The sequence below is a fragment of the Sus scrofa genome, chromosome 14, assembly GCF_000003025.6.
Source record: "Sus scrofa isolate TJ Tabasco breed Duroc chromosome 14, Sscrofa11.1, whole genome shotgun sequence".
Classification (NCBI taxonomy): domain Eukaryota; kingdom Metazoa; phylum Chordata; class Mammalia; order Artiodactyla; family Suidae; genus Sus; species Sus scrofa.
In genome coordinates this window covers 56,779,049-56,923,227 of record NC_010456.5, presented here as the reverse complement: position 1 = coordinate 56,923,227, position 144,179 = coordinate 56,779,049, and the positions used below count along the sequence as shown (strand labels likewise).

The following is a 144,179-nucleotide window of genomic DNA, read 5'->3' as shown; positions in this document are numbered from 1 at the left end:
TCTCTCTTGCTTCTGGTGTCTGCCTCCTTGTAGGTGAAGTTGATACAGGGGCTTGTGGCAGGCTTCCTGATATGAGGTGCAGCTGAGTCTTGTCCCTCTGGTGGGTGGGGTTTTGTCACTGGGTAAGATTAGAGGTGGCTGTATACTTGGGAGGTCTTTAGGCAGCCTCTTTGCTGATGGGTGGGGCTGTGTTCCCACCTTGTTTGTTGTTTGCCATGAGACTTCTCGGCCCTAATGGGTGGGACCAGATTGTCCAAAATGGCAGCCTCCAGGGGACCTCATGCTGATTATTACCAGGACCTCCACCTCCAATGACCCTCCCCCCTCAGTGAGACACAGCCAACCCCTGCTTTCCCAAGATCTGCAGATAGACCCAGATTCTTATGGAGTCCCTGCTTTTCCCTGGGACCCACTGCACATGGACTCCTAGATGCGCCCTCCAAGACTGGAGTCTCTGTTTCCCACAGACTTGTGGAGCTCCTGCTCTCAAGCCTTGCTGGCTTTCAATGACAAATGCTCTAGGGGGTTCTTCCTCCCAATGCCAGACCCCCAGCAGAAGAACATGACATGGGGCTCAGAACTGTCACTCCTGGGGGAGCCTCTGTGATATAATTATTTTCCAGCCTATGGTCACCCACCTGTTGTGCATGGGTTTGCTTACGTCCCAAAAGTGCCCCCCCACCACCATCTTAACATGGCTCCTTCTTTGTCTTCATCTGTATGATACATTTTTTGGTAGCTTCCAGCTCATTTACGTTGCTGGTTGTTCAGCAGTAGTTAGTTGTAATTTTGGTGTTTTCATGAGAGGAGGTGAGCTCAAGTCCTTCTACTCCACCATTTTGAGGATGATTCTCCCTAAGGTCTTTTTATAAAGCTGAAGATGCTCCCTCTTGAGGCACCCTTCTGAATTTCAGTTCTTCAGTGTTCATTTCATGGGGCTAAGGAATATTCACAGACAACCAGCAAAAACCTAAAACCTTCCTGGGTTCCCACTCTAATTCCATGACCACAGGAGGGAAGATTGTAAAGGTGTTTTTACCTTCTCTTACTGGAATTCCTAGTGTGTTCCAGGATCACTCAGGGCTCCCTCCAGAGATAGAGAGAAAGCTCCTGCCCCAGGGGTTGAACCCATTTCTGGGGCCATCTCAGAAATCATGTACCTTTGAATCCTCTTCATTGTCCTTTCCCCCCATCTCAGACCCTGTACAGCCACTCCCCTTCTGCCAGCTGTTTGCTGCTGCTCTAGTGAGAATTACAGTGAAAATAATAGCTAACATTTTACATCTTCCTGTCTTAAGCTCTTTATATGTCATGACATCTCATTATATACTCATAGCACTTCTCTGAGAAAAGTGTGATTGGCATTGCTGTTTTTCAAATAAGGAACTGAGGCTCAGAGAGGTAAAGAAAGTGCCTAAGGCTCCACAGCTCGCAAGGGCTGGAACCCTGATGGGAAGGCAGGCCACCTCCAGGAAGCCTATGAGGATGCAAGTGAGCAAGTATTACAAAGGGACATTGAGTCCACATCCATGGCCGGGCAGGCTTCTCCATGACACATCCACTGACATAAAACTATTTTGATTCACCTTGACAGGAGGCTCCTGATTTCTCATCTCAAGAACAGTATTTAGGGATTTACCTTGTAGCACAGTAAGTTAAGGATGGGATGTTGTCACTGTAGTGGCTTGGGTCGCTACTATGGCACAGGTTTGATCTCTGGCCTGGGAACTTCTACATGCTATGGGCACAGCCACAAAAAAACCCACAATACTTGTAGTAGGGTCTTATGGCTACCAAACACATTTCACTTCTCAGAGTGTTTTCTCCACATCCATGATGAACTAATAACCACCTTACAAGCAAAACAGGTTGCCCTGACCATCCCCCTTCCATAGCAGGCAGAAAGAAAGATGAAAGTTGAATATGCCCCACATGCCAGGAAATCACACCATTTAGTCTCTCCAACACACAGCTTGGTGAGGTGGATGTCAGTGACCCCATCATACAGATGAGAAAGTTTGGGAATGGTGAGACCAGTTTGCCTAAGGTTCCCAGCCGGGAGCTATCTTGCTGCCCAGCCCTTGTTCTGTCCCCTAGTCCCAAGAACAGCAGGCTTTTTCTGGAAAGGGTCAGATAGTAAGGATTTCTGGCTTTGTAGGCCATGTGGTTCAGTCACAGTAACTCAGGCTAGAGCAGCGTTGACCATACTTAAGGAAGAGGTGTTGGCTGTGTCTGACAAACTGTACTGACCGAAACAAATGGCAGGCTGAACTCTGGTCCGCACAGCTGTTCAGAGTCCAAAACCTCCAATGCAGCTGGCTGAACTGCCCTCGGGCTATGCTGAAGCCACAGTGCCAGCATTCAGGGCTGGAATATGACTCTGAGATGGATCTTAAGATTTGTTGCAGGAGTTCCTATCATGGCCCAGTGGTGGTGAGCCCAAGTAGTATCCATGAGGATGCGGGTTCTATCCTTGGCCTCGCTCAGTGGGTTGAGATCCAGCATTTCCATGAGCTGTGGTGTGTGTCAAAGATGCAGCTTGTGGGATGGAAATCCTGTGAAATCAGATTGTTATGATCATTATACAACTACTGATGTGATAAATTCATTTGAGTAATAAAAAATTAAAAAATAAATAAATTTTAAAAAGACGCAGCTTGGATCCTGCATTGCTGTGGCTGTGACGTAGGCTGGCAGCTGTAATTCCGATTAGACCCCTAGCCTGGGAATCTCCATATGCTGCAGGTTCGGCCCTAAAAAAAGCAAAGAAAAAGTGACAACAACAACAAAAAAGATTTGCTGCAACATCATGTCACAGAGCTTCTCAGAGAATGAGTGGTGGCCAGGATGTTCCCTAGGGGTCTCTCCAGATCCCTGCTGACCCGCTGGTCACTGCACACAACCCAGCCAGGCTGCAGTCACTTCTCCAGTAACCTCCAGAACCCTGTGTCCCCATTTCCCGTAATGAATGAGATGGAGGTGCCAGGCTGTGGCTCAGACCATCCTGGAAGTGTTTTTGCCATTCTGACCATCACACAGTGGCATTCCAAGTGGACAGGACAGGCCAGCTTGCCAGAGGGTCCCCGTTATTTACAACAGTGGCCATTAGTGGCTCTTGGCACGTGATTCTGCTGCTGACTACCTGCCAGGAAATGCAGAGTGAGGGTTCAGGGCTGTGATTTACCATTCCTTGTGAGTGGTGAGGCTGAGATGGCTGCAGAGGTGGGGGTGGGGGCTCTGGGGTTTCAGCCTGTGGGGACTCCCACCCTGTGGAGACCCCTCTGACCAGATGATTCCAGGCTGGAACAGATACGTGGCCAAACCCCCCACCCCTGCCTGCCGAGGTGCTTGAGGGTGGTCCACACAGAAGAGGGGCATGTCTGCCTACCTGCCTCCAGCGACCCAGGGTTTGGGGCTGCGTGCACCACACCTGCACCTACATGCACACGCACAGCAGCGAGACCTGGGACTGTCCCAGCCTTGAGCATAAAGGAGATTCTGTGAGGACTCTCTCGGAATCCACAGAACTATGGGACAGCCAGTCTAGAGAAGGGAGGGCAGGGTCACTGAGATGCATGCCCTTCAGCAGGATGCCATGGATGGCCTGGCACAGGAACCACCTTCAAGAACCCAGCCCCAAGACCCCCAGTCGCTATGTCTCAGCCCATGTTCCAGTCCCCAGGAGAAAGCATTCCAGTTGACTGGTAGGGACGCCAGTGTAGACAGTCCCCCAGGAGAGACCCTCCTCCAGGAGGCATGGCTGCCACTGGGGGGCATCTCACCTGCGGTTGCAGCTGGTGTGGGAGCTGCAGTCAGGGGGGCTGGGCTCTCACCCTACCTCTGTAGCCAGTTAGTGATGTCACCTTGGAAAAGCCATCCCTTTTGCCCCCCCCCCCACCAGGCCTCAGTTTCCACGCCAGGTCCTCTCTGTTCTGACATTCTCTGGTTCTGTAGCTTGGGCAGCCAAAAGGGCACTGACCTCTGCCTGGAAGCTCCAAGTGGTCCTGGCTGTGACTCTCTGAGACTGATGCCCTGGACAAGGGCATCCTTCCGGTTTCCAGATGCCTCATTAACCACAGGCCCACCTAGGAGAGACAGCCACCAGCCTGCTGAATGGGGGTTCCAGAGTCAGGCTGCCTGCCTCTGGTCCAACAGATGTATGCAGATGCCCCAATGCCCAGCAATGAAGGTGAAGCACGTTGTCCCTGAGTGAACATCACCTTCGGTCATCAGCCTTTATGTGTCTTCTCCAGACTTCTCTTTGCTTCTGTGATGGTTAATATATGCATCCACTTGGCCAGGCATCGTACACAGCTATTTCATCAAACACTAGTCTAGATGTTGCTGTGAAGGTCCTTTTTTTAAAAAAAAAATTTATTGAAATATAGTTGATTTACAGTGTTGCGTTAGTTTCAGGTGTACAGTGAAAGATATAGATATACATTTAGATAGTCATATAGATAGTCTTTTTTTTTAGATTCTTTTCCATGATAGCTTTTTACAAGATACTGAATAGAGTTTCCTGTGTTATATGGTAGGTCTTTGTTGTTTATCTATTTTATAGATACTAGTGGGCATATTTTAATCCCAAACTCCTAATTATCCCTCCCCCCTTTTGTCTTTGGTAACCATACATTGTTTTCTATGTCTATGAGTCCATTTCTGTTTTGAAAAAAAGTTCATGTCATAGTTTAGATTCTGCATATGTGATATCATATGTATTTGTCTTCCTCTGTCTGGCTTTCTTAACTTAGTATGATAATCTCAAGGTCCATCTATATTGCTGCAAATGATATTATATCATTCTTTTTTATGGCTGAGTAATATTCCTGCGTGTGTGTGTGTGTGTGTGTATGTGTGTGTGTGTGTACACCACATCTTCTTTATGCATTCCTCTGTCGATGCACCTTTAAGTTGTTTCCATGTCTTGGCTATTGTATATAGTACTGCAGTGAACATAGGTACAGGTATCTTTTCAAATTAGAGTTTTCTCTGGACAGATGCCCAGGAGTGGGATTGCTGGATCATATGCCAACTCTAATTTTAGTTTTTTAAGGAACCTCCATACAGTGAAGATTCTTTTCAGATGAGATTAGTCTTAAAATCAGAGTTGGAAAAAAACAGATGATCCTCCATAATGTGAGTGGGCCCCATCCAACCAATTGAAGATCCTAAGAGAAAAAAATTGACCTCCCCCAAGAAAGTGGGAATTCTGCCTCCAGGCTGCCTTTAGACTCAAACTGTAACATCAGGTCCTCCCTAAGCCCCCCATCTGTTGGCCTGGCCTGCAGATTTTGGATTGGCCAGCATATACAATCCCATGGGCCAGTTCCGTAAAATAGACACACACAAATAAACATACACACACACACATATCCTAGTGCTATTGGTTCTGTTTCTCTGGAGAACTCTGACTAATAAACACACCCTCCCACCCTGAAACAGGTGGAAAAACCAGAACAACAAGACTAGATAGGAGTTCCCGCTGGGGTGCAATGGGTTAAGAAACTGACTGCAGTGGCTTGGGTTGCTGTGGAAGTGTGGGTTAGATCCCCAGCCCGGCATAGTGGGTTAAAGGATCCAGTGTGGCCACACCTGGGAGCTCCCATTAAAGAAAAAAAAAAAAAAAGACCAGGTAGATGTTAAGCACCTGTATGTCAGGCCCTGCACTGGGACTCGTTCCCATCCCATCTCATTCTCACCAGCGCTTTATGAAGCAGGTGACCTGCTCCTTTTACAGAGGGGGGACCCTGAGGCTCCCAGAGGTTCTGTCACTGCCTGGGAAAGGAAGTTGCTTGGGCTCAAGCTCGAGCTAACTGATGCCAAAACAAAGCCATTTCTCCCTCACCCTATTGCCTTCTGAGTAGGAGTGGAAGCCCAGGGACCAGCACAGAAGGGAGACTTCAGCCACTGCAGCGCAGCATTTAGGCCAGTGATCTCAGAGGGACTCCGTGATGATGAGGCCACAGACTGGCAGACAGACCTCAAGGTGTAGAGCGCCCAGTCCAACTCAAGTCCAGCCCCAAGTGGATAGCGGGCCTTGCATGGGTATCCACCCTTCCCTGGGCATCCACCCCTCCCTGGGCATAGAGGCCAAAGCTCCAGCTCCCATGGTGTCCCCCACTATCTCGCTGCAGCCCTGTGATGTCCAGCTCTGTAGGTGGGGGGCCCATAGCACACAGAGACCAGAAGCTGCCAAAGCATCTGGGGAGTGTTCAAGGCAGCGCATTACAGCAAGTACCTGCAATTGCAATGAAGCATCATTGCATTCCCCCACCCCTTCCCCTAGTCACTTTGACGTGGCCTGCCACGAGGACAGCCACCATCTCCAGATCTTGGCAGGTCAAACCAGTCCCTGTTGGATCAGGCCAAGAGTACAATTAAGAAATTTAATTTGCAAATGCATGCTTAGCTGACTTCAGAGATGTTTCCAGCCACCCTGAGATAATATAAATAAGTTAAGTGTCTCATAGCTACGAGCCTTATTCTGCTAAGTGGTTCTCAAAGGGAAGGCCGGGAACCCGCAGCATCAGCATCTCCCAGGAGCTTGTTAGAAACAGCTGTTCCCAGGCCTCCCTCCAAACATCCCAAGTCAGAAGCCCCCGGGGGTGAAGCTTAGGAGTCTCAGTCATAGCCGGCCCCCCCAAGGACTCCAACGCATGCCTCCCTGATGTGGCTGCATGGCAGGGGCTCTGAAAACAAGTAATGTCCTCTCCCCAGCCTCAGAGTTTCTGCTTATTGGTCTCGGGGGGCTCTGGGCACAGCAGTCCTTCTCAGCCTATGATGTAGATAAAAATCACCTGGAAATCCTGTAATGCATGTCTGTTCCAGGGCTTCACCCTCATGGATTCCTTTTTTTTTTTTTTTCCCTGTCTTTTTAGGGCTACACCCGAGGCATATGAAGGTTCCCAGGCTAGAGGTCCAATCGGAGCTGCAGCCGCCAGCCTTCACCACAGCCACAGCAACCCAGGACCCCAGCTCCGTCTGCGACCTACACCACAGCTCACAGCCATGCCAGATCCTTAACCCACTGAGCGAGGCCAGAGATCAAACCCACAACCTCATGGTTACTAGTCGGATTCGCTTCCATGTGCCATGATGGGCACTCCAAGGATTCTGATTCGTGCAGCAGGGCTGGCCCCAGGAGTCTGCATTCAGAATACAGTCTCTAGGTGATTTTGATGTTGGCAGTTGGCCAATCTTAGTCTGAGAAGCACAGGCTCAAAACGCTCAACTGCCCTTATGCCCACTTTCATTTCTAAACTACAAAACAGGGACAGAGTCACTTCCTAGGACTGTTGAGACAAGCACCACAAACTTGGTGGCTCAAACAATGGAAAAATTTTCTCTCACAATTCTTTTTGGTTTTTTTTTTAATCCTTTCTCTTCTTTTTCTTTTTCTTTTTTTTTTTTTTTTTTTTAGGGCTGAACCTGTGCATATGTAAATTCCCAGGCTAGGGGTCAAGTCAGAGCCACAGCTGCCGGCCTACACCACAGCCATGGCAGTGCCAGATCCTTAACCCACTGAGTGAGGCTAGGGAGCAAACCCTCATCCTCATGGATACTAGTCGGGCTTATAACCCACTGCTCCTCAATGGGAACTCTCCTTTCTTTCTTTTTATAATTTGGCCATGCCCACACTCAGAAGTTCCTGGGCCAGGGATCGAACCTGCACCACAATAGTGACCACACTGGCTCCCTAACCATGAGGCCACCAGGGAACTCCTCTCACAATTCCTGAGGCCCTAAGACAGAATTCCAGGTGTTGTCAGGGCCAGGTCTCTTCAGAGTCTGTAGGGAAGGGTCCTCCCATGCCTTTTCTAGCTTTCAGTGACTCCAGGAGATCCTTCACCTGTGGCCGTGATACTCTGGTCTTTCACTCCATCTTCACTTCCTCGTGGGTATGTCTCTGCGTCTCACCTCTTCCTTTTATAAAGATGTCAATCATATTGGATTAGGGGCTTCCTGACCACAGCATGATCTCATCTCAACTAACTGCCTCTTACAGCCACTTTATTTCTAAACCAAGTCCCAGGTTGAGGTGCCCAGCGTTGGGACATCGACATCTCTTTGAGGGGGACACCATTGGACCCCAACCGTGGGTCAGGTTTGCAGGAATCCCAGATGTTGGTATGGGGAAGGCATGGGAGAGGTGAGCATGGGGGGTGTGGGGAGTCTGAGGTCCCCAGGATGAGAGTGGTCCATGCCCACCACCCATGGGCATCGGCTGGGTAGATGCTGGGTCCCCCTCCTTGGGCTCCTCCACCTGGTCTCCAACCCTGTTTGCTCTGTGGGAAATCTCTTGGCACTGACCTCTCATCTGCAGAGCAAACAGCCCTGCCAAGCCAGAGGACAAAGTGACACAGAGCTCCTGCTCGGTCTGTTTCTTTCTGAGCAAACCCAAGCCAAACCTGTTGTCATTTCATCCCATTTGGACAAAAGGACAGTAGGCACCGTTCCCTGCAAAGCTGGCCGCCAGCTCTGGCCCATGAGAAAGGCCTGAGCATCCCCTGACCTATGACCCTCCCTCCCCACTGCAGAGTGATCAGGAATGTCCAGGTTTGCATCTGACAGTTGCCTGCGTGGACTTCTGCGTCCTAACCTTTCCTGACCTCCAGCCTCCACACTAGCCCTGTGCTACCTTCTCGACTTTCAGATGCCCACCTGCCCTTCGAGCTAGCTCCTGAGCGGAACTGTCAGGATGTCTCGCAGCGCAGTCAGTGTTACAGCTCCAAGAACACACCTATCGTTTTTTAACTATTAATTTTGAAATCATCTAGACTCATAGATGTTGTGAAAATGGTATGAAGTGGTCCCATGTGCCCTTCCATCCAATGGTAACCTCTTACCTGCCCATAGTTAACTCCTCAGTTCATTACTGTTCACTAGATTCAGGACTTCCTCCATTTTCCTCGAGCAATTATTCCCTCATGCTTTTGTCATGTCTGTGTCCCATTAGCTAAGGGTTCTGATATCTAGCTTCCCAAGGAGTGGCCTTCCTTGTCCAGCATCAAGAGCTAGCGGAGGAGTGGAGGGGCTGAGAGAGAAACAGTGACCTTTCACTTCCCACTTGAAAGCTTGTGAGTGAGGACGAAGAAAATGGCAGAGTTCCTCAGGGGCTCAGTAGGCTAAGGATCTGATGTCACTGCTGTAATTCTGGTTACTGCTGAGGTGGGTTCGATTCCTGGCTCCAAAACTTCAGCATGCCACCAGCACGGCCAGGAAAGATAGCAAGGAGAGAAAGGGAGGGAAAGAGAGAGAGGGAGAGAAGGCGGGAGGGAGGGAGGGAGCGAGAGTGGGAGGAGAGAAGGGGGAGAGAGAGAAAGGAAGGAAGGAAGAAAGGGGAGTTCGTGGAAACGAATCTGAGTAGAAACCATGAGGTTGAAGGTTCGATCTCTGACTTTGCTCAGTGGGTTAAGGATCTGGCCTTGCCATGAGCTGTGGTGTAGGTCACAGAGGCGGCTTGGATTTGAAGTGGCTGTGGCAAAGGCCGGCAGCTACAGCTCCAATTCGACACCTAGCCTGGGAACCTCCATATGCCGCAGGTGTGGCCCTAAAAAGACAAAAGATGAAAAAAAAAAAAAAAGGAAGAAGAAGAAGAAAAAGAATGCAAAATGCTTGGGAGATTTGAGGATAAAACATGGGATTTTAAATAAATTTTGCTTTGACCAAGGTCCATTCTGACCACAGCCCCTGAACTGAGGAGCTACACAGGCACCCGCTCGGCCATTAGGACTCTTTCCATCGGAAGCAAGATGCATCTTCTCCTGACAGATGCCTCAGATCTAAGAATGGGTGTTGAGTGATTTCTTCCCATGGACACTGGGCGAGGTGCCCGTGAATGCTGAGGGCTGTCTCGCCTGTTCTCACAGATGCTGCCACCATCTGGAATCTCCCCACCAAGTAGCAAAGGGTTTCCTGGGGGATGAGAACCAGCGGCCTCTTCAGGACCGGTGCAGGGGCACCTTGGCCAGCAGAGCCAGAGAGGATCACCCCCCTCCAGGCCCCGCCCCCTGCCGCCTCGCCTCTGCCCCCAGCATCCTCACCTAGTGCAGGTCCAGCCTGGCCACCGCGTGAAGGTCCGGGGCTGCTATTGCTATGGTGCCACCGGAGGATGCTTTATCCCTGTGCTGGCAGCCTCCATGTGGCCACCAGCTCTGCTGCTTCACCCCACGTCTCGGACAAGGATGTGGGACTGATAAAGGGAGGCTCCGGGGGCCCTTCCTCACCCCCGGCTCAGGCCAAGGGCAAACATACAAGACCTCTAAGAAGACCTGATGGAGATGGAGTGCCCAGCACTCCAGGTACCCCCACCCTCTCCTTTGAGTTTATGACAGTGATCTTGCATCAGCGGATAACCCCGGTAGTTTTAGTCATTTGGGAAGTATGATGATTATAATAGCTGCTGTTTATTGAGCACCTACTCTGTACCAGGCGTTGTTTGAATTGGCACTTTATAGACACCACCTTATTTAATCGCTCCAGTGTCTCTAGGAGAGAGGTGGTTATGGTCCCCACTTTGCACACGAGGAATCTGAGTCAGAGAAGCAGCAACCCACCTGAGGCCAGGTACCAGGTGCTAGAACAGATTCCACTCCACCACGAGCATGTCCAGGAAGGCAGAAACTCACACCTCCCAGCCAGAGGTCCTGCAGAAACCCTATCCCTGGAGAAAACCCCAAATATATACAAGCAGGAGGCTGTAAGATCCCCTCTATGAATGAGCAGTCTTGGAAAATGTCTGTATGAAATGTCATCTGAGATGTCCCTGTCAGTCTGATTCGGGGGAACAGCCTCGGTGCTGCCCACCTGGAGCGAGGTTCTCACAGGGATCACAGCGAAGGTTTTCGCCGTCAGGATCAGGATGCCAGGTAGGGAATGAGAGAGGGAAGGCTGAGATCCTTGTCCAACAAATGAAATAAAAAACAAATCAAATCCCAGTGCAAAGTGAAAGGTCTGATTGTCTGATCCACCAGCAGACTTAGAGGTGGGCTTTACTGTGGCTCACCATCCTGGGTTTTTTGGATTTTATGTTGTGTGTGTGTGTGTGTGTGTGTGTGTGTGTGTGTGTTTTGAGACCTATGAATTTCAGAATTTTCTTAGGCTCAGAAACAGGCCTACAGTTTCTGTATCTCAAATGGAGACATCACCATAGTTACCCTATCCAGTAAACTTTTTCATTTCTATGCCTTTCACTTCCACTTATTCAAATTTCCATCTAATCAAGGAAGCTCTTGCAGTATCTACCCTGGAAAAATCCTCATCATTTTGATCAAAAAGAACAATCTTTATTAACTATTTTCTTCTCTCACCATATTTAAGAGAAGGAAAACAATTATTTTTCACTCTTAAAACCCACCTTAAGAGTTCCCTGGTGGCTCAGTGGGGTAAGGATCTGGCCTTGTCCTTGCTGTGGCTCAGGTTGCTGCTGTGACTCAGGTTCAGTTCCTGGCCCGGGAACTTCCATATGCCATGAGTGCAGCCAAAATGCACACATCCTAAAAGGAGAAAGACAAATACTATATGATATCACTTATATATAGAATCTAAAATATGATGCAAATGAACTCTTCTGTGAAACAGAAATAGAGGAAAGATTTGTGGTTGCCAGAGGGGCAGGGGGTTGGGAGAGGAGTGGACTGGGAGTTTGGGGTTAGTAGATGCAAACTATTATATAGAGAATGGATGAACAAGGTACTACTGTATAGCACAGGGAACTATATTCAGTATCCTGTGATAAACTGCAATGGAAAAGAATATGAAAAAGAATATATTTGAATCACTGTGCTCTATGACAGAAAATAGCATAACACTGTAAGTCAACATACCTCAATTAAAAAAAAAAAAAAAACTCTCTCCAGAGTCTGTTGAATTCATGTTGTCTGAATTCTGATAACTACTGTTCCGTGGGTTCCAAATAAGCTCTTCCTCACTCTAGAATGGCTCCGTAACTGGAATTCTGTCTTTGAAGAATTGGGGGGTCTTGGAATGTTCCATGCTTTCTTTGGCTTTTCATGGTTTGGTATGATTTTTTTCTCCTGCAAGTTATAGTACAGATTTTCCAGTTATAGCTTCTCTTTCATTTCTCACAACCAAACCAGAAAATCAGTTCCTGGTTACTTTACAGCCCCCACCTCATTTGGGGCACACTTTATTCCTCAGACTTATCCCTTTCCAGAAACAAAGTCTATACCCTGAAAATACTAAAATAGGATACTGGGAGCTTGTTCCAAAAGAGGAATCCAAATGTGTTTGATTAGTGGTAGCAGCTTAGTAATAAGAGCACCGTCCCCCAAGACAGGTGGTGCTGAAGGACAGTGGTCATTTGGCTGTGCTGTGTCCAGTGGGTATAATGATAGTCCTACTGTATTTGGGATGTCCTGCTTATCACACAAAGTACCAAGTCTCAGGGGGAGAGACAACACCCAGCTCACACCCCTTCACAGTGGAAACTGACTGCAGGCATCAGAATCAAATCTTATGGGAATTGCAATCAGGACAGCAAATTGTATTATGACTTTTAATTATAGCCATACTGCACATGTTTATGTGGCTCTTTTCAACCAGCATATTGTTTCTCAGTGAACTTCACAGCAGTCCTTTAAGATGGGAGATCTACCATCTTTTTTTAAATAAACTTTTTAGAGCAGTTTTAGGTTCACAGCACAATCAAGCAAAAAAAAAAAAAAAAAGCATGGAGAAAGCATGAAGTTCTGGTATACTCCTGCCTCCCCCATGTCCTGTGACTCCCCCATGATCAACATCCCCTGCTAGAGTGGTACATTTGGTACAGTTGCTGGATCTACATTGATACATTATAGCCGCCCAAAGTCCATAGTTGACATTAGGTTTCACTCTTGGTGTTGGGCGTCTTATTTAGACATTTGGACAATGGATAGAGACATGTATTCATCACTATCCTATCAGACAGAATAGTTTCGCTGCCCTCAAAGCCCCCTGTCCTCCACCTGTTCATCCTTCCCTCCCACTAACCCAAGGCAATCACTGATTTTTTTTTTTTTTAACTGAGCTCTGGTTTTGCAGTTTCTAGAATTCTGGGTAGACTACCATCTCCTTTCAATAGACATGAACACTGATGCCCAGAGAGGTGTGTGGTGACTCTGTGTGACAGGGTCAGAACCTGGATCTTGAGACTCCTGGTCCCACCCCCTCCCCCCACCAGACCACTGCTTCTGAATGGCCTCAGCTCTGATGATCTCAGGCTCAGGTAGGGTAGAACAAAGGCTGTGAATAGAAGAATATTAGAGCATGTTCTAGCTAGGCTGAAGGTCCATCCATATTCTTTTTAAAAAATTTTATTGAAGTGTGGTTGACTTACAATGTTTTGTTTCTGACATACATCAGAGTGAATCAGTTTTATGTATATACACTTTCCTTTCTGGATTCTTTTCCCATATAGGTTATTACACAGTATTGAGTAGATTTCCTGTATGCAGGTCCTTGCTACTAGTCTATTTTGTATATAGTAGCATGTGTGTCCCAACCTCCTAGTTTAGTTCTCCTCCCTCACGTTTTCCCTTTGGTAACCACAAGTTTGGTTTCAAAATCCTTGAGTCTGTGTCTGTCTTGCGAATAAATTTTTTTTTTTTGTCTTTTTGCCATTTCTTGGGCTGCTCCTGGGTTCCCAGGCTAGGGGTCGAATTAGAGCTGTAGCTGCCGGCCTACACCAGAGCCACAGCAACACAGGATCCGAGCCGTGTCTGCAACTTACACCATAGCTCACAGCAACGCCAGATCCTTAACCCACTGAGCAAGGCCAGGAATCGAACCCCCAACCTCATGGTTCTTAGTCGGATTCGTTAACCACTGTGCCACAACAGGAACTCCTTGAATAAATTCTTTTGTATAATTTTTTATCTCCTTGTTTTTCTCTGTGTGGCTTACTTTGCTTAGTATAATTTCTAGGTCCATCTATGTTGCTGCAAATAACATTATTTCATTCTTTTTTATGGCTGACTAGTACCTTCTATATATGTATCACATCTTTTTTTTTTTTTCTTTTTTTTTGGCCACGCCTGCGGCATGTGGAAGTTTCTGGGCTAGGGATCAAACCCTTGCTGTAGTAGCAGCCTGAGCAGCTACAATGACAACGCCAGATCCATTGCCATCTTTGCCACAAGGGAACTCCTGTACCACATATTCTTTATCCATTCCTCTGTCGATGGACATTTAGGTTGCTTCCATGTCTTGGCTATTGTAAATAGTGCTGCAGTGAACATTGGGGTGCATGAATCTTTTTGTATTGTGGTTTTCTCCAGATAGATGCCCAGGAGTGGGATTACTGGATCATGTAGTACTATTATATTTAATTTTTTAAGAAATCTCCACACTGTTCTCCCTTGTAGTTGTACCAATTTACATTCTCACCATCAGTGTAAGAGGGCTCCCTTTTCTCCACACCCTTGCTGGCACTTAATGTCTGTAGACTTTTTGATGATGGCCATTCCGACTGGTATGAGGTGATACCTCACTGTAGTTTTGACTTGCGTTTCTCTGATAATTAGTGATGTTGAGCATCTTTTCCTGTGCTTTTTGGCCATCTGTCTGTTGAAGCATGTATGTCCCATGCTTGAAGGTCCATGTTCTTGACTTCCCTCAGTGAAGCTGACAGATGGGAGCTTGAAAGCATCTTAAAGTGAAGGCCAAATAAAAGGATATTGTTTTAAAAAACAAACTTTTATTCTTGGGATAGACAGGCTTAACTCAAATGTTCGGTAATTCCTTCACTCATATCCATCTTGCTTATCAGCACTGACTTGAAGCCTATCCAGGGGAACATAAGTTTTTCTGAGCCCAGGGACATGGCATTCATTCTCTTCAGTTTTTACCAATTATGTTAAAAATAACTTTACAATTCAGGTCCAATTAAAGAAGAGAATAAAGAGGGGTGAGGGGCAGGAGCAGTGTGAGGCATGCTGGTTATCTGATTGCTGAAGTCTCGGACTTCAGTGCTGGAGTTCAGAAATGCTTCCTCAGAAGGAGCAAAAGATAAAACATTTCTTCCCCTGGGTCTCTTTTCTTCCTAAGCTCCATGACCTTGGCTTGTCACTGAGATTAAACTGCAAAAGGAAATTTCAGCATTTCAGCAGTAGTATAGATGCAGCTCTAGCCAAGAATTGTCTTTGGATTTGATTTCCCTATAAGTTTTTTTTTGTTTGTTTGTTTGTTTTGTCTTTTGTCTTTTTAGGGCCACACCCGCAGCATATGGAGGTTCCCAGGCTGGGGGTCAAATCAGAGCTACAGCTGCCAGCCTACACCACAGCCGCAGCCACACAAGATCCAAGACAGGTCTGAGACCTACACCACAGCTCACAGCAACACCAGATCCTTAACCCACTGAGCGAGGCCAGGGATCAAACCTGCAACTTCATGGTTCCTACTCGGATTCGTTTCTGCTGCGCCATGACAGGAACTCCTGATTTCCATATAATATTTTAAAATCCAGTCAACCTCTAGAAGATGGAGGTGAGGAAAGAGAGCATGTGGTATGGAAATGAGAGTCTGTATTTTCGGTACCTCTGTTGGTTCTATGTGTGACCACAGATGATCACTTCACCACTGTGGGTCTTTCTCTGACCACCCCCGACACACACACCTTTTTAAAAGGAGGTGGTTAAAGTGGTCCCTGATGGCTCAGCAGGTTAAGGATCTGATGTCGTCACTGCTGCACTTTGGGCCACTTCCGTAGCACAGGTTCAATCCCTGGCCCAGGAACTCCCCAGCCAAAAAAATAACCTTCTAATTTAAATCCAGAACATTGCATTGTTCACTCACAAAGTTGAGAGAGTGCCTTGCTGGTCTCCCCTCCATCCATTGGCTCATCCGTTGCCTAGCAACACTCCATCATGGAACACCTACTCTGCGCTGGGCACAAGCAAAGCAGTTTACAGTTTATTCTTTGGATTTTTCTGTTAGCCTACTTTCATTGATATACGACAAGAGATAGCAGCTCCAACAAAAAGCGGGTGTTCAGTTCGAATCGGTATTGGTTACTTTCTAGCCTAGGCGTTAGGTTATGTGAAAATATACTAGCTGTTTTTAAGGGCACCCAGTTTGGTAATTTGTTCTCTACCATCAGGGAACTTGGTTGTAGCAACTAAATGTACGGATCACCGGGTCATTTCTGAACCACCGTGGTCATTTTTATTGCTGCTGTTCAGTTTATGTATGTATTCTACTATCAGTGGAAAACAGGCTCTTATTGAATAAATACTGTCTCATCGCAAAACATCCTTCCTCCATGTAAGACTGATGTTTTGCGTGTTCAAACCCTCTTACATGCTTTGTAAAGGCTATACAACACAGTGGCTTCTGTGATAGAGCGTTGCTTGTGTTTGCACAGGATCTCTGACTTATGGCTCTGGTTTTTAGCACTGTTGGAGAAAACAAACAGAAATGAATCTTTAATGGGCAAGAAATCTGTGGAGCCTGTAAAGCCCAGCATTTTGTCTTTTTTTCATCGGGGCATCACATAGTGCCCATTGCCTATTGTTTGGCAGATAGAGGGAGGCCCTTCATGGGGTCTGCAGGCTGGAGTGATGGGACCAGAGGCCCCTGAGGCCCATCCTGTCCCTGGATGTCCCCACACCTGGACCTGTGCTCATCTGTTCTTCAGAGGGACGCACAATACAACTCCTTGGCCAGGTGAAGAATTAGGACAATGGCACATGACAGATAACGATCTTTTCAGGCACTGCCTCAAAGATGACAGTCAGCCCTCAGAGTCTGGTCTTTGTGGACAAACAGCTTTGAGATCTGGGGGCTTATTAGAAATGCAGGGAGTTTTCCTATGGCATTAGTGGGCTAAGGATCCTGTGGTTTGGGTCACTGTAGGGGCCTGGGTTTGATCCCTGGCCTGGGAACATCTGTATGCCGTGGGTGTGGACCCCCCCCCAAAAAAAAGAAAAAAAACTAGAAATGCAGCATCTCAGGACCCTTCTGAGACACCTGCTGAATCAAAATCTGCATTTTGACAAGCTCTCCAGAGGCTGGTCTGGCACATGAAGTCTGAGAAGCCTTGTCTGGAGAACCAAGATGAGCATAACACAGTCTGAGCCTCAGAAGACCAGAAAAGCCACAGGAGGCAAGCTGTGTCATCATGTGACCACAAGACACAGGCACCATCATTTGACAAATAAGTACAGAAGGAGGAGGAGCTCTCCAGGCTCCAGTGTCAGGAAAGGCATTCTGAGGATCTGAAGCTGGTTCTGGAACCTTGGGTAGGATTTGAGCAAATAGGCGAGGGTGGGCAGTTCAGGGGACAAAACCATCACTGGAAGTGGGAAAGGAGCCCAGATGTGTCCCGGATTCCATGCATCTTCACTTCAAAGAACAGAGAGAGACAACCCTAAGGCAAAATGAAAATTTGGGGACCTAGCAAATGCATTTCATTGTGTAACTTTAAATAAGGCCATTCTAGGGAGTTCCCATTGTGGCGTAGTGGAAATGAATCAGACTAGTATCCATGAGAATGTGGGTTCAATCCCTGGCCTCACTCTGTGGATTGAGGCTTCGGCATTGCCATGAGCTATGGTGTAGGTCACTGATGCTGCTTGGATTCCATGTTGCTATGGCTGTGGTAGAGGCTGGCAGCTATAGCTCTTATTCGACCCCTAGCCTGAGAACTTCCATATGCCATAGTTTCGGCCCTTAAAAAAAAAAAAAGCAAACAAACAAAAAAAGAAATGAGGCCATTATAAAGAGGGTGTGGTACATGTATATAATGGAATACTACTCAGCCATGAAAAAGCATGAGATAATGCCATTTGCAGCAACATGAGTGGACCTAGAGAATCTCATACTCAAGTGAAGTCAGACAAAGACAAATACCATATGATGTCACTTATATGTAGAATCTAAAAAAAATTATACACATGAACCCATTTACAAAACAGAAACAGACTCACAGATATAGAGGACAGATTTGTGGTTGCCAAAGGGGAGGGGGTTGGGGAAGGATGGATTGGGAATTTGGGGTGAGTAAATCCATATAGAATGGGTAAACAAGGTCCTACTATAGACCCTAGGGAACTATATTCAATATCCTGAATATAATTCCATGATAAACTGTCATGGAAAAGAATATGAAAAAGAATGTATGTATGTATAACTGAATCACTTTGTTGTGCAGTAGAAATTAACACAACATTGTGCATCAACTCTACTTCAATAAAATAAATTTAAAACCAACTAAATAAATGAATGAGGCCATTCTCAAGGGTCTGTATATTATTCAGTTAGTTAGTAGCTTACATTGTACCTGAGACATGAGGACATCCCCTGAGGTGGGACCATTGGCTGGAACGTGCCCTCGGCTTGGCAGGTGTGTGTGGCCTGCCTGGGGGAGGAGGTCGCAGAAGGGATTGTGTCCTAGAGGCCCAGCGAGCTCCCACTGTGAAAAGCCCACCTGCTCTGCAGAACCCCCAGAAGTTCTGTCTGGGGCTTCGGAAGAGATACTTAAGGAACCCTCAGATGTGCACCCGAGCTGTTGATTCCAAAGATGCCAGGAGTTCCTGTCGTGGCTCAGTGGTTAACGAATCCAACTAGGAACCATGATGTTTCGGGTTCGATCCCTAGCCTTGCTCAGTGGGTTAAGGATCCGGCGTTGCCGTGAGTCGTGGTGTAGGTTGTAGATGCAACTCAGATCCTGCATTGCTGTGGCTCTGTCGTAGGCCAGTGTCTTCAGCTCCAATTTGGAAACCTCCATATGTCACAGGAGTGGCCCAAGAAATGGCAAAAAGACAAAAAAAAAAAAAAAAAAAAAAAAAAAGATGCCCATATTTGGGTGTCGTTAACCTCTGCCTGCCAATTTCCAGGTCCTTGCTGATGGGTGTGATTTGGTCATATGCCCCTTTGCACTTTCGCTGATTCTTTTATCCCTCTCCTGGCTTTTGAGCCGCTCATGGTGCCCTGCTGGTTTCCATTTCCACTGTCTGGAAAAAGAGAATTTTGAACAAAGCCTCCTATTTTATGTACTGAGTAACTAGGTTGGGGACTGTGCGACACTGTTTTCTCCATTGACAGAGATGAAAAGAAGCCCCAGGGCAGGGTCACAAGATGCACTCAGCTGCCCCAAAGGCCGATGCTCACGGAAGCTCTGAAGCTTCCATCCATCAAGCAGGCAACCGGCTCCCTATGGTGGCCAGAGTGGTCCCTGGACATGATTGACCAAGCCCTGGGTCTGGCTGTCACGATTAAGCAACTTTAAACTGACCAGCACTTCTTTTTATGACCTGGTCAGCCAGCTGAGGGTTGGAGGAGGCAAGGAAGTGAGTTACAAAATGCAGGAAAGGGGTGATGCGTAAGAAACCCACTTGGTGTTTATTGAAATCTGACTCTCTCCCCCCACAGAGATGGGGGAGGAGGGTGTATGCTCAGGTGTTGGCTGGAGCAAACAGTAAGTTCTTTTGACAGCTGGGAATTTTCTCAGACAGGGATCTCGCCAGGGCTGTGCCTTGAGCTGTTACGTCTGTATGAATGCACGTTAGTGTGTGTTCCAGTCTTCCCAAACCGATGGAGAAGTGGACTCAGAGGAGCTTGGCAAGGGTTCGATCGAAGACAGGGTCTTGTCCACCCCAACCATCAGCACAGTGCCTGGTGTAGCACATGTATTGAATCAAGGACCAAGTGAGGGAATGGCTTACTGCCTGGTGTGGGTCTCAGCAGGTGGGCTCAGGGAGAAATGGAGGGCGTTTTCACACTCCTGGAGAGCCCCAGGGCAGAGGGTGACAGCTCAGCAGACCCGGGGCTGTGAAATCAGGCCACATGTGCCCCCCTAGAGAGCACCACAGCCCTTGAACACAAGACCCTTGCAGGCATCCTTCAGAATCTTCATTGACCTTTGCTCAAAATCATTGGTTCAAGGGAACAGTTTTTCAAAGAACCAGCATCAGGTTGTAATGTGAGCGTGTTTGCAGCAATAATACATTTGTTGTCATGGAAGAGACCAAGCAGAAAAATAGAGGCAGCTGAACAACTCCTGCATTTTTTATTCTTCACAAGAGTAAACAGACTTATTCCTCTGATGTCCTGTACAAACTGTGATCATTATCAACACGGAGCTGCTAGAAATGCCCTCCGGGTCTTCCTGTCACCTGTGACAAGCTGTTAATGTCAACACAGGAAGCTGTGTGAACACAAGGAAAGCAGCTCACACCCCAGAGACCCTGGAAAGGTTTTTAGTAGATGGTTAACCTAGTGAGTATCAACTCTGACACACCTGAGCGATTTCAGAGGAAAAAGAATAGACGTGTCTTCAACAGCCACGAAGAGGTGTTCTCATGTATTGATGAATACCTTTTGCTCTAGGAAGAAATTAGTTCTTGTGAAAGCATTTTGCTCATTTTCCTGTTTATTGCCTGGATGTGTATTTCTTTTTTTTTTTTTTTTCTTTTTGCTTTTTAGGGCCGCACCCATGGCATATGGAGGTTCCCAGGCTAGGGGTCAAATTGGAGCTGCAGCTGCCAGCCTACACCACAGCCACAGCAATGCCGGATCTGAGCCTCGTCTGTGACCTACACCACAGTTGGTGGCAACGCCGGATCCTTAGCCCACTGAGCGAGGCCAGGATCGAACCCACAACCTCATGGATCCTAGTCGGGTTCGTTAACCACTGAGCCACAAAGGGAACTCCAGTGTTTTTTTTGTCTGTTTATTTTAACCAGAGTTGATTATTTTAATCAATAAAATTAAACTAACAAGTATTTGAGTTAATACATTATCTATTAAGTGTCTGTTTTTCACATGATATGTTGGGCATTGAGAATAGAAATATATGAAACATGGTTCCCAATTTCTGAGAATGCTCAGTCTAGTATCATAGAGAGAAAAACAAATAAATTGTAATCAAATTTATTACATGCTATTACAAAGGGATAAATGAGATGCCATAAAAAAAGATTTGAAACAAATAACTTTACTCTTGATTTCATGACATTCTCTTTTTAAAAAAATTTTTGGTGTATAGTTGACTTACAATGTTGTATTAGTTTTGTATATACATACAGCAAAGTGAAAAAAAATATGGAACACTTCACAAATTTGAGTGTCATTCTTATGCAGGGGCCATACTAATCTCCTCTGTATCTTTCCAATTTTAGTGTATCTGCTGCTAAAAGAGAGTACATGTATTTATTTTAAAAGATAAGATTGGAGTTGCCACTGTGGTGCAGTGGGTTAAGGATCTGGTGTTGTGTCTGCAGCGGCTCAGCTCACTGGTGTGGGTTTGATCCCTGGCCCAGTGCAGTGGGTTAAAGTATCCAATGCTGCCATTGCTGTGGCCAAGGTCACAGCTGCAGCTCGGAGTCAATCCCTAGCCCAGGAACTTCCACATGCCATGGGGAAACCAAAAAAAAAAAAAAAAAGATGAAACTGTTCCTGGTAAACTGTGATGGATGAGACAATAAAACATTCGTGAGAGTCTGATGCTGCAAGCAAGAATATGCTCCAGTATGTAAATTGCCATGGAGTTGTGATCTTCGAAGGAATGGAGCAGAAGCTTGGCTTCCCTCTTGGGAGCAAATATTTTGCAAGAGCAAATGCCAGAAATCCGGATAGTTGAAGTTTCCAGAGAAAAGTCACAAGAGGAAACAAAGTAACTACTCAGCAGTTTATTCAAGAAATGCATGCTATGCTCAAAGTTTGCCAGGTAGCAAAAATGGAAAGCTCCATAGTCATGATCCCTGACCTCCAGGAGCTCAGAGACTGGTCCCAAAGAGAATATATTTAAACAAATAATTACAGCAATCCCTGCAGAGTATTCCTAAATGCTGGGAAAATGGGTCTGTAATCAAATTAAGTTTAAGAGACCACAAGTCAGTCCATTTCGGTGGGTTTTTGTTTTGTGTGTTTTTAAAAAATTTTATTGGCCTGTGGTTGGCTTACAGTGTTGTATTAGTTTCAGGTGTATAGCAGAGTCAATCATTTATATTTTTAGATATATATCTCCATTTTTTTTCAGATTCTTTTCCCATATAGGCCATCACAGAGTATTGAGTAGATTTCCCTGTGCTATACAGTATGCCCTTGTGTTTGGTGTTCTTTTTATTGCAGGTCTTCTCAGTTCTCAGAGCCTTTACTAAGCTAATGTATATTGTGGATCTACAAGGGTGGGAGGTATGTACTGTGCGGCACTTCCCAGCTCCTGTAGCCCCCACCTTTAGTAGCTAGTGTTCCAAGGAACACACTTTGGGAACCGCACATACCACTCTGGGTCTGCGGGTACACAGTGTCTCTGGAATCAGATACGAGCGCAGCTCTGCCTGGAAGCATCAGGAAAGCCTTCTCAGAGATAGGAGCATCTGATCTGGGCCTTCAAAAGGACTTTCCCATCCAAAGGGAGGTAGAGGTGGAAGGAGGGCATCTGCAAAGTCAGACTGCTGGTTCTAGAAGACAGGGACGTGAGAGGTGAACACGGAGGAGTCTGTGGAAGATAAGGTGTGGGTGTATCCTCTAGGTGAGTGATGCTCCGCGCTCATCCTGCAGCAAAGTCACCTGGGATGTTCTTGAGGAATGCAGATGCGCAAGCATGCCTAGGTTGCCCCCGTCTGGAGATTGTTTGGTTGGTCTGAAGTGGGAGCCTCAGCTACATATTTGCAGTTTATCCACTGGGCAGCCAGAGTTGCAAACTCCTGCTGTAGATGATGGGGAGCAGTTGGTTCAGTGGACAAGTTCAGAGTCTTTTCTCCCTCCTTTTCTCAATGCCCTGCCCCCATCCTCAAGCCAACGTGCCCCACATCATCCAGGCCCTAGAGATGAGGCCAGAGAGCAGATCCCTGTCCTGCTGGAGCTCACTCACAGGAAGACCCGCAGCTCAGTGATCCATGCACAGCTGCCAGTCTGGAGAAAGGATGAGGGATGCTGCAGGAAGGGACCAACCACCATGCGTGTGTACAAGACACAGACCAGAGGGCTGAGGGCCAGCAGAGGCATCCTGATAGAAGTGACACTGCTGAGATCAAAGGAAAAGCAAAAGACAGGAAGCAAGCAAGAGATAAGAAGCAAAGGACGTTTCAGACAGAGACAAAGGTGGGAAGGGAAGATGGGCCTCTCTGAAGGGAGGAGGCTGGTAGGTGATGGCCAAGATGGATCAGCTGGGGCTGGAGGGCTACCATTTCCAAAAGACCCCTCTGGTGGCAGCCAGTGGCCAAGAGAGGCTAGGACTTAATGCTTAGTGATCAGTTTAAGAAACAGCAGTGGTGTCAGCCAGGGGGCATTGGAAAATGAATGAGGAGTTCCCATAGTGGCTCAGCAGAAACGAAAGTGACTAGTATCCATGAGGTTGCCAGTTTGACCCCTAGCCTGGCTCAGAGGGTTAAGGATACTGCATTGCCATGAGCCATGGTGTAGGTCACAGACATGGCTTGGATCTTGCATTGCTGTGGCTGTGATGTAGGCTAGCAGCTATAGCACCAATTTGATCCCTAGCCTGGGAACTTCATATGCTTCAGGTGCAACCCTAAAAAGCAAAAAAAGAAAGGAAGGAAGGAAGGAAGGAAGAAAGGAAGAAAGAAAGAAAGGAAAATGAATGAGAGTGGAGACAGAGAAAGAGACAAGACAGGTTAAAACATTTTCAGGAGAATCATCAGAAAAGCCACATCAGAAAGGAAGATCATTGAAGCTACGGTTTCAAAATAGGTGTCAAAATAGGTGTCAAAGAACTGGGCTTAACCTGTCTGGACCATGGCAGTCAGCCAGCCCAGGTGGTTAACAACTGATGAATGACTGGGGTGGTTTGGGCAGCAGAATCTGAGGACCACAACAGGCAGTTAAGAGGGAGGAAGTATCTTTTAGTTGATTCACCAGCCCCTTTACTGATACGTACTCAGATTGTGGTGCTGTAATCGCTGAACTGCATGGCCTAAAATTGTGTTATCATTCATGTGTCCTTAAATATATGCTGGTATGCTGAAGCTGGCTCATGCCAGCTTGCAAGAGACAGTGTTTCACCTCTTCTTCCTTTTTTTTTTTTTTTTTTTTTTTTTTTTTGTCATCCTTTTGCCTATTCTAGGGCCGCTGCAGCTCCAATTCGACCCCTTGCATAGAAACTTCCCTATACCTCAGGCACAGCCCTTAAAAAAAAAAGAAAAAAGGGCAAAAAGAAAGTAAGAAGGCATGAGTCCTGCTGCATAGGTTGATTGGCAGTTCTAGGAACCTTTGAGAAGGGGGAGACATTCAGATTTCCTAGAAAGAAAAAGAAGTGATTATGTCACGCAGTGTAGAAGAGGGAGAACGGGTCCCTGTTTTTGCCTTGTTTTCCTTATTTTGGCATTTAGGGAAAAACATACATAGAAAAGGGCTAAATTAGGTCTTGAATAAATGCTGACAAGAGAGGTTTTGCGGGAAATCTGCTGTAGCCCTTGGCATTCCTGGACTTAGGTCTTGCATTTTGGCCATCGTAAGCACCCTTGACACCCATGATATGGGCAGCTTGTACTTTGCTGAGGGGCAGAGCTGAAAGAGTCACATGGGCAGCCTCGTCCAGCCAAGGAACGGGCGGGGCAGTGGGCAATTCTGACTGTGTTCCACTCTGTCCCACTCCGTCTTCCCCCACCAACCATGCCAGGAAGATAGAGCCAGGCCTATGTCACAGGCAGGAGCTGAAATCGCTAGGTGCAGATGATAAACATCTTCACTGCTGTAATGGGCTCTGAGGAAAAACACTTCAGAATGTCGAAGGCCTAGGCATGCATGTGGATGTATTGAGCATTTGGTCTGGAAGACTGTATGTAGTCATTTTTAAAACCTGGCCAAGGAGTTCCCTTGTGGTGCAGCAGATTAAGGATCTGGCATTTTCATTGCAGCAGCTCAGGTTGCTGCTCTGGTGCAGGTTCAATCCCTAACCTGGGAACTTCTGCATGCCATGTGCCTGTCAAAATAAAAAAAAAAAAATTTTTTTTGGTTGTTTTTTATAACAGTATTTTTGGTACATATTTGCTTAAGAAAAATCAGTCCCAAAAATGGAACAATAGCAATAATTTTCAAAGTCACCTTGCAATGGCACCAGACACCAAAGACAATTGATATTTTTGTGGAAAACCTCCCAATTTAATAATAGATACCAGTAGATATGTGTGACCATAGTTCAGAATAAACTTTTATATTAAATTTTAGGAAGCATGTTTCAGGTTTTAGGAAGTTTTTTAAATAATGGTTTTATTGAGATGTAACTCACAAACCCCACAATTCACCTAAAGTGTGCCATTCAGTGTTTCTTAGCATATTCACATATAGTCATGCAACCATCACCATGATTAATTTTAGAACATTTTTATCACCCTAGAAAGAAACTTCTTACCCATCAGTCTTCACCCCCTAATCCTCCCCACACCCCACCCCCTAGGAGCCACTAAACTACTTCCTGACTCTGTAAAGTTGCCTATTCTGGAAGTCTCATATACATGGATCATACAGGATGTAACTTTTACTGAGTATGTTTTTAGGCTCAGCACTGTTATAGCATATATCAGTGCTTTATTCCTTTTTTATGGCTGAAAATTATTCCCTTCTACAGAAACACCAAGTTTTCTGTATTTGTTCATCAGCTGATGGATATTTGGGATGTTTCCATTTGGGACTATTATGAATATGTCACTATGAACATGGTTTTTGTCAGGACTTGTGTTTTCATTTCTCCAGGTATACCTAGAGGTGAAATTTCTGGGTAACATTAATAACTCCACGTTTAACCTCTTGAGGAACTGACAGACGGTTGTCTTAAGGGGTTGCCCATCTTTACAATTCTACCAGCAGTGTCTGAGGTTTTCCTCTCAACTTGTCCACATCCTCTTCAGCCCTTGTCATCGCGTTTTGGTTTGGTTTTTTGTTTGTTTGCTTTTGCAAGTTCCCAGGCCAGGGGTTGAATGGGAGCTGCAGCTGCTGGCCTACGCCACAGCCACAGCAATGTGGGATCAGAACCAAGTTTATGACCTACACCACAGCCCGTGGCAACACCAGATCCTTAACCCACTGAGCAAAGCCAGGGATCAAAGCCAAATTCCCATGGATACTAGGCTTGTAACCGACTGAGCCACAACGGGAACTCCCCTTATTATTGCCTTTTTGGTTTGAGCCATCCTGATGGCGATGAAGTTGTGGTTCTGATTTGCATTCCCTGATGTCTGCTGGTGTTGTGCATCTTCTCATGTGCTTTTTTTGGCCACTTGTATATATCTTTTTCAGAGAAATGGGTATTCAGACCTTCCGCCTTTTCTTCTTTTTTAAAGATTTCATTGTTGTGGAGCAGTTGTAGGTTTATAACAGAGTTGAGAGGAAGGTACAGAGATTTCTCCCCCACCACACACACACACCCAACACATAACTAGCCTCCACCATTTATCAACATCACTTACCAAAGTGGTACGTGTATTACCAAGAATGAACCTACACTGACACATCGTACTCGCTCCAAGTTTATAGCTTGCCCTAGGGTTCACCCTTGGTGCTGTACACTCTGTGGCTTTAGACAAACGTGTCATGACATAGACCCATCATGACAGTATCATACAGGGTATTTTCCCTGCCTTAAAATTCCTCCGTACCTTGCCTGTTCATTTCTCCCCCTTTCCACTACAGCCCATCTCTGGCAACCACTGAGCTTTTTACTGTCTCCATAGTTTTCCTTTTCCATAATTTCATATAGTTGGAATCCTACAGTCTGTAACCTTTTCACATCAGGTACTTTTACTTGGTAATTTGCATTTAAGGTTTTTCTATGTCTTTTCATGGCCTGATAGCTTGTTTCTTTTATTTTTATTTATTTATTTATTTATTTATTTTTGTCTTTTTGCTATTTCTTGGGCTGCTCGCGTGGCATATGGAGGTTCCCATGCTAGGGGTCCAATTGGAGCTGTAGCCACTGGCCTATGCTATAGCGACAGCAACAAGGGATCCGAGCCGCATCTGCAACCTACACCACAGCTCACGGCAACGCCGGATCGTTAACCCACTGAGCAAGGGCAGGGACCGAACCCGCAACCTCATGGTTCCTAGTCGGATTCGTTAACCACTGTGCCATGACGGGAACTCCTCGTTTCTTTTAGTGCCGAATAACATTCCATTGTCTGGATGGACCACAGGTTTTGGACCCATTCACCTACTGAAGGACGTTTTGATTGGTTCCAAGTTTTGGCAGTTGTGAATACAGCTGCTGTAAAAGGCCATGTGTGGGTTTTTGCGTGGGCACAAGTTTTCAGCTTCTCTCAGTTAACACCAGGGAGCATGATTTTTAGATCAGATGGTAAGAGTGTGTTTAGTTTGGAAAGAAACCACCAAACTGTCTGGCAAGGGGGTTGTACCCTTTTGCATTCTACCAACAATATAAGTTCCTGTTGCTCCACCAGCGTTCTATGTCAGTGGTCCAGATTTTGGCCAATCTAATGGATGTATAGGGATGTTGTTGTTTTAATTTGTATTTCCCTAATGACACCAGCAGGGAAATACAAATTAAAACAACAATATCCCTATACATCCATTAGATCATATAGTGAACACCTTTTCATAGGCTTATTTGCCATCTGTATATCTTCTTTGGTGGGGTACCTGTAAGGTCTTTGGCCCATTTTTAAATCATCTCTGCCTATATTAAATTGGGTTATCCTTTTATTCTTGAGTCATCAGAGTTTTGTGTATTTTGGATACAAGACCCTAATCAGATATGTGGTCTAGGAGTATTTTCTTCCATTCTAATTTGTTGTCTTGGAGTTCCTGTTGTGGCGCAGCAGAAACAAATCCAACTAGGAACCATGAGGATGTGGGTTTGAGCCCTGGCTTTGCTCAGTGGGTTAAGGATCTGGCGTTGCTGTGGCTCTGGTGTAGGCTGGCAGCTGTAGCTTCAATTAGACCCCTAGCCTGGGAACCTCCATATGCTGAGGATGTGGCCCTTAAAAGCAAACAAATAAGTAAAAATAAAAAACTAATTTCTTATCTTTTCACTTTCTAATGGTGAGGAACACAAAAGTTTGTTACTGTCCCTATGTCTTAGCTTTCTGAAAAAACCCCTCACCAGATGCCCTAACTCACATACATGCCATCTCCCTTCCTAAAACCCCCAATTCCCAGGAAATGTCCCCGTGAAGCTAGGAAGCGCTCATTTTGTCTTTATCTATTTTTTTTTTATTAGAGTATAGTTGATTTACGATGTGCCAATTTGTGCTGTACAGCAAAGCAACCCAGTCACGCATTCCCTTTCTTCTATTCTCTTCCATCATGTCCTATCCCAGGAACATGGATAGAGTTCCCTGTGCTGTACAGCAGGACTTCATTGCTCATCCATTCTAAATGGAACAGGTTGCATCTACCAACCCCAAACTCCCCATCCATCCCACTGCCTCCCCCTCCCCCGAGCAACCACAAGTCTGTTCTCTGTGTCTCTGAGTCTGTTTCTGTTCTGTAGATGGGTTCGTCTGTGCCGTATTTTAGAGTCCACATATCAGTGTTATCATATGGTATTTGTTTCTCTCTTTCTGGTTTACTTCCCTTAGTATGATCACATTGTCTTTTTAAGGTTGAATTTTGTCTTTCCTAGAGGCACAGTTCCGTTTCCCCAAAACGAGTCACCTTAAAGGCATTGTAAGTTTCCTGAATCTTGTCCAGAGTTTAAAACTGAAGTCCAAGAAAGAGTCGCCTCTTTTTTTTTTTTTTTTTAACCTCTGAAAAAGTCTCTGAAGTGCAGGCAGGTCCCATCGATCTAAAATACTCTCGGCTTCCCAACAGCGGCAGCTGTGAGACAGGCCTCATCATGTTGGCTGTCCTGCACTTCTGGGAGTATATTTAGGCTGCTTCTATTTAGTGTTCCCAGAATAGCCATGGTCTTTTGTTTCTCTGCATTCCTTTGAGTTTTATTCCTTCCTGGTCCAAATTAAGGGTGAGGTACTAGGTGATTTCCAAAACCCTTTCCCCTAAGAGGATCTGGGTTCTTAAACATTGTCCAGGCCCTCTTTGCAGGGGCCCAGGGCACCGTCTATCAGCCCTACCCAAATGCCCAGCAGGAGGGAACTGTCACCAAAATTCAGAAGAGGCCCCAGCTGTGAATTGGACAAGCCTCATGTACCCAGAATCCCAGGGTGAGTCTATCATGACCTTCACATCCATGGAGAAGTTTCCTACAGGTTAAGACAAGTTGTCTTACCTATATAATTTCTGGGAAGTGCTGTAGGTAAATATTTTGCAGTGAGAGTGACGACTTTTTTTTTTTTTTTTTTTTTTTTTTTTGCTTTTTATGGCCACACCTGCAGCGTATGGAAGTTCCCAGGATAAGGGTCGAATCAGAGCTGCAGCTGCCGGCCTACACCACAGCCACAGCAACACCAGATCCTTAACCCAGTGAGGGAGGCCAGGGATGGAACCAGCATCCTCATGGATACTAGTTGGATTTGTTACCCCTGAGCCACAATGGGAACTCTGAGAGTGACTTTTTTTTTATTCCAGTTTATGCTAACACCTTAAATTTACATCTTTTCTTCTTGATGAGCTCCAAAGAGAGCTGAGTTGAATCCTTTGTGATTTCTTCTTCCCATCTCAGGAATGAATCAAACATTGCCTCAAGGGCCATGGATGAAGTGTGCCTTAACTCCTGAGAATACCACTGCTGGGGGGCAGACTTTTCAAGCTACAGTCAGCCTTCGTGTCTTAGATGTGTCAGGTTGCTACAAATCCCAAATTAGACTTCTGCTATCAATAGAGCATTTCATGCCAGCTGACTTTAAATGAGCAGTTCAAGGTTAAAATAGAAATCGATGAGCTTCTCATGGAAGCATTTCCCAGAAGCTGGGCCCCACACAGCATGGCACCAGGCTTGATTCTCACCACTGAAAGCGGGGAGTTCAAGGCTTGGAGTCGAGTGTGCGTGATGGTTTCCTTTTGATGCTCTATTTTTTTGTGTCCATTTCTATAGTTTTACCAGAAGAGTGGGTTTCAAGGAGGGATAAGGTACAGCTGGAAAGGGACATGTTTGAGTATCCAAGAGAGAAAGAAAGCTTGAGAGAAGGGAGGGATTAATTGGTGCCACATTTTGTTCATATGAGCTTTCAGAAGTAGAACGGATCAGACCAAATAAATCCATGCTGAGAAGTATTTATGTTTCTAACCGACATGTAGTGGGTATACACCAACCCCTTAAGAAAAACTAGGTCTGGGAGTTCCCGTCGTGGCTCGGTGGTTAACAAATCCGACTAGGAACCATGAGGTTGCAGGTTCAATCCCTGGCCTTGCTTAGTGGGTTAAGAATCCGGCGTTGCCGTGAGCTGTGGTGTAGGTCGCAGACGTGGCTTGTAACTGATGTTGCTGTGGCTGTGGCGAAGGCTGGCAGCTACAGCTCCGATTGGACCCCAGCCTGGGAACTTCCATACGCTGCGGGAGTGGCACTAGAAAAGGCAAAAAAGAAGAAAAAAAAAGAAAAAAAGAAAGATAGAAAAATCAGGTCCTGAGTTCTCTTGTGGCACAGCAGGTTAAGGATTCAGTGTTGTCACTGCAGGGGCGTGGCAGGGGCGTGGCATGGGCGTGGGTTCAATATCCCAGGTCTGAAACTCCCACTTGCCGTGGGCGTGGTCAAAAACAAAACAAAACAAAAAACTATATCTCATAGTAATTTCTACCCTGTGCCCTGATGCTGTGATGATGGGCCAGCAAGGCCCCCAGCTAGTTTGCAAGGAGATGGCTGTCCTCCTGCCTGAGACACCTACTGACTCAGTAGCCTTTCCACGCAGATACACTCAAGGGCGAAAGCTAAAAGTACGTTCAAGCAGGAATGGAAAGATGCAGGAGAGAGGAGACCAGGAAAGATGTCACTGAGATTGGAGCAAAGACAGATGATATCAGAAGGCAAAGAGAAAGATGCTGAGCGCAGGAGAGTTCCCCCCAGGGCGCGGGGACCCGTGCCTCTCCCCAGCTCAAGAGCGTTCAAGGTCTGCCTTTCCTCCCCCACTGCAGGAAGAAGCCAGAGCTCTTATTAAAGCACCTTTCTCATCCTCCTTTTAATCAGTCCTAGCTCGTTCTGAAAATTTACACAGCAAGGATATAAAAAGGATGTGAGAAAGCAAAATATTTAAAACACGGAAAGCGGAACTGTGTATTTATTTTTGATGTTATAATAGACACTTCTACCAAGACAGAGGAACAATGGCTTTCCAAGCATGGACCCAAAAGAGTTTTCTATAAAAGGAATAGAAATTGTCTAAATATTTTACAAGAGAAACCAGCCACACCATTATTTTATGCACTCCTGTGTGTGAAGACTTTTCCTGTTTTTATTAGCATCGGCGTCTATTTACAAGAGACACATTTTTAAACCCTTTAAACTGTTCTTAAGTATCAAGATTGGTCTCAACCCTATTCTCTGCTGAACTGAACTTCCAAAAGTAGACAACCTTCTCTCTTAGAGAAGCTTCAAGGAGAGAGTGAATGAATCACTGTTTTTATTTGTGGTGGGGTTTGAGAAAATGGGGGCCAGGGAGACTGGTAGCCTACTTAATTTTTTTAGCCTATTCAGTTTTTTTCTGCTTTTTTTTTTTTTTTTTTGGTGGGGGCCGTACCCTCGGCATATGGAGGTCCCAGGCTAGGGATCAAATTGGAGCTATAGCTGCCAGCCTACACCACAGCCACAGCAACGCCAGATCCAAGCCACATATGCGACCTACACCACAGCTCATGGCAACGCGGGATCCTTAAGCCACTGAGCGAGGCCAGGGATTGAACCTGCAACCTCATGGTTCCTAGTCGGATTCTGTGGCACAGCAGGAACTCCTGGTTTTTTTCCCGAATATATACACACATGAGGGACATGATCTGCAAATGAAAGGAGTATGTAGTATATGGAAAGATCATTTTGGATAAAATGTGCACTTTATTTTTTCTCTAGTGCTTTCCCTGTGTTACTGACTAACTTGTTTTATCAGCTCTGTTATACGCTTTTGTGTAAATACACCCACTTTCTTTTTCATGTCCCTACTGTCAAATATTTAATTTCAATTGTTGAACAATTTCTTACTTATGAAGTAAGAATAAAACTTAGATGAACATCTTTGTAACAAATCTCTGTTCACGTCAGAGGAGTTCTTAGGGAATATTCCTAAAAATAGAAAGAGTGAGTTCTAGGACCCAAACGTGTTTATTTTGTAGGAACTTCAGTAGATACCTACCGCCAACGTTCAGAAAAGATAATATTTTTGCTCCCCTCCACAGAAACTTCCCAAGGTCACCATTCTAACATCAAAGTTAGGATTGACCAAAACCCAAGGACAAATGTGGGCGAGATAATTTCAAAAGGTTCCCATCGAACTAGGAGATCACAGTTGTGTTGGTGTGTTATGGAGAAGCTGGACCAGCACTATGGGCTAGACGCTAAGCCGTCACCTCGGGTGTGCCCTTTGAAGCACAGAGAAGCTCACTTTTGTCAAAGTGACAAGGAAGTATTTGTTGGAACGTAGTTTTGGAACCTACGAGATGGAGAGACTCTAATACAGCAAGATAATTTTAGGAACAAACCGCACATGCATTTAACCCTCCACCGCCCCCCACCCCCTGGCGGGGGGGGGGGAACTCTAGGGAAAGTTTAGGGCTTGTCCCCTTGTTCTACATCCGCTGTCATCTGAGGGGAAGAGCTCAACAAACTGCCTTAATCAGGTGCAGACGTTCCCTCCAGACCTCTGGCCTCTTCACCTGTTCTTGCTTTTGTCCAAAAATTTATGGAACCTTCTGTTTCAGCCCCAAAGCAAAAGACAGACATGGCTTCAAGCAGGATTTTGGTTTGTTCACTTTTGTGAAAAATTTTTTTTTAAAACTGAGGTGTGCTCTTCATATCTGATTCAACACGGGACCATCTCTCTCCCTTTGTCCCGTACCCGGTCCTCTGGTAATCCCTGTAGCTTTGTCCCCACCAGCCCAGGCCAGGTCACCAGATATCTTATGCAAGGCAAGGGAGAAAATGGCAATTCTCAGTGCTTTTTGGGGGGAAGACCCGATGATTTCTTTGAAGCACTTTGCACTTCTTGGCCAATGGATCAGTTGGTAGTAAGCTCTGACAGGCCCGGTTGTCCCTGTCATCCAGGGGTTTTCAGAGAGTTCCAGGGGACCTAGTCAGCTGTGCTCTGAGGTGGTAGTCTTCCTGTTATGCATGGAATGTCACTGGTCAGGACTCACCTTCATTGTCCCCCAGCAGGAAGCATGCCCCCCAGAACAGAATCCACACTGCTTTGAAGGCTTTCAGGGAAGTGATGGGTCAGGGCAAGTGGCCAAGAGCAGAAGCCCCAGGAATGCGGGAGCCACACTGCAGTCCCTCTCACACCAAGAACCTGAACTCGCCACCTGCCACCAGGGCCCCACCTTTCTCAGGTGGCAGAAAACAGCCAGAAGCCAGGGCAGGGCCTGAGGGTTTCTGAAGAGAGCAGCTCTGCACAGAGAGAAACCCACTGGCATGAGCAGGTTGGCCTTTTCTTTGGGTGGGAGCCAAGGGCACCAAGAGCAGGAGAAAGTTCCTCCCCAGGGAAAAAGCCAGGGAGGATTGCAGGTGCAGGAATTCCAGGAGCAGGTCAGCAGAAGACACTTCCAGGAGCTTCCACGTGGCGAGGGGGACATTGGGCCTGGAGTCAGGCAGGCAGCAGCTGCTGGGATTGGGGAATGTACGGAAACAGGAAGTGTGGTATGTAGCCGTCAGGCACCTGTGTGTGGCACTTGGTGGCACATCCCCCCCGCCACTCCCAGGCCACTCCTACCAGGAAACGCAGACTCCTTGATCCCCGGAAGCCTCTGGTGTTTTTAGGATGTGTGGGGGGCAGGGTTAGGCCAGCCACCTAGGCTGGGCTATTTCCTGGACCCACCAGCCTGAGCGAGGAGAAGAACCAGGTCTTCGGGAGAAGAAAGAAGCCAGCAGGCATCAGGGATGGTGGGGAGCACACGGGGTTTGTGCTGCCTGCAGCGCCTTTGACACATGGGCAGGACTTCCTTGTTTCCTAAAGGGCCATTTCCAGGGCTGGTCCTGGAAGCCCATCCCGACAGAAGCTCAGCCCACCTCTGCCGTCCTGCTGAATCTGCCTCTCTGGAGGCAGCTTCTTGTCCACCTCAACCCCTGGCAAGTTCCATCTTCTTTCTCCCTGGTGACTTGTCATTGCTTCAGTCCACAGTGCTTTCTGAGACCCTGTCCCTGGGCAGGGTCCCCACCTCACAGTGCTTACAGCCTAGCAGGAACTGAAGAGAGTGTGCGGATAACCCCAGGGCAGGGCAGAGGTGATCCTTGCCTCGGACAGGCCCTGGCCTCAGCGATGTCCGCCCAACGGGGACCCTCCTCTGACCTCCGCTGCCCTCCATAACTCAGGAGTGGAGCAGCTCCTTCCCAAACCCCTTCATCTCTCCCCTTTTCAAGCCGAGGCTGAAGGCCAGTCCCCTTGCCTCACCCTTGGAAAGCCACACCAGCCAAGGGAGTCGACCCCTGCTGCTGACGGGGATGTAGGTCAGTATTGCAGTTCCCAGCCTGTGGAGGAGGAAGAACAGAGGGATCAGACGGGAGGCCAGCTGTGGTGGATGAATCATCCGGAACCGGGCAGGCAGCTATTTCTGAACTAAGTGGCATCGGATCTGTCTCTTCACCTTGAGTCCAGTGTCCTGGTCTCCAAAGCACGTCCTCTGAGATGAAGCCAGTGAGGGGCAGAGAGCCCTGTGCAGGGCGAGTCGGCCAGCCTGGCTGTCCCCCGTTACCAGGCAGGCAGAAGGAAGGCACAGTCCAGGGCGGAGGGCGAAGCCCTAGAAAACTAAATTCTGGGTCCTGTGAATATCCCTTTTCCTCCTTCTTCTCATCGCTCCCTCCTTCCCTTTCCCCCTTTCCTCCCTTCCTCCCTCTCCTCCTTCCTCCTTTCAGCACCAGCTGCATAAGCCTTGTGGTCAGCCCCGGAGATACAACAAACTAGACATGGCCCGGCCCCATGAAAGAACCTGGAGGGAGAGACTGCAAATAGTGCCTAACGTGTCCCTAGTGCTCACCATTCACCACAGAAATTACACTCCCTTCCCAGGTGGCAGCGGCCGCCTCTTCACAGCAATACCAGAAGCATCTGCTATTATTATCATCTCCATTTTAAGGATGAAATGGCTGAGCATGGAGCCATTGAGTAAGTTGCCCAAATGAAATCGTTTGTAAGCAGTCCCCCCTTTCCATACTGACTTGCAGTTTTGTTTTGTTTTTTGGATTTTTTTTTCTTTTTTTGTCTTTTTGTATTTTCTAGGGCCACTCCCGCGGTGTATGGGGGTTTCCAGACTAGGGGTCTAATCGGAGCTGTAGCCGCCAACCTACACCAGAGCCACAGCAACACAGGATCCGAGCCGCGTCTGCAACCTACACCACAGCTCACAGCAACGCCAGATCCTTAATCCACTGAACAAAGCCAGGGATCGAACCCACAAACTCATGGTTTTGCTAGTCAGATTCGCTAACTACTAAGCCACAACAGGAACTCCTGACTCACAGTTTTGGAAGAGGTGTGTGGGAGCTGACAGGTCCGTTTCCCAAGACTGATCACTTTTTGAGTACCTGTTGGGGACCAGACATTGTGCCGTCCCTCTGCACCCCTCAACCATGTTGGCACCTAGCTAGGTCTCAGAAGCCCCAGGAGAGGGAGCCCCAGTCTACTCCAGCATCCACCTGGGACCTCCACCCACTGACCCCCTGCTGTGCTGCTCTCCCAGGGTGGCTGCCCCCTGGTGTCTGCCGCTGAGCATAGGACAGGCTCCTGACTAGGATCCCAGACACCCCTTTCCCGCCTCTGTGCCTCCCCCTTGTTCATCGTGATCCCGGCTCTGGGTCCGGCATGGCCAAGGGCCGGCTGCTGTCTGGTCACCATGGGGCAGTCATGGACGTGCCATCATGGGAAGTGTCTGGAATATGTCTAATGACATCCAGTAAGCTGCCTCTTGATGTCCTGCCCGGAGTTATCCAACCTTGACCTTCTTCGTTAGAGAAAGAGAAGTCTTCGTGGGACCCTAATGAGTCAGGATGTGTCCTGGTGATACATGTCGCTGAGGAAGAGAAGGGAGCTGTGAGGTGGGCAAGGCTGCCGTCTTGTTTCCTGCCCTGGCAGTTGAAGTGATTGAAAAAAGGTATTGATTATTCCCGCTGCATCAGCACGATGAGCTGCCTGATGCTTGAGGAGAGTCAACTTCTTCTTTTCACCATTAAACTTTCTTTCCTGTTGGAAATACCAAGGCTTGCTCCACTCCATCCAGCTTCTGAATGCCTGCAGACTGGCTTATTTGGGTAAAACTCCATTTCTGGTTCCTGGAACTACTTTAAGCGGATATTTTTAAACCCCAGTAACCACAGAAATAATTTGTTACTCTTACTGCTTAATACTGTAAAGGACTCTGAAACAGTGAATTAAGTGGTCTGTTTTCTGACTACTGAATATCTTAGCTGGATTTTTAACTGTTATTTGAACAGATTAAGTAAAGCTCTTCACATAATTTACAAAGAATATAAGTGTTCACAGTATTTTTTCAGACCACATGGATTATGACCCAGGAGTGAGGTAGAATGAAACCAACTTAGCAGACCCCATTCAGCAGTTTTTTTGCAATGAAAGAACAGACTAGAATAAAAGGAAAAGAAGTGCTAACAAGTGGTAAAGGCATATTTTCTTAAAGTCAGTTATATATATGTGTATGTTCGTACACGTAAAATATATTTTCTTAATTTTTAAAATGATGTATTTTGGAGTTCCCATCGTAGCACAGCAGAGACAAATCTGACTAGGAACCATGAGGTTGAGGGTTCGATCCCTGGCCTCGCTCAGTGGGTTAAGGATCTGGCATTGCTCTGTGCTGTGGTGTAGGTCGCAGACGTGGCTTGGGTCTGGCGTTGTGACTGTGGCAAAGGCTGGCAGCTACAGCTCCGATTCGACCCCTAGCCTTGGTCGAATTAATAGTGACAACTTTGTAATAAACCAAGTCTAACACGGAACCCCCAACAGATAAACATAGAGTTGCTTTGCCCAGAGACCAGAAACATAGTTTGAAAAACCTCTTCAGGGGCATCCTGTCATGGCTCAGTGGTTAACGAATCTGACTAGGAACCATGAGGTTGCGGGTTTGATCCCTGGCCTCGCTCAGTGGTTTAAGGATCCCGTGTTGCTGTGAGCCGTGGTGTAGGTTGCAGACACGGCTCAGATCTGGCGTTGCTGTGGCTGTGGTATAGGCGAGCAGCTACAGCTCCGATTCGACCCCTAGCCTTGGAACCTCCGTATGCCATGGGTGCAGCCCTAGAAAAGGCAAAAAGACAAAAACAAAAAAAGAAAAACCTTTTCAGGGAGTTCCCATTATGGCTCAGCAGGTTAAGAACCTGACATAGTCTCCATGAGGATTCGGGGTCGATCCCTGGCCTTGTTCAGTGGGTTAAGGATCCTGTGTTGCCGTGAGCTGTGGTGTAGGTTACAGATGTGACTCAGATATCGTGTTGCTGTGGCCATGGTATAGGCTTCGCTGAGGCTGTGGGCTGCAGCTCCGATTTGACCCCTAGCCCAGGAACTTCCATATGCCCCAGGTGCAACCCTAAAAAGGAAAAAAAAAAAACAAAAAAAAAAAAACCCTCTCATGCCCTAATTAGGCAACCAAGGCCAAAATAGGCTGAGTGACCGCTCAAGGTTGGCCACTCTTCCTGGTGGGGCTGGATTTCAAATTCACACTGTTGGCTGATGTTCAGGCTTTTTCCATGCTGTCTTGGCCTCCAGAATCTCAGGTACCACTTAGGCCCACCCAAGGGATTGGATGCCTTCTTGGGACAAAACAGTAGGAGCACAGGTATGCACGTACCAGCACAGAGGAGAGAACAGGCCGGTGACCACCAGCCCCCCACAATGGACAGAAGACCTATGCGTCCGCTCAGGAAGGCAGAACAGACTGTTTGGGCAAAGCAGGTCATGTGGGGAGCCTGGAGCCAGAATGTAAGGCCAGCTGGGAGCCCAGGGCCAGAAGGAAAAGTGGTAAAAGCCTCCAGAATGTGAGGAATCAGCCAGGTGCTTCCCGATGATTCACCCCAGGCTTATCTGCCTTTTTCTTCCTAAAGGGCCATGGGTGTACCTCACGAGTTGCAGCGGAAATAGAGCCGCTTGGTGGTTGGAGAAACTGGCTGTTTCTCCTTTCTTACCCGAGATCTCTTTCACTTCTTTCTCTTTGGTTTGCAAGTCGGGGGTTAGGGAGATGGCAGGGAGGCTGCTGGAGCCAGACTAGGGAGTCTGAAACTCAGGCTCCTGGTATGTAAGGTCTGTATCAGAGGCTTGTGGCCCGCCTATCTATTCAGTGAACCTATTGCAATGTTTGGGCTATAATACCAAAGACACCAAACCTATCTCTTCTTTATAAGCCTCCTGTACCACAAACTACCATTAAATATCTCACCTCCTCAACTGCGTCGATGAGGAAAACAAAGGAGAGAGTGGGGTTAGTGACAAAGATCAGGCTTCCATCAACACAGCAACCATTTCATAGAAAACTGAGGAAATGCTTGGCTTGGGTGGGTGAACCACTGTGCCGTGTATCTTCCGAAGATGACAAGGAAAGTCTGTGAGTGATTATGACCTGAAACAGTCACCCTACACCCCCTTTCAGATCAACTCCTGTGATACCAGATTTAAGATAGATGTCTGCCCAATGACATCCTGTAGTTATGAGTGCACACGAACACCTTCCAAAGAGAAACCGGGGTCGGAGGTCAAATGGCCCATCCTCTTGCCTGCATACTATTTATCCAGAGTTGCTTCCATAGGTATTTCAGGGATCATGTCGCTCTCTTTGTTGAAAAACTTGTTAGCACCTTTTTTTTTTTTTTTTTTTTTTTGGTAATTTGAGATTTGGCTGTTGAGTGGGGAACTTGGTGATTTTCTAGGTATCCCTGAGATGTCACTATCCCTAACTTTATTTCTTTTTTTTTTTTTTTTTTTTTTTTTTTTTTTTTTTTTTTTTTTTTTTTGGCGACACCCATCACATGTAGAATTTCCCAGCCTAGGAATCAACCTCACACTGCTATGGTGACAATGCAGTGATCCTTAATCTGCTGAGCCACCAGGGAACTCCTTTTATATGCTAACTTTATCATAGAGTTTTAAATTGTTGGAATTCTCAAAATACCAGTATGTGCTCGTACACCAGCACACAGTTAACATTCTAGAATAACTTTGAGTTTTTAAACATGTATCCCCACCACCCCTACTCCCCAAAAATATGTGAACTGAGGAGCTTCCATATTCATATGGGAAGCAGTAGAGACTTAAAAGGAGTGTAGAAAGTCTGTTATTTCAGGAGGGAGGTAAGATTTTGTTTGTTTTGTTGAAACACAACGTGAGGGAACACACAAGGCTGATGGAGTCGAATATAGAGAAAAGAAAAAAAAAGAAACAGCACTCAGTAATTAAAATTAAGGAGAAGAAGTTGAAAATCAGTAATGTCTCTTTTTTTTTTAAACGGCCTCTCTCAAGGCATATGGAAGTTCCCTCGGGCCAGGGATTAAATCCCAGCCTCAGCTGCTGTGGCAATGCAGGATCTTTTACCCACGGTGCTGGGCCTAGGTTCAAACCTGCATCTCTGGAGGAGATGAGCAACTGCAGCTGGATTCTTAACCCACTGCTCCTCAGCAGGCACTCAGGTACCCGTTCTTTGATTAGCAGAAATTAACAGAAGGTGATGACCTTTCAGCTATCAGAAGGTTCTGGAGCATCCTGCAGGGGGCAAAAAAAAAAAAAAATTAGGTGACAGTTAATTAATGACCGAAATGAATGGCAGGGGTTTTAATTATACTTTAATCATCTGTCTGACTTGGACATTAACATTATTTTAAATAGAAAGTAGATACCTTCAGAAACAATCAGACACTTATTGGGCACTTTTGCTATGATCCGTGCAGATAGTAAGTGTGGATAGGCCAGTGTGCAGTGCTGGGAGGACCCAGGCAAGCACAACTGAGGTCTTCCAGGAGGTGTGCAAGCTCGTAGGATCTTTTAAAACCACTTTCAAATGAAAGGAAATGGATTACGGATGATGCATCTCCCACCTGAATCGGAAGAGTTATGTGAAATGTTTGCGTTTGATGTTTATAATGTAAGCGGACCACAGAGCAGTTGCAAGTGCAGGCTTTTGATTTGTTCAGACTTGGATTTAAATCCCTGCTCAGGCAGTTACTCTAAGACCTGGAACATTTTATTTAACCTCTCTTAGCCTCCATTTACCCATCTGTAAAACAAGGTAACAAGGATCTTACAGAGCTCCTGTGAGTAGAAAATGAAATGATTTATGTAAAGCACTTAACACAGAACTTGATACTTGCTCTAAAAATAGGTACCAGGAGTTCCCGTCGTGGCGCAGTGGTTAACGAATCCGACTAGGAACCATGAGGTTGCGGGTTCGGTCCCTGCCCTTGCTCAGTGGGTTAACGATCCGGCGTTGCCTTGAGCTGTGGTGTAGGTTGCAGACGCGGCTCGGATCCTGCGTTGCTGTGGCTCTGGCGTAGGCCGGTGGCTACAGCTCCGATTCGACCCCTGGCCTGGGAACCTCCATATGCCGCGGGAGCGGCCCAAGAAATAGCAACAACAACAAAAAAAAAGACAAAAAAAAAAAAAAAAAAAGGTACCATTATGATGTGGTTGTTTATTGTGTAGATAGTAAATGTTGATTGAAGAACTTGAAACAATACACAGGAATATTATGTTGAAAAATCCTCTATAATAGAAGAGGTTTTTTTTTCTTTCTTTCTTTAAGCTCATTTGTGCTTAATTTTCACAAAGAGAAGGAATGGTTAATGACTATGGTGTCATCTCAGGATCTTGGGACAAGCTCCCAGTGAGAGGCGCAGTGCGGAGGCTACCACTAGAGGGCGCTGAGGAGACCTTTCCTTGGCTGTAGTGATGGGGAAAGTGTTCTGAAAGCCCTGTTTTTTGGAGACTGGGGAGCCACTCTGTTCATCATGGCTGTTCAGGAGGACAAATCATAACAAGAACCCTACAAGACCAACTGCTTCTACCACAGCCCTGGGCGTAAGCAGGTGGATGTTGCCAGAGGCATCTAGTAGGTGCCAGGCTAGGAAAGTTCATAGCTCTAAGGCCACTCTCTCCTCCCACTCTCCCCCTCCACCATGCAACTGAGGTACTCTCTTATAGGGGACAAGAATGACATCATACAGGAGAATATCAACACTGAGACAGGAAACCAGGTAGAGTGGGAAGTTCTGAAACTCTGGGTAAGGATTTAACAATAACAGCAAAACCCATCTTGAATCACCACTGAAACTTCAGATGCCCAGTGAGGACTAAGACCAAAACTAATAACTGATGGCTGGTCATGTGTGAATGCTGTGTCCATAAGGTCCTGTGCATCCTACCTGCAGGCACAGCAGGGCACCTTTGAAGATGCACGGTCCTGGGATAAAGGCTCCAGGGACTGGGTAGTCACTCAGAGATCTCCCAGGCAAGTGATGCAGTAGGTATGTCACTGCTTTTTAACAAGCATCATTGGCCAGTAGCTTACAGGTGTGTCTGAGTGGGAGCAGTGAGACCAGTGCCTGCAGAGGCAAAAGCCAGAGCTGCTGTTGCAGTAAAAAAAAAAACCTGGGAGCTGGTTTGAAGCTTTCTCCACTGCTTGGGAGTTTGGCGTCTCCCGACTGGGGCCCTGGGGAAATCTCAGGCTTGCTTGGGACTGTTCAGCTTCTATGGACTCTTCATCTCCTTCTCAAAAAAGAACTGTCCACCGGGATCAGACAGAATCAGGTACCTCCAGACTCTTCCGGAGAAGTTAATGCAAGCCTTTTTTCTGACTTTTCCTGTAAAGCAACACTTCAGGATTTTGTCCGAGGAGACAACCCTGTTTGAACTTGTGAACCGCTAAGACTTTTTCGCGGGGCCTCCCCTCCCGCGCGCGGGTCGCTTCGGCGGCCGGGGAGCTGCTCTGACCCGAGGCAACCGGGACCGGGCGCCCAGGGAGGAAGCCGGGCTGCGGGGCTGGGCGTCCCGGGGCGGGGGCGGAGCAGGTGAGCCCGCTGGGTGGGAGTGGGGAGTGCACTTGGACGTGACGTTGGAGTTTGCAGCAACCTCGGAGCGGGAGGCTGTGAGCGCGCTGTGTGCAGTGGTTGCGCTGCCGGGGACCATGCGCTCCGCCGGGCGGCCGCCGCAGTGAGTCGCGCGGGGACGGGAGCCGGGCCGGCAGCCGGGGAGGCAGGGCCGGGGCGGCCAGTCGCTCGCTCTCCTCCTCGGGGGAGGCCACCCGGCCCGCGAGGCGCGCTCCTGCCGGCCCCAGGATGTAGGCGATCCGCGGCGGCGCTCCTGCAGGCGGACGGCTCATCATGAAGAAGCACTCGGCCCGGGTGGCCCCGCTCAGCGCCTGCAACAGTCCGGTCCTGACCCTCACCAAAGTGGAAGGTAACGGCCCGGGGCGGCGGGGCCCGGCGCGGGGTCCCCGCACCCCCTTACCTGCCCCCTCCCTGGGCAGTGCCGCCCGCAGTGCTGCGCTCCTGCCTTCTGCGGGGGTGGAGACTCGGCCGCCCCGCTGCCCGGAGCTGCTGCGGGGGCTGCGGGCTGCCCATCCGGCTGCCTCCTTCCCGGGCGGCCCCCGCGCAGCTGTCGGCAGCGCCTCAGCTCCTTCCAGGCCTGTCCCGAGTCCCCTGGATTTGGAACCCTTCCCCCTCACCCTGCCCCCAGGCAGACCAGAGGCGTTGCTCGGCTGCCGAGTCGGGAGAGGGCTGGTCGCCGCAGGCTGAGACGTCCCTGTGCCCAGAACCTTCCCCAGCCCACCAGCCAAGTGATGCTCCGCTCCGCGGCAGGGCCCGCAGGTGAGCGAAAAGCCACCAGTAGCCTAGAAATGTGTTCTGCCTCCCCCTCCTCCCCGCCCCATTCCCGGGACTTAAGGCAGACACCCTGAGAAGGTGTCCCCCCCCCCCACCGCGCTCAGGGGACCGGGAGAGCTTGCCTCACTCTCACCCAGCGGCCATCCCGCTGGAGTAAAGAGGATCTTGCTTTCCATGGCGGGGAGGGGTTGAGGGGGAAGCAGAGAGGTGGTCTTGGTCCCCAACTCCTTCTCTCGGGAGACAGAAGTAGAGTGGCTGAGTCTCCCCTAGAACCGGCCAAGTTGGCCAGGTAGGGGCTGGGAAGGGACCATCAGCGGGGAGAGGAAGGTAGACGCCCCCAGTTCCAGCCAGGCCCTCACTTTACCTCAACCAAGGAGCCCAGTGCAAGCGGGAGTCCCAGGCCTGGGACAGCCAGCCCGCCTCTGCTGTGCCCCCCGGTTAGCGCTGGCTCCTGTGCCCCTCGCCAAACAAACCCAAACGTCAGAGTTTGGAGCAGAGAAAGGTTTATTGTAGGCCATGCAAAGGGACGAGTAGCTTGCTTCCCACCAAAAAAGAAAAAAAAAAAAAAAAAAAAAAAAACCACCACCTGAAATCTCTGAACTGTTTTTGTAAAAAGCATTTTTAAAAGCCAGGTTGGGGGCAGGAGGTGGGGTGGGGTGGGGTCTCAGAGTGAGAGATCAGCTTAGTGCACCATTCTCTGATTGGCTGATGGTGAGGTCACAGGGGTTCACATTACTGGTCCTTAGGTTCAAGGAGGCCTGGAGGCTCAGTGCTCATGGTCTTCAAGTAGTTAACTTCCATTTAGTGGTGGTGGGGATTCAAACGACTCAGGAAATGCACATCAGATACTGTTTTCTGGGTACTTCAGAGAGGAGCTAAGGTAGAGGATATGGAGGGGAGGGCCTGCTCTGGAGAGGTCCCATAGGATCAGTTACACTGGGCCTGCAGCCTGGCATTGGGACCTTTAGGTGATAGCTTCCACGGACCCTGTATCCTCTCGCAAGCTCTTGTTTGTTACAATGAGACTGAGAACCAGAGGAAGGAAGATGGGGGCCAGCAGGACCCCCATCCTACAGATAAGGACTGTGAGGCCTCAGAAAGGTGGGTGGACTTGTCCAGGACCTACAGCTACTAGGTGGGGAAGCAGGAATGGAATCCTGCTGTCGGATCCAAAAGCCATTCTCTTTAGAATGTGGCTTTGCACTAATCTGCAACTCCTATTTCTCATCATTTTCTACCTTTAGGAGGTCGATTTTTTTTTCCCCCTTCGCCTGGCTCTCTTCTCCCCTCCCCCACCCCAATCTTAGGAAGAAACTTAGTATCAGGGACCTACACCTGAATCTAGGGCCTGTGCTCCCTCTCCTGTGGGGAGGGGGGAGGTTGCAGTTCCAAGCCTTCTCAGAGACCTTGCTGGGTGTATGTACAGGCTGGAGGGGGGGAGGTTGGAAGTCTGCCTCGTTTGCAGAGGCTGGAAGTGGCCGCTCATTCATGGGATCTTCATGGGAAGCGGCCCCGCCCTTACTGTTTAAGTCAGACAGGTTGCTTCTGCTCTCCAGCCACAGGGTACCCTCCTCAGGCAGCCCCCCGCCCACCTGTGGCACTGGGAGTCAGGCTGGGCATGGATGGTGAAGCTTCCAAGGCTGGGTGCTATGACCTCAGCTGTGTTGCAGGAGGTGGAGGTGGGGGCGGGGGGGTGGGGAGGACATGCCAGGCAGCGTGCTCCGCTCCAGCCCCTTCATTCAGGGGATGAACATGGGGACATCCTCCCCAAGTCCTTTATAGGGCTACTGCCAGCTGAGCGTTGAGCCTCCAGTTCACACGGACAACCATAGCAAGCCACAGGCTTAGTTTCTTAACCAACATTTGCATGTCTGTGGGTGATGGAGAGTGTATTAAACAGAGAATTGGGCAGACTGGGGAGCCAGTCTGTGCGCTTCCCCCCTGACAGTTTGACATTTATAAATCATAAACCCTGAGCCTCCATTTCTCCAACTGTAAAGTAAAACTAACAAGCGACTTTGGCCAATGCAGTGAGGTAGGTGGGTGACAGCACCTAGCCATATGCCAAGCACACAGTAGGTGCTTAATAATGTCTGACAGTCCTCTAGTCACAGACTGTCTTGCACCTTCGGCGAACCTCCTTGCTGTTCTCAACGAATGTGTGTGTGTGGGGGGGGGACAGTATCTAGAAGCATCTGCTGAATTCCAGTGGTCCTAGAAGGCCTCCAGTGGCCTTCGTGTGTAGGGTACCCCTGTGTGTGTCAGCAAGTCCGCAGGGCAGGACCTGATTAAACCTGCCTGGACTTCCATGTAGCTCGCTCGTTCTCTTTGCCTGTTTTTTTTTTCCCCCTTGGTATTTGTGTTCAGTTTGCCTTTGGATCTATTTTTTGAAGCTATTTGCATCTTGCGTGCCTGTTTTGGAAGTGTTGAATCACTGTTTTGCCTTGGGTGCACAGAATAAGGTGGTCCCCAGGCTGTGGCTGTTTCTGTGTGGATGGCAGACAGGCTACAGTGACAGAACGCAGCCAGCAAGGAATATTTATCAGCTTGTGCAGTGTGTCTTCTAAGGGGAGGCCAGAAGGCACCAGCATGTGGTCCATATAAAACCAAAATAGCAAATACAGTGCTTGGTTGAGCTCAAACACGGGAAGGTGGACGAGATGACTTCATTCACTCAATGAATACCTCATCCGACCCTGCTCTGCATCCTTTGTCTTCTTAGCAAAGCCCTGGAAATGCCAAGATGAGCCACTAGCTTCATTCTCTGAAGGAAGTTTCAGGCTAGTGGGAAGGAGACATCCAGGTGAATGAATTGTCCAGTACGAGGTAGGAAGTTCTGGTTCAGAGGTGAGGACAAAGTACTGTAGGGACACTGAGAACTGAGTAATCTGAGGGGGGTCTTCCTGAGGAGGGGGCCTTCCTGAGGAGGAGGTCTCCCTGAGGAGGGGGTCTCCCCAAAAAGAAGGGGGCTTCCCTGAGGAAGAGGGGGTCTTCCTGAGGAGAAAGGGTTCTCCCTGAGGAGGGGTCCTCCCTGAGGAGGAGGGAGCCTCCCTGAGGAGGAAGGGGGGGGGTCTTCCTGAGGAGGAGGGGTTCTCCCTGAAGAGGGGATCTTTCTGAGGAGGAGGCCTAAGGCAGAGGCGTTACAACTGAAGTGAGAACACTTGTCAGGCAAGGAGAGGAGGGGAGGCTTTTCTGTGTACAAGTCTGGCCAGGAAGCTTGAGGAGACCACAGTGGGGCCTGGAATAGGAGTTGAATCTCTCAAGGGACTTCCAGCCCAGTGGATGGCACTGGTCCCCTCTGAGGGCATATCTTGTTTTCATAGTCCTTTCCTGGCGTTCTCATTGGACTCAGACACTGAATATTGACCAGTAACACATCTTTAGTAAAGACCTATTTACTCGGATCATCTATATTCATAACCAGCTAATTCACGTTCAATAAAATTACATTCGGTAGGAATTAATGGTTGAGAGCAGTGCAGTAAATTCAATCCCCAAGAGGCTGCCCATATGTAGTTAGTCCTGTGGAAAGAATGAGGGCCCTGGAGTCAGATGGACAGGATTAGCGCCCACCCCTCTTTCTGACCCAAGTAACTAGCTTAATGAGTAAAGCTCTGGGAATCCATTCTTTTATCTGGAAATGAGTGTGACAATATACCCCTCTTTATAATATTGACAGTCGTTTTTGCCAAAGAGCCTTTGCACTTTGCTTGAGGAGGTGGCTGCATTATTTGTCTTTCTCCCCAAGAAAGGGCAAGCACTGTCACTGCAGTTTACAGACAGGAAAACTGAGGCTCAGAGAGATCTTGCACTTAAGGTCATGCAGTAAGAAACATGCAAGGCTTCACCTCTCTACCTGCAGGGCACTTTGTAAGTGCTCAATAAATGTTTTCTCCAGAAGCTTCCATCACAGTGTGATGGAGGTCTGGATCACTGGGGGCTCACAGCGCCCTCTGCTGTTGGTATTTTTAATGCCTCTGCTCCATGGCGGTCAGCCAGTCACAGCCTCCCTCAACTAGGTGTGGCTCCTTTGTTTTGATTATGGGAATAAGACTCATTCTGGAAGCCTCAGTTATTATGTATGTGGGGACATAGCCCTGAAGGCCAACCTGAACGGCCTGCTTTCTTGAGAAGTATGCTGCCAAAGGGTTCCAGAGCCCCAAACCTTTCTCAGGTTGGACTGAAACCTCAATGACAAGAACCCCTGCTCTATTGATCTGATGTTACCCGATATGAGCAAGACAATGAAGATATTGTTAGGGAAACTAAGAGGAGTTAGTTATAGTCCTTGACCCAAACAAGTACAATGTCGTGCATGCATGCAAAGAATGATTGTTTGTTGAAATGCAACTTTTTTTTGTTGTGTTTTGTTTTTGCCTTTTTAGAGCCATACCCACGGCATATGGAGGTTCCCAGGCTAAGGATCTAATCAGAGCTGTAGCCGCCGGCCTACGCCTGAGCCACAGCATCTCGGAATCCAAGCCGAGTCTGCAACCTACACCACAACTCACAGCAACGCCAGATCCTTAACCCACTGAGCGAGGCCAGGGATCAAACCCAAAACCTCATGGTTCCTAGTCGGATTCGTTTCCACTGCGCCACAACTGGACCTCCAAAATGCAACGTTTTTAATGCCATGAAAGGAGTAGAAAAGAAATGGTGGGTTTCAGCTGAGGGCATGCTCACTGCTGGCAGGAATGCAGATGGCCGCTTTGTAGCATTCCTGTTACCATTACCCCCTGCTTGGCCAAAATGACATCATCTAACAGCACCCTCTTTCCCACTGAACCTGGATGTGGCCTTGGAACTGATTTCATCAGCCAACTCCAGGTGATGACTATGCAGTCATTGGTCTTCTGGGAACAAGATGGAGGCGCCAAGGTGGAGGCCATTCCTCTGCCCTCATAGGTGGGAGGTGAGAACGTGGGGTGTCCTAGGTGGGAGGTTAGAACGGGTTCCTGGCAGAGGCTAGGAATGGGTTGCCCTTGGCAGAGAGCTGTGGCTGGTCTGCTGGGGCCAGATATTAGGTTAACTAAAGAAGTCAGGGGAGGCAGGGGCCAAGGTCAAGGCTGACCATGGGCAAATTGGAGGCCTCCCAGACACTGGGCTCAGGAGAGTGGATTGAAACAGGAAGGAAAGGGAAGGTGGGATTGCAGGGAGGAGGAGACACCATCTGCATCTGTGATATTCAAAATGAGCATGAAGGTGAGTTTATCAGTGATAATAAATATTTCCCTTTAAGTAAAGGAATTAGGATAGAGTAAAAATACCAAAGTTTATCACAGAGTTTAAGGAGGAGGGCAGAAAAGGAGCCAAAGATGACTCTAAAGATTAAGACACCAGAGTTCCCTGGTGGCTCAGAGGGTTAAGGATCTGGCATTGTCACGGCAGCAGCTCAGGTCACTGCAGTGACTCGGTTGGATTTCTGGCCTGGGAACTTCCACATACCTTGAATGTGGCCAAAATAATGGATAAAAAATGCATAAAAATAAAGATGAAGACACCATTGGCAGTCACAGCCAGGGTAGGAAAAGAAACTCATCTGTGAGGGAGATAAGGAATTTAGACAAGTTGAGGTTGAGGTCTTGGCAGTGTCTTCAAGTGCAGGAGAAAGCGGTGAAAGCACAGTGACAAATCAGGTAAGAGGTGGCCCCATGGGGATGAAAGGCGGGGCACAGAAGCCTCCTGGCCACAGACATTGGGAGATAGAGGAGGCTGAAGAGGAGGCAGAACCTGGGTCATATGCCATCGTGGAAACCTCAGGAAGAAAACCGAGAAAGAGAAATGCGCTATCAAATACAGCCAAAGGAGGGAGTTCCCTTCGTGGCTCCGTGGTTAAGGAACCCGACCAGGATCCATGAGGTTGTGGGTTCAATCCGTGGCCTCACCCAGTGGGTTAAGGATCCCGTGTTGCCGTGAGCTGTGGTGTAGGTCGCGCACCCGGCTGGATCTGGTGTTGCTGTGGCTGTGGTGTAGGCCGGCAGCTGTAGCTCTGATTCGATCCCTAACCTGGGAACTTCCATGTGCTGCGGGTACCGCCCTAATAAGCCAAAAAAAAAAAAAAAAGACCAAAGGAAATGGTTTTGTAGAAACGCTTTTAAATGGGTGGTAGTCTATAAGCCAGGTTGCAAGGGGTGAGTGTTTGTTGAGGAGGAAGAAAAGCAGTGGCAGGTAAAGGCGTTTGGTGAGGGGAGGTAGGCATGCTTCAGAGGAAACGGAGAGATTTGGGGAGAGCCCACGTTTCTGTAAACCGGAGAAAGGAGGCTGCTTCCAGGACAGGTCTGCAGTGGCCCCAGGAGAACGTGACGGTGGCCTGGGGAGGAAGAGGGGCCTGGAATGACAGCACAGATCAGAGAAGGTGTGATTAGCCTAGCAAAGGAAGAGGGAAGGGATGGGATGAGACACAGAGAAATGTGCAGCTGCAGGGGAGGGAAGCCTAGGGTCGGTCCCAAGCTGGTAACTTTCATCTCTGGCACGTTGGAAGTGGCATCATTTGCCAAAAATGATAGTTGGGGAGTGATGGCTTGAAGAAGTGGGAAAGGGTTCGGAGGAGCTATGTTGGAAAGCCAGGAAGAGATGTAATTTTTTTTTTTTTTTTTTTTTTGTCTTTTGTCCTTTTAGGGCTGCATGTGGAGGTTCCCAGGGTGGGGGTCGAATTGGAGCTGTAGCCGCTGGCCTACACCACAGCCACAGCAACACCAGATCTGAGCCACGTCTGCAACCTACACCACAGCTCACAGCAACCCTGGAGCCTTAACCCACTGAGGGAGGCCAGGGATCAAACCTGCAACCTCATGTTTCCTAGTCAGATTTATTTCCGCTGCGCCACGACGGGAACGCCAAGACAGGAACTCCAAGATGTAATTCTTAAAAGCCTTTTTGGCGAGTGATTGGGTCTCACTGGTTAAGACACCTTGGAACCTGGGGGCAGAGTGTGCAGGGAGGAAGGCCAAGGGGAGGCTGGCATGGGGGTAGGATGCTGCCGGTTCACCTGCTGCCCCTCCCGCCCCCCACTCCAGCTCTAATGCCTGGATCCCACATGCCTCCGCCCCCACCTCCCCCCGCCCTGAGCCTGGTCTTCTCGGTTCTGAAAAGAAAGGGGGTTAGACTGGATCTTCCATTAGCTCTTTCAGGCAGGAACATTCTCGAAGTCTATTAAGTAGTTTCCTCATTAGTAGAGATTGGTTTATCTGATTAAAACCCTTTACGAGCTCTAATCAGAGAGCAGAATTCTGAGGGCACAAGGCCCGAGACAACTAAGAGATTTGGCCAGAGAGTGCGCGCATGTGTACACATTTGTGAGTTCATGCAACAGCATGCACTTTCAGGGGTGGGGTTTGGCAGTTGAGCAGGGGGAGGAGAGACCAGCTGGGTGAGCTCAAATTGTCCCAGGCATCTTCAGCAGCAGCACCCCCCGCCCCTGCTCCGATGGGTGCTACGAAAAGAAGGGTTTAGAAAGACCCCAAAGAGGAGAGTTGCAACTTCCCAGCTTTTCCTGACGCTGCCCTGGGTGTTTCTGTCAGAAGGAGCATCACCCTCGGGTGACAGGGAAAGGCCTGCCCCCTAGGAGGAGAGAATCCTAAAAAGGCTCCTGTGATTCCTTCAGCCCAACCCCACTTGGGTCCTTGGCCAAGCAAGTTTGGTCCTGTCTCAGAGATGTGCGCGCCATGCATGACTCTGCTCAGAACTGGCTGTTTCAGAAGCTGGTGCTTTGCTTCTCCAGAGGTTGTTATAAAACGACCCCCTCCCCGGCCGCCAGTGAAAATATCTCCCTGTTCCCTGCTCCCCTGCAGGGGGAAGGGCTCCAAACACCACTTTCTTCCTGGCGGGCCCTGCTACGCACAGTCCACCCTCCTGTAAACCCCCCTCTCCCCGTGGGATACCGCATCCTGAGTCCCACCACGTAGATGGGAAGAAATCCTCTGATAGAAGGAGAAACGTCAGAGTGGGGTGCATGCAGGTCATGAGAGGTATCGGATTATCCCAGGTCTGTACCTGGTGGGTGCCTGCTGTGCCTGGGCTCAAGGTGGAAGCTGCACAGGCCAGAACTGGCAGGCATGTGGATTAAAGTTGATCCACTCCAGCCCAGGTGTGTCTTCAGATCACAGATCAAAACAGGCCCTTGTTCCCTCCCAAGCAGCTTCTTCCTGCCCCCAGAATGCAAAGGCCATTATTTAAAGCTTATCCAGCTCCAGGCATGTGTACCTTGGGGGCTGTGAAGCATTCCAGGATTGTCCTTTTTTTTTTTTTTTTTTTTTTTGGCCGCATTTGTGGCATGTGGAAGTTCCAGGCCAGGGATGGAACCTGCGCTATAGCAGTGACCTGAGTCACAACAGTGACATCAGATCCTGAACCCACTGAGCCACCAGGGAACTCCCATCCAGGATTATCTTAAATCCCCTGCATGCGGCGCTGTGATGTGGACGTTGGGACCGCTAAGGATGTGAGGAATGGGGCAGAAAGTCCAGTCAAGGTGACTGTTTACTGAGTGGTTGTGATGGCAGGGGTGTGGCCAGATCCAGGCCTGACTCCAGGTGGAACTTCAGGGGAATCTCAGAGAAACTCCCACCACCCCACTCCCTCCCCCTCAGAAAAGCAGCCCTCATTTTTCTCCCAGTTCCATATCCACACCAGAGAAATAATTTTGGTTTTTATAAACAACTCTGCAGCCGCCGTGTTTCCTTCTATCGCTCTCCACACTGTCTCTGGGAATCAGAGCAAAGGCTTAGGCAATTCACAGGAAGAAGAGTATAAGATTGTGTCTAGTATTTCTTTTCTTTTTTAAAAAGTTTTTTTATTAAAGTGTAGTTGTTACATTGTTCTGTCAATTCCTGCTGTACATCGCAGTTACCCAGTCATATATATATATATATATATATATATATACATGTATATATATATACATTCTTTTTCTTCTCATATCATCTTCCATCATGTTCTATCCCAAGTGATTGGATATAGTATATAATTTTTTTTTTTTTATTTCTTGGGCCAAACCCACAGCATATGGAGGTTCCCAGGCTAGTGGTCGAACTGGAGCTGTAGCCACTGGCCTGCACCACAGCCACAGCAACACTGGATCCGAGACGTATCTGTGACCCACACCACAGCTCACGGCAACACCGGATCCTTAACCTACTGAGCGAGGCCAGGGGATCAAACCTGCAACCTCATGATTCCAAGTTGGATTCATTTCCACTGCACCACAATGGGAACTTGTAGTTCTAATCCAGTAACCCAGGGCAGTTGTGTCTTCTCCTGAGAGATTATCAAAATAAACACTTATCTGCAGCTTGTCACCACGCCCTATCCTGCAGTGACAGCTGTTGGCTGCGCCTCACACCTTCACCAGCACAGTGCACACCCCCCTGTAACACGCTCAGGTCAGGCTGCTGCCAGGACAAAGTGCCACAGCCTGGATGACTTAACAGACATTTGTCTTCTCATGGTTCTGCAGGCCGGAAGTCCAAGATCAAGGTATTGGCAAATTTGGTTTCGGGTGAGGGCTCTCTTGCTGGCTTGTAGATACATTGTCACTGCTGTGGCATAAGTTTGAGCCCTGGTCTGAGAACTTTTATATGCCACAGGCACAGCCAAAAAATAAATAAATAAATAACCCAACAATGAAAAAACCCAGTCCCACATAAATTCACTGAGCAAGTATTTAACAAGTAGATGAGATAAGCAAAACCTGAACTGCATTTTGAGGAGGTGGATTACACTTGGAAATGACCATCAACAAAAGCTTTCTTCCAGGCACCTCATTTTATAAATGCTATTCATTGGGCGGCCAGGCCCTGAACTGCTATATGCATCAAGGATCAATACAGGAAAACTTGTGCATCAGGCCCTCTTCCCCTGGGCGGTCCAGAAAAGGCAAAGGGAGGGGCTCTGTTGCTAGAACATCTCTCAGCTGTGTCTTGTTTGGCTGGACTTGGAGCCATGGAACCCTGTACACCATGTGGACACTCTAAGCCTCACCCCTTGGACCAAGCAAGCTCTGCTAGAGAGGGTTGTGTCTGCCTTATTAGGCCCCACAGTAAGTGTCCATAAGTGTTTGTTGAATGAGTGGCCTCCATGACTAGTCCGCCCAAGAGAAACAAGAGCATGTCCCCACAAAGACTTACATAGGGGTGTTTGTGGCAGCATTATTCATGGTACCCCCCCAAAAAAAACATCCGCAGGAACTATACACATGTCCATCAACTGATGACTGGTAGACAAAATATGATATGGGATATCCACATGGACTGCTAACCAGCCATGAAAAAGAATAAACTGGAGTTCCCATTGTGGTTCAGTGGTAATCAACGCGATTAGTATCCTTGAGGATGTGGGTTTGATCCCTGGCCTCACTTAGTGGGTTAAGGATCCGACATTGTGGTGTAGGTTTCAGACGTGGCTGGGATCCCGTGTTGCTGTGGCTGTGGTGTAGGCTGGCAGCTGCAGCTCTGATTTGACTCCTAGCCTGGGAACTTCCATATGCTGCTGGTGCAGCCCTAAAAAGACAAAATAAATAAATAAATAAATAAACTATTTAAACATGCTGTGCCATGGAGGAACCCTTCAGACACTGTGCTACTTGAAGTCAAATGCAGAAGTTTACAGATTGATAGGAAACAGCACACAGAGTAGGCAAATCTGTAGAGCAGGAAAGCAGCTTTGTGGTTGCCTGGGGTCGGGGGTGGAAATGGAGAGGGACTCCAGGTGGACGTGGGGACTCATTTTGAGGTGATGGCCATGTTCTAAGACTGGAGAGTGGTGATGGCTTCACGGCTCTGTAAATTTACTAAGACTCTTGAATTGTACTCCAGGAACAAGTGAATTTTATGGTTATGAAAATTAGGCCTCAAAAGAGCTTTAAAAAACTTAACCGCATAGATCTTCTTGACAGCGATGTCACTGGGAGGCATCTTCTGTTCTCTTCCTAATGACATTGCCTCTGCTCTCAGGAGGCTGGGACAGGCCAGCCAGGGGGTGGGCTTTGATCCCAGCTCTGGGTCCCTGTCTCTGAAACAAGACTTCTGAACTTTCTAAGGGCACCCCTTCTGGACCTTCCTCATAGAGTCAACCAGGGTCCACTTATTCTCAGGGGACCTCAAAAAAGAAACATCTGTGGGGGTCTCTTGTGATGCAGCAGATTAAGGATCTGATGTCAGAGTTCCTATCGTGGCTCAGTGGTTAACGAACCCGACTAGTATCCATGAGCATGCAGGTTCGTTCCCTGGCCTTGCTCAATGGGTTAAGGATCCAGCGTTGCCGTGAGTTGTGGTGGAGGTCGAAGACACGGCTCAGATCCCGTGTGGCTGTGGCCGTGGCGTAGGGGGGCAGCTACAGCTTGGATTCGACCCCTACCCTGGGAATCTCCATATGCCGTTGGTGAGGCCCTAAAAAGACAGACCAAAAAAAAAAAAAAAAAGATCTGATGTCACTGCCTTGGCCCAGGTGGCTGCAGTGGTGTAGGTTTGATCCTTGATCCCTGGCCCCGGGAACGTCTACAGGCTGTGCGCGTGGCCAAAGACCCAACCAAACAAAAACATTTGTGTTCTCTTGGAACCTTGGGAGAGCCATCTCATGGGAACTTTGAGAGTGAGTGATTTTCTGGGTTTTTCTTGCTTTCTTATTGAAGAAAGGGCTTTCACTGCATAAACATAAAAAGCACTTCATTCATCATCTTCTCAGCGGAAAGCAGTGGACAGCTCATGAGACAGGACTTGCCTGGGTCCCAGAATGAATTAATTAGCAGCTAAATCAGACCTCCAGCTTACCCGAGAGGACCTTGAGTTTCCTTCTGCTGAGTAGACACGGCCTCTAGTATGGCTTCTGCTTGTCCAGAAAGTGTGGATGTTTTCTTAGTCCCTGGGGAGACACACCTCAAATGTGATTTGGCAGGTGGTAGGGCTAACGTGTGCTTTCAGTAAATTGCCTGACTCTGAACAGAGCTCAGGATTGAAGTCCACGCACAGGTATAGCCATATCTTGGCATGCCATGGCATATGCACTGTGAATGGGGAGAACACTCCCCCCGCCAACACACACACACCCCTTTCTCCAGAAATGCTCAGTGGTAATGTAACACTGATAACAGACATGGGTGTGGGAAGGGCTGTCCTGCCCCTACCCCTCCACACACACACTTCTGAGTGAATTAAGTGAATTAAGTGGTGGAAACAAAGCCTTAAGAGGCCACTCTGCCAAAGGGAGAGGCGTGACTCTACATCCATCCCCACAGCCCTGGGGCCAGAGTATATGATCTGCTTTGCATTTAGCCGGGAACTCCTGGCCAAAGTGCCAGGTTAGGATGGAAAATTCAAGACCAAAAATGGAGGGGCTGTTAGTGGGGAGGGGGTGATGGAGAGTGAGGGTGTGGGTGACGAATAGTATTTCTTGTGGAGTAATGGTCAAAGGAACTAGGAGAGGAAATAGCATGAGGCTCATTCAGCACCGATTTCCTCCAGGCAGTCTGGTCTGCCTCTTTGAGCTGTAATACAGGAGTGACAGCAAACACAGAAACCGCTGGACTTGTAATTTAGGAGGGGAGAGAAAGCAGACAAGAGTTTCCCGCAGTGGAAGCTTTGAGAGACTCAGTACAATGAAATGGAAAGTTTGCAATGATGGAGTTCCTATTGTGCTTCAGCAGGTCAAGAACCTGACTAGCATCCATGAGGCTGTGGGTTCGATCCCTGGCCTCACTCAGTGAGTTAAGGATCTGGCGTTGCTACAAGCTGCAGCGTAGGTCACAGATGTGGCTCGGATCCTACGTTGCTGTGGCTGCAGCATAGGCTGGTAGCTGCAGCTCTGAATCGACCCTAAGCCTGGGACCTTCTGTATGCTACAGATGCAGCTGTAAAAAGAAAAAAAAAAAAAAAAGCTTGCAATGAATCAAGTTTGGATGTCTATGATTCTTTGTGGGTCTATTCCAGTGTTTCCCCAGAGCATGTTCCAGTGGACCCCAGTTCTGCCTTTTGAGAAGGGAATACTGCCCTCCTTGGGGTGTAACTCCCCCTCTCTGAAAACAGCATCAGTTGGAGGGCTCCTTGAAAATGACTTTGAGAATGTTAGTTCAGGATAGGATACATTTGTTGCTTTCAGATAGTGGCAAATCGGTGTGTCTGCCCACCAAATTCATTGCGTCGTTCAGCATACATTCATTTCTTTCAGATCTCACCATCTTCCTCACAGCTCCTGGGGCAGACCACATGTGTTCCTTACCCTGACCTTTGCTTCTCTTGGTACTCATACTGCTCTCCTTCAAGGCCTGGCTCAAGAAGCCCCGTCTGATTCTTCCCGCTGTGATCACAGCCTTCACTCGTTATGCTTTCTTAATGAGTTGCGTTACGGTCAGAATCTCTCCATTTGTCATTGTTCTTTCATTCTTTCAGAGATCCATCTTGTCACTCCCAGAGAGACTGTAAGTTCCTGAAGAGCAAGACATGGTCCTGTTTTCTGTTTATTTATTGACCACCCAAGTTCTTGGCATAGGGTAGATGGACGCTTCATGGTTATTTCCCAGCAGATTGAAAGCTCCCGGGATGTGTATACTCTACCAAGCCCTATGAGATTTAAAAAGTCCATGCTCTGATGCACTGGGTTAAATGACTGCTGGCTGAAAGTATGGGATGACCCCAGCACACACTGGTGCGTGAGTGTGTACGCGTGTGTGTGTTGTGCACAGATACGAAAGACTGGGGCATATGCAGCAAAATATCAGTGGTGTCTCTGGGAACTCAGATTAGTATACAGTGCATTGCTTTTTATTTTTGCCATGCAGTCCTTTTGTAAAGATTCTGTAAAGAGGAGTTCCCGTTGTGTCTCAGCAGGTTAAGAACCCAACTAGTATCCATAAGGACACAGGTTTGATCCCTGGCATCAATCAGTGGGTTAAGGATCCAGCGTGGCGAGAGCTGTGGTGTAAGTAACAGATGCGGCTCGGATTCACCCCCAGCCCGGAAACTTCCATATGCTTGCTGCACTTGCGGCCCTAAAAGGAAAAAAAAAAGGAAAGCATGATATACCAAACTTGGCTTAATGATATTAGAGCTACTTAAATTGCTGTTAAATTTTTAAAAAAATCCTTAGAGTATGTTTGACTCCAGTATATTGGGTACCCATCTCCTGTACCCCTAGAGTGGAGATGGCCTCTTAGCACTTGGGTGACCCCATTCAGCTAAGGGCCTGGCTGAACATATAAAAGGCAAGTAGGCTGTCTCCTAGAAATTTGCATCCAGCCACAATTACACCTTACACTAGTTACAGCTCTGTTTAAATTTCCAGCTGACTGATGTGCACGCAATCATGAATGAAAACCAAACAGTGAAGAAGATAACACCTTTTCCATCTTCTCACAGTCTGTGGAAACCAGGCTGCCACCTGGTTTCCACAAGTCACGTGGTTCTAGCATGGCCTGTCTGAGGCCTTTCTCAGCACTGGCTGCCAGAGGCTGTGGTTTCTTTCTTTTTGTTTGTTTGTTTGTTTTTGTCTTTTTGCCTTTTCTAGGGCCGCTTCCTGTGGCTTATGGAGATTCCCAGGCTAAGGGTCCAATCGGAGCTGTAGCCACCGGCCTACACCACAGCCACAGCAATGCGGGGTCTGAGCCATGTCTGCAACCTACACCACAGCTCACGGCAACACCGGATCCCTAACCCACTGAGCAAGGGCAGGGATCAAACCTGCAACCTCATGGTTCCTAGTCGGATTCATTAACCACTGTGCCACGACAGGAACTCTGAGGCTGTGGTTTCTAAGTAACACTTCAGAATGGGACTGACAGCCATCAGCAGGAAGTCAGGAAGAGCAAGGAAAGAAATAAGAGGAATGCATTGATTTTTGTTCTACATGCAAAATAAGAGGAGGCTCGGGGTTCCATGTCCTTAAGTGACAGGCCAGGAGGAGCTTGTGTCAGTGTCCTGGCAGCTTGTAGAGGTCAAGGCCTATGACCTCCTCAGGTGGGACTCCCCAGCCCCAAGCACTGCCAGCGCTCTGTAGAACATCATTGCTTGTGAGCTGACACACGGTGAACTAGTTCAGCCACTCTGTGTTCTAGAGAAAGATGTGCCCAGAGATCACCCGTTGTAGTACAGATTCTTTTTTTTTTTTTTTTTCTTTTTATGACCACACCCACGGCATAGGAAATTCCCAGGTAGGGACTGAATTGGAGTTGCAGCTAGAGACTACACCACAGCTATAGCAACACCGGATCCACGACCCCTGGGGAGGCCCAGACCCCAGCCCATCCCTCCAGCTAATGTCAAGCCATTTCTTTCTTTTTTTTTTCCCCCCCTCACTTTTTAGGGCTGCACATGCAGCATATGGAAGTTCCCAGGCTAGGGGTCCAATCAGACCTGCAGCTGCCAGCCTATGCCACAGCCACAGCAATGCCAGATCCAAGCCACATCTGTGACCTGCACCACAGCTTGAGGCAACCCCCGATCCTAAACCCACTGATCGAGGCCAGGGATTGAACCCAAAACCTCATGGATACTAAATAGGTTCTTAACCCACTGAGTCACAAGGGGAAGTCTGAAGTACAAATTCTCATTCTAAGGTTCCTGGGAGTCTGCATTGCCAACAAGCTGGGGTGGTGTTGATGCTTGCAGCTCCTGAACCACACTTTCAGGGTCAAGTTTTGAGAGCATAAGAAAGCCAATGAAGAGGTGTTAAAGTTAGGTTTCAGGAAGCTGCCTCCATGACCAGCAGTCCTATCCCCCCAACCCTGCCCCTTCTGTCTCCATGCCCTCAACCCCATTCGCCCTATCCCCACCCCATCCCCTCTCCAGGGTGGCTGGCTGTGACAATGGCAGTCAGGGATCCTTTGCCCTCTTGCTCCCGCTCATCCCTGGATCCTGGCGCAGTGAAGGTGTGGAGGCCTTGGTTAACCATGCCCTTCTCTTCGTGCAGGGGAGGAGCGCCCCCGGGAGTCTCTGGGCCCGGCGGAGGCCCAGGCGCCGGCCGGGGCGGAGGCCAGCGGGAGAACGAGCCACCTCTGCTGGAGATGCTCCCAGGCGCAGCTCAAGAAGATCTTCTGGGGCGTAGCCGTGGTCCTGTGCGTGTGCTCCTCCTGGGCCGGTGCCACGCAGCTCGCCAAGCTGACCTTCAGGAAGTTCGATGCCCCCTTCACCCTCACATGGTTCGCCACCAACTGGAACTTTTTATTCTTTCCATTGTACTACGTGGGGCACGTCTGCAAGTCCGCAGAGAAGCAGTCGGTGAAGCAGAGGTACAGGTAGGGATGCTGGCCGGCTGGGATGCTGCTGGGCTATCCCGCGGCCAGTGGGCGCAGCGATGGGCATCACCGCGTCACCGTGTCACCTTTTGGCGTAGTAAAGGCAGCATCTTCCAGAGGTGATGGCTGGTGGCAGATCCCCAGAAAGGGAAGACATGGGAAAACTGTAGAACTCTGTTGCTCTGTTACTCCTCCCAAGACTGGGCTCAAGACCAGTTCATGGAGCCAGGTGACTGGGCTGTTTCCTGTAGCTTACTTTCCTGCCCAGCCAAGTTCATTGCCAAGACTTGATTACTCATTCCCTCTCCAGCCCAAGACATTTCCTCCTTTGGTTGTGTGGTTGCAGGGGTCCGAATGTCTGGCGGCTGTCAAGTCGAAACACCATCTGAGCTTTGTATTTTCTCTTACGGGTCTGTGGGTATGACCTCCCTTTCAAAGAGGCCAGAAACCCCAATGCCAGCCCTCTGCCACAATGCACAGCAGGGCTCTGCTGGCCTCCTCAAGCATCATCAGATGGTCAGTGTTGGCCCTGGGGCCTCATGTAAGCCAACCCCTGGATCTCGTGGTTGCCCAAAGCCAAGGCCCTCTGTGGCTATGGCACTGGCCTACTGCTGTCCCAAGACAGCTCTAAACTCAGGAAAAAATGCTGGCCAAGGTGACCAGGTAGGCCCTGGGAGTTTATCTTTTGTCAGCCCCAGAGATGGAAGAAATTTGAAGGTTGAGGGCTCTTTACTCCCTCACCACTGCCTTCTTCCCCCTCCCCCGTACCCCGCCAGACACATCCCCCCCACCATACACTCACTATGTCCCATTTACCATCTGCTTCAAACTTCAGCCCTGTTCTGAAATTGTGCTTCGAAGTTGCAAGACTGCTAAAAACATCATTGGGTCCAAGGAGCAAGGAGGGGTGGGATTGGAGGTCTACAATCCGATCAGAATTTTCTCTGAGATTCTACCATCATGTCACTGTAAAGTTATGGTTGGGGGTGTGAGGTGCCAGATTTTCTCATGTTTAGGGGAAACTTGGACTGGCTCCTTTAAAAGACCAAGGAGCAAATCAGAGCACTGAATCTAGAGGAAGCAGCGATGATGGAGCTTAGATTGAGTCACAAGGCCAGCTTCACAGGTCCCCTTAGTGGAAAGGTCTCAGCGGATTCTAGAGACAAGGCATGTGGGCCTGGGGCGTTCTCAGTGTAGACTTAAACAGGCGGATTCATGGACCAGCCAGAGAGCGCCCAAGAGGCACTTTAAATGCCTCTTGTAAACAGCAGCTAAAGGCAGACTGAAACAAATAGAAACTTTGTAGGGCCCCAGATTGTCCCACAGGCAAGAGAGAAATAATGGCCTGCCTTTAATCACAGAGAAAAGCAAATATTCAGTGAATGATGTATTTAACAGTAAGGTAGCCCTGAGTGTTTTCAGTTTGTCATTAGGAGTTTGCCTTTCTTTAAATTGCGTGGACTATCGTGGCGCTGTTTCTAATGAAGGGTTAACAGTGGGCTTACTCACCCTTTCTTGATGGAGAATTACTAGAGGGCTGATGAAATGTTCTTTCCCTGTTTCCTTCAAACACTCGGGCTCAGAGAGGGGCCTCCCTTGGGGACAGGGCTAGCTGCTGCCTTAAACATGTGTCCCCAACATAACGCTTACCTTGGGACATGACTAGCACCTCTGGCCACTTAGGGCAGGCCCAGCACCATTAAACAATGGTGCTGAAAACAACGCAGAAGAAACCAAGCTCCACTGGCTAGAAGGTCAAGAGAGGAAAAAAATGAAAGGTCATTGGAGCAGATTAAACATAGAAAGACATCGCACCTTGATTTCAGCTTACAGTTCTCTTGTAAAACTGTCTGGGAAGAGGAATTCCCTGGTGTCCTAGTGGTTGAGGATCCGGTGTTGTCCCTGCAGCAGCTCGGGTTGCTGCTGTGGTGCGGGTTTGATCCCTGGCCCGGAAACTTCCGCATGCCATGGGTGTGGCTCCCCCCGCCAGAAAAATCTGAGAAGAAACATGAAAGAATTATGGTGACTGCTCTGTCCACTGGAGACCAGTGGAGGGCAGGGGGGAGAATCATAAACTTGATAAAGAAGCCAATTAAAACTTAGCCCAAGTTCTATCATAAAGCTTAGCTCGCCTCTTAAAAAGATCCTTCTAGAGTTCCTGCTATGGTGCAATGGGATCAGGGGCATCTTGAGAGCACTGGGATGCAGGTTCAATCCCCAGGCCAGCACAGTGGGTTAAAGATGGAGCATTGTCTAAGCTGCAGCTCAGGTTGCAACTTCATCTTGGATCTGATCTCTGGCCTGGGAACTCCACATGCCAAAAAAAAAAAAAAAAAAAAAAAATTCTATCTGATTTGTAAACTGTGTTCTCCCTGTAGCTAAGCAGAGCTGTTAATTTACCAACCAATTATTGGGTATGTCACTTAAGCCATGCACACTTTCGGTAAAGGGACATTCTTCCTCAAAAAAGGGAGAGAAAAATGTTATCATAGGCTTTACTTAGGAAGTCACGACTCTGTCATAACTCAAATTGGGAATTCTTTTTTTTGATTGGGGTCTTTTTAAAATTTGAAGTAGGGAGTTCCCATCATGGTGCAGCAGAAACATCCTATAAGCAACCATGAGGTTGAGGGTTCCATCCCTGGCCTTGCTCAGTGGGTTAAGGATCCAGCGTTGCTGAGAATTGTGGTGTAGGTCAAAGATGAGGTTCAGATTCCTCGTTGCTGTGGCTGTGGTATAGGCCGGCAGCTGTAGCTCCAATTCGACCCCTAGCCTGGGAACCTCCATATGCTGTGGGTGTGGCCCTAAAAAGCAAAAATAATAAAATAAAATAGAATAAAATTTGAAGTAGAGTTCATGTACAATATTATAAAAGTTACAGGTGTACAATATAGTGATTCACGATTTTTAAAGGTTACCCTCCATTGATGGTAAAATATTGGCTATATTCCCCATGTTATATTATATATCCTTACAGCTTACTTTATACTTAATGGTTCATACTTCTGATTCCCCTGCCGAATTGGGAGTTCTTTCAACAGACTTTTGGATTCCCAGAAATTGAAGCCAACTGGAATCACATCTTTCCTGTTTGTGCTTTTGTCAAAAAGAATGCCAGAAAGGAGATCTGGAGTCAGCTGAGGAGATGTTTTCTTGGGTGATGGTGCTTTAGCGGAGAGCTGGGAGAAAAGGCAAAAGGTCGAGACTGTTTTCGCAGAGGATAGTTGGACAGATAAGGTAGCTTGGCTTGTGGTTTTGGGGAAGCAATTAGGTAGCAGTTTTTTTTCTCCCCAGCCCTTCCCACTGAGGCTCTGTCCTGACACAAAGCTAAAAAAGTCATCCAAAGCACAGGAAGGAAAACATATATTGCCTTGCACGGAGCTCCTTAAACCTTACAAGTCTCTGGGATCTTGTTGAAGGGCCGATGCCAATTCCAAGGGTCTGGGTGGATCAGAGTCTCTGTTTTCCTAAAGAGCTCCCAGGCGAGACTGGTGCTGCTGGCCCATGGGCCACACTTGGACTGTCAAGGCCCTGGAGACATTGAGTCTGAGTGACATGGCTTTTTGTTTTTGTTTTTGTTTTTTTGTCCTTTTGCCCTTTCTAGGGCCTTTCCTGCGGCATATGGAGGTTCTCAGGCTAGGGGTCGAATCGGAGCTGTAGCCACCAGCTTACGCCAGAGCCACGGCAACGTGGGATCTGAGCCACGTCTTGGACCTACACCACAGCTCACAGCAACGCTGGATCGTCAACCCACTGAGCAAGGCCAGGGATCAAACCCGCAACCTCAGGGATCAAACCCGCAACCTCGTGGTTCCTAGTCGGATTCGTTAACCACTGCGCCACGACAGGAACTCCTGGGCGACATGGTTTTTAAAACACTATCCATCTGCCCAGACTAAGAACCAGAACTCACCATATGTACCACATGGAACTGGCGAGTGACTCACTTGGGGCCCTGAGGATGCTTGAGCACCAGTCCACTGCCACTGGAGAGGGAGAGGAGGCTCCATGGGCATGTCTTTTAAGCTCTGGGAGCCTCAGATACTTGTTTATAAACAGAGGGCAGTGACACACACATGGTCTTGCACAAAAGCTGGTTGTCAGATCCCATGAGACACTGTACATGCAAGTGTCATAAAAACTATGAAATGCCGTAAATGTGCCAGGACCTGGAGTTCCTGTTGTGGCTCAGCAGTAATGAACCCAACTAGTATCCATGAGAATGCAGGTTCCATCCCTGGCCTCGCTCAGTGGGTTAAGGATCTGGCATTGCCGTGAGCTGTGGTGTAGGTCGCAGTCAAGGCTTGGATCCCAAGTCGCTGTGGCTGTGGTGTAGGCCAGCAGCTACAGCTCCAATTCAACCCCTAGCCTGGGAACTTCCATGGATGCCACCCTAAAAAGAAAAAAAATTGCCAGGAACCATCACCATCTTATGATATCTTCTGAATTAGGATACAGCCCATGCTTCATTCCTTGGCTGCCTCATGGTGGCCTATTTAACTGCAGGAGTGGGTCTTACAGGGAGTGCCAACCCCTGCAGTGTCACGCAGGTGCTATGCCTGGCAAAAATTAACTTGCAGGTCTGCTGGCTGCGCAGGGCAGCCTAGGATGATCAGGGCTTCCTGTGATCGGGCACTGTTGTCAAGAGTTAGCATGTGGATATGAAACCTCCCAGCCCAGCTGTCCCAGGTTTTCAGCCTCAAGCCTGTGGCCTCCCCAGTAACACCCCTAAACATTTGGGCATAAAGCGAGCTCCCCTCTTTCCCAGACTGTCAACACCCCTACCCTCCCCTTGCCTGTTTCTGGCTGACGGCTGAACGGCTGGCCCCAGGGAAGCAGTAGTGACTGCAGGGAGGGCTCTGGCCACAGAGATGCTTGAGGGCGCTGCGGAAACTATGACCTGAAAGGGGGTTCGGCCCAGAGTTTCCAGCACAGCTGGGCTCCAGCGGGAGGTGCACGGAGGAGACTGTCGGGTCTGTAGCCCTGGAGAGACCGGCGAGGGCAGGTGTGAGGACACGCAGCCTCCCAGCCCCTCTGGCCCTGGCACAGAAAGGTGGCATGTCTATCAGAGGCTGCCTCAGCCAGCAGAAACCAGCCAGAGCAGAGCTGGGGCCCTTGCAGTCTTGTCAGATCTTCCAGGAATTCCTCCCAGGAGTGACCTCTTTTCATGAGCAAACACTGGAACCTTCTGCTCTCGGGTGGCTGCCAAAAAAGTGAATGAGACCGTGGTGACAGATGTTTCCCGCTGCCTTTCGTAGTTTGGCTTCTGGAAGCCAGCCAGTCAATGCTGCTTCAGAAACACCAGCAGACCTTCTGAGCCAAGAAAAGGGGAAAGGGCGGTTCGGGTACCTTCCGGCTCAAATCCCAAGGAGGCCAGGTGTGAGTTTGTGGCTGTGCCAGTGTACCCAGAATCCACAAGGGGTCTCAGACGCAGCTGGAATTTTCAGTCTAAGGAGCAGAGCAGTCACAGTCTGGAGGTTTGTTCCTTCTGGACATGGTTACAACACATCTTTTCAGGGAGACAGTCAAACATGGTCCCTGGCCCAGGAAGGGTCACATGGCCAAACAGGGTGAGGATGTGGGGGGCGGTGGGGGAACCCAGGGGAGAGGGCCAGGTGCTTGGTCCTGGGCCAGGGAGAAAGGTTTCTTGGAGGAAATGACTGAGGAGGAGCCTCTCGGAGGGTGAGCAGATGGTCCTGCAGGTGCTGAATCCTGGGCAGGGAGTAGCCTGGGGAAGGCTCAGAGGTGTGTGTGTCTGGGGGACGGAGCTCTGGTTCAATGTGGGAGGTGAGTGGGGGAGGCCACAGAGGAGCAGGAAGGTAGCCAGGAGTGAACCTGTGACTCCCACTCACAGAGAGGTTTGGATTCTGGTGTGAATGTTGGGAGGGGGTGGGGCAGAGAAGCCATCAGACTGGGTCTTTAGGGTACCGCTACAGCCCTTGGTTCAGGATGGAATGGGGCAAGTGGAGGCCAGGCCAGTGGAACAGTCACATGCTCCGTGTCTGTGTGTCGGCCGGGGTATTGCCTGAAAAAAAAAAAAGCACAACCTAAAGGTTGAGAATTTTGTTTTATTCAGCGAACATCATGAGGACTTAAGCTCAGGAGGCAGCCTCTCCAATCGCTCTGATCGATGGCCCCAAAGAGGTCAGGGGGAGCCAGGATATATAAGAGATTTTGCCACAAAGACCAGGTAGTCCGAACTTCAAAAGATGACTGGGTTTTTTGGCGGGGGTTTTTTGTTATTGTTGTTTTGCTTTTTAGGGCCGCACCCATGGCATATGGAGCTTCCCGGGCTAGGGATCAAATCGAAACTACAGCTACCAGCCTACACCACAGCCACAGCAACACCAGATCCGAGCCACATCTTTGACCTACACCACAGCTCACGGCAACACAGGATCCTTAACCTACTGAGCGAGGCCAGGGATCGAACCCGCAACCTCATGGTTCCTTGTCGGATTCATTTCTGCTGCACCATGATGGGAACTCCAAGATGACTGTTAATTAAGGAAAACCAGACGTCTCAAGGTAAGGAACGTAGTGCTTTTCTTGGAAGACGCAAGAGTCTGGCTCACTGAAATCATTCCTTTGACATGCACCTCAGCCGCCTGGGGCCAGTGTCCTGTGCTTTCCTGTCCCAGGTCCCCTCTGGGAACACCCATGTGGGTGGCTGCAGTGGCTGATGGCTTGATGGCCGCAACATCCTTTGTTTGTCGATATAGCAGCTAGTGTTTCTCATGCACAGGGGCATGTAGGCACATGTGGGTACCACAAATGTTGTTTCCAACCTTAGGAGCTCACATCCAAGTGGGATAAAGACCCCTCCCCCAATATGAATATAGAATAGGGTGCAAGGAGGAGGTGGGCAAGTGTGGGGACAGACTGGCTGCAGCTTGGTTGCAAGGACAGGGCCGCGTAGATGTCCAGACCAAACGGTCAGGTGGAGGCCAGGATGGGGTCAAGGGTGCTGGGTCAAGGGGCTGAAACTTTATTCTCCAGGCAGTGGGAGCCTCGCAAAGTTTCTGAATCAAGGACCAGAATAATCAGAGCTGCTTTTAAAAGTAGGAGTCAGAGTGCTAATTACATCACTGGTTACAGGACTGTGTGCTTATTTCCCATCTGTGATAGACTGACTCAGGTATTTTGCTTTTTTGTTTGTTTCTTTGAGTGTGTAAACCTTGAAATAGGACAAGGCCAGGTCTCTTGTTCTGAATCATCAGTTGCTTCTCCAGCTGAAAGCAAACTCTTATGTTGGCGAAAAGCACTTCAATTTTTTTTTTTTTTCTTTTTCCCTCACCGAACTTGGGCATTCAGGGAAATCTCCTTTCTGGGAAACACTGGTACACGGCTTTCAAGCCCAGTGTGAGGGCATCACCAAGGCCACCCTAACTAGTGATGCCCCTGCACACCTCTGCCCTCCTGGCACCATCAGGCCTCCTACTTGATGTGATCTGACAGGGATCCCTGCTTGCTTTTTCTTCCCTGAGCCCTGGACCTACTCTGGCCCACTGCTGCCACCAACAATTCTCCAGAGAGAGTTCCCGCTGTAGCGTAGTGGATTAAGAATCTGACTGCAGCACCTTGGGTTGCTACAGAGGCTTGGGTTCTATCCCCAGCCCAATACAGCGGGTTAAAAGATCCAGCATTGCCACAGCTGTGGTGTAGGTCATAGCTGTGGCTAAGATTCAATTCCTGGCCTGGGGACTTCCATATGCCGTGGGTGCTGCCATACAAAAAAAGAAAAAATTTCTCCAGAGGGTGAGGTTGCTCTGGAAACCAGGCCACAGGGACTCTCCACTAGAGGAACAGAGAGATAGCTCTTCACTCATTCCACAGAATCCACCAGGGATTTTCTGTGTGTTGGATGCAAGTGTTCCTGTTCTAGTACTTAAGGATGCAGCAGTGACCAAAACAAGTGAAAAGTCCTGCCTTCCTGGAGCTTACCTTTTAGTGGGAAAACAAAGAACAAACAAATAAGTCTCTGGACTTGGGTTATCTTGATGACCTCAGCCAGAGGTAAGGATTGCTGAGTGCTATGAAGAAAGGTGGACAAGCCTGGGTGCAGGGGTGTTGGGTGGGGAGGCATTTATGTCAGGTTGGGGACCTGTCCCTCTGTCTTTCCGAAGGGGCTTATGGTGATCCCAGCGTCTCCTTACCCCATCCAGACCCAAATGCCTGGGTTAGCCCTAGTTGCTCACTCATTCATTCATTCTTTATTCCTTCCTATAATAATGTACACTCATGACCATCAACTTCAGCCGTGCTCTTCAGGGCACTGGGAAAGGGAGGTTCTGAGCACATTTCTGCCCTCGAGATGTCCAGAGTGCAAGGGTTAAGGCCCCTCAGAGTCCAGGGTACAGGAGATCAGTGGCAAAGGGGTCTGATCAGCTTGGCCTCCGTGGGGCCAAAGAGCCCTATGTGGCCACCAGCTCTTGGAGGAAAGAGCAGAATGTCCTGGGCTTGGCCATCCCTTTGCCTCCCCCCATCCTTCCTCATGACTTGAACAATCTCATTTCCCTTCTTATTTCCAAGAATCATCAACCCCCAAAGCAATAAGCTATATCCAGAGTCCTTACAGTTGATGATGTTCTTGTTGTTTTTGTCACTGGATTAGAAGAAATGGGCAAAATATTTGGGAATTGCAGTTTTTTATTTGGCTGGTATCTTCTGCTTGGTGGTAAATAATAGCAATGAGTAGCTGGCAAAGATTTATACAGTCTCTGCCAGTCTTAAGACAATATTTCAAATACTCAAGGATGCATCAGTGGAGTAGTGGAACACATCATCCCTGGGCTCCAGGTTATGACACCAGTGACACACAATGATGCCAGGCCCCCAGGGCTCTGTCCTGTCATAATGGTATTTGTAATGTAGCTCACCTATTTTCCCTGGGATATGACCCCCACCCCACCCCTACATTTTAGTTAAACAGCCACTGGCCTCGTCCCAGGGAAATTCAGTGACAGCCAGACACCTGCAAGGACGAATCCAGAGCATTCCACAAGTGATTTTTCAGCTTTCACTCAGGCAAGTAGGAAGTATTACATTCACTGCCGATTTCTGTTCTCCTAGACTTCAGCCACTGTTCATATCCCAGTTACCTAAGGTCCCTGTTCCTCCTTGAACAGGTATCAGGGATCTGTCTTCCATGGCAGCAGTATAAGGAGGCGCATATGTTTTACCTATACAATTTCAAAGTATGTCTCCCTTAGCTGACACTGTGTTGTTTCTCCATGCAGTTTCATGGAAATTTTGCCAGAGGTTGGTTCCAATGCTCATATTTATGGCCTATAAAAATGCCAGCCACTTAAATAATTGTTATAGCAATGTGATTATTGTTCTTGGAAGGTCAAGATAGCCTAGGCTGAACTTATTAACAAGAGAGTTTGTAAAAATTTCAGCATAAAGCACCAGAGTCCCTCTGAACATTTGCAAGATCAGGGTCACAGTGGCATAGAAGGCAGAGGGCAGGGCATCACTAGATCCCAGTTGGGGGGGGGGGTACTTCAGCCAATGGGTCTCCAGGGGCAGTTAACATTGTCTAAGGTGATGGAGAAGGTTTCCTGTGCATGGCTGCAGGAAGGTACCGAGAGGCACATGCAGGTGTGTGGTGGCTGCAGGAAGAGGGGTCTCTTCCAGTGTGACTGGGAGGCCGAGATTCCAGCCCATCCCACCAGCTATTGTCAAGCCATTTCTGACTTTCCATGTGCTTCCTAGTCATAGAGTCAAGACCGGCAAGCCAGTTCCCAGGCACATTGGGATATTAAAATCTTACCATGTTGAGGAAAAAGGTATCTGCGTAGAGATCTCAAAGATGAGAAAAGAGCTTTGATGATTCTCTAATCCAAATCATCCATCAAAGAGGCCACAGGTGCTCAGGGAAGGGGCATGAGGCCTTTGTTCACTTCCATCCCAGACCTCTTCAAAAATGCTAGCAGTGGGAAAATGGTAAACATTGTTTCCTCATAGGAAGGAACAGGGAGGCAGTGCCTGGGCAGGATGGAAGATGGGGGAAGAGTACGACTAGCCCATGCTTGGGGCACTGGGATGAAATGAAAGGAATGCAGGCTTGCCATTCATCAGCCCATTTGCCATTTTTGGCCACATTGCCATAGATTAGTCACCAAAAATTCTAAGCCTTACCCTTTATTTATAAAATGAAGACCCTAATACCTGCCTCTCAGGGTTGCACTTGGCATTTCCCTTCTCCCAGGCTTTCACAGTTCCTGCAGAGAGACCTTGTGTTTGAACTAAACAGAATTATATGTGATAGTGTATAGAAAGCGCCAAACCCTCACTTGGTCCAGAGGTTTCCTGCCCATCTTTGGTTGACTCCAAAGGTGATTCCCCAAACTCACACACACCCTGGCTCCTGCTTTCTGTAGATCCTAAGATGATGATGATGGTGCTGATGATGGGGATAGTGATGATGATGGTGCTGATGATGGGGATAGTGATGATGATGGTGCTGATGATGGGGATAGTGATGATGGTGCTGATGATGGGGATAGTGATGATGATGGTGCTGATGATGGGGATAGTGATGATGATGGTGCTGATGATGGGGATAGTGATGATGATGGTGCTGATGATGGGGATAGTGATGATGGTGCTGATGATGGGGACAGTGATGATGATGGTGCTGAAGATGGGGATAGTGATGATGATGGTGCTGATGATGGGGATGGTAATGATGGCCATGTTAACGATGATGGTGGTGGTGATGAGGTAATGGTAACAGTGGTGGTGGTGGTGATGACGGTGCTGACGGGGCTATAGGGATGGTGAGGGTGATGGTAATAATCATGATGGTGGTGATGATGGTGATGGTAGGGATGATCATGGTGGTGATGATGGTGATAGTGACAACATTTAAACCACCTTGACGGAGTCTTTCTCCTCATGAAGATTCAGTTAAGTCATGTGGCCAATGTGGAGCCTGTTAGACAGGGTAGCTTCATGCCTTGTCATTATTTTGGGCTGTTGGGAAGCGGGGCTTTGAGATAAGTTTGACAGGAAAAGGGCAGAGAACTCATGTGGCACAGACCATCGTTATGTCATTCTAGAACATGAGCTGAAAGCGAGACAGACATGCACGGTGATTCACATGTCTGGAAAGCAGTATTCTGTCTTGATGTTCTTTTGGTTTTTTTGAAAGCTGAAAAAGAAAAAGAGTGGAAATCCTCACACTGTGCAGAATGCTTAAGCTGATGCATCTTGTCATGTGTCGTGTCATAGTTTTTCCACAGGCACCATCCTTTTTTTTTTTTTTTTTTTTGTCTTTTTAGGGCCACACCCGAGGCATATGGAGGTTCCCTGGGCTAGCGGTCAAATCGGAGCTCTAGATGCTGGCCTACACCACAGCCACAGCCACACTGGATCCAAGCTGCATCTGTGACCTACACTGTAGCTCATAGCCATGCTGGATCCTTAACCCACTGATCAGGGCCAGGGATTGAACCCGAATCCTCATGGATACCGGTTGGGTTCCTTAGCACTGAGCCGCAACAGGAACTCCATCATCTCAGCTTTGATTGTATACAACTTAGAACTAAGTTAGAGTGGCTCCTCCATCCATGGGAACAGCTATGGATGGCTTCTGCAGCCCTCTCCCTGCTTCCTGTCCCCACACAGCATTTGTACACCTACTAGTTTCATGCCTGCACCAGGCAGATGATGCAGAGAGGAACAAGGCCACGTGGCAGAGGGGAGGCACCCCAGACAATGGAGTCAGGCTGGTTGGGGTTCTCAGGTCCATCACTTATAATCTGTGTGACTCTGAGCAAGTTATTTGCAAGCGTTCCTTTCTCTTCAGTAATCTCATACTTAACAATGGGACCAGTAATGTCTACTTCCACAGGCTGACTTCAGGGTTTGGGGTACTTATTTGAAATCTGGTCATGGATTGTCACTGAATTCACAGTGGTCACTGCTCCTCCTGTTGCTGGAACAACAATCCCTGTGGTGGTGGTTGTTAACTTACATCCTCTACCTTAACAGCCTTACTGCACAGACCATATTTCTCTGGATATTTCATTTCTAACTTAGCCATAGAAAAAAGGTACTTTTTTTGCACTTGAATTCTCTCTAACATTATTTCATTATATTACATTCCACATAGGCCCTCCTCAGCTAAGGAATTGATAGCATGTGGGGAAAGCAGTCACTGGAAATTATTATGCCTGTTTTTTTTAAAAAATTTATTTTATTGAAGTATAGTTAATTTACAATGTTGTGTTAACTTCTGCTGTACAGCAAAGTGATTCAGTTATATATACATAATACACACAGACACATATATATCTTTTTCATATTCTTTTTCATTATGGTTTATCACAAGATATTGAATATAGTTCCCTGTGCTGTACAGTGGGATCTTGTGTATCCATTCTATATATAATACTTTGCATCTGCTAATCCCAGATTTCCAATCCAACCCTCCCCCTTACCCTTTGGCAACCACACTGTTCTCTAGGTGTGTGCGTCTGTTTCTGCTTTATAGATAGGTTCAATTGTGCCACAATTTAGCTTCTGCATACAAGTGGTATCATATGGTACTTGTCTTTCTCTGTCTGGCTTACTTAGTATGATAATCTCTAGTTGCACCCATGTTACTGCAGATGGTATTATTTCATTCTTTTTTATGGCTGAGTAGTATTCCATTGTATGTACCACACCTTCTTCATCCATTCCTCTGTCAGTGGACATTTAGGTTGTTCCCATGTCTTGGCTATTGTGAATAGTGCTGCAATGAACATACAGGTGCGGGTATCTTTTTCAATTACGGTTTTTGCCAGATAGATGCCCAGGAGTGGGATTGCTGGATCATATTGTCATGTCTGATTTTTAAAACAAGGTCAAACCCAATGCCCTTATATAGTCAATGCCTGTGCTGTGTGCTTCAGAGAGTCAGCCCTCCCTTCACCAAAACATTTTATCTGCTTCAAGCATGAATCAGAGAGGATCAGGTCCCTTCGGGCCAATCCTCTCCTCCACCTGCCACCCAGGTTTGGGCCTGAGAGGCGTGGGGGATCTGCAGCTGAGGGTCCCCAGAAAACTTCAGATGCATTTTCCAGCTTGGGCCATCATGTTCCAAGAGAGACCCCAGCTGTTAGTGGGTGCCCTGTGAACCTGACCCTGGCAAGCTCTCTGTCACTGAAAGTACATTCTGGTTTGATGGCCACACCCCACACCATCCAGTTGAGTTTATCACAAAATGACAAATCTGATTGTCTCTTTTTTTTTTTTTTTTTTTTGATGTTTGTACAAATCTTATTCTCGTGCTTCCTGGACCTTCTAAAATAGAATTAGAGTAATTGCATTTACCTCCTCAGCTGTTTTTCACTTGAAGTAGAGAGAAAACCAAGTGATTTATGTACTTAATGTAACATTTAGGAGCACATCAGGATCCTTTCATGTTTTTCTTATCTAAGTGCCAGATTTTAAGACACTTATGTTTAATGAGTCATTCTCCATCATAACATATATTATTAATTTACAGCATAAGTTAAAAATACCAGAAACTAAAACTCCCTCATTGCAGGAACATCTCATTAGAGCCATTCTATGGAATATTTTGTTGCCTGTTTCTCTAGGGGGTGGGGGTGGGATGGGAAATGGAAGCATTTCTTTTGTTTGTTTGTTTTTAGGGCTGCACCTGCGGCATATGAAGGTTCCCAGGCTAGGGGCTGAATCAGACCTATAGCTGCTGGCCTACACCACAGCAACGCTGGATCTGAGCCATGGCTGTGACCTACACCACAGCTCACAGCAACGCCGGATCCTTAACCCACTAAGCAAGGCCAAGGATGGAACCTGCATCCTCAGGGATACAGGTCGGATTCGTTACCGTGGAACCTCAACGGGAACTCCCTAGAAGCACATGTTTTAAATAACAGACTTTAGGTGCTCAATCTGCAGAAGGGAGAGCAGCTTGTTAATATTTTATTATTAATTAGTGTTGGGAGGATTGGGTTTTTTAAATGCGCTTTGGTTATTTTTCAGGCGTCTGGTTTTATTTCATCAATGTGTTTAAAGCCAGCTCAGAGCCCTTATTTCTTGGAGAAGATATTTAACTCCTGTGTAGGAGGCAGAGGGAACTGAGCGGGCAGACTGCATTTTACATGATCCTCTTAGGGGACTTTCGAGGCTTTACAGCTCTTCCCTGGGGCGGGGAGGGACTGCCTTGTTCCTGGCCACACCCCTAGCTCTCAGGGGGAACCCCTCCCCCCCCCACACACACAGGGCTCTCAGGAGTCAGACTGCTTTCATGATGGCTCAGAGGCCCAGCGGTGAGGGCCCCAGTGGAAAGCCACCTCATTCTTTTTCAGCCCTGGCCTCGGACATCCCCAGTGACATTTTCACTGTACTTCTGCTGTCCCAAGCCAGCCCAGTGTCGAGGGGAACAGAGACCCCACCCCTCCACTGGAGGATGGTGAGAATGGAAGGATTTGTCACCACATGTGGAAAATACACAACATCTAAAGCCAGTGTGGGGCTGGGTGATAGACTGAGCTCTGTCAGAAAGGAGGTGTCTGGGCTGCAAGAGGCCAGCGGGAACGGCTGAGGAGGAGGCAGAGGAACGGCTCTGGAGGAGGAGTTTGTCTGGGAGGCAGCAGGCCCTCAAGGAACCTGTGCAATGTCAGACCCTGATTTCCTCCTCAGATTGGGGCGGGGGTGGGGGGTGGGGATCAGCTCTGCCCATCTGTACACCCATGGCATCTCCAGGTCACATTCCCCTCCAGCTCTGCCCCTGCCCAGACTTCTGCTTCTGCCTCTGTGGTCTCCTTTCTTTGAGAATCAGGGCCTTTATCAGTAAAACAGAAAATAATAGCAACCCAGGTAGAAAAGGCTAAGAAGAGTGTCAGTAACTGTCTCAGAGAGTGGAAAACTACCTTGAACTGCTGAATTGCAAGAACAGACCCCATGATGTGCTTATGGCCCTGGTAGCTCCTTGATACCTCTCTCCATCCTGAGTTTTCTCTGGCTAAACATGTGAATTATTTTTATGCAAATGATGTAAGGACTGCAGTATCAGAGGCCGCTGACGACACAGGAGTTTGTAACTCAAGTCACGTCCTTTTATGCACTGAACTGCCAGAAAACCTCACATTAACAAAAACCACATGTCAGACAAAAAGAGCTGTGTGATGGGTTAAAATGTGGGTAGGAATTTGCTCCCAGAAGCGGCCAGGATGGCAAAGCAGAGTGTCATTGTGGCTCTGGGAACTGAGAGCTCGAACAACTGGGAGCTTCATTGGCTGCCCTGTGTGTTCGAGTCGAGTGGTAGGGGTCAGGGGGGAGGTCAGACTGTGGTGCTGTCCCAGGAGCCAGAGGGTGGGGGCACAGGACAGGCCACCGACATGGCAGGCTGCGATGGCCGATGGTCTTGAAGGAGGGAGAAGCTCAGCCGAGGCCAAGACCTGGCAGAGTTCACAAGGCTGGAAACCAAGGTGTGGAACCAAATGGGGTAGAACACAGTTCCAAGGCCAAGGGCACAGGTGTGCTATGGGCTGGAGACCAGAAAGAGAAAGGGAAAAGGATGGGAGGGGAATATAGAATGGTTTGGGGTTTTTATTGAAATATGGTTGATTTACGATGTCAGGTTAGTTTCAGGTGTACAGCACAGTGATTCGATTTCATGTATACATAACATGTATTCTTTTTCAGATCCTTTTATATTACAGATTATTACAAGGTCTTGAGTGTAGTTTCCTATACAATATACAGTAGGTTCTTGTTTACCTATTTTATACATACTAGTGTGTATCTCCCCTTTGGTAACCATAAGTCTGGTATCTATGGGAGTCTATTTGTTTTGTAAATCAGTTCATTTGTGTCATATTTTAGATTCCACGTATATGTGATATCATGTGATAATTTGTTTTTCTCTGACTTACTTCACTTAGTATGAGAAGTGGTTTTAAACTTTGTTGTGTGATAGGTTGGTTGGTTGGTTGATCACTTGGTCAGTTGACTGGTTTGGTTAATTGGTTGGCTGCTTAGCTTTTGTCTGGGAGTGTTTAGCAGAGAAATATTTTCTTCTAATTAAAAAAAATCACATAAGGCAATGCTGTATAGAAAATAAGATTCAAGAATTGCTGCTTCTCAATAAGAGATTATCATACTAAGTGAAGTAAGCCAGACAGAGAAAGACAAATATCATGTGATATCACTTGCATGTGAAATCTAAAAAAAAAAAAAAGATACAAAATGAACTTATTTATAAAACAGAAATAGACTCACAGACCCAGAAGACAAACCTATGGTTACCAAAGGAAAAAGGAAAGGAGAGAGAAATTAGGAATTTGGGATTAACATATACACACTACTATATATAAAACAGATAACCAATAAGGACCTACCTTATAGCACAGGGAACTGTATAGCACAGATAACCAACAAGGACCAACTGTATAGTATAACTTTACTCTAATTATAAGTAATAACATAATGGAAAAGAGTCAAAAAAGAATATATGTGGAGAGTTCCCTTCATGGCTCAGTGGTTAACGAACCCGACTAGGATCCATGAGGGTTGAGGATCTGGTGTTGCCGTGAGCTCTGGTGTAGGCTGGCAGCTGTAGCTCCAATTTGACCCCTAGCCTGGGAACTTACATATGCCGTGGGTGCGGCCCTAAAAAGCAAAAAAGCAAAAAAATAAATAAATAAATAAAAAAGAGAATATATGTGTATCTGAATCACTTTGCTATTTGCTATACACTTGAAACTAACACAACATTGTAAAGAAACTATGCTTCAACTTTTTTAAAAAAAGGAAAAAAAATCACTACTCTGGCTGCCTCTTGAAGACACTGATCTCTCTCAGTCATATTTCTGTTCTTGATCGGATGCTAAAGCGTGAGATGCAAGTGTGTTCATGCCAGAAGCATCACATCACTGCACAGAAACCACACACTCTGTTCTTTGCTGCCACTCGGGGAACAGGATGTCTTCCCCCACCCCCTGCCCTTCCAGCCTCATGGACCCCACCCCCACCCCCATCACAGTGCAGGCCAGGTGAAGCACCCCAGTGCAGCCAGTGTGGACTTTCTGATACACGGCGGGGTGGGCTCCAGGTTTATTCAAATTGAATCACTGGTTTGCACTTAGGAGGAGAGGAGAGTTGCTAGCTCTGTGGGTGAATCATAGGGAACTTACCCCAGGCAGCGAGCCATGGCTGGTGGGGGAGGTCACACACCCTACGTACCTGCTGGGAATTGCTGACGGCCCAGGGCGCTGTGCATCCTCTTGGAGTAGCTGAGACAGCGGGATGGGCAGGGCATCCAGGCCCACGCATGCGCATGCGCACGCACACGGATGTGCGCACTAGGGCCGGGGAGGGGGGTCTCCTCCATCTGCTAACTCTGGCTGCTTCCAGTCCTAACAAGGTTCGTCCACCCTTTGCAGGCCATCTTGACCTTATGACCAGCTCCGGACAGGAAGACTCCTATTCTTCCACTCAGTTTCCTTCTTTTTATATAGTTGTAGGCTCTGTCCTGTTTTTCCCTCTATCCCACATAGAAGCTTCCATCCCTCTAAGGAGGAAGAGGAATCCCTGACATCCGTTTCCTCGTCCTCTAGCAGGGTAGCCAGCCAGTGTGTGCACCTCATGTTCGCAGGGACCCTTCAGGCAGCAGAAGTGCCCCCCTTGCCTTGTGGGCCTGAGCAGATTCCTCTAGTTCTCACCTTCAGTAGCCTATCCAGGTACCTTCTGGATATGCATCGTGGCCGGGCCTTGCCATCCGTTGGAGTCACCTGTCTTGGGCTGTGGGTCTCTGGGGAAGGGGGATGGACTGCCCTGCCCCCAGCCAGAGCCCCATATTTTAATTTTACTGAAAATAAAAACGAGGCCCTGCAAAATAATGTAGTTGTCCTTAGGGTAGATGAGAATATTTTAATTTAAATCCTCTACTCATGGTCACAGTTCATAGGTGACATTGACACTTGAGCCAGGGTAGATAATTGGTATCACAGGCGTCCCCAGCAGAGTGACTCAGGCAGACCTGGGTGCTTATTTCTCAAGACCGCATCTTGCAAAATGTGTTCTACAAAATATGAGTAGTGCAGAGTGTTAATTAGGCTTCTCTAGTCAGATCCACTTGTGAAGTGCATAGTGTTTTACTCCAGAACTGATTTGTCTTTAAGGCGTTAACCTGCACGGAAACCTTTCAAGACTTATAACACGGGCTATCTCCCAACGTAGCTAATTATCAAGCCCTTTTTCTGCTGAATATAACACATGTACTAGCATTCTAAGAAGTGTATATTTGAAGATAATATTAAGATGATTATTACAAATGGAAGCAGAAGAAGTGGTTGGAACCCTAACCTAAAGAGATGTAGTTTGTGGTAATTGTTAGAAAAGAGTAGAGCATCTGGTTCAGCCAAAAGCAGAGGCTGAGAGAAGGGTGGCTGGACCGTGGTCCCCAGCACAGGGAGGCCAGGGATGGATCCTGCTTTGTAGAACTGATGATACCAGCACACTCTGGAGGGGATGTGTAAGAACAATGGAATAATCTAGACCACCACTGGATGCCCCATAAGTGAAATTTTGGTCCTCTGATAAACCTTTGACCATCCTTTACAATAATTTCATTGCTCAAGAGGTAAATAGTATTATTTGACAAATAAGGAAAATCAGCTTAGTGAGTGAAGATTACAGGGATGCAAGGGAAAGTAACCATGTAATCATAAAGTTCATGAAAGAGAAGCACCAATGCGTGGACTTGGAGAGATCTTAAATTAAAAGATCGTTTGAGGAGTTCCCATCGTGGCTCAGTGGTTAACGAATCCGACTAGGAACCATGAGGTTGCAAGTTCAATCCCTGGCCTCACTCAGTGGGTTAAGGATCCGGCATTGCCATGAGCTGTGGTGTAGGTCGCAGATGCGGCTCGGATCCCGCATTGCTGTGGCTCTGGCGTAGGCCAGCGGCTACAGCTCCAATTCGACACCTAGCCTGGGAACCTCCATATGCCTCGGCCCAAGAAATTGGGAAAAAAAAAAAAAAAATCGTTTGAGCTTGACCCTTTGCCTTATAGGCTAATCATGGGAATAACAACCAGAGAGAAACTATATGGATGAAAAGAAGCATGGATGAAAAGAAGCCATTTATAAGCTCGACCAAACCAATTTTGAAATCCCTAGTAATAAACATAACAAACTTTTATGGGATCTCTATGAAGAAGACTTCAAAACGAGACTCAGCAACATAAAAATGTCACTCCTCCCTGCATTCATTTATGAGTGTAATGGTATCCCAATTAAAATACCAAAAGGTTTGTTTTAGGAAATGGACAGGAAAGCCCTGAAAAAGCACAGCCGTACGAGGAACTAGTTGTTCTAGAGGTTAAAATATGGCGGGAGGCCTTGGGAATTAAAGCAGGGTGTACTGACACACGTTTAGACAGGAGATGGATCAAACATAACAGAACGTCTAAATACACAAAAAAACTGTAGTATATAATAAATGTGGTGTGTCTTATAAGTGAAGGAAAGATGAACTATTTGGAGTTCCCATCGTGGCACAATGGAAACAATCCGACTAGGAACTATGAGGTTGCGGGTTTGATCCCTGGCCTTGCTCAGTGGGTCAAGGATCCTGCGTTGCTGTGAGCAGTGTAGGTTGCAGATGCGGCTCGGACCAGTCGTTGCTGTGGCTGTGGTGTAGGCCGACAGCTGCAACTCTGATTCAACCCCTAGCCTGGGAACCACCACATGCCTCGGGTGGTGCGGCCCTAAAAGAACCAAAAAATAAATAAATAAATAAAGGAAAAAGAAAGATGAACTATTTAGTAAGTGATGTTAGGACAACTGGGAAGCCATCTGGGTAAAAAAAAATAATTTGACTAATATAAGCCTAGATAAACTCCAAATAGAATTTAATTGTGAAACCTAAATTTTTATGAGTGCTAGATAAAACATGAGATAATCCTTTTATTGTTTTTCTTTTCTTACCTTTATTATTGTGACTAAAAGTCTAGAAATCATCAAAAAATTAATAAATTATAAATTAAACTTGACACTTTAAAAAAAGTTTAAAGACTACTGCTTGGTAAAATAATAACCACCATAAGCAAAGTAGGAAAGAAACAAACTGGCAAACTGGGGGAAATGTTTGCAATTCACGTAACAGAGTTAAACTCCCTAATAAAGAGCTCTCACAAATCACTATTAAAATAACCAACAACGCAATAGGAAAATGTGAAGAGGATGTGACAAATAGTTCCTAAGAAAGGAAATGAAAATCATTTATAAGCGTATATGAAAAATTGCTTAATCTTACCCATTATGGGAGAAGTGCAAATTAAACCTGGTAATTTTTTTTTTTTTTGTCTTTTTTTAAGGCCGCACCTGCAGCATATGGAGGTTCCCAGACTATGGGTCAAATCAGAGCTACAGTTGCTGGCCTACACCTCAGCCACAGCAACGCCATATCTTAGCCGAGTCTGTGACCTACACCACAGCTCACGGCGCCAGATCCTTAACCCACTGAGCAAGGCCAGGGATCGAACCTACATCCTTGTGGATGCTAGTCAGATTCATTTCCCCTGAACCACGATGGGAACGCCAAAACTGGTAATTTTTTTTTTAAACGGTGATATGGATAAAAAATAAATAAAAAGAAAATTGGATAATACGCTGTGTTGACAAAACTGAGAGAAACAAGTACTTTAGTACATTGATGGTGGGGTGCAAATTGGTAAACCTTATATAGGGCAGTTTGGGTAGTAGCACCTATCAAAATCACAAACACATATCTATTTTGACCAAGGAATTTAATTAAGTTACAGGATGTACAGCAAAGTATGAATCATGAAGAATAAACAAGGTACCATGGCAGCATTGTTTGTAACTAGCTAAAGATTAGCAACCACCTAAAATATTCAAAAGTGGGAAAGCGGTTAAGGAGATTATGGTACAGGTGTACAGCAGATGCTACTCAGCTGTGAATACAGAGGGGTGCTTCTTGCCAGTGTCTGCTGAAGCCACTTCTGATCCTGTTTTGACCCATCTCCCACCTTTCTGACCTCAGTTCCCATCCTCTACTCTTATACATTCCATAAAATACCATCACAAATGCTGAATGAACATGACACTTAACTTTAAAGTTATTGCAGAGAGTTCCCGTTGTGTGCAGCAGAAATTAATCCCACTAGGAACCATGAGCTTGCAGGTTCAATCCCTAGGCTCACTCAGTGGGTTAAGGATCCGGTGTTGCCTTGAGCTGTGGTGTAGGTCGCAGACGTGGCTCAGATCTGGCATTGCTGTGGCTCTGGCATAGGCTGGCAGCAACAGCTACGATTGGACCTGTAGCCTGGGAACCTCCATATGGCGCGGGTGTGGCCCTAAAAAGACAAAAAAAAAAAAGTTATTGCAGATATTAGCCCTACTTCTTTGTGCCACCGTGGTGAGAACAGCTATGACTCTTAGACTGCAAAGATCAAGCTAGTTTAATGACACCCAGTGTAAGGGAAGACAGGCAGAATATGCCATTCCTATGCTGCGGTGGGAGGTTTGAAAGACAGAAGACATGACTGCATTTGAGGTTAAGAGTTTTAAGTAGCTGTGGTGTAGATCACAGACGCGGCTCAGCTCCCACGTTGCTGTGGCTGTGGTGTAGGCCTGCAGCTGTAGCTTCGATTAGATCCTAAAAAAAATAAAAATAAATAGAAGTGGGCAAAATCCATGAGTAGATTCCTCACTAAAGAAGATATACAGATGGCACATAAGCACATGAAGAGATGCTCCATGTCATATCATCATGGAATTGCAAATCAGAGCAACAAGATACCACTACTCACCTATTAGTGTGGTGACAGTTTGGAACACCAACAATACCAGATGCTGATGAGGGAGTTCCCATCATGGCTTGGTGGTTAACGAACCCCACTAGTATCCATGAGGACACAGGTTCAATCCCTGGCCTCACTCAGTGGGTTAAGGATCCATCCTTGCCCTGAGCTGTGGTGTAGGTCACAGACACGGTTTGGATCTGGCGTGGCTGTGGCTATGGTGTAGGGCGGCAGCTACAGCTCCCATTGGACCCCTAGCCTGGGAACCTCCATATGCCGCAGGTCTAAAAAGACAAAAGACAAAAAGAAAATGCTGATGAGGACACAGAGGTGCAGGAACTTTCATTCATTGCTGTTGAAAATGCAAAGTCGTATAGCCACTCGGGAAGGCAGGGATGTGACTTCTTATAAAACTAAACATACTCTCACCATATGATCCCCCAGTCGCACTCTTTGATATTTACCCATAAGTTGAAAGCTTATGGCTGCACAACAACCTTCATAGGGATGTTTACAACATCTTTATTCATAATTGTCAAAATGTGGAAGCAACCAAGATGTCCTTGGAAGAATCTTAAATGCACACTGCTAAGTGAAGGAAACCCATCTGAAAAAGCAGTCTACCGTGATTCAACTATATGACTTTCCAGAAAAGGCAAAATTACAGGTACAGCGAAAAACAGATCAGTGATGGAGTAAGAGGGGAAGGGACAAATAGGTGGAGCATGCGGGAGTTTTAGAGCAGTGAAACTATTCTGTATGATACTGTAGTGGTGGGTACATGCCATTATGCATTTTTAAAAACCAAAACTAAAAACTGCACAACTGTACAAAGAATGAACCCTAATTCAAACTGTAGACTTTTAGTTAATAATAGTGTATGAGGAGGCGGAGTATATGGGAGCTCTCTGTACTCTCTGCTCAGTTTTTCTGTAAACCTAAAACTGCTCTAAAGAATAAGGTGTATCTATTTTTTATATGTCAAACTGAAAAGCGGAAAAAATATTTGGGAAATTTTCTGAAAATGAAACTAAGAATTATAAAAGTAAGACTTTTTTCTTTATTTTTTAATAATGATTTTTATTATTTCCATTATAGCTGGTTTACAGTTTCCTGTCAATTTTTTACTACATAGCAAGGTGACCCAGTTACACATACGTGTATACATTCTTTTTTCTCACGTTATCATGCTCCATCATAAGTGACTAGACATAGTTCCCTGTGCTATTTAGCAGGATCTCATTGCTCATCCATTCCAAAGGCAATAATTTGCATCCATTAACCCCAAATTTCCCATCCGTCCCACTCCCTCCCCCTCCCCATCAACAACCACAGGTCTATTCTCCAAGTCCATGAGTTTCTTTTCTGTTGAAAGGTTCATTTCTGCCATATATTAGATTCCAGATATAAGTGATATCATATGGTATTTGTCTTTCTCTTTCTGACTTGCCTCACTCAGTATGAGAGTCTCTAGTTCCATCCATGTTGCTGCAAATGGCATTATTTGCTCTTTTTTATGGCTGAGTAGTATTTCATGATGTATGTATACCACATTTTCTTAATACAATCATCTGTCGATGGGCATTTAGATTGTTTCCATGTCTTGGCTATTGTGAATAGTGCTGCAGTGAACATGCGGGTGCATGTGTCTTCTTCAAGGAAAGTTTTGTCCAGATATGTGCCCACAAGAGTGGGATTGCTGGGTCATGTGGTAGTTCTGTGTATAGTTTTCTAAGGTACCCCCATACTGTTTTCCATAGTGGTTGTACCAATTCACATTCCCACCAACAGTGCAGGAAGGTTACCTTTTCTCCACACCCTCTCCAGCATTTGTTATTTGTGGACTTGTTAATTATGGCCATTCTGACAGGTGTGAGGTGGTACCGAATAGTAGTTTTGATTTGCATTTCTCTAATAATCAGTGATGTTAAGCATTTTTTCATATGCTTGTTGGCCATCTGTATATCTTCTTTGGAGAAACGTGTATTCAGGTCTTTTGCCCATTTTTCAACTGGGTTGTTGGGTTTTTTGCTGTTGAGTTGTATAAGTTATTTGTGTATTTTAGAAATTAAGCCCTTGTCAGTTGCATCTTTTGAAACTATTTTCTCCCATTCTGTAAGTTATCTTTTTGGTTTTTTTATGGTTTCCTTTGCTATGCAAAAACTTGTCAGTTTGATTAGGTCCCATTGGTTTGTTTTTGCTTTTATTTCTGTTGCTTTGGGAGACTGAGAAAACATTTGTAAGGTTGATGTCAGAGCCATGTGGCTCAAAGCATAGCTACTCGGCTTTGCTTCTACAGTGGCTGTGGCTAGACTTTTTTTCTTTTTGGCCGCACCTGAGGCATATGGAAGTTCTCCAGGCCACCCAGGATCAAATCTGAGCCACAGCTGCAACCTACACCACAGTTGCAGCAACACCTGATCCTTAACCTGCTGCGTAGGGCTGGGGATCAAACCTATGCCACTGCAGAGACACCACCAAATCCTGTTCCCACTGTGGTTCAATGGATTGAAGATGTCTCTGGAGACCTGGGATGAAGGTTCGATCCCCAGCCCGGCACAGTGGATTAAGGATCCAGAGACAACTAAGGCTCAAATCTGTTCCCTGGCCTGGGAACTCCTCATGCGCCAGGCAGCCAAAAAAGGGGGGAAATTAGTGTATAAATGCAACAGTGAATTCTTAGAATGGATAAAAAGTGGGCCAAGTACCTTTTGGGTGTGATGGAAATGTTCTCTATCTTGACAGTAGTACTAGTATCATGGTTGTATAAATGTATCAAAACTCATGGATTTTTACACTTTTAAATGCATTTGTTATACATAAATTATACCTTAATGGAGAAATTTTTAAAGTGAGATGAGTGAGTTGGGAATGTAATTTTTATGCCAAAATTGTGTGAAAGCAAAAAATGCCATCGTTCACTGTGGGTTTGACTTTTACTGCATGTTTCTAAGAGAATTATTTTTACAAGAGCTTTTCCAGCTTTTTCCAAGTCTCCTTTAAATACTTTAATATTTAGACCATTCTCTTTTAAAACCTCTTTGAGGTCATCATCCCTATCTTTAGTTGCTAACTCTTCCAAATCTGTTGACCTCAGTTGGTCAGTGGTTTTGTATAGGAGTTGATCCATTCCCCGACGTCATTGCCATTGGATTACTGGTTTGTTTTGGTTCTCTTTTTTTGGCAAGATTTGCTGTATACTTTGCAACTCATTGCCCTGTATTTGCACTCAGCAAAAAGAAGATGGACAAATACCTTGAATCCAGGGATGAACTAGTATAGAATGGGGAAAGATATTTGAGTAGGAAATACTCTTACACTACATTAGAGTTGGCTCACTAGGGAATCATTTCATATTAGGATGATTTTTGCTTTCCCATCCAATTTTGTAGCTGCAGAGACTGCAATAAAAAGGTGTGAGAATACCTTGGAGAAAGAGGATGCATTTCTCAAAATCACATTATGGATGAAACCGAGCTAAAAGAGCGGATGGTCCTATTGGGATTTGAAATGATATTGACAGGATGGAGAAGATCAGCCTACACCAGCAAGGGGAGATTGCACACACACTACCTTTAATACATCACCTATCTAAGTGTAAGGGGCTAATTTCAGATGTTCCCTGTAGATTGCGCCTGTGGTTTGTTGAACCTGTGCTTACAGGACAAGTCTTCGTTTTAGTTTATATCCAGATCAAGGCGCACCAACAGCATTAGATGGCTCTGTAAAAAAACTAATATCCTACTTGTCTCAGTCAATTAAATGACATTGTCCTCATGGTGCAGATAAGAGTCGCTGAATTCTGTACTCATGGGACCAAATGGGGTAACGTCCTCTTCTGGGCTCCACACTCTTAGAAGGGTTTGGATAAATTATTGTGTCCAGATAAGGTGTAGGGGATAATTGAGGTGAGGAGGGGACCAAATGCCATTTCATATGAAGAATGGGTGGGAATGTTTATCCCGGAAAAAGTGAGACTTTAAGAGATCCTTATAACTGCCTTAAGACCTTCAACCTGGAAAGGAAAATGCTAGCATTTTTCTGTAGGACACAATGACCTCTAATAGTCCTTCCCCCCAGAGATCCTGATGCCTACTGTTAAATCTTTCCTTTAAAAGATCTCATCTCCTGCCTTCTGCTTCTTCCTCTGGTATGCTGCATAAGCCCTAAACAAAAGCATATCACTGCCTTTTAGTAGCAAGCTAATCGCTTCCCACCTCCCATTAGCTAATTGAAACCAACGATAATAAAAGAGAATGAAAGAGGGTTTTTATTCAATCCCAGCTGCCGCACCCATAACCAGGCTGCTAAGTACAGTTCCAGTGCTGTCTCCAGGTGCAGGCTGGGGTGCTTGGGCTCCTGGGGGGCAGGGCTTCGTCAGCATCAGGAAGCCTCTCCTGATGGATGCTCACACCCTTGTGTTTTTTTGTTTTGTTTTGTTTTGTTTGTCTTTTTGCCTTTTCTAGGGCCACTCCCAGGGCATACAGAGGTTCCCAGGCTAGGGGTCCAACCTGAGCTGTAGCCACCAGCCTACACCACAGCCACAGCAATGTGGGATCCAAGCCACGTCTGCGACCTACACCCCAGGTCATGGCAATGCCAGATCTTCAACCCACTGAACAAGGCCAGGGATCGAACCCACAACCCCATGGTTCCTAGTCAGATTCATTAACCAGTGCACCATGACGGGAACTCCCCCTTGTGTATTTTTATTCTTTGGTCATTGTATTTCTCTTCCTCAGACTGTTCTATTCAGTTATGTCTTTTTTGGATGCTGGTACCCTTACTCAGTGAGATCACAGCTATAGTACAACTGCATCACATGAATTCAGTCCTCTTTAGTTGAGAGTGAAGGGGTTTTTTTTGTCCACGCCCAAAGCATATGGAAGTTCCTGGGCCAGGGATCAAATCAGAGCCACAGGCATAACCACCGGGCCAGAGCAGGACTCCGAGAGTGAATTTTAACAGTGACTGAACTGCAGTGTTTTGAGCTACTTTTTTTTTTTTTTTTTTTTTTTTTTTTTGGTCTTTTTGCCTTTTCTAGGGCTGCACTGGTGGCATATGGAGGTTCCCAGGCTAGGGGTCGAATCAGAGCTGCAGCTGCCAGCCTACGCCAGAGCCATAGCAACGTGGAATTGGCGCTGCTTCTGCGACCTACACCACAGCTCACGGCAACGCCTGATCCTTAACCCACTGAGCAAGGCCAGGGGTCAAACCTGCAACCTCATGATTCCTAGTCGGATTCCTTAACCACTGGACCACAAGAGGAACTCCTTGAGCTACTCTTGAAGAAAAGTTTGCCAAGGAAATGGATAATGTAGGCAAGTGGGGAAGAAAGGCAGTGTTTTACTCTTATGGAGAAAATGAGCGAATTTGTGCATCCCTTTGAAGCATTCATTTTTTAAAAATTTATTTTATTGAAATATAGTTGATTTACAATGTTGTGTTAGTTGTTGGTATAGAGCAGAGTGATTCAATTTATATATACATGTGTGTGTTTATATACATATATGTATAAATATATACATGTAAGTATATATATTCTTTTTTATGTTCTCTTGCATTATGATTTTGTCTTTTTCTTTTTTATGGCTGAGTAATATTCCAGTGTGTGTGTGTGTGTGTGTGTGTGTGTGTGTGTGTGTGTGTGTGTGTTACATCTTCTTTATCTAGTCATCTTTCAATAGACATTTAGGTAGCTTCCATGTCTTGGCTACTGTAATTGTGATGCAGTGAACATAGGAGTACATGTATCTTTTAAAATTATAGTTTTGTCCAGATATATGCCCAAGAGTGGGATTGCTGGACCATGTGGTAGTTCTATTTTTAGATTTTTGAAGAACATCCATACTGTTTTCCATAGTGGCGGCACCAATTTACATTCCCACCAACAGTATAGGAGGGTTCCCTTTTCTCTACATCGTCTCCAGCATTTATTATGTGTAGACTTTTTGATGACAGCCATTCTGACCAGTGCAAGAGAAGCACTCATTTCTTGAAATTTGTTGGTGTAAGAATTGAATAATCTCTCTTCACATCAGGCTCTTTAGTCCTGGTTACTGGGTGTCAGCAATTCTCAAGAGTTTGGTGTGTTGAAGAAATCGCCCAGGGCACTGGTGAAAATGATGATTCCAAGGCTTTGTGTCTGCCCGTTCTCATTTCCTCTGCCAGAAGCAGACCCAGGGCACTGAATTTATAACAAGCCTGATTCTTCCCCGGGTGATTTTTACAAATTGTCAAAGGCCATGTGAATTCAAAAGTAGAAATCTGCCCCCCTATTCTTTAATATGGTCTCACTTAAACAAACAAAACCTACTGTTTTAGTCTGAAGGAATGATGTTTTCCTCTGTAAATCAGACATGAGTGCAGTGAACACCATCTGGGTTGAAGATCAAAGTCACTTGGGGAGTTTGAGGCTTGCACTACGTGAGTTTGCTAGGGGTCCCAGAGAGCCTACAGGAGGGATGTTTCAGTCTTTGATTCCGGTGTCCTTCTTAGGGGTTTGAATGGTAAAGACTGGAGTTCCCGCTATGGCACAACAGCATAGGTGGTATATTGGGAGCGCTGGGACGCAGATTCGATCCCTGGCTCAGCATAGTGGGTTGAGGATCCGGTATTGCAGCACCTGCAGCTTAGGTCGCAGCTATGGCTCGGATCTGATCTCTGGCCCAAGAACTCCATATGCCACGGGGTGGCCAAAAAAGAAATGAATGGTGAAGACTAACTCAAATAGGCTAATAAGAATAAAATTCTGGGGTTGGAGCTTGAGATGTGGAATTCAAATATCTGAGTACCATGGGCAATTCCCGTAACTTTTGGGGTCTCATCTTTTTCACCTGTTAAGATGAGAAATCACATGATCTTGACATTGAAAGGCTGATAGGAGGATTAGGAGAAAGGACTCAAGCGAGCACACGGCTCATGGGAGAATCTGGCAAATGTCCCTCCTTTCTCCTTTCTGGTCCACTAGGATTATTAATTATGTGGGAACAGGAACAAGACACTTGACAGGACTTCTCTGTCCTCACCTCCCTCCACTGTAGCCCAAGTGTACACAACATGGTGCCCATTAGAGGGTAGAAGTTAAAAATCAAAACATCAATATGGACAACTTTTCTTATTCCTTTACCTGAAGCCAGACCAGAAAAACAGAACATTTCATGGACTGAAATTCTTCTCCTGAAAATGAAAATAGTTTTATTAAGTACAGTTTTGGATAAAATAATGCCAGCCAAGCCTTGCTGCTGGCAGACCGTCCAGGTTGCCTCCCAGATCCTCTTCTGGGCAGGAGAAGGGGGTGGGGCAGGCTTGGGATCCCCTTGGTGATCCTGCTGGGAGAAGTGAGTTGACATTGTTTGGGGACACTGTTGCACCTCTCCTGAAGGAGTCACATGGATAAGGAACTCAAGAAAAGTTAAAGGACTAAACTAGTGCCCTATACCCAGCGGAGTGAAGACCCAAATCTGGGTTTGTAGCAACAAATCCTGTGCCCTTATAACCTCATGAAATTGACATCTCTGCACCCTCTAAGACTCCCCCAGGACTACTACCTGGCTAAGCAAGGAGGGGGTTCTTGGTGTTCAGTAGATATCTACTTAGCACTTAGTATGTGCCAAGCTCTGTGTTGAGTGCTGGAGGGCAAAATAATGACTAAGACGTAACCACAACTCTCAAGGCACCATAATGAGCTAGTACAGGGACAGACCTGCTGTGGCACTGACTCAGTGTATATCTGTGCAAGGGATTTATTCTTCTGAGCCTTAGTTTTCTCACCTGTGAAATGGGGCTGGTAAGACTGACCTTGTAGGGTTGTTTGCTGTGACTCTAAGAAATAACTTGAGAATATATGTGTTAATAAAGAGTACATATCTATTCACAAATGTCCATGGCAGATGAATGGATTAAGAAGGTGTGGCATACACACACACACAATGGAATATTACTCAGGCATTAAAAATGAATGGAATAATGCTATTTGCAGCAACATGGATGCAACTAGAGATTATCATACTGAATGAAGTTGGTCAAATAGAGAAAGATAAATATCATATGATACCACTTATATGTGGAGCCTAAAATAAAATACTGATGAACTTATGAAACAGAAATAGAGTCACAGACATAGAGAACAGACTTGTGGTTGTCAAAAGGAAGGCGAGGTGGGGAAGGGATGGATTGAGAGTTTGAAATTAACAGGTGCAAACTATTATACATAGAATGAACATACAACAAGGACCTACTCTATAGCACAGGGAACTATATCCAATCTTCCGGGATAGACCATGATGGAAAACACTATTTTTAAAAAGAATGTATATATACATATCATATATATGACTGGGTCACTTTGCTGTACAGCAGAAACTGTCACTATATTGTAAATCAACTATGCTTTAATAAAAAAAAAAAACTTTAATTAAAAAACGTGCATGTAAAAGTCCTAGCCCCAGGAGTTCCTGCCACAGCACAGTGGCGTAAGAATCTGACTGAAGTAGCTCGGGTTGCTGCAGAGGTTCAGGTTCAATCCCTGGCCCAGCTCAGTGGGTTAAGGATCTGGTGTTGCCACAGCTGCAACGTAAGTCACAGCTGTGGCTCAGATTCAGTCCCTGGTCTGGGATCTTCCATGTATACCACAACTGTGGCCCTGAAAAGCAAAAAGCAAAGAAAAAATCCTAGCCCCGTGCCTGGCATGAGTTGGTGCTCAAAGTGTGGTGGCAGCAGTTGCAGTGGCAGCTTTTGGGCCTGACTCTTATAGGAGAAGGAAGCAGCTCCACTTCTTCCAGGAGTGCTGTCCTTATCACTTCCCTTCCTGGTCCTCCAGAGGTCCTCTGGCATCTGATCTTGGCAGAATTAGGACCCAAGTGTGCCAAAGGCAGCCTCTCTGGTCCCCACCCCATCAGTGCATTTCTTGTGGGTAAACTGACTTGCCTCAGCTTCAGGATGACCTGCAGCTGGTTCCAGAATGAGGTTCCAGCTGTGACCTCAGGACAGGTGGGAAGATGCTCATGGTGCCAAGGCCCAAAGCTCTGGTCCCCACCTCTCCTTCTCACTCTCTGCACCCAGCCCCCACTTGGGGGTTACTGGAACTCCATCTGCTTTAGGGAAACAGGACTATTTGTGTGCTAACACTCAGCCAGATAGAGCTGAGTTTTTATTTGGCAAACAGCTCTTTGACTAATGGCTTTGGCCTTGGAACAAGTGCAAGCTGCTTATGTGTCCAGGTTGTCACAGTTCTGGGTTACGGTTTGTCTTTGGAGCAGATGTGTCCATGTCATGGGACCTGGATTTGGTTACCTTGCTAATGGAAACACACACACACACACACACACACACACACAATTGATGATGAACGAAAAGAGTTGCTATGTACAATAACTCAAATAATTGATCCTGGTAACCCTGCTCACTGCTCAGGGTGCGATGAGGCAAGACCAGGAAAGCTGTGTCTGAAAAACAGACATACAGAGAAACAGAGGGGGAAATCTGGGGCCAGAGACAAGGAGTCAGGGAATTTGGTCCTGTCTAGAGTGAGGAGCAGGAAACATTTTAAAGAAGAATATCAGAGAGAGCTGGAAGTATTTGACATTTCTAATAAGAATTTTAATTCTTATGAAGAGTAGTGTTTAGCATGCACAATAAACCCTCTCTCTCACCTCCCTTGGGAAATCTTAGGTAAAATATATCCTGGGAGTTCCTGCTGTGGCGCAACAGGATCGGCGGCATCTCTGTGGTGCTTGCTTGCGGGTTCAATCCCCAGCCAGGCACAGTGGGTTAAGGGATCTGGTGTTGCCGCAGCCACAGCCTAGGTCACAGCTGCAAGCTGGGATCTGACCCCCTGGCCTTGGAACTCCATATGGCTCGGGGCAGCCACAAAAGAGGGAAAAAAGGATCCTTGTATCGTGTTTAAGTCTACGTTCTGGGCTCTGTCACTCAGGAATAGTAGGCAACAGTGTTCTGAGCCACGGTTTAAGGTCAGGTGGTTTTCAAAGTGTGGTCCCTGAAGCGGCAGAGAACTTACGAGACATGCACATTCTCAGGCCCCACCCAGGCCCTACGGAATCAGAACCTCTGGGTCCAGTGCTTTCACACACTCTCTGGTTGATTCCAATGCAGCTTAAAATTTGAGAGCCACAAGTGGCTATGGAAGCAGCATTTAGAGATGGTCAACCTGCAAGGTACTAGTTGGCACTGGAGGCACCTACTGGTGCTCCCAGAGGCCTGGGACCAGGATGCTCAACCTTGGCTGAGCTTCGAATCACCTGGGGAGCTTGTAAGGGTCCAGGTGTTCCTTGGACCAATGAAACCAGGGTCTTTGGGGAGAGGACCCAGCAGCTCTCCAGGTGATTTGCTTGTGTCTTGATCTGGGGTCATGGAAAGCAGAGTCCCCAGATAAGGTTAGAAATGTCAGCCCAGAATTCAGGGCATGAATCTCAGAAAGGCTCTTAAGCAAGTGGTGGGCTGTACAGCCAGGCTCCCAGGTATTTATGTGGAACCAAGTTAAAGATTCACTCTACACGGAATGTAGACTCTTGGACAGATTGTGTAGGATTTGGATTTGTGTTAAAAAACCAAAAAAACAACAAAACTAATAGGTGTGTTTTTGAATGATAGAGGCCTATTTCATTCCAAACAAGTTATAGACTTGGAGGTCCCTTGTGGTGCAGCAGGTTAAGGACCCAGCATTGTCACTGCAGCAACTCAGGTCACGGCTGCAGGGCAGGTTCAATTCCTGGTCCCAGAACAAAAACAAAAAAGTAATAATGGACTTCAATAAAAGAAAAAAAATCACCCCTAACTCAAACACAGCCATCTTCACCTTGATGAGTTACTTTACATGTCCTCATTTGCATACGTCAATATAGCTGAGAAGATAGACCTATAAAATTTTGTATGCTGATGTTTTCATTGAACAGTTTGTTTTGGTGGTGCCACAGTCTTCAGAACCATCATTTGAATGACTGTAGGATGTTGGTATACAGTTTCTAACTAATATATCCTGATGGTTTGAAAGCCGGCTTCTTTCAGAGTGTGCCAAAAGAACCCCACAGTAGGAAGTTCCTGTAGTGGTGCAGTGGAAAGGAATCCGACTACGAACGATGAGGTTGCGGGTTTGATCCCTAGCCTCAGTCAGTGGTTAGGATCCGGTATTGTTGCGAGCTGTGGTAGAGGTCACAGATGCTGCTTGGATCCCATGTTGCTGTGGCTGTGTCTGTGGCATAGGCCGGCAGCTGTAGCTCCGATTCAGCCCCTAGCCTGGGAACCTCCTAATGCTGCAGATGTGGCCCTAAAAAGCAAAAAAAAAAAAAAAAAAAAAAAAGAACCCCAGAGTAGAGATGCGTTTGGTCTTCCCAGTTCTTACTGGTTTTTCTGGGACCTGAGGGGAGGTGCCCCGCCTCTCCATCCTCGCAGGAGGCTTTCCCAGGCCGGGATCATGAGCCCCTTTAATAAAGCCCCACAGAGTTCCCATTGTGGTGCAATAGGATTGGCAGTGGCATCTTGAGAGCTTTGGGATGCAGGTTCGGTCTCTGACCTGGCCCACTGGGTTAAGGATCTGGCGTTGCTGCAGTGCGGCTTAGGTGGCATCTGTGGCTCAGATCTGATCCCTGGCCATATGCCTTGGGGCAACCAAAAAAGAAAAAGAAATACACATTATTTAAATGTAAGTTCTACCTTTCCTGATGTCTGTGGCCAAAAGCCAGGTGTTTGGGTACGGAGGAAAATTTTAAACATTTTATTCTGAACAACTTCAAACATTTACAAAGCACACAGAATAGTCCAGTGACCTCCATGTATACATTTTTCCAACTTCAACAATTACCAACTTAGGGCCAATCGTATTTCACCTAATATTCATGCCCTACTTGTTCCTGTGTTATTTTGAAACAAATCCCAGTCATCGTATCAATTCATGCGTAAAGATTTCAGTATGTATCCCCAAAATGTAAGTCTTTTTCTTCTGAAGATAACCACAAGGAGTTCCCTGGTGGCTTGATGGTTTAAGGATCTGGCTTTCTCGCTGCTGTGGCTCAAGGTCAATCCCTGGCCCAGAATTTCTTCATGCTGTGGGCATGGCCAAAAAAAAAAAAAAAAAAAAAAGATAACCACAATACCATGGCCATGGCCATACCTAAAATACTTAATAAAAATTCCTTAACAGTATAAAATATCCAAATCAGGGTTCAAATTTCCAGTTGTCTCCTGACTGTCACTGATAAGCCTTTTCAGTCTTTTAATCTGTAGTGGCCCCTTCAATTTATTGATTGAAAAAATAGTGTCATTCATTCTGCAGAGAATTTTTTCTTTTCTTTTCTTTTTTTTTTTTGTCTTTTGTCTTTTGTCTTTTTTGTTGTTGTTGTTGCTATTTCTTGGGCCGCTCCTGCAGCATATGGAGGTTCCCAGGCTAGGGGTTGAATCGGAGCTGTAGCCACCGGCCTACACCACAGCCACAGCAATGCAGGATCCGAGCCGCATCTGCAACCTACACCACAGCTCACGGCAACGCCGGATCGTTAACCCACTGAGCATAGGGCAGGGATCGAACCTGCAACCTCATGGTTCCTAGTCGGATTCGTTAACCACTGCGCCACAACGGGAACTCCTGCAGAGAATTTTTTTACGTGATTACTATTTCAATGTGTACCACCACCACTTTTTGTTTTTATTGCTAATAAATGTGTGATGTCATGAATCTCTCACTCGCACTCTGCTCTTCCGTTTTCATTTTTCTCCCTCTCATTCCTTCCCTGGCCCTGTCCCCCATCCCCTAACCCCCTTCCCTGAGCCTCACTTACCCTCTTCTTGCTCTCCCATCAGGACCATCTATGTAATTTGCTGGGCCAAGTGCAAAATGCAAATGCAGGGTCCCTTGTTCAAAACATATGAAGAACTTTAAGCAGGAGTTCCTTGGTGGCTCAGTGGGTTAAGGATCCTGCATTGTCACTGCTGTGGCTCTGGTTACTGCTCTCGTGAGAGTTCCATCCCTGGCCCAGGAACTTTCACATGCTGGGGGCATGGCCAAAAAACAAAAAACAAAAACAAAAACTAGGCAAAGCTTTAAACCAGCGTGTAGCCCTCCTGAGCCTGGGGTCTGTGCAAACATGGTTCCTTGACTAAGAAGCCAGCCCTCTCTGCTCCCCTCCTCAGACCTTTCCTTTATCCCTTCCTACACCAATTCCCACGCCCTTCCCACTAGCTGTGAAGTAAAGCTCAGGAATTAGGTGGGACTTGGGCTGAGATAAAAAGGCCCTTCCCCTGGGGAACTAGACAAACTGCTAACGATCCAGGGATGTGGCATGGAAACAGATCACCCGCCCTAGGTCATAGCTTCAAAAAATAGGCACCCACCCAAAAAACTGGAAGCCCAATCTTGCGCCATACTTAGTTGAGAAATCAAAGTCAAAATTTGGGAGTTACCATCATGGCTGGAGTTCCCATCATGGCTCAGCAGTTAATGAACCTGACTAGCATCTATGAGGTTGCGGGTTAGATCTCCGGCCTTGCTCAGTGGGTTAAGGATCCGGAGTTGCTGTGAGCTGTGGTGTAGGTTGCAGACACTGCTCAGATCTGGCGTTGCTGTGGCTGTTGCTCTGATTCAACCCCTAGCCTGGGAACCTCCCTATGCAGCAGGTGCAGCCCTAAAAAGACCAAAAAAAATTGCAGTGCTAAAACCCAGAAACCATTTTTTGTTTAAGTGAAAACTTCCCTGTAGGAATTTCACAGCTGAGAATGCTTTCCCATGACAGATAAGATCCATGAAGATGAGCTCACTGCTCTGAGAAAAAGGCAGAAGATGGGAATGGCTCCTAAGCCATGTGCTGCAGATAACTGAGCAGGGAGAAAGCCACCTGCACATAAGTATGTTTAAAATAAGCAAAGAGATAAAGGAAGAAATAGAGCCCCCACAACAAGAACAACAGAGGAGATAAGCAGAGGAATGATTACCCCCCAGAGGTACTCATGTCCTGGCGCCCAGAACCTGTGGATATGCTGGTGGCAAGAGGGACTTTGCAAATGTTATTCAGGTTAAGAGCCTCGGGATGGGAAGAGCATCCTGGGTTATGTTCGTTCTGGAAACAGCTCCAGTGTAATCACAAAGGTCCCAGAAGTAGGAAGAGGGAGGTGAGGAGAGAGAAGTAAGAGGGAAGAAGAAGAGGCAAGGAGAGATGGAAGGGTGAAAAGGGCCTTTTTTTTTCTTTTGACAGCCACACCTACAGTATAGAGAAGTTCTCAGGCTAGGGGTTGAATCAGAACCATAGCCGTCAGCCTGCGCCACAGTGACAACAATGCCAGATCCAAGCCACATCTGCGACCTACACCACAGCAAATGCCAGATCCTTAACCCACTGAGCAAGGCCGGGATTGAACCTTCATCCTCTCGGACACTGTGTCAGGTCCTTAACCTGCTGAGCCACAACAGGAACTCCTCCTTGACATACTTTTAATGGAAATGGATTAAGGATGCACGGAAGGAACAGGGCAACTTCTAGAAGCTGGGAAGAGGCCTCCACTGACAGTCAGCAGGGAGTGGAGACCTCAGTCCTACAAACATAAGGACTGCAAAAACCTGAATGAGCAGAAAATGGGTTCTTCGCTAGAGCCTCCAGGAGGGAATCCAGACCTTCGGCACCTGTGTCAGACTTCAGAGCTGCAGAACTGGGAGAGAATTTCCATTGCTTTAAGCCTCTGTGTTTAGGGTAGTTTGTTACACTGGTAATAGGAAAATGATATAATTAAAAAAAAAAAAAGACAGGCTTGGATAAGTGCCAATTAAAATCAATACATAAAAAATGTAGTAATAGGAACTCTCATTGTGGTTCAGCAGTTAAGAACCTAATATAGTGTCTGTGAGGATGCAGGTTCAATTCCTAGCTTTGCTCAGTGGGTGAAGGATCTGGTATTGCCATGAGCTACAGTGTAGGTCAAAGATCTGATATTGCTGTGGCTATGGTGTAGGCCAGCAGCTGCAGCTCTGATTTCACCCCTAACGTGAGAGCTTCCTATAAAAGAATGTATACTTTTAAGAAAAAGATAGGGTTAAATTTTCATGCTAAAATTTTAAAGATAACTGCTTGTTAAAAATATATACATAGAAACTAGAGGAAATCAATTCATGGAAATAGGAAAGAAAAAAAGGGAGAGTTCCCTGATGGCCTAGTGGTTAAGGACTCATTGTTGTCACTGCTATGGCAAGGGTTCCATCCCCAGCCCAGGAACTTCCACCTGCTGAAGGTGAGGCTAAAGAGGGGGAGGGAGTTCCCTCTGTGGCACAGTGGGTTAAGAACCCAAGTGCAGCAGCTTGGGTTGTTGCAGAGGCACCAATTCTATTCCTGGTCTGGCCCAGTAGGTTAAAGGATCTGGCATTGCCACAGCTGCAGCTCAGATTCAGTCCCTGGCCCAGGAGCTTCCATATGCCCTGGGTGTGGCATTAAACAAACAAAAAAAACATAGGAAAAGTGAAACAAACATAAGCAAATACCAAACATGATACATAGAAGACACAAAATAACAGGGTAGAAGTTCAATCCAAACATATCATTGATCACAGTAAAGACAATGTATACAGAGATTCAGTTGGTTTCTTAGACCAAGCCGAGTCTGCAGCCTACACCACAGCTCACGGCAACACCAGATCCTTACCTCACTGAGCAAGGCCAGGGATTGAACCTGCAACCTCATGGTTCCTAGTCAGATTTGTTTCTCCTGCGCCATGATGAGAACTCCAAACCTGTGTACTTTAATGGCAATGCTTCCTCCTTCGTTTTCAGCTGAAGGCTTCAAACGAGGGTGCCCACTGAATTCTTTGGGTCCCAAATGGACCTCCTTCTTGTTACCGTTCACCACCTACTTTCAGATGCCTGAGCACATTTGCAAGATGGAGGGGCTATCATTAGAGTCCTCATGCCTGTGTTTTCCCCTTTCTACCGAGATTCATCATTAAATGCATTCACCCTGTAACTGGAACACTTTGCCGGTCCGTGTATTGGAAGCCAGTGGCGAGAAGAATAACAAGGGATGCTCTGAGACCAGCCGTTGTGTTGATTCAGAAGTCAGTCAGCTTTCATTGAACCCTGCGCTTTCTCAGAGGAGAGTGGAGTGGAACAAGAAAGGGGTTGGATGGTGCTGGATTAAAAACCAACAGGAAGCAGGGGACCGGGCCCTGGGGCAGCCTACGTGACTCCCCCAATGCCAGGACCATCCCATGACTTTGCATGTCATTATCAGTTGCCCCATCTGGGCCCCCACCAGGTGCCAGCACAGTCCCGACCACAGGTACATGCTTTATCTCATATCTCTTGCAGTCATCCTACGGGGTAAGCCTGATGCCCATGTCCTCTGTAAAGATGGAGACACAGAGGCTCAGAGAGGTGGAATTTGTTCAGGATGTGAACCCAGAGGTGCCTCCAGGTGGTGCCTTGTTGGCCCTGTCCACCATCTTCACTCATCCTATCTGCAGTGGCCGGGCCACTGGGACACCAATGTGAAGTGCCCACAGATTCTGTCCGGCAACTGTGGTCAGTGCCAACGGTCCTCCTAAAGGTGGCAGTCAGCAGAGGTCACGGCAGGGACGGCAAGATGCCTTCCCAGGCTACTGTGTCCTTACATGAGTTTAAGCACACAGTTTATGGGCTGTGTCATGTGCCCCCAAAACTCATATGCTGAAATCCTAACCCTCCCCTTCCTCAGAATATGATCGGTTTTTTTGGAGACATGGCCTTTAAAGAGATGATTAAGTTAAAACGGGGTCCTTAGGCTGGGCCCTCATCCAATCTGACATTCTCATAAGAAGACAAAAATCAAGAGTTCCTGTCATGACACAGTGGCAACAAATCCGACTAGGAACCCTGAGGTTGTGGGTTCAATCCTTGGTTGCTCAGTGGGTTAAGGATTTGTCACTGCTGTGAGCTGTGGCATAGGCTGGCAGCTGTAGCTCTGATTCGACCCCTAGCCTGGGAACTTCCATATGCCGCAGGTGCAGCCCTAAAAAAAAAAAAAAAAAAAAAAGAGAGAGAGAGAGAGAGAGAAGAAGGCAAAAACCAGTACACAAACACAGAGGGAAGATCATGCAAAGACACAGGGCTGGGGGGTCTGCCGGCCCGGGAGGGGCCTCAGAGGAAACCACCCCTGCCGACACCTTGATCTTGGACTTCCAGCCCCTGAGCTGAGAGGACATAAATGTCTGTGGTCGATGCCCAGCCTGTGGTACTTTGTTACAGCGGCCCTTGCAGGCCAATACTCATGACCTGCAGCTCCTGTTTCCTCCTTGTCTCCGGTTGGCAGAGAAGAAAATGAACATAAAGTTGGAGTTCGGAGTTCCTGTCGTGGCTCAGCAGTACTGAACCTGACTAGTATCCATGAGGACATGAGTTTGATCCCTGGCCTTTCTCAGCAGGTTAAGGATCCAGCATTGCTGTGGTGTAGGTTGCAGATGCAGCTTGGATCCCGCATTGCTGTGGCTGTGGCTATGGTTAGGCTGGAGACTATAGCTCCGATTCAACCCCTAGCCTGGGAACTTCCATATGCCACAGGTGTGGCCCTAAAAAAGACATAAAAAGAAAAAATAAAAGAAAAGAAAGAAAGGAAATGGATATAAAGTCAATCTACATCACCTATGATACATCTCTGGAAAAACACATCTAGGAAGATGTTAAAACAGACTTTTTTAAAGCCTCAGCATGGCAACTGACCAAATAGCTGGTAGTTTAAAACAGAATCTTGAGACATGCATCCTAGAAGAAATAAATGTAAGCAGAAGAGGCAGCTCAGTTTTTATCTGGTAGTAGAAACAGGTCCATGACACATGGTCAAATCACCCACACTTCTGAGATCACATTGTGGGCCCCTGGGAATTGATCATCTCCAGCATGCGTGAAGACTTCTGTGTACTCTGTCTCAGAATTAGGGCTCATTGTGAAGGCCCAACCAACCACTTACTCCTCTATTGTGCATCACATCAAATTACTGTCAGAGCTGCGGCCCTGTCGGAGGAGCAGGGAGCAGGCTGGGACTTGCAGCTGCCGCTAAGCTTCAGCTCTCTGTCCTTTCCCAAACATTTCTCTGGTTGAGGGCGTGGAGGAGGATCCTGGCCCCACACCCCCGTGGAGTGAGCTGCCAGAGGACAGGGGCCCCTCCCAACACCTTTTGACATCCTTGTGCCCAGATCCATGCAGGCCACTCCTGGTCACTCACTGCAGGAAAGAGAGAGCCCTAAATTGTGCACCAGACAGTTTCTGCTGTGCTCAGTTCTGAAGGAAAAATAATATATTAGAGGATCCCCTCTTCCAGCCCCAACTAATACATCATCCCTGATGCTAGCCAGGACTGCAGTTTCAACTCCCCATCTGGTCCATGCTGACAGTGCACTGCAGGCCCTCCTGGGCCTTTAGCTTATGATCCAGGCTTGGACCTACCTGGTGGCTTGTCCCACCTCGCCTTTGACCTGGGTCTGACCTCGGAGGAGAGCCCCTCTCCAGGGTCTGGAACAGAGCCTTCCCGCAGGCCTTCCTGTTGGAAGACAGACTCCACGGCCCTCTCCCAGCAGGCTAGCCCACGCCCAATGCACATGACCACGAGCCAAGCCTTCACCTGGCAGGAACCCTTTGAACAAACTCTCTCACTTCCTTATGCTTTATCCAACAAATATTCTTCAAACACAAAGGACGGGTATTTTCTGCTAGTCATTGTCTCATAAATAACAAACACTAAATAATTACGCAAGTCATTGTTAATTAGTAGCCATGCGCTTAGGTCTATTTGAAGCTTCATTGAAAGCACTGAGGAATACAGAATAGCACTGTGGGTCAAGAAAAAATTGGATTGGTCCAGTTGTCCCTAAGGTAGATCCTAATCATGGTGAGAGTGAATGGATTCCATAAGGGGGGCCACCACGGAAACACAGCCAAATTCTAAAATTCTAAAATTCTGGATTTTTGAAGGCAGACCATTCCAGCCCACCAGGGAACACAGGCCTTATCACCAGCAGTGATGGGAAGGCTCCCTGCAGCAGAGATGTTGATGGTGGTGAAAAATGTGGTACTAGCCACGGCAGCAAGAGAATGGTCACCTTCAGAATCTGGACTTTTTTTTTTTTTTTAATCTCACAGCCACACCCATGGCCTATGGAAGTTCCCAGGCTAGGGGGGTCCAATCAGAGCCACAGCTGCCTGCCTACGCCACAGCTTGTGGCAACACCAGATCCTTAACCGCTGGAGCGAGGCCAGGGATCGAACCTGCATCGTCACAAAGACTAGATTGGGTCGTTAATCTGTTGAGCCACAACAGGAACTCCAGAACCTGGAATTTTCAAGAACTCACTAATTATTGGGATGATGATGATGATTGAAATCAAGGGCACCTGTACAGATACCGCTTTTGGAGAATTTGTTGCATGTCAGGAACCTTTAGGCATAAATGAAAGAGTGATCATGACTTTTTTCATGACTTTTTTCAAGTGCTCAAGACTTTTTTACCTCTTTTTCAAGAGGTATTGTTATCCCCATTTGATTTATCTACTTATTTTTGCCATGCGGAACTGCCTGGGCCAGGGATCAAACCCGTGCCACAGCAGTGACCACACTGATCCTTAACCTGCTAAGCCACCAGGGAACTCCTCTTATCCCCATTTTATAGATGACGGATTTGAGTCTCAGAGAGGGACATTAGCTTTTCTGAGATCTCACAGTAGGAAGTGATCAGGACAGAATTCATAGCCGGGTGTGTCTGACTTCTAAGGTTGTGCGCAAGGCAACTGTTTGCTATGTGGCACACGTCCAGTCCCCTCACTGCTCCTGTTAAGGTTCCACATAAATATTCAGCTCAGACTCTTTCCCACCACCCCCCTCCCCCGTGAGTTGTCACTGAAGCCATTGGTTCAGTTTCAAACAGGAGTCACACATCTAACCAATGTTAATTGAGCTCTTTCTGCGTGCCTGGCTCTGTTCTCACGGCTTGCTGAACGTGGGAAAATGTAGACGAGAAGGCAGAAAGCCCTTCATTGTAATTCTGTCTCCTGTGTTAAAGAATTCAAAAGAATCAGAGTTAAAATTAAAAGGCCACGGAAAGCCAAGAGTAGGGAAAAGGGGGGTGAGACGCCTGGCTTCTCAGAATGCAGGTTTCTAGGTCATTTAATCCAAATGGTGACATTCCCAGGTATCAGATGAGAACTCCCGGCTAGTGGTCTCTGATGTGCTCTGGGGAGAGAGGAGGGCAGAAGAATAGAGATGGGCCAGGGAAGAAGAAAGGCTCTACAAATTTCAACTTGCGAGCAGGATTTGATCCCAGGCCAAGGACAAGGCTGGATTACTGACAAGATGGCTTGTGAGCCTGCAAGTTAACACAAGTGGTGTTCACAGCAGCAATATTACAACAGCCAAAGCATGGAAGCAACCTAAGTGTCCATCCATAGATGCATGGAGAAAGAAGGCGTGGTACATAGATATACAATGGAATACTACTCAGCCATAAAAAAGAATGAAATAATGCCATTTGCAGCAACATGGTGCCGAGGTATGGGTTCAATCCCTGGCCTGGTGCAGTGAGTTAAAGGATCTGGTGTTGCCTCAGCCTCGGCTTGGGTTGCAGCTGCAGCTTGGATTCAGTCCTGGCCCAGGAACCTCCATATGCCGAGGGTAAAACCATATAAATAAATAAATAACAGGGTACTACTGTAGAGTACAGGGAATTATATTTAATATCCTGTGATAAACCATCACAGGAAAATATGAAAAAGAATGTGTATGTGTGTTTAACAGACTCACTTTACTGTACAGCAGAAATTAACACAACATTGTAAATCAACTATACTTCAATAAAATATTTTTAAAAATAAAAGAAGTAGAATTAGGACCACCATAGAATAGTTATATGAATCTAGATCATGCATCAGGATAAAAAGCAAGCATTTGCTCAGAGTTCCCCAAAGAGCTCTGGACTTCTGCAAAAGTCATGAATTTCACATTAACAGAAAAAGTAACTCATTTATGAAGTACCAGCCAGACACTGCACTTTCTTACGTAGTCTCTCCCCTATTTAAATTTCACCATTTTTTCCCACTAAAGTTTTTTTGTTTTGTTTTGTTTTGTTTTGCTTTTTAGGGCCATACCCACAGCATATGGAGGTTCCCAAGCTAGGGGTCGAATCAGAGCTGTAGCCTCTGGCCTACACCACAGCCACAGCCACAGCAAGGCGGGAGCCAAGCCCTATTTGCGACCTGCACAACAGCTCATGGCAACGCCAGATCCTTTACCCACTGAGCGAGGCCAGGGATCAAACCTGCAACCCCATGGTTCCTAGTCTGGTTTGCCTCCGCTGCACCACAGTGGGAGCTCCCTGAAGTTCTTTTTTCTGTTTTTTTTTTTTTTTTTTTTTTTTTTTTTTTGCCATATCTTGGGCTGCTCCTGCGGCACATGGAGGTTCCCAGGCTAGGGGTCAAATCAGAGCTGCAGCCACCGGCCTATGCCAGAGCCACAGCAACATGGGATCCGAGCTGCATCTGTGACCTACACCACAGCTCACAGCAACACCGGATCCTTAACCCACTGGGCAAGGCCAGGGATTGAACCCGCAACCTCATGGTTCCTAGTCGGATTCATTAACCACTGCGCCACAGTGGGAACTCCTGAAGTTCTTTCTAAAAAAATTTTTTATTATAGTTGATTTACAATGTTCTGTCAACTTCTGCTATGCAGCAGAGTTACTCAGTCATATATATACACATTGTTTTTCTCGTCTTCTATCATGTTCTATCACAAGTAATTGGATATAGTTCCCTGTACTATACAGCAGGGCCTCACTGCTTATCCATTCTAAATGTAATACTTTGCATCTACTGTATAATCCAGCAATCCCACTCCTGGGCATTTTTCCAGACAAAACTTTCATTCAAAAAGATACATGCACCCCTATGTTCATTGCAGCACTATTCTCAATAGCTAAGATATGGAAACAGCCTAAATGTCCACTTATAGATGAATGGATTAAGAAGATGTGGTATACATACACGATGAAATACTACTCTGTCATAATAAAAAGAACAAAATAATGCCATTTACAGCAACATGGATGGAACTAGAGATTCTCATACTAAGTAAAGTAAGTCAGAAAGAGAAAGACAAATGCACTATGCTATCACTGTTATGTGGAATCTAAAATATGGCACAGATGAACCGATCTGCAGAACAGAAACAGACTCATAGACATAGAGAACAGACTTGTGGTTGCCAAGGGGCAGGGAGAGGGAGTGGGATGGATGGGGAGTTGGGGGTTAGGAGATCACATACTCTCTTATTCTGTCTACACAATAATCCTGAAAGTTCTGCCTTCCAACCCATATCGGATGTACAGGAACAGATTCACAGAGGTGAATAACTTATACAAGGCACATAGCTAATAGAAGAATGAAGTTTCAGCCTCAGGTCCGCCAGCACCCAGATCCATGCTTTACTGGGGCATGTGGCTTAGTGAGCCTTCTGAAAGGAGGCTTGATGTGCCTAAAATCAAGAATCATCAAAATAATATAATGAGAGCTAATGTTTACAGAATGCTTACTTTGTACAGGCACTAATCAAAGCACCTTATACAAAGCGATTCATTTAACAGCCACGTGCCATGGGTATTATTATTATTCCCATTTTCCAGATGATGAGGCTGAGGCACAAAGAAGCTATGTAACTGGTCCAGGTAACTATCCTACCCAGTACATGGACTCAGGGAGTCTGGCTCTAGAGCCCATGCCTTCAACCTCATTTTTTAATTATTATTAGTGATTTTTATTTTTTCCATTGTAGTGGGTTTACAGTGTTGTATCAATTTTATGCTGTACAGCAAAGTGACCCTGTCACACACACACACACACACACACACACATTCTTTTTCTCACATTATCATCCATCATGTTCTATCATGAGTGACTAGATATAGTTCCCCGTGCTATTCAGCAGGATCTCATTGCTTATCCACTCCAAATGCAATAGTTTGCATCTATTAACCCCAAGCTCCCAGTCCATCCTACTCCCTCCCCAACCTCATTTTTTTTTTTTTTTTTTTTTTTTTTTTTTGCTGCATCTCTACATTACCAGCTTCAACAAAGGGCTGCTACTGTGTAGTGGAAACTTTTGCCCAAGGATGTGAGGCTTCAGTATCAGAATGGGATCATTTACTTTGACTCTAAGCTTCAGTCATCGGCATTGACTTTGGATCTGGAAAGGCAGTTCCCTCCCTTTTGAGGCTGGTGTAGGGTGAGTCTTCACCTTACCCAGATGTTGAAGGGCAGGGTCTGTACCACAGCGTAGACCCCTCCTCCCCCAAAGCCAGTGCCCTGCACCTGTGAAAACAAAGAAGGCAGTAAAAGAACATTAGGAAGCTGAGGCGGTTGAATAGAATTTAGAATTTAATTAGATGCTGAGACTATAAATAAATCATGATATATTAGTACTTTTCAAAGAAAACCCTTTATGACCCTTGCAAGTATAGCAACTATTAATAAAAGCTTTTGAAAGGCCTCCAGACTGATCACTGTGTCTACTGTGATTTGGTACAGAATGCTAAGGAGATTTGAAATCTGTGTCTATTAGCAGCATGCGGGATTAGACTCAAGCCGCAAATGATTTTCCTTACATTGTGATCTGTCCTTCTTTTTTTTTTTTTTTTTTTTTTTTTAACTTTTTAGGGCCACACCTGAGGCAACTCCCGGGCTAGGAGTCAAATCGGAGCTGTAGCTGCCGGCCTAAGCCAGAGCCACAGCAGTGCAGGATCTGAGCCACATCTGCAACCTACACAGCAGTTTTTGGCAACGCCGGATCCTTAACCCACTGAGTGAGGCCAGGGATTGAACCTGCATCCTCGTGGATATTAGTCGGGTTTTTAACCCATTGAGCCACAACAGGAACTCCAAAATCTGTCCCTTTAAATAGAAGGAATGGCAGCCACTTCGGTGGTTACATAACTCATTTTATCTCATTTAACCACCACCCTGGCCCTCGAAGGTTGCTGTTAAAATGCCCATTTTCCTGAGGAAGGAATAAGGACCCCCAAGATTCCATATGTTGTCTGTGACCCCAGCAGCACAAGTAGGGAAGCAGTGTTTAATCTTTGCCTCTCTGTCCTCAAAAGCTATTGTTTTCTACACTGCCCCCCTGATCAAGGCAGTAGGAACCAAAAGTGGTAGATTACTATCTCTGCCATTGTTCCCTCTGGAGGTCAGTAGCAGCCTCTGGCTTTCCTGATTGTTTGGCCAGATAATTCTTTAATTCTTTTTTTTTTTTTTCCTTCCTTTTTCTAGGGCCACACCCACAGCAGGTGGAGTTCACAGATTAGGGGTCGAATCAGAGCTGCCACTGCAGGCATATGCCACAGCCACAGCAACACCGGATCCTTAATACACTGTGTGAGGCCAGTGATTGAACCCAGATCCTCATGGATGCTTGTTGGGTTCTTAACATGCTGAGCCACAGCAGGAACTCCAGCCAGAGAATTCTAAGCATCAGACTACAATAACTCAGAGGAAAAATGGAGGAAGAAAAAGTGTATTATGCTGAGCATAGTTCTGACATACTGTAACTCTGCTCTAGCAGACACGGGACGGTAAGCTTAGGGCAAATTCCTTGGCTCAAGGGAGGAATTAGCCTCTCAACACTTGCAGGAGAGTCTGAAAGGGAAGTGATGCCTTCACTGCCCCAAGTCCAATGTCAAGGGTACAGACACTCATCAACAGAGGAGATGCTGAGGACCAGGCTCAGCTTCCTTCCTTTACCCTGGATGGACTGCAGAGACCCTGGCCTCTGATTTTGATGGTATCTTTAAGGACCCTTTAGGGTGGCACGTTAATCAACATACACATTAATCTCTGTGGCCAGGAAGGTGCCAGGCAGCATCTGCTATTCAGTCTCCATGGCCAGAGGCCCACTTCTCAAATGCAGGTGTGTCTCTGCTTGCAGATCTCAGGAGAATTTGTTGAAATGCAGGTTCCAGAGTTCCCATTGTGGCTCAGTGGAAACAAATCTGACTAATAATCATGAGGACACAGGTTCTATCCCTGGCCTTGCTCCGTGGGTTAAGGATCCAGCATTGCCATGAGCTCTGGTGTAGGTAGCAGACTTAGCTCGGATCTGGTGTTGCTGTGGCTGTGGTATAGGCCAACGGCTACAGGTCCAATTCAACCCCTAGCCTGGGAACCTCTGTGTGCCACTGGTGCAGCCCTAAAAAGACCAAAAAAGAAAAAGAAAGAAAAAAACGCAAGTGCTGATCTCAAGAAGAAGGCATGAGGTGGAGTTACTGCTGTGGTGCAATGGAATCGGAGGCATCTTGGGAGCCCTGGTGGGATAAGGATCCACGATTGCCACAGCTACAGCTTAGGTCACAGCTGTAGCTCAGATATGATCTCTGGCTCAGGAACTCCATATGCCACGGGGCAGCCAAAAAAAAAAAAAGAGAAAGAAGAAGGTGTGAGATGACGTCTGAGATTCTAGGTTCCTAAAAAGTTCTTGGGCAATGTCGCTGCTGGTCTCTGGACCACACCACACTGCAGATCTTGGCTAGAGCTTGAGGGGGAGTTGAGGGCTCAAGGAGGAGTGGTTTCCCCAAATAACAGAGGCAGGTTGTAGGGTTTTTGTGATTAGAGAAACCAGCGTAGTGTGTGTTCGTCACCGTCTGGCTCTCCTCAATCATGCATTTTCTCACCAGTTGGACGTGGTGCTTTCCAAATACATGTAAAGGCAAAAGGCAAAAAATATCAGGAGCTGGTGGAGGTCCTTGATGTGTGGAGGCTAGAATAGGAGCAGTGGACTCTGAGGAGGGATGAAAGGTACAGGGGAAGCTGAGGGGGACAGTGGCAGGGGTGACCCCCGGCTGTCCTGGCTCCAGGGAAACAGTGGCTCGGCATCTCAGATTGCATGTGTCTGGGCCTGGCTGCAGGTCTGCGGGCTTGTGCTTCGGTGTCTCAGGATGCAGCGGGCAGAGACCTGTGAGGCCTTGCTTTATCACATCCCTGAAATGTTACGATGCGCGTCCCGTCCCTGTTGTGCTGAGTTTTGACCATGTGGCACATTTTAGAACCGTGACGAGCATGGCAATGTTTGAGGCAACGGATTCCTTCTGAAGCCAGTGGAAGACAGCAGGGAAGCCATCTGGCTCAGATCGGTGGCCTCTGCCAGACCCGTGGGGGTCTCCATTCTGGGCTTTCATAGAGAATATGGTCAGGGAAGATCCTGGCTCCCTAAATCATCTACTTTCTGAACTGTTACCAAGAAATGATGGGAACATGGAGTTCCCGTGCTGGCACAGCAGTAACTAACCCAACTAGGATCCATGAGGTTGCAGGTTGGATCTCTGGCCTCGCTCAGTGGGTTAAGGATCCAATGTTGCTGTGAGCTGTGCTGTAGGCCGGCAGCTGCAGCTCTGATTTGACCCCTAGCCTGGGAACCTCCATTATGCCATGGATGTGGCCCTAAACAAAAACAAAAGAGAAAAAGAAATAATGGAAACAATTGCAGTACAGGAGAATTCCAGGAGGCTGAAAAGAGAACCCTGACACTCCCCAGTGCCCTGCCATAGATGGGAAAGAGCCCTGCAAAATTGCAGCGTGTTGCCCTGGCCCACACTGGGCTGGTTTTAATACACTCAGAGTGCAGTTCTTTGCTGGTGGAGTGGCCCCTGTGATAGAGAGGCAGAAGCAGGTCAGGCTTGATCTATCTCCCTGCAGCCTCACAGACCAGGGCCCTGGGCCTAGGCCTCTGCTCCAGGGCAATAGATGTTTAAGCTACTGGGATATGAGTCCCATAGTCATATATTATTGACTGTAAATGGGTGTTAGAGGTCCCTTGAATGGGTTCTGCATTTCATAGGTGAAAACGCCGAGGCCTAGAGACCCCAACGAAGTCATTTTTAGACTTAGGACTCCAGTGGCTCATTACCAGGTTCCCAGAAAGGACACTCTGAGTAAGATCCTCCCTCCAGACACCTGTGCTGCCCTCAGGCAGATGGGGGTCACTTTCCTGTGAAAACCTGCCCTTTGCTAGAAAATGTAGACTGTCTCTCATCCCAAACAGAGCTGTCTGTACTGGCTGTTTATAGACTCTGGGTGAACAGAAGCAAACCATAAATAGGAATTGCGGTGAGATAAGAAACAGGAAGGCCCATCAGGAACCCCCTGGAGTAAACAGGACCCCAGAGAATGGTAGCTCCTGGGGTGAAGGTCAGAGTCTAGGATGGGAGGATGTGACAGCAAGAACTCAGATGGTCCCTGCAGTTTTCTTTAAGCTGAGAGACACCCCAAAGCAAGGGCAGCTCTCTCTCAGCCATTTTTGAATCCTTAAATCTCAAGGGATCACCAGAGTCTGCTTCAAGGGCGTACCTTCCATGTCTGGGGTCAATAGGGCCAAGCAATATGTATTTAGACAGTTCCTAGGGTCCAGTCTCATTTATTTTTAAAAGGAGCTGCTGGCGTGTGCCACGGAAATCCATCCAATTCTAAAGAAGTCGATGCTGTTCCTTTGGATGGAGGCAGATCCGGCTGTGTGTGTGAGGGAGAGAGAGACACCGAGAGGAAAATTGTCTTCGAAACACAGCAGACACCTATCCACACGCCGGTCCCCTGGTGCTCTCCTTGAAAAGCTTTGCAGTTAATGTAAATCACTTCCATCCAAAAGAGCACATTTGGAATTGATCTTATCCATAAACATCTCTATCTTTGAAATACAGCAAAATTTCATTTCGCCTCTTATAAAATTGCTCTCCTTAGTAACAACCCTGACTTTTCAGCCCCCCAGTTAGTGGCATGTGTGTTTCACTCCAGGTTCCAGATCAGACTGTTCATCTGATGCTGAATTACACAAATCTTTACATCTTTTCAGTTTGAAGGAAGCTGTCTCTTAAAAGCAAAAAAAATGCACTGATAATGCCAGAGGGAGAAACTTTAGGATAACGTCCCTGATTTTCTTCTTTCTGAAGACAAATTATGCCCATGATTTTAAATAGTTGGGGCACAGCTCCTGAAAATAGCAAAGCGCATTGCCCACACATTTGCATAATTAGTTGCAGGGAATATACCCTAAATCCACATGCCCATTCCTGCAAAATTCAGGGAAGCAGATTCCTTATGCTCAGCACTCCACACAGGCCCCTTCCACAATCCCTGAACATGAAGTGGCAGAGGAACCATTGCAACAACAGGCTGTACTTGGTTTTCTCATCCTGTCCCGGCTGGCTGAGTGGGTGGCAAAGATATTTCCACTCTACCTGGCACATCAGCCACCACTAAGGTTTCGCCAAAATAAAAGTGAATTGGGAGTTCCCGTCATGGCTCAACGGTTAACAAACCCGACTAGTATCCACGAGGACATGGGTTCGATCCCTGGCCTCGCTTAGTGGGTTAAGGCTCCAGTGTTGCCGTGAGCTGTGGTGTAGGTCACAGACGCGGCTCGGATCCTGCGGTGCTGTGGCTGTGGCGTAGGCCAGTGGCTACAGCTCCGATTCGACCCTTAGCCTGGGAGCTACCATATGACGTGAGTGTGGCCCTAAAAAATAACAAAATGAAGCAAAAAAAAGCTGAGTTATGGCTATTTATTCACCAGTATTTTTTGGAGTCAGGTGCTGTCCTAGGTCCTGATGGGTCCAAAGGGCACTAAGGCTCCTTCCAGGAAGGGACCAGTAATCAGTTGGAAGAGACACTGGTGCAAACAGTAATTATAAAACTCCGAGGAGATGTGGGGGTGCTAGCTACAGAATGTTGTGGGGGCAGATTTGCATCGTGCTGGGCAGAGGTGGAAGTCAAAGAAGGAGCCCTGGAGAAGGAGGTGCCTGGGTAAGTCTGTGAAGGGGAGGGGATGGAGAGGCATCTCTGAACTTCTGAAGCCCATGAGAACCAAGTTCAGCCCAGTGCAGAGAAACGCTTTGATTCCTAATGAGGCAGGACCCCACCCCTGTGTTCTGCTGTCTTAGCTGAGCCCTGTGACAGAAGCTCTGATTCCGTGTGGCCAGCTTTAGCAGACAGATCACCAGGACAAGCTATTGCTCATGCTGCTCCAGAAAAGCCCTAGGACCACAGAAGATACTAACAGGGCTCTGCCCAGGAGAGAAATCCCATCTTGCAACAGATGGTCCCTTGGTGTCTTTCTGCTACAGAAAACCTTATATCCAGTCTCACTGGGTTAAGTGGACTACCACAAGCCAAGATTCTGAGAGTGGCTTTAGTTTGTGCAGTGGATATTTGCATGAGTTCCTCAGGACAAATGGCATGGTGTCTGATATCCAGAGGCTCTTTCAGATTGAGCAGAAATGTACAGCCACCATGGGGGCCCATCTTTTCCCAGTGACCACTGTACTTCAGCTGGCATTTTAGTCTCCACCCACAAATGGAAGCTGTTCGTCATCCCTGTCTTGGCTGCTTCAGTCCTTACCTTTGGATGGAATCCAGAATTGCTTCACAGTGACCAGCAGGTCAGCTGGGCACCCTGTGGACAGAACAACACTGGAGGAGCAGACACGCTCTCTGTGCCCCTCAGACACTTGTGCTGTTTGATTGTGCGTGAAAAACCAGCTGAGCCCCAAAGAACAGATTCCTGTGGAGGAGGCTGTAAAATTCCTGGTTAGTGAGACATGTATACAATCTGTGCTTCTGAAATGTTCCCTCTTCAAGGCATGGTGAAGGCTGGACTGTTCGGGGGGAAATCTCAGAGAATGGATTTTTTTTTTTTTTTTTTTTGTCTTTTGTCTTTTTAGGGCCACGGCCATGGCATATGGAGGTTCCCAGGCTAGGGGCTGAATCAGAGCTATGGTTGCTGGCTACACCACAGCCACAGCAATGCCAGATCTGAGCCACATCTGCAACCTACACCACAGCTCATGGCAATGCTGGATCCTTAACTCACTGACCAAGGCCAGGGATGGAACCCGCATCCTCATGGTTCCTGGTCGGATTCGTTTCTGCTGCGCCACAACAGGAACTCCCTGGCATTCTTTATAGGCTGTGAATGTTCTCTTTTCCTCTCACATCCCTTTTCTTTTTGGTCATCACCACTAACATCATGGAAGACCTGTCTTTTTCCGCCCCTAAACGTCTCAGGCATGTGTTTTCGGAACTGACCAAACAGCAAGATAGACAGACAGATGCATGCAATTTCAGATTGATGCACAATTTCTGGACTCAAAGCTAATGAACACTCTACTAGTTGCTCAGAAAATCTACAATATAGGAAACCAAGCTATAAAATGATTCAGTATTTTTGTTGTGCTGTGAAATTTAATTTTCTAGATGATCTAAGCAAGTTTTTACCACTTGATTCTCACACACAGGGATACGTGGCTAAGCCTGGATGTGCTATGAAAGAGAAGATGTGTAACATTAAAATGTGCTTGTGGAAAATGCAAACACATTTCACCTCCTTAAGAGCAAGAGTGGCTCACATGGGAAAACCAATTTTACCTAAAACTCCCCCAAAGATGTCTTAAAATTTTCAAGATAAACAAAAGCCTAATTCATAACTCTGATCAGTTGGTCTCTGCTGCTTCTGTCAGCTTAATGTTCTAAATAAATGCAAATGCAAAAAAAAAGAAGGGGATACAAACATTTACCCAGTAGTTTGTTACTTGTAGCTGGATGCCACTCACACTTTTCCCTATTAGAAAGGTATTATCAAAGAAGACACAAACAAATGGAAAGACATCCAATGTTCATGGATGGGAAAACATAATATTGATAAGATATCAGTAATACATAAGGATATATGTACAGATTTAATGCAATCTCTATCAAAATCTCAAGAGCTTTTTTTTCAGAAACAGTAAAATCCATCCTAAAATTCATACTGAATCTCAAGGGGTACCAAATAGCAAAAAAAAATCTTGAAATAAAAGAACAAAATTGGAGATCACATATTTTCTTGTTACAAAACATAAGTTACAGTGATTAAAACTGGCATGAAATGTGGTACTGACATGAAGACACACATATACACCAATGGACTAGCATAGAGAGCCCAGAAATAAACCTCCCATATACAGTCAAATGATTTTGACAGGGGCGCCAAGACCGTTCAATGGGGAAGGGACGATCTTTTCTACAAATAATGCTAGGAAAACTGGCTATCCATATGCAAAAGAAGGAAATTGGATCCTAACTTTATATCTTATACAAAAGTTAACTCAAAATGAATCAAATATCTCAATATAAGAGATAACACTATACAACTCTCAGAAGAAAGCATTAGGGTTTTATGACATTGTATTTGGAAGTGATTTCTTAGCTATGACACCAGAAGCACAGGCAACAAAAGTAAAACTAGATCAATCGGATTACTTCAAAATTTAAAACTCTTTTACATCAAAAAACACAATCAACAGAGTGAAAAGGCAGCCTATAGAATGGGAAAAACTATTTGCAAATCATATATCTGATTAGGGGTTAATATCCAGAATACATGAAGAACTCCTACAACTCAAACAACAACAGCAAAAAGAAACAATGAAAAAATAAGTAAAGAACTTGGATAGTCTCCAAAGATGATACGTAAATGGCCAAGAAGCTTATGAAAAGATGCTCAACATCACTAATGAGAGAAATACAAATCAAAACCACAACGAGATATCATCTTACAGTCATTACAGTAGCTAAACTAAAAACTAAAAAAAAATAATAATAAAATAACAAGTGTTGATGAGGATGTGAGTAAATTAGAACTTTTGTGCACTTTCAGTGGAATGTAAAATGGTACAGCCACTATTCAAAACAGTATGATGGGTCCTCAAAAAATTAAAGTAGAATTATCATATGATCCAGTAATTCCACTTCTGGGTGTTATGTACAAAAGAATTGAAATCAAGATCTCCAAGGCGTATTTGTACACCCCTGTCCATAGCAACATTATTCACAATAGCCAAGGGGTGGAAGCAACCTATATGTCCATCAGTGGTTGAATGGGTGTGCAGAACGTGATGCACACTTATAAAGGAATATTATTCAGCCTTAAAAGGCAGGAAGTTTTGACACATGACACAATATGGATGAGCCTTGAGGGCATTAAGCTGAATGAAATGTCAATCACAAAAGGATAAATACTGAATGATCCCTTTTGTATGAAGTACCTCCAGGAGACAAATTCATAAAGATAAAAGGTAGAATGGTGGCTGCCAGCAGCTGTAGGAAAGAGAAGTGGAGAGTTGTTTAATGAGTCTAGCCCTTCGGTTTTGCAAGATGAAAAGAATTCTAGAGTTTGGCTACCCAATAATATGAACGTTCTTAACACCAGTGAACTGTATACTTAAAAATGGTTAAGGTGGTGACTTTTATGTTATATGGATTTTGCCATGATTTTAAAAATTCATAAAAAGAAATACAGCAAACAGGGAAAGAGAAAGAGAGACAGCATGAGCTTTTGGATCCAAACATAGCTGCACCTGAGAATCATTTGGAAATTTTTAAAAATATAATGCAATCACATTTTAATGCAAATGTGCAGTAGCAAAGTACAGGTGTGTGACTAATGTTTCAGCTATGCATAAAATTTCAAATAATGTGACTCCCTTGAGATTTTAAAAGTTAAACAAGGATCACAATGTCAGCTCTGGGGGGCCAAGTGAATTGTAAATGTCAGGTAGCCGTCTTAGCATTAGCTGGCAGACAGAAACACAGTGCTACTGTGGGAAAACAAATCAAGGTTTGTGAATTTTGAATCATGGAACGCAGTCAAGAATGTAATCTTTGTATAAACTGCACCATTCTCTACAGAATCCTAGGCCCCTTACGGGAAGATATGATTGAACGTGTCTAAAGATGAATTCAAGCAATTTGTATTTTAAACAATCCCTGGGATTTCTAAGACTGCTGGTCAGTGCATAGTTTGGAAATGAGTGTTCCTCCATAAAAAGGAACACATCCATTCGTTAAAAAATATTCCTGGAATTCCCGTTGTGGCGCAGTGGTTAACGAATCAGACTAGGAACCATGAGGTTGTGAGTTCGGTCCCTGCCCTTGCTCAGTGGGTTAACGATCTGGCGTTGCCTGCCGTGAGCTGTGGTGTATGTTGCAGATGCGGCTCAGATCCTGCGTTGCTGTGGCTCTGGTGTAGGACGGTGGCTACAGCTCCGATTCGACCCCTAGCCTGGGAACCTCCATATGCTGCAGGTGTGGCCCCCCCCCAAAAAAACATGTTATGGGATAAACTCTGGGAATACAAAATGAAGCAAAAATGGAATGACCACATGGAACTTATGTTCTAGTGAAGAAGTCAGATGATAAAACAAGCAGTTATAATAAAAGGTCCTATGCATATAGTGAGGCATACAGAACATTTTGGGAACACAAATCAGGGCACTTCACTGAAGAGGTTCTATGAGCTGCTACCCAACGGATGGGAAGAAACCACCTAAAGGAGGAAGAGTGTTTCAGGGAATTGGAAAATCCATTGAGAATGAGAGCAGATAAAGAAAGAGCATTGAATTCAAGTGACTGAAATGAGTTCAAAGTGGCTTAAATTCAGAGTAGGGGTGGGGAAGTGGTGATGGATAATGCACTGTGGGCCAGGACCAGGTCAGGGAGGCCCTGGTAAGCCTGTTGGGAACCTGGCCATCATCCTAAGGGAAAATGAGGCTAGAGGAGGATTTCCTTAATGATAGCATGGAGTATGGAATGGGTTGAATTGGAGGAGAGACAACTGTGCAGAGAAGCTCAGTAATTCTAGTGGCTGTGGTCCAAGTGAGGTGGACAGAGGCACAGGGCAGGTGCTGGTCACAACAAAGAGATACTTAGGAAAAATAACCTGTAAGCCTGGCGATGAATTAGATGTGAAGAGGAAAAAGGAGGTGTTAAGAGTGTTTCCCAAATATCTAGCCAGTAGAAATATGAATCATGGTACCTTAGGATGATTGAGGATTGAGGTGGAAGATGGTGGCGTTCATTAGGCAAGGCCAAATTTGCGGTGTCTGGGATGTCCAGGATGCAGATGGTACTGGACAGGAGGAGGGTTTTGACTAGACCACTGGTTGGGCTTTGAAGTCATAACAGTAGATGAGATTGCTCAGTGACTCTTTGCAGGCTAAAAAGAGGGGTAACTAGCAGCAAACCCGGGAAAATACCAGAGAAGCCTTGGAAGGGTGTGGCAAGGCAGGAGGAAACCTGGGGCGGGGGGCAGTGCTGAGTTGGAAGCTCAGAGGGTTGTTTCAGGACAGAACAGTTAGTGCTGTCAGAGGGTTCCAAGAGTGAGGTGAAGACCAGAAGTTGCCTGTAGGATTTAGCAACTAGAAGGTCATTGGCTATCGGTCTAAGGGTTTGGGTGAGTGATGGGAACTGATTAGAGTGCGCAGACGAGTGAGTGAGGCCGCCAAGGGACACGAGTGCAGATTACTCTTCTAAAAGTTTCTGAAAGAAGGGAAAAGAGAGGAAAGGGGGCTGACGAGATGCTCGCTTTTGCCTTGGGAGTGGGTATTTTAAAGTTGGCGAAGCTTATGCATATTTAATGGAGGTGGAGAGAATCCAGGAGAGAAAGACGGGATCATTGCTGTTCATTAAGGAGTAAGCAAAAGCTACAGGTCTGGCTCCACCACTCTCTGACTGAACTTGAACTTGAGCACATCGTTTCATCTGTCTGGGCTACAGCACCCTTATGACAGGGAACTGGCAGGGTTTCTCTGTATCTGTGGTTTTCAAACTGTACCCCTCCGAACTGTCTCCCATTGGGAGTGAGGGCACTCCCATTTCAGTTGCAACCACAGCGACTTGACCTCTCCTGTGTTTTTAAACAATTTTTTATATTTAGCAATTTCATACTAAATGGACACACCTTGGAAAAACAAAATAGTAGTGAAAGACATCCCATTAAAACCCAGCAACTCCCGTTCCAACACAGCTTCTCTCTCAGCCACTCCAGATTCTTGTGGATATTTTCCCCTGGTATTTATGCCATTTTACCTGAATTAAATTCTTTTCTCCATGTTTCTATTTTTTTGTTGTTGTTGTTGTTTTGTTTGTTTTTTCTTTTCTTCTTCTTTTTTTTTTTTTTTTTGTCTTTTTAGGGCCACGCCCGCGGCATATGGAGGTTCCCAGGCTAGGGGTCGAATCAGAGCCACAGCAATGCCAGATCTGAGCCGCATCTGCGACTTACACCACAGCTCACGGTAATGTCGGATCCTTAACCCCACTGATCAAGGCCAGGGATCAAACCCGAAACCTCACGGTTCCTAGTTGGACTCGTTTCCGCTGCACCACAACGAGAACTCCTTTCCCCCGTGTTTCGTAAATGTGAACATACATTGCTTCTTTTCCACCTCATCCCACCTCACCTGAGTCTGTGCCCTCCATCCTCACGCTGGGCCAGTTTGGGGTTCATTGTGTCTATGATCAGCGTACAGATGTTACTCACCACCTCTGTCTCCTTTTGTGAACAGCCTGCATTTCTCCTGCCATCGATATGTGCCTCTTTTCTCTCTCATTTACCTTGATTTCCATTCTTGATTGCTGTTTTCCTCGAAATGTTCCACCATCTCAAAAACCTGTCCACATGTGCCCTGTGCTTGCTTGATCAGGAGACACCCCCCACCTCACCCACCCCACTCCCGCCATTTCCAGAGCCTTTTGCGGCCCCCTGTCTGCCATCCTGAAGCAGTTTTTCACTCTTGCCCGTGGTGGAGCCTGTCCCTGGCTGCCCTATCTTCCTCTTCCTCGGTCTACACCCTGGTTTTAGTGCAACCCATCCTTCAGTGGCTTTGGAGACAGTGTTTTGAGTATTGCCTCCCTAAGAGTATCTTTACCCTCCTATTGGCTGGCTGGATGGTTGGCTGGCTTTCGAATTCTGCCTTGAAAAATATTGTTCCTTGGCAAATGTTAAGGTCATCACTGTCTAGCTTCCATTTTTGTGGTTGAGATGCCTGGTACTATTATGAGTTCCTATCCTTTGGCCTGTTTTGTTTTACTTCTGTTGGGAGGTTTTTGGTTTGGGGCTTTTTTTTTTTTATCATTTTTTTAGGGCTGCACCCACAGCATGTGGACGTTCCCAGGCTAGGGGTCCAGTCGGAGCTGCAGCTTCCGGCCTACACCACAGCCACTGACATTCGGGATCAGAGCTGTGTCTTCGACCTACCTCACAGCTCATGGCAATGCCGGATCCTTAACCCACTGAGCGAGGCCAGGGGTCAAACCCCCATCTTCATGGATACTAGTCAGATTCATTAACTGCTGAGCCACAATGGGAACTCCTCTTTCTTATAGTTCAGTATGGGACTTTCTGGCCTGACCTTCTCTCTTTATCTTTTCTTTCCTTCTCTTTCCCTCTCGCTCTCACTCTCACCTCCTCCTCGAGGTTACCTTGACTTTATATTCTCACTCTTAATTTTTTTTAATTCGACTATTCTATATTTAATTTGCAATTTCAACTTCCATTGTTAATAGCTATTTTTTCTTGCATTGTGGGGACCATTTCTTCTCTCTCTAAGGATATCATCTCTTCCCCAACCCCAGCTGTCTAAGTTCTACCTATCCTTCAAAGTTCAACTCAAAATCTTATCTTCTATGGGACTTTCTCCCCTCAGTCCAACTCTCTCTGCCGGACAGGAATTCCGTAGTGTTATTATAAGCCGCACCATCTAATAGGTGATTTTATTTAAACCTGCATTGCCTCCTTTGGCGGAATCAGTTTTATCTCCCCAGTTGTACCATAATCTTTTCAAGAGGAGGGACTGTTTACTTGGTCTGTATCAGCTGCAGTGCCTTGTCTAGAACTATGACTATAACAGGTGATAAATGAACTTCCTGATTTGAATTCAATGACAGGAGTTCCCGTCATGGCACAGTGGTTAACGAATCCGACTAGGAACCATGAGGTTGTGGGTTCGATCCCCGACCTTGTTCAGTGGGTTAAGGATCCAGCGTTGCTGTGAGCTGTGGGGTAGGTCGCAGACGCGGCTCAGATCCCGCGTTGCTGTGGCTGTGGGGTAGGCCGGCGGCAACAGCTCCAATTAGACCCCTAGCCTGGGAACCTCCTTATGCTGTGGGTGTGGCCCTAATAGAGCAAAAAAGGAAAAAGAAGAAGAGGAGGTCTCTGGCAGAGATGATGTCATCCCTCTTGTGTCCCCTTGCCATGGGGGGGGGTCATGTCCCCCAGCCAGCTGACATGGATTAGTGCACAGTCTTTGGTCTTAAAACATCAGGCGCTAGGCTCCCTGGGTTCTCATTAGAACTGAGATCCACCACCCGAGCTGTAATCCCCTGACCATGAGTCCTCACAGGCCAGCCACGCTCTGCTGGGCCCAGAAATCTATTTTGTCTCTAGGATGGACACCCTCCCTCCTCCCCACTTCCAGTCAGCACCTTGGGCTGTCACTACCCCACCGTGTCTGTATCCCACCCACCACTTCTACATCCATCACACTCAGGCCGAGGCAAGCACAGATTATCGGTGAGGTGTCCAATTGACTTGGCATGGCCCCTGACACAATGGGAATCCTTTTTTATAATAGTCAAGGGAGACTTGGAAATCCTCCCTGTGTTCTGTCCCTTTAAGAAGGGTAACCTCTAAGTTTAATTAAATTAGATCAATATCAGAGTTCCCATTGTCACTCAGTGGTAATCTGACTAGTATCCATGAGGATGCTGGTTCAATCCCCGGCCTTGCTCAGTGGGTTAAGCATCCGGCATTGTGGTGAGCTGCAGTGTAGGTCACAGACATGGCTCAGATCTGACATTGCTGTGGCTGTGGTGTAGGCTGGCAGCTACAGCTCCCATTTGACCCCTAACCTGGGAATTTCCTGGGAGTTCCCATCATGGCACAGCAGAATCGAATCCGACTAGGAACCATGAGGTTGCGGGTTCGATCCCTGGCCTTGCTCAGCGGGTTAAGTGTTGCCGTGCGTTGTGGTGTAGGCCAGCAGCTGTAGCTCCAATTAGACCCCTATCCTGGGAACCTCCATATGCTTCAGGTGTGGCCCTAAAAAGCAAACAAAAAAGAAACTTCTGCAGTGTTTGTGCATCTCTTCCTCTCTGAAGATGCTAAGCTCTTGCACCTGTTTCTTCCTTCTGTGCCAGCCTCTCAGGTGGCATGGAGACAGGACCTTCCAGCCAGGGAAAGAACAAACTCTAAAAGTGGCTTCATGGGAGTTCCCGCTGTGGCGAAACAGGGTCAGCGGCATCGCTGGGACCCTAGGGCTCAGGTTCAGTCCTTGACCTGGCACAGTAGGTTAGGGATCCAGCACTGCCACAGCTGCAGCGTAGGTTGCAATTGCGGCTTAGATCTGATCCCCAGCCCAGGAACTCCACATGCCACGGGGATGCCAAAAAAGAAAGAAAGAAAGAAAGAAAATAAAGTGGTCTCATGGAGAAAATGGCTAGGCAGTTAACCCTACTGCTGTCATAGCCAGAATGTGTTCAGTGTGCCCAAGACATGGCAGCTGCTGCCTGATCCCAAAAGCTATTCCATTTGGGGGGCAGATTTTTAGAAAATGCGATTCAGCGAGTGCTCTCCCAACATCTGCCCCCCTGGGAAAAAAAGACCTAGAGGCGTCTATGTCTTCTTAACCAAGTGCCAGAAGCCCTTGGGCAGTCACTTGGAACTGGGGCGTCTTCAGATCAGAGGGTCCCAACATTGCCTTCTGCCGGAACCATCCCTTCCAAATCCCAGATGGACAGCAAGACTAATCCACCACAGCCGAGCCTCAAGCAGCACTTTCTTCAGTGAACTAAAAGCAGTCGATTGAAGGGCTGTAATAGAAAGATGCTGATACAAAATAATCATAGGGAGTTCCCATGTGGCTCAGTGGGTTAAGAACCTGACATAGTCTCCGTAAGGATGCGAGTTCTGTCCCTGGCTTCGCTCCGTGGGTTAAGGATCCACTGTTGCCATGAGCTATGGTGTCATCACTGATACAGCTCAGATCTGGCGTAGCTGTGACTGCGGTGTAGGCTGGCAGCCACAGCTCCGATTCGACCCCCCCCCCCAGCCTAGGAATTTCCCTATGCCACACCAGTGGTCCTAAAAAGCAAAAATTATAAAATGGTAATAAAAGGGCCCCACCCTTTCCTACATCTGCTAAAAAGTAAACAAACTTGGGAGAGGGGGAGAAAACGATGCCTGGACCCAAGAATATAATAACACTGCTTCTCTTTCCTTGTTTTAGGGAATGCTGTCGATTTTTTGGAGACAATGGCTTGACTTTGAAGGTGTTTTTTACCAAGGCAGCACCCTTTGGTGTTCTTTGGACTCTCACAAACTACCTGTACTTACATGCAATAAAGAAAATAAACACTACGGATGTCTCCGTGTTGTTCTGCTGCAACAAAGCGTTTGTGTTCTTGCTCTCGTGGATCGTTCTCAGGGACAGGTTCATGGGAGTGAGGGTAAGTTCCTTATTCTCTGTCTTCCTCCCTCACTCGGTCATGCCAACCAAAACCCGCCCATCGGCTTGCTTAGCTCCATGTGCTGGGCTGTAAGCACCAGCCGCTGACCACTTCCCTTGTGATTTGCAGCAGAAAAGGAGCCCAGCCCAGGGCCCTGGCTCTTGCACACCTTCTTGCTTGCAACCCATTCTAGATAAGCATTCATTTAAAGCACCTTTCATTTCAAGCATTTCAACCAGGGTTCCCTGGTGCGTTCAGGTCGGGGGCCCACCTGGGAGGAGGGAGCTGGGCCCTGCAGCCCAGAGCGATTTGCTAACATGCAAATTGCTACCCTCTACGCGTAGGAGTTATCCGCAAGCCAAAGGCGCTTCCGCATCCACACGGATGTGCAGTCTTGCTGGGCCCTTGGTCTGGACCGTGTGTTCAGTGCCGAAGCAGGCCGGACGCACTTCAGACTGTCCACACTGTGCAGGGACAGGAAGAATGGAATGCTATCCCTGAAGTACCCCCTTTTAAAACAACTGAGACTGTGTAAATTCCACTGAAGTCCAGTCACATTTAGCGAGTCACAAATGCGCTATCAAACAGCAGCCGAGGAGTTCCTGTCGTGGCACAGCGGAAGCGAATCCAACTAGGATCCATGAGGTTGCTGGTTTGATTCCTCGCCTCCCTCAGTGGTATAGGTTGCAGAGGCAGCTTGGATCCCACATTGCTGTGGCTGTGGTGTAGGCCGGCAGCTGTAGCTCCAATTCGATCTTTAGCCTGGAAACCTCCACATGCCACGGTGTGGCCCTAAAACACACACACACACACACACACACACACACAAAACAGCAGCTGAAACAGAGGGACTAGCCCTGGATAAAAGGAATAGGTGACATTTTGCCTGGACACAGCATCCTGCCGGCTTCTGTTTGTCTCCCTCTGGTGGCCAGGAGCTGCCACTGCCCGTCATCACCTTGCCTCAAACAAGGACATAAAGGATTGGACCAAGCAGCTAGTGCTCTTAGTCAGAGCATCACTCACTCCGTCCTGTGCCCTCTGGTCATGCAGGCCAGCTTGGAGGCTAAAAGTCCCTTTGAAGGGTGGTCCAGCTAGAGTGAACCTTGCTGGCACCAGGCCCTCTGCTTAGTGTCCTCTGCTCACTGTCCTGGGAACAGTGACATCACCTTAACGGTGGATTCACGCCCACCTAGTTACTCAAACAGCAGTGGGACATGAGTCAACTGTTGGGTCGTATTTTTAGCTTTTGCAGCCGGGGGAAAATTTGTTTTGAGGCTTAGTGTTAATTTTGGAATAAGAACTCACCGTGCTCCGACCCAGAAAAGCTTTGAGCAGATAATCCAGGGAACACATCTCCACAAGAAATGCCATCTGGCCTGCGGCGATCTGTCCAACAGCCCACCTGACTGGACACTCCAGACTCAAATGTCCCAGGGCCCATGGTGCCTTTATTTTGATGCAAAGAGCCAGGAGAATGCATGGAGCTTTGATAGCATGATTCTGAGACCAAAGCCAATTCCAAGTGACGCCATTGCCAGGAAGCGATGCTTCAAGGTTAAGTCTGCATTGAAGCAGCAGAAGACACAATGTTTTCAAGGTTCAGAGAAAGAGAGGTGAAAATACTGAAACCATCCTGGACCCCTGGAGAGTAGAGGTGGCACACCCAGCTCTTTGCCTGGATGCTTTTTAAGAGGGCTTTCCCCCAGCATCCCTGAGCTGTGATTCAGTCTAGCATCCTGGCCACTTGATCCACTTGGCCCGTGCTGACCACTGTAGATGGAACAAGGCTGTATGTTGAAGCCTTCAGCACTAGGCCAGCACTGAAACCAAGGTCCAAGGAGCCGGTGTTGTTGGTGGGATTTTCTAACCTGTAAACACCAGGCAGTCATGGGTCTAATGATCGTCACTCTTCTCAGAAGTAAGTGGCCTGTCACCTAAGGTCACCCACTCCAAGTCAAGGTGGAGTGTCTTCTCTCCCTTAAGCGTCAGAGAACCAGCAAAATCAGTAAGACGCCAGCATGGCCAGAGTGACCAGACGGTCCCCCCCTTGGTAAAGAGATGGAGATTTGAGCCCAAGATCAGCTCGAACCCGAGTTCTTGGAGACTTTGTCTCAGACTGCTGGGTCAGCTGGCACCTACCACTGAGCCCTTTCCAGAGCTGGAAGGAAACTGACTCTATCCCCGAAGGCTGAGCGCACACATATCAAGAACAAGACAGAGGCCCAGCACTGCGTGTGGAAGGGATGACGGCGAGGGCGTGCATTACCAAGGCAGTAACTTGGCTTACAAGGGTCACGGTTCCTGGAAAACATCAACAGGGCCAGGTCACGTGGACCAACCAGAAAGAAGCAAATGTTCAGCCTCGAGTGCTGCAGAGACTGAGGCCACTTACAGCATCGGATGTGGCTGAGAGGAGCCCAAGCTGGCCCCCTGGTCAACCTTGTTCTCAAGCTTAGGTGCACTTTTCACGCGTTTCCCGGCTCTCTAGGCTTGGGGGCCATAATGCAACAGGGAGGTGCTCCAGCCCAGAATGGCATGAGGAGGGTTGAGTCCACTCTTAGAGGTTCTTGGGCTTTGAACTAGTTATTTAACAACTCTGAGCCTTAATGACCTCATTTTAAAATGTTAGGGAGTTACCATTGTGGCAAAGGTAACGAACCCAATTAATATCCTTGAGGATGTAGGTTCGATCTCTGGCCTCACTCAGTGGGTTAAGGATCCATTGTTGCTGTGAGCTGGTATAGGTCACAGACACGGCTTGGATCCTGTGTTCCTATGGCTGTGGTGTAGGCTGGCAGCTGCAAGTCCAATTTGACCCCTAGCCTGGAAACCTCCGTATGCCATGGGTGCAGCCCTAAAAAGACAAAAAGTAAAAAAATAAAATAAAATAAAATTGTTAGTACTCATCTGATAGCATAGTTGTGAGAACAAAATAAGGTGATAGCTACACGTGAAAGCCAATTAATGTTCTCTTTTCTCAGTCTTGTTACTCTTCTAATTCCTTCTCCATTAGCAGGCTCTGATGGGTCAGTCCACTTCTCTGGTTGACAAAGTCAGAACCTGATGCTTAGATGGAATTCCCATCGTGGCTCGGCGGAAACGAATCTGACTAGTATCCATGAGGTCGCGGGTTCAATCCCTGGCCTTGCTCAGTGGGTAAAGGATCTGGCATTGCCATGAGCTATGGTGTAGGTCATAGGCATGGCTCGGATCCCGCATTGCTGTGGCTGTGGTTGTGGCTGTGGCTGGCTCCAATTGGACCCCTAGCCTGGGAACCTTTGTATGCTGGGGGTGCAGCCCTAAAAAGACGAGAGAAAAAAAAAAAAAAGAAGCTGACACTTAGGGAGCCGTGTTTGTGTGGCAGAAGTCGCAGTAGAATGAGAGCAGGTAGAATTTGGGGGGCATGAAGCATGCCCCCCTGGAAGCCAAAGCCTACCCAGCTGTGGTCAGCAGCTGGACAGTGAAAGGGCTGATGGGCTGCACCACCATCAGAGTCTCAGAGGTTCCAGCAGAGACTTCTAACTAGAAGGGACCAGCAAGGAGCAAAGGGGCCAACTGTGACATGGCCCCCGTGGCCCGCTGGCGCCAACAGCACATTCCTAGGGGGCTGGACGTTTTCCAAGAGCAGGTTCCCTCTCCAGCAGACTCCAGCCGTGGTTTTCATAATTACATGCTTGCCGCCTTTCACAGGGGCCCTTCCTGAACGTCATTGATCTGACTCCAACTTCTCTGTCGGCGGCCGGCCCCCACCATCTGAGCCCAGCCGGGGGGAGGGCACGCAGAGCACACGGAGTGTGGGGGAGCACTGGTGGGGGGGAGGGCTCACGGCCCTGCAACCCCTTTCCAGTCTCTGAAACAAGAGGGGTGAACTAGAAGATGTCTGAATTCCCCCAGACTCTCGGAGTCGGTGAGAGTAGTCCAGGGCTCAGGAGGAGAAGTGTCAGAGGAAGTATATCTAAAAATTATTCTTGCCATTCCCTAGTGACCTAGTGGTTAAGATCTAGCATTGTTGCTGCTATACCATGGGTTCAACCCCTGGCCTGGGAATTTCCATGTACCAAGGGTGCAGCCAAAAAAAAACTTAAAAATTGATGGCTCGGGAGTTCCCCGGTGGCTCATTAGGTTAAGGATGCAGCATTGTCACTGCCGTGGTGAGGATTTGATTCCAGGCCCCAGAATTCCCACAGGCACTGGGTAGAGCCAAAAAAGAAAAAGAAAACCTTAAAAAGTAGACTGTTCTTTACCTTTTTGGAACCGCCCCAAACTGTAAAATCTAAAATGCATCACAAACAGGGTTCCGTTTAGCAGAGGACACGCAGCAGGAGTGGGGAGCAGAGCTGGTCTGAGGGTGGCTCCCTCCTCAGTGCTCCCTTGGTGGCCCGTCCCTCTGGGCCTGACCACCGATGGGGAGCAGCGTGGCCGCAGGGGGTACGGGCATGTCAGTGAGCTGCTGGGGCTCAATGCAGTGTCCCGGGGGCCGGCCGGTGGTCACCGTGGATGACCTCACAGCAAAGCTATCGTTTAGAGGTTAAGTGGCAACACGCCAGCTTGGGCATCCCCCATGCCCACGTCTTCCTCCTCTCCAGCCAAGGGAAAGATCGTGGCTTTCCCCTACCTTGGTCCCAGGCCACAGTCACCCATCAGTCTGGATCCCCAAGTCCTTGTTCAGCGGGACCCACAGGGGAGGTGGGGTGGGCAACAGGAAAGTGTGGGAAAGCGGGGGGGGGCAAGTGGGGACATTCCGTCATCTTTACTCCATCCTGGACTCGGCCCCCTCCCCAGGGAGGCCCAGCTCTAGATGAGCACCCTCTGAGACCAGGACACACAGGACTGGCCCTCCTGAGAGGTCGACCCAGCATAGGAAGTAGATAAGGGGCATTTCCAAATAGGAACCCAGAAGCCCAGACATGTTAGGATGTGAAATACAAACTATGCACTTACTTTTTAAAAGAGTTCCTTGTGTGGCTCAGCATGTTAAGAACCCTACATAGTGTCTGTGAGGATGCGGGTTCCATCCCTGGCCTCATTCAGTGGTTTAAGGATCCAGGGTCACCACAAATTGCAGCGTAGGTCATAGATGCAGCTAGGATATGGCTTTGCTGTGGCTGTGGTGTAAGCTGGCAGCTGCAACTCTGATTCAGCCCCTAGCCTGGGAACTTCTAAATGCCACAGGTGTGGCCATAAAAAGAAAAGAGAGAACTGGAATCTTCAAAGGGACTTCAGGCTGGGGAAGGGGCATTGGAAGCGAGGTAAGCCACCAGCTTCCCCTCTAGTGTGTTGGTCAAGCGCCAGGCTCGGGGCTGGGAGTCCTAACAGGGCTGCTGGTGCCCAGAGAGTGTGCCCTGTGGCTGGGGCAGTCAATCCTGTGACTTGTGGGAATTTCCTGTTGTGGTGCAGCAGTAACAACCCAACTAGTATCTATGAGGACACAGGTTCGATCCCTGGCCTCACTCAGTGGGTTAGGTATCCAGTGTTGCCATGAGGTGTGGTGTAGGTCGCAGATGCGGCCCAGATCTGGCATAGGTTGCAGATGCGGTTCAGATCCTGCATTGCTGTGGCTGTGACGTAGGCTAGCAGCTGGAGCTCTAATTTGACCCCTGGTCTGGGAACTTCCATATGCCTTGGGTATGGCCCTAAAAAGCTAAAAAAAAAAAAAAAAAATCCTGTGCCCTGTGGCTGCTGGGACTGCCCCCCGCCCCCCAAAAGCAGAAGAAAACCTGGAGGTGTGAACTGGGAGAGAGGGGTGCTTGACCCCACCTCCACCTGGCAGAGACCCCACACCCCACTGGCCTGGGCGTCTCAAATGTTGGCTGGAAGACCAGTGGCCACCCACACCCTCTATGTCTCGCCTCTTCCCTCAGCTCTTGTGCACAGCACAGCTCAGACAGAAGCTTTTAGCTGTTGATGATTTAATCAATGGAGAAAAAAGAGGAAGAGATCCGCAATCTGCCTTGTCAATCTTCAGGTCACGATACCCCTTGTTCTCCTTTATTTCCTCCAATTTCATCTTTATGTTTGGAAAGTCTTGAGAACCTTTGGAAATGCGCTGCATCTTCTGCAAGGCAGCTGCCTTCCCCTCTGTCCTTCCTTCCTTTTCTGGTTGGTTCTGTTGACCTGGCTGCCCAGCCAGGTAGAAGGACCCAGCGTCCTTGTCCCCTGTGTGTCCTCTGAGCAGAACCCACACCTCCGTGACCTCCTGCTGCTTCTCCAGCCCTTTGTTCTGGGGAAAAGTCTGGTACCTGCTTCCTTTGCTTAGTGAAGAGTCATGGCACCACCTGTAGCATTTGAATATAAAATACATGCCTTGCGTGATGCAGAATGATGCGGCTAAGAGTGAACCATTAAACTAGGAACAGCAGGTAGACAGAGCAGGGCTGGCGCTTCTCTGGGAATTGACAGTCACCTGCTCTCCCCAGGGCCTCTGTGGTGTGGGTGGACAGAGCATTATGTGAAAATACTGCAGGAGGAAAGCACCAGAAGTCTCTACCTCAAACTGAGGCTCAACCACATTATCTTTCACTCATCTAAACGTGTTGTTTCGAGCCTGCAGAAACTCTCCCTTCAGATCTCCGAGTTGAGTTAGCAGTGGTTTATTACGTGAGTCATGCTTTCTGTGTGTATATATAAACACTGACTTTGCAATGGGACATGAAGTGTGTGTCCTTGCTCTGCCACCCAGCAGCTCTGTGACTTTGGGCAAGTTACGGAACCTCTCTGAGCCTGAGTAGTCCTGTCTATAAAATGAAATGAATGAAATAGCCACGTATTTGGAAGATAAAATGAGAAAATACACAGAAAACACTTATCCCATGACCCCTGGGTAGATGTTAGCTACTCGATATGGTTGATAGAGAGCAGAGGTCAGTTTTGAACAACCCATGAGAGAAAACTGGTAAATCCGAGAGTCAAAGCTTGTCCTGCACATGTGTGTTCTGCCCTCCCTGTGTTCTCCCTACAGTAGCCCCTCCTGCCCCTCAGCGACATTAAGGGAGCTCCCCAGCCAATTTGATTAGAACTTGTACTTGGAGTTCCCGCTATGGTAGAACAGGATTGGCAGTGCCTTGGGAGCCCTGGGGTGCAGGTTCGATCCCCAGCCCGGCACAGTGGGTTAAGGATCCGGCATTGCCTCAGCTTCAACTTAGGTCATGACTGCATCTCAAATCTGATCCCTAGCCCGGGAACTCCATATGCTGCGGGGCAGCCAAAGTTGGCGGAGGGGGGAAGGAACTTGTACTTATTCTGGGTGTTAATGTGTTTCTCCTTTGCGAAATGCTGTCCCAAGTTAATGGCTCATGTGCTCAGACAGTTTGGCTTTGCACATCAGGACTGTGTCTGAGTCCCTGGAGCATCATTCCATCTGAGAAGTTTGTATCTGGATGAGGATGGGATTGAGGGGGGCCGTGGGGGTCAGGCCAGCAGCAGCCCCCCCGAGAAACTGCACGCCGGGGTTAGGACAGGGTGTGTAGCGCTGATTGGTGAGTGACACGAGCTCTCTTAGATAATCCTACTGCTGGCATGTAAAATGGGCCGAGACATGTGACCGTCACAATGTCCTCGCTGTTGAGATGGGAAGTACTTGAAAGCGTGACCCCAGGAGGTGCTTTGGGAAGGTTGGGAAGGAGCGCAGTGGTGGTTTCCAGGTGTTGCCCACCAGGCGTGGTCATGACCAGATAACCTGTCTTTGGGATTATGGCCCCCTCCGCTCGGGTGCCCAGGATCATGGTGACTGGCCACCATATGATGCTGACCCACGGCACTCCTTCCTGCTGCCAGCCGTTTCCTGTTCCGGGGTCATGCTGGCCTTCACCGGGTGCTCCTTTCAAGCAGGGGCGGATATTTATTTAGACGGGAGAGCAGCCTCGCTGGGTTTCCAAAGGACTGAAAAGGACCACCCCTCCCGTCGTGGCCTTCTCGTGCCCTCCCCCCACCTCCTTGGCACTCAGGGAGCCCCTCTGGTTCCCTGCCACCCACCACCCTGACCACCGTGTCTTCCTCCCATCCAGATCGTGGCCGCCATCCTCGCCATTGCTGGGATCGTGATGATGACCTACGCCGATGGCTTCCACAGCCACTCGGTCATCGGCATCGCCCTGGTGGTGGGCTCCGCGTCCATGTCCGCCCTCTATAAGGTAGGCTCAGGGCGCCAGCCCACTGGGCTTGCCCTGGGTATGGCGGGGGGAGGCGGGACTCCAACTCTCACCTCTGCTCTCTATTAACCGTATCAAGTAGCTAACATGTACCCAGGGGTCACGGCATAAGTGTTTTCTGTGTATTTTCCCAGCACTGGGAAAAACACACTAGAAGCTTTGGGAAGGTGAAATAACTGTGCCTTCTCACCCTTCCTCAGCTCCCTGCCCTCACTGCCCACAGAGAGAGACACACAGGCCGTCTTCCTTCTCTGGGACACATTTTACCCAGAGGATGTGGAGTCTGTGACTGCAAAGCCACTGCCCACATGCAGAAAACAGTAAAAGGGCCACACTCTGCTGTCTTCAGTGAGCTGCATGCTAATGGGAAGCAGAGAGCACATAGAAACCCCATCCACGATGAACACAAATATTCTGATTGATTGATTGAGTGAGTGAGTGAGTGATTTTTATGGCCATACCCATGTCATATGGAGTTTCCGGGCCAGAGACTGGATCTGACCTGTGACCTATGCCACAGCTGCAGCAATGGCCACTGCACCAGGCTGGGGGTCAAATCCACACTCCAAAGCGACCTGAGCTGCTACGGTCAGACTCTTAACCCACTGTGCCCCAGCGGGAACACCACATATTCTCATTTGGACTTGCATTTCCATCTCTTCCATCCCCTGATCTTTATCCAGAGAGGCCAGTAGGTGGAAGATTGAAAGCAATTTACCGTATGGCCCTTTCCATGCTTCCTGCCTAGAAATGCCCAGAAATACTCGAAAGAGATGTAAACTGGCTGGAAAATGAAGGAGGAAAGTCAGAGGGACATCACTGCAGAGATTAATATTGGTCCATCCACTCCTTAAACATGGTGAACTGGGGTCTTCTGCCTCTGTGAGCTCAGCTTCTGGCCACTCCAGTCACTTTTGTCCCTCCCCTCACTTTTTATGCCTCTGAAATATGTGCAAAAAAGAACAGGTGCAAGAAATCAAAGTTGGGTGGGTTCCACTAAAAGCCATGCCAGGTCTGGAATGGAGACGGTGGGACAGAGCAGAGATGGGCCCTGCGTGTTATAATCCCTCCCCCTTTGACGTACAGGAAATGGCTTTGCAGCCAAAGCCCTTTTTCTTGGAGGCGGTAGTTTTCAAACCGTGTGGTGCAAGGTCAGAGATCAACAGTAGGGGTCACCCAGAGGGATGTGTCATCATGGCAGATCCTTCTAATCAAGGTGGCTTCCCCGTCTTCAGTGCTCTGAAGCTGGGATGTGGTGTCGTGAATACAGAGCAGACTGATGTGAAAACCCATGATTCTGGAAGCTGCCCTCTCTGTGCTGGGAGAGTCATTCTCCGTGGTGATGTTGCTGAGTGTAGGGAAATCCCACTGCCCTTCGCTGAAGGCTGCATAGAAGGAATTTACCCATCACAGGGCTGTCCAGCCCCCGCTTATCGAGTGTACCCTCTTCGCCATGGGGAGTTGGGGTCCCAGGCCCGCCATCACCCCTCCCCCTCTGCTCTTTCCTGCAGGTTCTGTTCAAGCTCCTCCTGGGCAGTGCTAAGTTTGGAGAAGCTGCCTTATTTTTGTCCGTTCTGGGTGTTTTCAATATCGTCTTCATCACCTGTATTCCTATCATCCTCTACTTTACCAAAGTGGAACACTGGAGCTCTTTCGATGACATTCCATGGGGAAACCTTTGTGGATTTTCAGTCCTTTTATTGAGTAAGTGGCCATCCCCCTGTCAGAATCCCCAGCAAGCAGGGACTGACAGCAGAAGCCGCGCCGCTCGAGCGCAGTCTGGAAACCCATCTTCTGAAGGAGAAAAGCTAGTGTGTTTTCATCCTAAAGTTTCTGGGGCTTATCTAGGTCATTGTGTGTTTTCATCCTAAAGTTTCTGGGGCTTATCTAGGTCATTGTGTGAAGCCTTTGTAGTGGTGACACTGGAGTCTAATCCAGAACCACTCGTGGTCCTGGCTGCTCTGAACAGTGAACTGGCAGCCCAGGGTGCCATGTGTCATCTACTAGTCAAGGCACATTCTTTATGGGGCTGCTAGGAAGTTGGTAAATTAATGTATGTGGTGCTCCCAGAACACTGCCTGGTAATGGTCAGTGAATATTATCAATGATCCTAAGTATTCGTGTCCTCATCACTGTTACTTGATATAAGGCTGGTCCTAAGCAGAAAAGCAACCAAGGACACGCCTCATGTCCTTTCCTTCTAACAACGTCTGTCCCAAAGCTCCCTTTCATACGCAGCCCAGAAGCACTGCCAGCAACAGAGAAAAGTTGATGGGCTGAGTTAGGCTGGCCCCAGTCCTCTTTTCTGATGGTTTCTCCCTGGTAACCGCCCTTTCTGAATTTCTTTCCCTTCTTCAGAGCTTAGGGAAGAGAGGAGAGCTGAAGAACCAGGATGTCTGACCCTAGTCCGCAGTCCTGGAACCCTTGCAGGAATCCCAGGTTCACTGAGTCAGAGTAAAGGGCAAAACGCCTCTGCCTCCCAGGGCTAGTGGTGAATAACACCCACTTTTTTATTCTTTATTTCAGCATTCAATATTGTATTAAATTTTGGAATTGCTGTTACCTATCCCACTCTGATGTCTCTTGGAATCGTCCTCAGTGTACCTGTGAATGCAGGTAAACCTTCACGGCCTTCTGGATCTGCTCGTAAACACACACACACACACACACACACACACACACACACATACACATACTCACACATACTCATATCTATTCTTGCTGTGCTAAGGCATGTTTATCCTTCTATAGAGAAAGAAAGCACTTAGGTGAAATGTTGATATTTGGGATACATGCAGTATTTTCTCCCGAATGGGCGGATTTTCACTTATCACACCAAGATTCAGAAAGTTGAAAGCCATCTCGATTCGAACTGGCACTGGGGGGGGTCAAGAGATGAATATCATTGCTATCATTAAAAAGTATACACAGGGAGTTCCCATCGTGGTTCAGCAGAAATGAATCTGAGAAGTATCCATGAGGACGAGGGTTCAACCCCTGGCCTCACTTAGTGGGTTAAGGATCTGGCATTGCCGTGAGCTATGGTGTAAGTCACAGAGGCAGCTCAGATCTGATCCGGAAACTACAGCTCCAATTTAACCCCTAGACTGGGAGCCCCCATATGCCTCGGGTGTGGCCCTGAAGAAAAAAAAAAAAGAAAGAAAGAAAGAAAGAAAGAAAGAAAGAAAGAAAGAAAGAAAGAAAGAAAGAAAAAGGAAGGAAGGAAGAAAGAAAGAAAGAAAGGAAGAAAGAAAGAAAGGAAAAAAATAAGTATACACAAATGTGCAGCAGGAAAAATTTTTAATTATTGTCAGTGGCTTTCTAGGAGAGAAAGTAAGCTCAGGGTATGGCAGGTGTGACGTAGGGGCGTGTCTGCAAACTGCAGGAGCATAAACATTGTTTCCTGCTTCCCAGAAGTTAGCCCTCTGCCCAGCTACTCAGTGTCTTGCTTTGTCTTTCACCAGGGACGTACCACATGCCCCGTGGCAGCTCTTTCAAAGCTTGTCATCACCTGCTCCCTCCCCCTTCCTTTTCCTGCCTCATTCTGCTGTGATTTGGGATTTGCTTCCTAGAATCCCCCTGCCTCACCCTCGGCATCCCTATAGGATCTATTTGTGAATCACATCACCCCTTGGTCTTGGCACAGTGCCCTCCAAAGCCATCTCCCACTTGCTCCCTTCCAGGCCATTAGAGGAATCCCCCCCAGGGAAAAGGCAACCTTTATCCTGTTCAGTCGGCTGGGGGTTTTTTGTTTGTTTTTTGTTTGTTTGTTTGTTGTTGTTGTGGTTGTTTGCTTTTTAGGGCCACACCCGAAGCATGTGAAGGTTCCCAGGCTAGGGGTCCAATCGGAGCTACAGCTGCTGGCCTACACCGCAGCCGCAGCAATGCCAGATCCAAGCCCCGTCTGCGACCTACGCCACAGCTCATGGCAATGCCAGATCCTTTAACCCATTGATCGAGGTCAGGGATCACACCCAAAACGTCATGGGTACTAGTCGGAGTCATTTCCTCTGCGCCACAATGGGAATTCCCGAGTCTGGTGTTAATATGCCTGGAAGCCCAGGAGCAGCCGCTCTCAACTTCCTGAACCTCTTCCTGAGGTTTGGCTTCTCTCATGTGCCACCCCTCACGTTCTGTATAGGCCTCCCCTCTGCTGTCTGGAGGATGGCACTCCCCACGCTTCACCTTTCTGGGCCTCCGCCTGTCCCCTGGAAGTGAAGGGTGTCCCTGTGTCTGAGGACCACATGAAATGATCTGAGGCACTTCCCAAAGGCAGAAAGCCCAGAGCTCCCAGAGAGCTGATAAAAAGTGGTCCAGCCTGTCGGTCTCCACACCCCACAAGCTCCTGAAAAACAGCTCAGCAACCTAGTCCCCCCGCATCTCACTGCGCCTATAGAGTCACACGGTGTTCCTGTTTTGAGGAGGCACATTCCAGGGGGCCCTTGTACAGAATCTGCTTTGACCCTGTTGCACAGCCAGGTGTGCCAGAGATAAATCCAAATCCTCTTACGACTTACAACTTACCTGCAGTGTGAGAGGCTCAATAACACGCCCGAGGAAGCAATCACACTCAGAGCAAGAAGCAAAGGATCTGCTGCCTGACCTGTTGGGGCAAAGGGCTTACCCAGCTTCCTGACGTGCCCTGACACCCTCTGTGGTGCAGCTCATGGGACTTGCTAATTAACTGTCCCCATTTGTGAATTAACAGGCTATTCTGCCAATATTAAAAAAAAGGACTTCTGAATTCTAGTGAAACAAAGGAGACACTTTAACTCCAGAAAACGGCTACTAACTCCAGAAAACCACTACTAAGTGGTTTTTTTAGGTTTAACTTTTACCTCTCTGCCCACCAAGGGAAGAGTTGGGCGAGGGAGGATGAAGGAGCGGAGGGGGCAGGAGGACATGGCAGAACACGAAGGGGGACAACAGGGCAGCCCTCACTCGGCGAGATGGGGGACAGGGTCCAGCACGTCCAGTTTCAAAAGCTGCATTCAAGTCAGAAAACCCTCTTCCACAAATGAGATAAAAGCCAACTGGTTCTCCCTTGTGTGGAGACAGGCTTCAAATTTGCTTTTTTTGGTTTAGTTAAGAGAGAAAGAAAATGAAAAGAAAAGAAAACCAATACTTGAAAGATTTTCAATCTTTACTTATGAAAAGCACGACAATTTGGATTTGTATCAACTGGCACAAGTCCCACTCTCATTGTATTCCCTCAGTTGATGTGAGTCAGGAAGGAGCTTCTTGGGCCTTTAATAAACTTTAATAGTCGGTGACAACACAGGTGGTGTTACCACTTCACATTAATAATACCCTGGGGTGAAACAAGAATTTATATTTATTATCTTAAAAGAACTAAGTCAGGTTTGGTCGTCAAACATATACTATATATGTACATTTATATTATATATATATATTATGTATATTACATTATACATAATATATATTATGTAATATATATTATATAATATTATATATTTAGCATCTTAAAACTTTATTAATTTGATAGGTAATTGATTTGATTTGTTTGTTTTTTCTTTCTTTTCTTTTCTTTTTTTTTCTTGTTGCTTTTTAGGGCGGCACTCGTGGCAAATGGAAGTTCCCAGGGTAGGGGTCGAATTGGGGCTGCAGCTGCCGGCCTATGCTATAGCCACAGCAACATGAGATCCAAGCTGCATCTGCAGCCTACACCACAGCTTACAGCAATGCCAGCCCTTTAACCCACTGAGCGAGGCCAGGGATTGAACCCACATCCTCATGGAGACTAGTCAGATTCGTTTCTGCTGAGCCACAAGGGGAACTCCCTGATTTGTTTTTCTTTGGTTTTTTTATGTTGGTAATTTTTTTTTAATTAAAGTATGGTTGATTTACAATATTTCTTCAGTTTCTCTTATACAGCAAAGTGACCCCATCACACAGTTCCCAGTGCTACACACCAGGACCCCATTGCCCATCCATTCCAAATATAACAGTTTGCAGCCACCAACCCCAAGCTCCCAGTCCAGCCCACTCCCTCTCCCCTTTGCCCTGGCAACCACAAGCCTGCTCTCCAGGTCCCTGGTCTGCTTCTGTTTTGTAGGTAGGATGATCCTTTATTCATTATATATATAGTGCTTTTAAACTATAAAAGTATATCACTATAAAAAATGTGAAAAGTATCAAGAATATAAAGAAAGCAATAACGTTTTAATTATCCTGCCACCCCAGAGATGGGTACATTTAACTCTGGTGTATACACACACAGACACACACACACACACCCCTCCAACTGCCCTGTGTTTCATTTTGTCTCTCACACAAATCAATGTCGGAACTAAGGTGCCAGGTCAGTTTGGGGAGGCGAAGCACCATGCTGGGCCTCACACCAGGCAGGGTTTCCCAAGTTAAGGGTGATCCGCCCGAGGCAACGCCCGCCCGGCTGGTCACCCACTGCCAGGGGCGCCCACGGCCCCGCCCTCTGGGGCCCCGCCCCCGCCCATCCTGGGCCCCGCCTCCCGAGTGACCCGCCTTCTCCGTCTCCGCAGTGGTCGATCACTACACCAGTAAGATCGTCTTCAACGGGGTCCGGGTCATCGCCATCATCATCATCGGCCTGGGCTTCCTCCTCCTGCTCCTGCCGGAGGAGTGGGACGTCTGGCTGATCAAGCTGCTCACGCGCCTCAAAGTGAGGAAGAAGGAGGAGGCGGCCGAGGGCGGCGCGGACGTGGGCCTGGGGCCGCAGAGCAAGAGCAGAAGGGCCCGGCCCTCCTTCGCCCGCTGAGGCCCGGCTCTGGGACCCTGCGGGGCCGCTCACGGTGGTGATTGGGATCCGTGCCTGACAGGGGGAACCTCAGTTTGGCGAGGTGTACATACCTGTACAGTTTTGGTTAATCTGCGGTAAGTTCTACGGTATTTATTGGCATGTCCAAATTGCTTGCACTTTTTTCACATCAGACCTTTCCCTTAAGGGTACCAATTCAGTCCGAAAGGGAGAAGCGGCAGCTCTCCGCACTTTTTAAATGAATGTGAAGCGGGTTCAGCTGATCCTTGCCTAGACTGTTTCGGAGGACGGGCGTTCTTGACAAGGCAGGGCAAATGTTTTGCACCTTCGCAGCTGACTACGACATTGCACACTGTGATTATTTTTCAGCTATGGTAGGTCATATTTTGTCATATACCAGAGCTGTACTCTTAATTCTAAGGGATTTCAATGAACCAAAAGATAACTCTACGTTAATTTGGAGAGATGGATATCTGGATGGATGGGTAGATGGGATGTGAGGGGGTGGAGCCGAAAAGGTTAAAGGCATCAAAACCCATGGACTGTGGCGAAGCTGGGGGTGGCAGTTGGAGGAGGACAGACCGAGCCAGGGAACGGGAAGGGAAGGTTAAGTCTCAGCCCCTGCTGGCTTGCTCTCACGTGTCTGTGTAAGATCGTGCAAGAGAAATTACAGTGCCTTCTACAGAATTTTCGTCTTTACCTATGTGAAGCAAGGTGACATTATAAGTCACTGGCGCCGTCTTATCATTTAGATGTAGAAATCTTTAGAAACAAATAAAACACTATATAAATGTGTGTGTGTGTACAAACACGGCAAAGCGGATGACCAGTGTAGTGGAAACACGGGTCACGGTGTGCATACGAGGTGGACTCCGCGGAAGATGAATTGCTGGTTGCTTTTACCATTTGACCAAGACCGAAAAATTACTTACCGAATCTGCAAACCTTTTTACGAAACTTTTAAGCACCAGGCTGTTTACTTATACAATTTAGGTCTGCCAGAAAATTCTATCTATGATAGATCTGTAAAGAGGGACAAGGGGGTTAGAGTTTACTATTTTTGAAGTTTACATTGTTACATCAGAAATGGAAACCTTATTTTGAAATGTTGTCATAACCCAATGGTGCACTCTGTAACCATGGAGTCTTTTGTTTCTTAGGGGAAAGGGGCATTCATGACCTGAACTTTTTAGCAAATTATTATTCTCAGTTTCCATTACCTGTTTGGCCAAACAGATTAATAAACTATTTAAAAAAGAAGCATTCTGTGCTGTCTTGGTGGCAACTGTGTTACTGTCCCGGGTGCTGCATCTGACTTTCCAGCTTCCTCACCATATAGTTTTCCCCCAGCAGGCCCCAGCCTCCTGCACCTTCCAGGAACATATGTCCCCCAACCACCTCAAGGGAAGGAGGTTTGTTTTGCAGACAGTTTTTTTTGTTTGTTTGTTTTGTTTTTTGTCTTTTTAGGGTGGCACCCGCGGCATATGGAGGTTCCCAGGCTAGGGGTCTTGTCGGAACTGTTGCCGCCGGCCTACGCCAGAGCCACAGCAATGCCAGATCCAAGCCAAGTCTGCAACCTACACCACAGCTCATGGCAATGCTGGATCCTTAACCCATTGAGTGAAGCCAGGGGTCGAACTGCATCGTCATGGTTACTAGTCAGATTCATTTCCGCTGAAGCACAGCGGGAACTCCTGCAGACAGAGTTAACTTTCACAAAAGCAAAATGCAGGACAAAGAGCTGACTGACCTTGAAGAAAATGAGTCTCGAGGAAGCATTCCCACCCCTTCCCACCCCCCAGTGCTCCTCTCCCTGTCCTCTCTCCCGTCCTCTCCTCTGGCGTCTGCCCTCACGCAGCTCTGGTCTTGCTTCTGTCGCCCTTCCCTATCCAGACTGGTTCCTCAGCTCCCTTACCCCAGCATCTCCAAGGGCAGCCTCAGCCTGATACTGACATGCTCTTCGAGCTCAGCTGCCATACCAGACTGCTGGCGTGGGTGTCCTGACCTCTGCTGGCTCCAGAGAGTGTTTGATTTCACATGTACCCCACTGTTCCAGGCAGCTGTGGCCAGGGGCGCTAGGGCCCAGTGTCTCCCACCCTGTGGCCACAGAAGGATGGGTTTTCTAAGAGGGCATGTGGAAAGAGGAGGTGACAGCTCTGTAGGACACTTTGGCCCGCCACCTACACCCAGGGTGTCTACACACTAAGCGCCACTTGGTGGGGTCAGAATCTGGAGGGTGTGGCTGCCCAGATCACAGAATTCCCTGTCCATGTACCGAGTGTGGGCTCCCAACCCCTCGAGTTATCCCAAGGAGCCAAACAAATATTTCTTTGTAAGCCGTAACAAGGGCAATTGGGAAACCCTCCACTAGAGCAGATCTATATTCTCCCTGGGCCTGAAAGACCCGAAAGAATTGAGAGTAGGGACTCAGAGATACTTGCTCACCTATGGTCAGAGTGACATTATTCATAGTAGCTCAGGTGTCTATCACCTGATGAATGGATAAACAACCTGAGGTAAATATGCACAATGGAATATTAGTCAGCCTTAAAAAGGAATGAATTTCTGACACAGGCTACAACTTGGATGAACTTTGAAGATATTATGCTAAGTGAAATAAGCCAATCAGAGAGGACAAATATTAGCTGATTCCACTAATATAAGGTACCTAGAATAGTCAAACTCATAAAGACAGTAGAATGGTGGTTATTAGGGCCTGGGAAGGAGGAGTTACTGTTCAATGGGTACAGAGTTTCAGTTTTGTTAGCTACGAAAAGTTCTGGAGGTTGATGGTGGTGATGGTTGCACAACATTGTGAATGTACTTAATGCCACTGCACCGTACACTGGGAACTGGTCCAAATGGTAAATTTTATGTTGTGTATATTTTACACCAATAAAAAAGACTGAGAGTTCCCACTGTGGTGTAATGGGATTGATGGCATCTCTGTGGTGCCAGGGCTTGAGTTGGATCCCCAGCCCGGCACAGTGGGTTAAAGTATCCAACATTGCTGTGGCTGTGGTGTGGGTCGCAGTTGCAGCTTGGGTCTGATTCCTGGCCTAGGAACTCCATGTGCTGTGGGGTGGCCAAAAATAAAAAAAATAAAATTAAAAAAAAAAAAAGACTATGAAGGGTAAGTTATGTGAAATGGAAAGGATAAAAAGTTCAGAAGTTAATGCTCCTTTCAGGACATTGTAAATGAGTTGGGGTGGGGGCTGGGCTGTTTGAAATATTTCTTTCCAGAAAGAATACAGACCACAACTCCTCTCACCCGCTCCACTCCCACCAAGCAGATTTCAAGAACTGGGATGAACTGGGGCAAACCAGGAGGGGACCATAAAGAGAAAAATCTCAGAAAGGCGTTCCTCCTGACCGAACTGTGGGTGGCTTTTGGAAAGGGGGGGGGGGGGGTGCGTTTTTGCTCTTGTCTGCCCTCTAGAGGCCAGTCTGGGAAGCAACTAAAGGATTTTTATACTTTTGCTCCTTTAAAGAATAAAAGTGAAAATGAGATAGAAGGTACCTGGACCTCTGCTGCTCCAGTCCGCCCCTCTCAGGATGTGGACATCTGGGGTTAGAGGGTGCAAAGTGACCCACCGGCCCCCTGGCTGCACTGATCAGAGCTGTCTAGGAACCCACCTGGGCAGACCCTGAGCTCTTCCTTTCTTGGGCTGTCAAAGATAAAGGGAATCCAGAGACAGGCAGTTGTGGTCAGAGACCTACCTCTCCTGTACAACTAAATCTAGCCAAGGATGCACAACATGGAGTTCTTTATTTTCAATTTTGAAAATAAATAATTTGTTCTAAGATTAGAATGTAGTGGTCGTGGCACAATTGTGCAAATATGCTGAAATTTGACAAATTGTACTTTTCAAACAGGTGAATTTTTTTTTCTTTTTTTTTTTTTTTTTTTTTTTTTTTTTGTCTTTTTGCTATTTCTTTGGGCCGCTCCCGCGGCATATGGAGGTTCCCAGGCTAGGGGTCTTATCGGAGCTGTAGCCGCTGGCCTACGCCAGAGCCGCAGCAACGCGGGATCCGAGCCGCGTCTGCAACCTACACCGCAGCTCACGGCAACGCCGGATCGTTAACCCACTGAGCAAGGGCAGGGACCGAACCCGCAACCTCATGGTTCCTAGTCGGATTTGTTAACCACTGCGCCACAACGGGAATTCCTCAAACAGGTGAATTTTATGGTATGTGAATTATAGTTCAATCAAGTGGTTTAGTGAAAAAATTATTGCTTCACACAATGATTTGGAATTCCTTTTCTTGGTTTTGGCTGCCCAGCATCTGAGCCCTGCTGGAAATAGCACCTTGCTCCTGTAGCAGAAGCTGAAGGGAACAGATTCTCCATCTCAGACCCGCCTCCAGCCCCCAGGGGAGGAGGGGAAGATGTGAACTAGCCTTGGCCAGTGGGCTGCAGTCTCCCAGGACTTGGCCAGCTCTTGGGGAACATGATGGCTCTGCTGACCGGCCAGTCCCCAAGGTCCTGCCGTGGCTCCAGCCTCCTCCCCCAAAGATGTTCAAGCTTCCTCCCTTTTCCCAAAGATCTTTCAGATGCACACAGCCCCAAAGAGCCTTCCAGTAAATTCTCTTCTGTGTTAGACAGCAAGACGCCATTTCTGTTGCTTGAGTCCAAGAACTCTGAATGTTATGTGCAAGAAAATTGGAATGTTCAAAGAAAAGTTGGACTTTTGTTTAAAAGAGGTTTTGTGTGTTTGGTTTTTGGGGGTTTTTTTTGTCTTTTTTTTTTTTTTTTTTTTTTTTTTTGCCTTTTCTAGGGCGGCTCCCGCGGCACATGGAGGTTCCCAGGCTAGAGGTCTAATCGGAGCTGTAGCCTCCGGCCTACACCACAGCCACAGCAATGCCAGATCCGAGCCGCGTGTGCAACCTACACCACAGCTCACGGCAACGCCGGATCCCTCAACCCACTGAGCAAGGCCAGGGACTGAACCCGCAACCTCATGGTTCCTAGTCGGATTCGTTAACCACTGCGCCATGACGGGGACTCCTATATTTGTTTTTACTTTCCAGTACTCATACATCTTGAAACTGGGGCCTAGCAGGACTCCTTGGTCAAACTGCTGTATAGAATGGATGAGAATGATCTATAAGAAATACATCCATGATTTATAAATAAGGAAGGTTTTTAAATTCTTCACAGTGCTTAAAATGTATTTTTTAAAGAATTTTAAACAGAACTCTGTTTGTCCAGCATTCCCTGGTGGCTCAGCAGGTTAAAGATCCAGCATTGTCACTGTTGTGGCACAGGTTTGATCCCTGGCCTGAGAACTTCTGCATGCCATAGGCATGACCAAAAAATAAATAATTAATTTTTTAAATAAAGAATATGGGAGTTCCCGTCGTGGCTCAGTGGTTAATGAATCCAACTAGGAACCATGAGGTTGTGGGTTCAATCCCTGGCCTTGCTCAGTGAGTTAAGGATCCAGTGTTGCCATGAGCTGTAGTGTAGATCGAAGAATCGGCTCGGATCTGGCATTGCCGTGGCTCTGGTGTAGGCCAGCGGTTACAGCTCCTATTAGGCCCCTAGCCTGGGAACCTCATATGCCGCAGGTGCAGCCCCAGAAAAGACAAAAAATAAAATAAAATAAAGAATACATTTTCCCTTACATATTTTTTTCATGTATTCAGCATTGTCAAAACCTTAAGAAAATCACTTTCTTGGATTAAAATAGTGGTAAACTTCAGCTAAAATAAATTTCTAACTTATCAAAAAAGGTGGCATTACTAGAATCAGAGCAAATGAGATTTCATGTAATGTGTTGCCATGCATTGTAAATTTTACTTCACAGCAAAAAAATGGTGAATTTTTTTTCTCTTATTGAGAAAATAATAGGTTTCCTGCAAAAAATGAAAAATACTCATCACGCCAAGCCATCAATATGTGCATTTGTACTAGCAGCAGCAGCAGTAGCGGTAAAAGCAGTGGCCTCTGCTACCTGAGAGGGAGCCCCAGGCCCTTCCTCTCTGAGGGTGACAAGTACCCCAAAGAAGGGTCTCTTTGCCAGAAGAAAAAAAAAATGAGAGGGACTTTAAAACCTCCAGATGGGAATTTCCCCACTGGAAACAGGAAACCGGCTGGCTCCCTATTGCACTCAGTTTATTAGGAATCTATGTGCGAACTACTGGGGACTCTCAGACAAGGGAGGGATAAGGGGTAAAGGGCCTCGCTTATGCCATGTACAGCGGAATGTAGAAGGGAAGTCTGGGCATAAATAAAGAAAAGCTGTTGGTATATCACTGTGGCATTCTTTGTCAACATACACTGAGGTATCAGGGATTAGACTTTGATGTTCTTTATGCCCCACCACCTTCTTGTGGCACCTCCATTTATGAGAACTGTAAACTCAATTACACCAAGTAGATGTACTTATTCACCCTGTTATCTGACTTCTGGTATCCTTGATATCTGATTTCATCTCCATCGTGAGAAAATTGCATGTATGATGTACCTTCCTTTATAATCTGGAGTGTACAGAGCAGGCAGCCTTGTGGGAATGCTGGTAGACTAGCACTTTTCTAGGATCTTGCAAATGTCTATATTTTGTAGGCGGCCCTGCTGAATGGTACTGTACCAGACATTGGAGTGCCTCAAGGACCCTGTGTGTGGGTATGTGTGCATGCATTTGCTGCATCTACTGTGGGCTTTTGATTTAGCACATCATTCCAACCAATTAGGCTATTTCTATGCTTTTTAAACTTGTTTAAATCATTTGTGAAAACTAATCATTTCATAATAATCACTAATTTTTTCTCAATGATACCAGTTAAATTGAGACACATACTTATCCAACAACAACCTTGTGACTTTCTTCAATCTTTTATTGCATGCAATCACTATTTAGGGCTGCCCTGGTGTTTTCCTCCAAAGCTTAATTTTTTTTAGAACCAAATTTTTACCAGCAATTTAAAGTCAAAAGCTACAGCAGAAAAGATCACAACCCTGTAAATCAACTATACTTCAGTAAAACTTTAAAAAGTGAAGTCTAAAATGAAGTTGAAAGCACCTTTGGACATTTAACTTCCCCCATATCTGGCTTACCCATGGGCATTATTGCATCAAAAGCTTTAACACATTATTTTTGTCTAGATTTTCTTGTATTTTTGATAGCATTTAATTTCCTGTCCATTGTTTTAATCAAAGAGAAGATGCTAAGTTATTAATTAACAATTTCAACTACCTTTCTGAATTTTCTGTTAGATCTTTTGCTCTCTCTTGCTAATGGCCATTTAGTAAGGTGAAATTCTAGTGAATTCTGTGTTATCTGTTGCAGAGTATTTTGCTTGGTGTTTCTAAGAAATTAAGAGAATAACTTATGTTCTACTCTCTTTTCCCATACAAGACAAATGCTGTTAGAATTTTAGATGCTAAGAGGTCACTTAAAAAAAGTCTGACCATGATTTCTGAACACAAGATGAATGAAAAGATTTTGAGACTATAGATAACAAGAGGGACAATCTGCTTCTTAAATGTCAGCTGCCAAAAACCATCAAAATACATAAAATGCAATGAGATCCGGTCCTCAGTGTTGTCAATGATGTGTTCGCGATAGTGGTTTACAACTGTAGAATGTTCTATGGCACTATTAAGTAATTTTTAAAGGACTTGCCCCAAGGCCATGTGGCTGGGGTAGACTGAGCAGATTGCCCTGCCCCCCCCCGACCTGTTTGTGGGGAGACTGCACAAAGGGAAAGTCTCTTAGGACAAGCTTCTCTGCTGAATGATTCTGTCTGGGGCCTTCTGGAAGAAAAGTCTCCTGAGACTTTGAAAGATCTCAACTAGAGTGAAAGTTCTGTAGGCTGGAAGTTTTCTACAAATACCATTACGCCCATAAGTTCCTTTCTGGTATTGCTTTCTAATTAAAATCTGTGGTAAGTTTTCTGTCCTATCTCCAAATACAGTCACTCCACCTAACAATAGCAGAATATATGTTCTTCTCCAATGCACATGGTCCATTCTCCAGGATAGACCATATGCTAGGCCACAAAACAAGTCTCCATACGTTTAAAAGACTGAAATCATACAAACTATCCTTTCCAACCACAGTGGAATGAAACCAGAAGTCAAAAATGGAAGGAAACTGGAAACCCCACAGATTTTTGGAAGTTAAACAACATATTCCCAAACAACAAGTGGGTCAAAGAAGAAACACAAAGGAAATTAGCAAATACTTAGAGACAAATTAAAACAAAACACACTATACCAAAAACTTATGGGATGCAGCTCAGAGGGAAATTTATAGCTGTATATGCATACATTTAAAAAAGAAAAAAAGATCTCAAGTCAATAAGCTAAATTTACACCTTGGGGAACAATAGAAAGAAAGATAAACTAAACCTAAAGCTAATAGAAGGAAGGAATAATAAAGATTAGAATGAAAATAAAAGAGAGAATATAAAAACAATAGTATCAATAAAACAAAAAAAATTTAAGATCAATAATATTGACAAATTTTTAACTAGACTGACAAAGAAAAGAGAGAGAAGACTCAAATAACTAAAATCAGAAATGACAGTAGGGACATTACTACCAACTTTACAAAAATAAAAAAGGATTATAAAAAACACTATGAGCAATTGTGCACCAATAACTTAGATAACCAACCATGTGCAAAAGAATGAAGCTCAAATCCTACCTCATACCACATATAAATATTAACTCAAAATGGATTAGAAACCTAAATATAATAGCAAAAACCTTAGTACTCTTAGAAGAAAAGGCATATTCCTAGAAACATGTAATTATATACACTGACTCAAATAGAAAATCTCAGTAGACTTATAAGAAGCAAAGAGATTGAATCAGTAATCAAAAACCTCTCAACAAAGAAAAGTCCAGGACTAGATGGCTTCATAGTTGAATTCTACCAAATATTTAAAGAATATTGGAGTTCCTACTGTGCAATGGGATCAATAGGGCCTTGGGAGCACAGGGACACAGGTTTGATTCCCAGCCCAACACTGTGTGTTAAGAATCTGGCATTGCCTCAGCTGTGGTTTAGGTCACAGCTCAGATCTGATCCCTGGCTCAGGAACTCCATATGCCTTAGGGCAGCCAATAAGTAAATAAATAAAAATACTGTTCCCTCTCAAACTTTTCCTAAAAACAGA

The 144,179-nt window shown here is 47.1% G+C and overlaps 1 protein-coding gene across 2 annotated transcripts; it reads left to right on the top strand.

Moving 5' to 3' along the window:
* SLC35F3 (solute carrier family 35 member F3) lies at window positions 42,182-136,310 on the top strand. 2 transcript variants are annotated; one of them, XM_001927867.7, is made up of 7 exons: window positions 42,182-42,395; window positions 58,718-59,042; window positions 119,924-120,143; window positions 128,150-128,275; window positions 129,805-129,997; window positions 130,820-130,909; window positions 134,815-136,310. In XM_001927867.7, the coding sequence occupies exons 1-7, from the start codon at window positions 42,320-42,322 to the stop codon at window positions 135,048-135,050; spliced, it is 1,266 nt and encodes a 421-aa protein (XP_001927902.4). In that variant the 5' UTR covers window positions 42,182-42,319; the 3' UTR covers window positions 135,051-136,310. The 2 variants fall into 2 exon arrangements, with proteins under 2 accessions (XP_001927902.4, XP_005671025.1); XM_005670968.3 differs by having other exon boundaries at window positions 42,258-42,395; window positions 58,718-59,036; window positions 134,815-136,300.

What these genes read in the sequence shown, in the direction of transcription:
- SLC35F3 (XM_001927867.7), top strand. Translation starts at nt 42,320, where the DNA reads ATGAAGAAGCACTCGGCCCGGGTGGCCCCGCTCAGCGCCTGCAACAGT. An exon ending in TCGGTGAAGCAGAGGTACAG is followed by an intron (nt 59,043 to 119,923) that starts GTAGGGATGCTG and finishes TCCTTGTTTTAG; the next exon opens with GGAATGCTGTCGATTTTTTG. An exon ending in ACAGGTTCATGGGAGTGAGG is followed by an intron (nt 120,144 to 128,149) that starts GTAAGTTCCTTA and finishes CCTCCCATCCAG; the next exon opens with ATCGTGGCCGCCATCCTCGC.